Below are 131,737 nucleotides of genomic sequence, written 5' to 3'. Positions count from 1 at the left end.
GTGAGCTCAAGCACTCAGTGTGATCAATTCTTAAGAACTTTTTGCTGTGAGGGAGTCTATACAGTAGCCAAACACTGACTGAGCAATGCTCAATTTGTTAAAAGATAAATAAAGTGATGAGAAAGCACCCTAGTGAGGGAAGAGCCCTAGCCCTTAGACCCTTTCAAAACATGCAAATAGATTACACTGAGTTCCCCAAAATACAGAGATGGAAATATCTTCTTGGAACAGTTGATCACCTCACCCACTGGGTAGAAGCCTTTCCTATCTCAACTGCAACTATCTCCAAAGTGGCTAAGATGCTATTAAAACAAACCATTTCCAGATATGGGCTAATTGAAAGAATAGACTCAGATAAGGGAACACACTTCAAAAATGTAACATTCTGTATGTGTTGCATTAGACATAAATTGAAGATTTCATACCCCGTGGCACCCTCAAAGCTCTGGATGTGTGGAGAGAATGAAAGCTATTCTTAAGAACCATATTACCAAGTGAATGATTGAAACCAGATTAGCATTATTATGGATCAGAACTGCTCCAAGAAAGGACAGAGGAGTTTCTCCCTATGGAATGTGGTTTGGGTTACCTTATATGGGAAGGAAGGAGAGGTTACCAGTGGCTGAAACTAATGACTTATAGATCAGAAATTATTTGCAGGCAATTGCACTTTCATTCACGGATCTTAGATGAAAAGGGTTGTTACCCCAAACATCTAGACTTTCACATGCACCAGATAAAAACAGGAGATTGGGGTCTAATAAAATCCTGGAAAGATGATACAGCAGCATGGGAAGGTCTCTTTCAGCTACTTTTAACAGCTGAAACAGTTTCCAGGAGTGCAGAAAAAGAGCGGTCTCACGCTTCTCAAAGGACCAGTGGAAGCTCCTCCCCAAACTTGGACAGTGGTATGTGGCGGTGCATTGCTTTCCCCGGCCGCACGCAGCCTCTGAGAGCCTGGCTATGGTGCTGCTCCTTGGTGTGGCCGGGGTCGCCGCTTGTTCCCGGGCACGGCTTCTGTGCACCGGGAGGGTGGGCTGGCCGCTCGCTGTAACCGGGTGCTAGGGAACCGGCGAGGAGGCGAGGAATGACCAGCTCTTCCGTGCGGGAGGCTGAAGCTGTTTATTGTTGCCGCAGGGCTCCTAGGTGGAAGCGCGGTCCACTCCTAGCGCCCGCATGGAAGAAAACGGCGCCGAGGATCCGGCGGCGCGGGGTATTATTTGGGGCAGGTCAAGGGGAACCGGGGCCCTCCCGCCCAGTAGAGACAAACGCTGTGGCAATGACGTGGACCACAGCAACCAACAGGGATGGGACTGGGGCGGACCCCGGGTTCCGGGGCAAACGGGGTTGCGGGATCAGGGTGACTGGCAGGGAACTCTCTGGACGGGACGGGAAGTGGTTGCAGGAGTGACGGGGGGAAGCTCCAATAGCAGGCAGCCTGGAGCGAACCACCACGGGGAGGGGGAAACATGGGGTGTGCGCGGGGTTACACAAAACTCGGCTAGCTAACATAGATCAGAGCCCCTAATCTGAACCCAAACTCCGGGATGTTGCATCCCGCAACAGTGGTACGGGGAAGTGACCCTTTAATCTTCAAAAGATGATTTATTAGTGAACGGTCAAGGGCAAAACTGGACTGACCTCTGTATTTGCCACCAGAGAGACTTTTGCTGCAGTGTGGGCTGCAATCCCTCGGGTGTTGAGCAGTGGGAATACAAATCAAACCAGACCTTGACAAAAGAGGAATAGGAAATGATGTTCTAAGACTCTGGAAATTGCTGGATGGAGGATCGCAGCTTCTGTGCTTCACCTCTACATCCTTGCAGTGTGCCGTTCTAGTGCACAGAACTAGAAGAAAGAACAGGAAGCAGGTATGGGTAACACAGAAGGTAATCTTTGATGCTGCAGTTACGCTCTGAGGTTTGCATCATCCGAGCAAGCAGGGATGGAACTGCTGATGGGAGGTGAAATGAACAGGGCTAATGCCTTTATTAATGTTCAGCTCTTTATTAAAAAGATCAGCTGGGCAGGGGGCTCGACGCAGAGCTCGCCCCCGCGGTCGTAGCTTTCCCAGGCAGCCGAAAGGAAGGAGGCGTGCAGAGTCGGTCACTGGAGTCCTGAGCAGCAGCTGTCCTTTACTCCTTTCCTTGTGGCACACCAGTGGCCCGAGGATGAGGAGGCGTGGTGTGCAGAGTCTGTTGCTGAAGTCCAGAACAACAGCTGTCCCTGCTCCTTCCGTGGTGGCAGCACCAGGGCTCTCTGTCCCTATCTCCCTGCTTCTCAGAGCCTAATATAGTCTGTTCCTTCTTAGGTGATGGCAACAGTTAAAAGCCAGTCAGGGGATGTGTTTCCCTCTTCCTCAGCTAGGGCATTTGTCTAGACTCCTCTACTGTGTTCAGTTTTTGATTTATATTCTTTTTTCCTCCTAAAAATACTCCCATGATCCTAAGGGGTTTCTATTTGCATGTTAGTCTCAGAGTGGCAGCGTGGAGTGGAGGGGTGGGAGGCCGGTTGTCCCCAGGTAGTTTAGAGAAAACAAACAGAGCAATTAGCTAATTAGCATTTCAAGATCGGTACTTAGCTAGAGTTAGTAGTTTTCTTTTAGTGTTGCCATGGGAACTAGGAAAGCCCTGCCCGCGTCTCTGGGGAACACCTGGAAACTGTTCATAACAGGAGGCACTGCACACAAGTGTATCTACAACTTACTGTACTTGAGTTGGAGCAGAACTATGGACAGCAACGTGAACTGACAAATCAGGAACTTTACAATAGACTGAATTTAACACTGACCTAATAAAAAACTGATTAATCTTATTTATAACTACGTCACAAAAGGAACCAGTTTGTGCTGACCAAACAGGGTAATTAAATCAAGGGCTTCAGCAAAAAAAAGGATAATAAAAGGAAAGGGTGGATTGTGAAAGATGAGGTGATATTTTGCTGAAGCCAAAAGGTTGTTAGGTTAAAGAGTGAAAGGTATTGGTTCTATGTGGTGTTGTTTGGACTGTTTGGATTTGTTCTGGTTGGCTCAGTGTTGGTGCTGGAACACCATGACCTTCCCAGTGTGCATGTGCCTCTTTATTATATTAAGAAGAAATAGCCACTGGTGTCCCTCTGAGGGAATGAGGGAAGATGACCCTCTACTACACGGGCCAGAGAAGTCAGCACTTGGGTTTCTCTACAGAACAAGACAAATCCTCTCTGCACCCTTTGGCAGCTCCAGCTGCTTGTCTGCAGTCTATTTAATCTTAGTTTTACATGAGATGTGGTGATACATACTCTGGAGAACTGAAGACTGCTACGGGATTGAGGAGGGAGCAGGACATCTGCTACTGTGGCACATAGTCTTGGTCACACATCCCACCTCAAGCTGCTGCCACTGGAACCCTTCAGCCTCTGCTGAGTCCCAAAGGGTGACCCAGACCACCGGTCATGAGTTTCCCTGGGAAACCAACCTTCCCCAGGGGCTTGGTTTACCCTTGGTGAACACTTCCCCAGAAATGGCTTTTCCTTTAAATACTGCTGTTGGAAATTGGAGAAAGATCTCCAGTTGGGGCCTGCCTGCATCCTGCTAAGGGGTGTCCTCATGCTATGGAAACACTTCAGCAGGACAGAGGCGTCTGCTTATTAACTCCGGGATAGAAGCAGCAGTTTTTAGCCTGGATGGGTCAGCCGAGGAAGCAGGAACTGCCGCACGATGGCATTGTCTGCTGCAGAGAGAGCAGAGGCTCTTCCAACGCAGAAAACTCCGCAGGAGCCTTTTCTGGGGGCAGAGTGCAGTGTGAGCTCCTTGCACTCGTGTTCAGGATAAAGTTACACTGCCACTAGACTGGACTAACCCTCTCAAAATGGCTTTTTCCTGATGGAGGAATCTCTCTGTTCCCAGCTCCTGGCTGAGGTGTTTGAGCAGAACAATCAGAGCCTGGCAGGAACCTGCTCTTGCAATGCCAATATTGTATGAGGGGGGTGTCGCCTTACACTGAGGGAAACTGCGAGCAGCTCTTTTAGAATTAGACGGTCAGGAATGAAATTAAGTCAACTGAGACAAACATTTATTGGTAAGGAAAAAAACAAAGAAGAGTTACTCTACTAAAGATGGCTAGAAAAGACAGAGCAAGAGGAAGAAAAATGGGAAAAGAATTGGTGGGAGAGAGAGACAGAGGCCTGGCTTGGAGGTGGGGAGGGCTGGACACAGGTGGCTCAGGGACACAGAGACGAAGCAGGCAGGACGTCAGTCAGGGATGCAGGGAGACAGGACAGATGTGAGGGCAAGCAAGATCTAGTGAGGGCCTCAGCAGGCTGGAGTCAAAGCAGAAACAAGACACAGAAGGCCCCCAGATTCAAAAAGCAAGTCTCAAAGCCCCCCCCCCCCCCAAAAGCAAAACGCAGAGTCTCCAAAGCCCCACCCACCCCACCCCCCCCCCCCCCCCCACTCAAAAAGCAAGTTTCATAAAAACCCCATGGCTTGTGTTGCAGTTATTTTTATGGCTCTGTCTCCTCCCAAAGTCTGCCTGCTGACAGGAGTGCACTGGCCCAGTCCAATGTCCCGCTGCAGTCCATCGGCAGAGACCTTTTGCCATGGCTTGCAGGGTGTCTCTGGGGTACAGTGCCTTCGGGGTTCCCCTGCTGACAGCCTGTCCCGTGTGACACATGAACCGGCTGCCAGGCAAAGTCTCCCCAGAGACAGGGCTTTCCTCCGTCCTCTCCTCATGCCTCCTGGACGGGGCACCTCTGCAGCCCCTTCCCCATGTGCCTCTGACAACCAGGGTTGAGATAAATCACAAGTAAATTGGCTCCTCACACAGGGTAATATGCTGTCACTGGTTATGACACTGGTGGATTTGTGCCACAGTTTCCCAATTCAAGGCCTCAATTTTCTCTTGTTCTAATGATTTAAGGTTACCTCCTCCCTTGTAACTTCAGTTGTTCCCTTTCTGATGCTGCTTGCCAGCAGCAGGGGATATGATCACTGTACGTGTCCATGAGAATCTTTGATAGAATTCTTGACAGCTCCCTCTAAAACTCGGCAGGACTTGGCTCTGTGTTTATCTGAGGAGGCCTGGTTCATGTCTGCCTGCTCATCCAGGGAGCAGTCTGATGGTTGTGCTGTTCAGTTGTTTCTGTAGAGCTTTTGAAGTCTCCTGCAGGCCTCAGTCTCCATAGCCCTGAAGCTGGAGCATGACTGGAGGAAGTGCGTTCTGTGTCCCTGATACTTCTCGCCCACAGTTGAACTCATCAATTCCGGGAGGCTGGACAGGACAAACGCAGATCCGCACCAATGTGGTGAAACGTACATTCTCCCTTTATTGTTTGTAAGATGGCAGTTTATATACACTTCAATATAGTTTACAATTGTGAGTACAATCTCATTGGCAAGCAAACATTGTTTGTCTTTGTCTTAAGGTGGTTAAAGTTTCACACTGCAGACCTATACTGCTTCACACCCAGAAAGCTCAATTACACTGTGATTACCTTAACATAATTTCTAACTGCGCTACAGACTGAATTTCCAACTGCGTCAGAGGCTTCAAGGCCTCACCAAGGCCTGTATCTGAGGCCTAGGCTGGGGTAGGTCAACCTTCTAAATATAAATCATGCCCTCTTTCTCTCAGAAATCCTTCTACCCACAGTACCTCAGACCACTGAACACTTCAAAGATCTCTTTCCTGTCCTAAAGGAATGTTTCATTTGGATAGGGCACACACTTTCAAAAGTAGCTCACAAACCTTTTTGAACAGCTTCACATGGATTTTCTTTTTTGATGCGCTTGCTTCCCATGAGCTGATACCAGATTCTTTTCTTTAGGGGTGTTTGTAGGGCACTGCCTTTTGTTTTCCTTTCTTCATGTTCCTACCCATGCTTCTCTCTCAAAATAGAGAAGGTTCAACGCCCCTGCCACCACCACCTTGTTAAAATAAGAGAAATAACCTGCACTGTTCACTTTCTGGAGCACTGTTTAGCTTCTTCTAGCTAATAATTGCTTCTCTTTTAACTTGATTAACCCAACGGTAAATTTAACTTTTCTAAACTGAAGAAACTAAACCCTTGAATTAAAGGTTTGAAAGTAGTATAAGCCTCTTCCGTCCTCCTCCTAAGGGGGTGCCTTCAAGGTGATTAGAGATCCAGCCTCTTAGTGCAGAAATTCCTTTTTGCACTACACATGCTTCATAATCCCACTGATTTCAAGGTCTCTGGGGAAACTTGGGTGACATTCAGCAAAAATAATTCTGATGCTGCAGCTCAACCAAGATAGTCTTGGTATTTGGAGCTGATTTAGTAACACAATCCCCCTTCTCTAGCTGAGATTCCAGATACTAGTCAGCATCTCCATGTTTAAAGAGAGATGCTGGCTTGCTACCTGCCATGAAAGGACATTGCTTAGCTCATGATTAAAATATGAAGCCAAAAGGTTTCTATATCTTTTTCTTATGTGGGGGAAAAAAATATCTCTTTTTATAGTGCAAAATACCAATACCCATACCAAACCTCAGTTTCCTTTGTCCTGACTTCAAATCCCATGTTACTTCTTCCTAACTTTTATTTTTGGCTGTATATATAAACTGCATTTTGAATTATTTCTTCAAAGACTTCAAATGCCAGCACTTGTACTGTGATTTTACAAAGACGCTCTTGCTGAATTCCAAATTCTCATCTAAAATGGTTTCCAACTTTAATTTAAATCATCTGATAAATTAACCAGCTAGATAGAGAATTACCTCAAAGTAAGAGGAAATTGTTATGAACAGTTTCCAGGTGTTCCCCAGAGACGCGGGCAGGGCTTTCCTAGTTCCCATGGCAACACTAAAAGAAAACTACTAACTCTAGCTAAGTACCGATATTGAAATGCTAATTAGCTAATTGCTCTGTTTGTTTTCTCTAAACTACCTGGCCTCCCACCCCTCCACGCTGCCATTCTGGGACTAACATGCAAATAGAAACCCCTTAGGATCATGGGAGTATTTTTAGGAGATAGAAATGAATATAAATCAAAAACTGAACACAGTAGAGGAGTCTAGACAAATGCCCTAGCTGAGGAAGAGGGAAACACATCCCCTGACTGGCTTTTAACTGTTGCCATCACCTAAGAAGGAACAGACTATATTAGGCTCTGAGAAGCAGGGAGATAGGGACAGAGAGCCCTGGTGCTGCCACCACGGAAGGAGCGGGGACAGCTGTTGTTTTGGACTTCAGCAACAGACTCTGCACACCACGCCTCCTCATCCTCGGGCCATCGGTGTGCCACAAGGAAAGGAGAAAGGACAGCTGCTGCTCGGGACTCCAGTGACCGACTCTGCACGCCGCCTTCCTTTGGCTGCCTGGGAAAGCTACAACCGCGGGGGTGAGCTCTGCGTTGAGCCCCCTGCCCAGCTGATCTTTTTAATAAAGAGCTGAACATTAATAAAGGCATTAGCCCTGTTCATTTCAATTTGGGGGCTCGTCCGGGAGAGCCACGCCCGAAGAGGACCCCCGGACAGCTGGACATCTCGACCACCTGCTTCGAGGGACCCTCGGGAGTTGCTGGCTACCTTCGGACCCTAGGATCCGCGTGAGACGAGCAACGCATCGGATGGGTAAGAAAAACCGGGAGACGAGTGAATGAGTGAGTGAGTGAGACGGGGGCCGGCAGCTCGGACCCCCGAAGCGAGAGGGACCCGCTAGTACCGCGTTTATGGACTCCTGCGAAGGCGCCGGCCGGGAACGGGGGGAAGCGAGTGGAATAGAGGAGCGACTGAGGCGTCTCCTTAGAAGTAAAGCAGGCCCTCCTCCGAGCGTGTGGAGGTGCCCTATGGGCAAAGTAAGTCCCTGGCAATCAGGGCAAGGGGAATATCCCCCGCAGGGCAGGTGGGATGTGGAGGTCCTAGAGGACATGTCCCCGGCGCTGGCAGGATGGGATAGGATGGCAGGTGGGATATCCCTGGCAAGTAGGGCGGGGTGTCCTAGCAGGCAGGAGTGACATGTACCTGGCAGGCAGAGGGCATGTACCTGGCAGACAGAGAGAATGTCCCCGACAGGCAAAAGGCATGTCCCTGCCAGGCAGGACAGGACAACAGGGCAGGTGGGATGTCCAAGCAGGCAGGAGCGTTATGTCCCCACCGGGCAGAGGGCATGTCCCCGCCAGGCAGGACAGGATAACAGGGCAGGTAGGATGTCCATGGCAGGCATGGATGGAGGTCCCCGTCAGAGCAGATAGGGGAATGTCCCTGGAAGGCAGGGCAGGATGTCCCTGTCAGAGCAGGCATTAACCTGAGTAAGCAGAAAGGCAGGAAGGCAAGCAAGCTAAGCCTAGTAGGGTCAGGCAAAGGGGCTTGGCCGGAGTTCGAGTGTAAGGCTCGGCAGGACGTTCGACCTTACCTCGGCAGGGAGACCAAGCTTCCCAAGCCTAGTAGGGTCAGGCAAGGGGGCTTGGCCGGAGTTCGAGTGTAAGGCTCGGCAGGACGTTCGACCTTACCTGGGCAGGGAGACCAAGCTTCCCAAGCCTAGTAGGGTCAAGCAAGAAGGCTTGGCCGGAGTTCGAGTGTAAGGCTCGGCAGGACGTTTGACCTTACCTCGGCAGGGAGACCAAGCTTCCCAAGCCTAGTAGGGTCAGGCAAGGGAGCTTGGCCGGAGTTCGAGTGTAAGGCTCGGCAGGACGTTTGACCTTACCTGGGCAGGGAGACCAAGCTTCCCAAGCCTAGTAGGGTCAGGCAAGGGGGCTTGGCCGGAGTTCGAGTGTAAGGCTCGGCAGGACGTTCGACCTTACCTCGGCAGGGAGACCAAGCTTCCCAAGCCTAGTAGGGTCAGGCAAGGGGGCTTGGCCGGAGTTCGAGTGTAAGGCTCGGCAGGACGTTTGACCTTACCTCGGCAGGGAGACCAAGCTTCCCAAGCCTAGTAGGGTCAGGCAAGGGGGCTTGGCCGGAGTTCGAGTGTAAGGCTCGGCAGGACGTTCGACCTTACCTCGGCAGGGAGACCAAGCTTCCCAAGCCTAGTAGGGTCAGGCAAGGGGACTTGGCCGGAGTTCGAGTGTAAGGCTCAGCAGGACGTTCGACCTTACCTCGGCAGGGAGACCAAGCTTCCCAAGCCTAGTAAGAGAGTCAGGCAAGGGGGCTTGGCCGGAGTTCGAGTGTAAGGCTCAGCAGGACGTTCGACCTTACCTGGGCAGGGAGACCAAGCTTCCCAAGCCTAGTAGGGTCAGGCAAGGGGACTTGGCCGGAGTTCGAGTGTAAGGCTCGGCAGGACGTTCGACCTTACCTCGGCAGGGAGACCAAGCTTCCCAAGCCTAGTAAGAAGGTTAGGCAAAAGGCCAAGTAAGAGTTTGGGCAGAACTTAGCAGGGGTACAAGCCTAGAAAGTCCATCAAGAAATTCAAAACTTAGAACAGAAGGCAATAGATGAGAGTGTGACTAGTGATTGTCCTGGCCAAGAGACAATGTAAAGTGCCAAGATGGTAGGACCAAGAGTGGGAATTTAGTTAAAAGAGATTAAGTTTAGTCAAGTGATTCAAAATACGAAGTTGGGAGGGGCCAGATGCGCTTTAGCTGCCTGTCAGTATATTCCATTTTAGATAGAAGCACCATTTAAGGTATATATTTTTTTTTGTTTTTGAGGCCTGAAAATGGGAAGAGGTTATAGTAAAGGAGCAAATCCTTCCAAAGCAAAGAGAATTCCCCCTAACAGCCCCTTGGGGCAACTGTTAGACTAATGGGATTCTCGGGAGACTATGAAGGGTCTAGACAAGAGTAAGATGATACATTACGGTATAGGAAGTATGGCCGAAGTTAGAATTACAGGGACAGTGGCCGTGGTATGGAACCCAAGATCAGTGGATGTGTAATCAGTTAAACCAACACCAAAAAAAAAAAAAAAAAAAAGGGGGAGACTAGAAAAATAAAGGAATGAGACCCCCTCGATTGCCTGTCCCCTTCTGCTCCTGTTACTTCCCCAACAGTTTCCCCAGTTGGTCCTTCGGCCCCTCCTATTGAGTCCCTGATTCCTTTCCCCCGTTTTCCCACCTCTGTTTCATCATCCCTTCCCTTAGTTTCCTCAGCCATCTCCCCAGCTCCCTCTTCCCCTTCTCCAGCTGGAGTTTCCTTGCCTCCTCCCACTTGGGAGCTGAGGCCACCTTTGCCCAGGGTTGGTTCATCACCTGGCATGCCCCCTGGCCTCCAGTGTCTCTCTCCACTACTATTTCCCTGCCTGGTGCCTTAGAAAAAGGGCCGTATTGTAGTACCTGATCCAAAGCACCAAGGGTGGAGGGGCTCTTTCCCCTTAGAGGGGTTCTTAAGGGAAGAGCAGCTGGGGGAGTTAGGTTTGTGGATGCACCTTTGGCAGTTTCCAAAGTCCGGGGATTTGGGAAAGAGCTAAGAAATTTAGTGGAAGACCCCGTTGGAATATCTAGCCAGTTGGACCAATTTCTAGGGCTGAGTATTTGTACCTGGGGAGACCTGAGCTATTCTAAGCATTCTGTTCTCTCCAGAAGAGGTCCGGATAATCCGAACGGCAGGGGTGAAGATATGGGAAAGAGAAAATAGATTGGGGCCCCCAGGGGACCAAAAGATACCCTTAGTAGACCCCAACTGGAATCCCAACCAGGAAGAAGGAAGGCAAAACATGAGAGACTATAGGTCCCTCATGATAAGAGGGATCAAAGAGTATCCATAGGGGAAGCAACATGAAACTGGCCTTTGATGGTACTCAGGAGAAGGATGAGACCCCGGCAATTTGGCTTAACCAACTAAAATGAAAATTCCAGTTATATTCAAATATAGACCCAGATAGCCCAGAGGGTCAAGTCCTCTTAAAGGTCTAGTTTGTCACCAAATCCTGACCCGATATTAGACAAAAACTAGAAAAGATAGAGGACTGGCAAGAAAAGAACATGAATGAGTTGCTCAAAGAAGCCCTAAGAATGTATTTAAGTGGGAAAGATAAAAAAAAAAAAAAAAAAAAAGCCAACAGCCTACCTCTCAAAACTACTAGACCCAGTAGCCAGAGGATGGCCAACTTGCCTGCAAGTAATCGCAGCAGCAGCAGCTATCCTGATAAAAGAAGCCCAAAAATTGATCCTGCAAGGGAAAATTAAAGTACAAACATATACTAGTGATCGTAGATCACCTCACTCACTGGGTGGAGGCTTTCCCAACCAAAAAGGAAACTGTGCAGGAAGTTGCAAGAATAATCTTAGAAAACATCATACCACGATATGGGCTAGTCAATAACATTGACTTGGACCAAGGTCCACATTTTGTCGCTCAAACTTTACATCAAGTAACAAAAGACCTGGGGATAAGGTAGAGATTGCACACCCCATGGCATCCTCAAAGCTCTAGAAGAGTGGAAAGGATGAATAGAACTCTTAAAAATGTGTTAACTAAATTAATTGAAGAAACAAAGATGAATTGGCTCAGGTGTTTACCTCTCGCTCTCTTGCGCATCAGAACCAGACCTTGGTCCGACACAGGGGTCTCTCCCTATGAAATAATGTTTGGACTCCCTTTTTTTTAATCACCCCTTTCAGTACAGCAGATTATCTGGAAGGGGAGGCAGCAACTCAGAAATATTTAGAGGTCATAGGAAAATCCCTAGAAGGCCTCCGAAAGAAGGGGTATCTCTCCCAAACTTCCCCTCTGGAGGCCAATGCCCACACCAGTCCTGGGGATTGGGTGTTGATAAAGTCCTGGTACACTACCACTCCATTAACCCCCAAATTCGAAGGACCTTTCCAGGTACTACTCACCACACACACTGCGGTACAGACCCAAGAAAAAGGCTGGACCCACGTCACCAGAGTTAAAGGACCAGTGCCACCCCCAGACGCCAGACCAGACCCAACAGTGTCACCCGCCTCCTCTTGTGCATGGACAGTAATTAAGAAACCAGAGGACTTAAAATTAACTTTAAAGAAGACTTGCTAGAGGCTGATATACAGTAAGGTGTTAATAACTGTTTCTGAGTTAAAGTACCATAGAAAAGGTTTAAGTACTTGGTAATTGTTTAATAAGACTAAGTGTCCTTTAGCCAAAGGAGTTACCTAAAAAAACTTGGTTTCTAAAGAACACTAGAATTACCCTCAGGCCTGAGTAAAAGCATACAAATGCCAAAAGAAGGTAGCCCTTAAAAGTCAAAGACTGTAAGTTGATGCGGGCTTAAGCCCGATCAAAGAAATAGAGGAGGGATTTGTTATGAACAGTTTCCAGGTGTTCCCCAGAGACGCGGGCAGGGCTTTCCTAGTTCCCATGGCAACACTAAAAGAAAACTACTAACTCTAGCTAAGTACCGATATTGAAATGCTAATTAGCTAATTGCTCTGTTTGTTTTCTCTAAACTACCTGGCCTCCCACCCCTCCACGCTGCCATTCTGGGACTAACATGCAAATAAAAACCCCTTAGGATCATGGGAGTATTTTTAGGAGATAGAAATGAATATAAATCAAAAACTGAACACAATAGAGGAGTCTAGACAAATGCCCTAGCTGAGGAAGAGGGAAACACATCCCCTGACTGGCTTTTAACTGTTGCCATCACCTAAGAAGGAACAGACTATATTAGGCTCTGAGAAGCAGGGAGATAGAGACAGAGAGCCCTGGTGCTGCCACCACGGAAGGAGCGGGGACAGCTGTTGTTCTGGACTTCAGCAACAGACTCTGCACACCACGCCTCCTCATCCTCGGGCCACTGGTGTGCCACAAGGAAAGGAGAAAGGACAGCTGCTGCTCGGGACTCCAGTGACCGGCTCTGCACGTCGCCTTCCTTCCGGCTGCCTGGGAAAGCTACGACCGCGGGGGCGAGCTCTGCGTTGAGCCTCCTGCCCAGCTGATCTTTTTAATAAAGAGCTGAACATTAATAAAGGCATTAGCCCTGTTCATTTCAGAAATCAAACTGCATGCTCAGGAAGTAGTTGTGGCCCTTCCATTTTACCCTGAAAGAAAAAAAGATTTATCCAGAGTGCCCAAGTTTTCTTGCAGGTTTTCTTACACTGGATAAAAAAGATCAAGCAAATGATAGTTTACATGGGTATCCAAGTGTGTTATGTCATACAGGGAGATAGCAGGTGTGATCTAAACTTCCATAGAGGAAGATCATTTCATGAGGACTTTAAAGGCCTCTACTGATGTCTCAAAAAGACAGAAACTCTTGAAAGACACAGAGATCACAATCAGGCAGTGCCAGGGCATTGTGGCAGTAAGTAGTCCTCATTTTCACCCCTTAACTGGGACTTCAAAGTCTTATGTGGCCAAGTTCTACCATTCAAATTTAAATACCTTCTCTGATCACTTGTCTAATTCACAACTTAGCAATATTCTAATCCATCTGCACAATTTCTAGAGGGAGAAGAATAAGAGTGCTGCCCCTGTACAACAAGATGTGTTTGCCACAATGAAAGAAGTCTGAGAATGCTCTACGGGCTCTCATCTCTTGACCTTTTGCACTCAGAATTTCCAAACACACTGACAAACCCTGGAGTTTATTGGACCACGTCTGATTTCTCAAAAGACTGGAGCACTGAAGAATCTTTTTTCTTGGTTGCAGCCTGGAAGGCTTGCTATGCAGCTTTTACATTAATTTTGTCTCCAGAAATCACCTTTATCTAACATTTAGCTGATTATTGATGAAAAGCACATCTGAAATTATTCTAATACTTCTTCCAAGGCCCTAAATAATGTCCAGGTGTTAGAAACATAAATTACTTGTTGGTAGAATTGCTTTAAGTCTAGAGCTTAACAGGCTTCAATGACCTCAGAGCTGGGAGAGGTTAGCCAAGCTTGGGAAGAAGAACGTGATTCTGATAGCAGCCACAGAGAATGCAGAATTTACAGGCCACAAGGACACTTTGAAGAACTCCCAAGATAAGGAGGAAACTAACAAAGTCAACTCAGCAACCATGCTAAAATCAGCTCCAGCTGGGTAGAAGGCAATTCAGCCAAGGGAATATTGCAACCACCAACTCACAGCCACCGACCCAAGAAACCCACTATCTGAAAAGAGAAAGACTGAGCATGAGACTAATTAACATGGGAAGCTAAAGAATCATTTAACCAATCAAAGGCAGAATACCAGTTAATAAGAGAACCAGGTAGCTTTTAGCCAGTGAATGCTGATGCCTTTGTTTGCTAAAAATGGGGTGAAGTTTTGATGGTCAGAGAGCCAGCCTCTTGTGGCTTACCCCCCAGCTCCCTACTTTGCACAAACAAGAGCAGAAAATAGAAATACCTCGCCTTGGGGTGTGAATTGGCACCGTGCAGTGGGCAGTGAGCCCACACTGGGGTGAGAGAAGAAACAGAATGGCACAGTCAGTCCTCTTGTGTAGTTACACTGCTGTCAGGAAATGGTCCAATTTCGGACTACAATGCCTTTTTTTCCATTATCTTCCAGTACGGTGAACTACAGCTACAGATGGAATAAGTACATAGAATCACAGAATCGTAGAATGGTTTGGGTTGGAAGGGGCTTTGAAGGTTACCTCATTCCAACCCCCTGCCATGGGCAGAGACATCTTCCAGTATCCCAGGATGCTCCAATCCCCGTCCAACCTGACCTCGGAAACTCCCAGGGTGGGGCAGCCACAGCTTCTCTGGGGAACCTGTGCCAGGGCCTCACATTCACAGGATTTATTCCTGGTATGAATTCTAAATCTACTCTCGGTCAGTATGAAGCCATTCCCCCTTGTCTTGTCACTCCAGGCCCTTGCTAACAGTCTCTCTCCATCTTTGTTGGAGCTCCTTCAGGTACTGGAAAGATCCAGTTAGGTAGCCCTGAAGCTTCTCTTCTCTGGACTGAATAATCCTAATTCTCTCAGCCTTCCCAAAGTCATAAAACTGGAACACTTATCCTAGTTTTATTATAAATATTTAGTACTGTGCCATTATCAGTAGTATAAGCTTACCCAAAGAACTTCACTAGTATGCTTAACTACAAAATAAGGAACTATTTCTCTAGGTGAACGTGGCATTAAGATTTTTTGGGCCCATTTCCTAACTTACGAGTTTACTTACTAAAATCAGTATAAAAATAAGAGAGATGTGGTTTTGGTTTTGCTGTGGGTTAACTCTGACAGGCAGATAAACCCCATGTACTTTCTCATCTCTCCTCTGCAGTGGGGTGGGGCAGAGAGTCAGAAGGACAACACTGAGAAAACTTGTGGGTGCAGATAAAGACAGATTAGTAAGTGAGGCAAAGCTTTATGTGCAAGCAAAGCAAAACAATGAATTTATTCCCTGCTTCCTAGGCAGGCAGATGTTTGGCCATTTCCAGGAAAGTAGGGCCTCAGCCATAACTCCAAATGTCCCCCTTTCCTCTCTCTTTCCCCCAGCATTGCTTGCTCAGCAAGATGCCTTGTGGAACAGGATTCACCTTCCATCTGGTGGGGTGTCCCAGCTGTGTCCTCTCCCAGCTCCCCGTGCACCTCCTTGCTGCTGGGGTGGTGGGAGAAGCAGAAAAGGCCTTGACACTGTGTAAACTCTGCTCAGCAAGAGCAAAAACACTGCTGTGTTATCAGCACCCTTGAAGTTGTAAATCCCAAACATGGCATCACACCAGCCACTGTGAAGAAAAATAACTCTATTGCAGTAAAACAGAATACAGGTTCTGAACCTTGCCTGCAAACTCAAATGCATTTATTCAGTGAAAATCCCTGTTTCTACCAGCCCAAGTGAGATGTAACCTAGAAGCTATGTAATGAACAATTCCATTAGCATCTTAAGAGTGCTCAGAGGAACCCAATCTCCGAATAATTGGTGTTTATGTTTGGTTTTACGGGTAATTTTTTTCCTCCATAGGGAGAGTAGGAAAAATACAGGGAGACTAGAAGAGAATACAACAGCATGCTAGGTTGGTTTATTAAAATCAATGAGTTAGAAAGCAGTAAGTAGCTATGGAATTGAGGAAAAGAGAATATTAATAGACCATGATAAAACACTCCACAGAAAACACAGTAATGCTAAAGAGTATCCTTTTCTTTTCTGCAGAAGGCCCACCACAGAGGGCACAACCAGGGTGGTACAAAAAGCTGCATCAAGAGCCTGTGGGGGAAAGAGAGTTCTTTGTGTTGCAATGCCTATGGAAATTCTGTGCAGTGACACTGCTCTTGTAAGAGCTGTAAATCGGTACAATGCCTTCAGGTTTAAATTCAAGCTAGAAGCATCCCTGCTCCCAGAGCAGCAATCTTTCTGTTACTGCTCTTGGACTGCAGCTTCAGAACAGGCAAAACAGACCTCAGCTTAGAAGACTAAAAGCTCATTTTGGTTTCCTTGAGCAGATTCAGGAGCCACCTGTATTATACATGTAAATACTTAACAAGAAAAAAATAAGAGCCTCAAAAAGGCAGAACAGCTCGGTAATTTGTAGAAAGTGACTTTGATCAGAAATAAAATGTGCTAATAGATCGGTCTGAAGACGGCATTCAATTTTCCCGGTGATATTGTGCACTGTACTGTAACAGTGGATAACAATTGGACATAGCCAGTAGGATAAGTGGATATGCTTTTCAAACTTATTCTTAGTATTCATTGAATTATTCACTGAATTCTCATCCTTCTGTACACTTCAGCTCTGCTGTAAACTTCAGAGACATTTTTTCACAAGCCTCTAACAAGTTACTCTGGATCCATAATTACTGAGAGCAAATTGAGTCAAAATGCCAAGTGGGATTACTCTTTCTCGAAGCCTGGAGTCACACAGAATGAAGCAGTACTTAAATCATCGTGTGCATCCCATACACATAACAGTCCACTTACTGACCATTGCACTTACAAAGGGAAATTCAACGTGTGCAATAATTTTTTACTTTTGCTACAAACTACCTTAAAGAATAAGCTACAAATAATATCTTGAATCTGTTTAAATTCAGGGATGGCATTGCAATACCCTAAAAATTTCTAGGGGTACCCAGTGCTGGTGCAGAGAACTGTAAATGTGTATTACTAGTTGTTATTCATATTAAGTAAAAATGGCTCAACTCAGCTTTACAAAGCAGGAAACGAGTCATGGAGAGTTGAAATGATGGAGTTGGGACAATGTAGCCAGTCTGCTTTTTGTGAGAGAGGCTCTTAAGCAGTGGCAGTAGTAATGTACTCATCTCCTGTAACTTTGCTCCCTGTGATCTACTATCCACCTGTGCAATTTTTTCTGACCTTTCTTTTCCTACATTTCTTCAGTTGAGTAGCGAAAGGAAACACAGAACTTCAATGTTACTACCAAAATAATGTATATTTTTTGCAAAATGAAAAGTACTCAGAGCTATTAGAAAACACAACAGAAGTGTTGGAATGTATAAACAATAGAAGATATTGAACAGTATTTTTACATTCTACTACATCGGCCAAATAAATGGATAGTAGGGCTTGAGGAACAAGGATATAAATGAAGTTTTGTTAAAAGGGCTTATTTTGGTCTCTATGTGGTAACTGTCATCACCATGATGTAAATACTTCCCAATCCATTTCAGGTTTCCTAAGTTGTATTGTTTTGTGATCAGCTATGATTTATTTAATTTCTGTTGTACTCATCACTGAATTATCTGAGCACAATCTCCAAACAAGCCAAATGGTAAAGCAGCAAAGGGCCATATATTGGCTTTGCCAAATCCTCTGTGAGTGCTTTCCTTTCTTTTCCTCTTTGGTTTAAAATGCAAGACATTTTCATTACTTCTGATGACGGCAAGGAACTCTAAACTGCATCTGCTGAAGGGAACTGTATAGCTCTTTTTAGTGCCTATGATCAGAGAATTGCTTCGTTGCTGCTATGATTCATACAGAGCTTCACCAGCAAGAGAAAGCCCCTGGCTAAGATAAATAAAATAATACTATTATCTTCATGCAATTCAACCTTAGGAAATGGAGGTCTCTTTCATTTTTAAAAAGCCCAAACAAATAAATCTAGCATCCTGTACTCTTGGAGATTCCTTTGGAAATATCTTTATAATACATTCTACACAGGGATACAGGTGGGAAAAGACACAAAACCAATTTTCCTATTGATAAGAGACGTTGTGGACTATAGGGCATCACAACAGCTTAAATAGGTGTTCTGAACATGTTTCATAATATACATCATTTCAACATAATTTCTTTCAGATTTCTTTTTGGCACTAGACAGAATTCAGTGACAATAGACTGTAAAAAAAACAATGTTTTGGAACTCAATGTGTTAAAAACTGCCTTGACTATGCATTAAAGCAGCCAGAACATATACATCACTTATGATTTTCTAATTGAATTTGTAACTACTAGAAAAATAAATAATTTAACCTAACAAAAATGTTTATAATACTTTATTCTAAAAGCAAAACATGATTTATGCTCCAGAGAAAATTACTGAGATAAAAATTGCATTCTAACTAAGGATTTGTTTTTGCCATTTATGTGTTACTTCCTTTGAGCAAAGGGATTAGCCCTTAGTCAGGTCTTCTTGTTCCTGTTAAGAATGGAAACTGATACAAAGACATCAAGTCCTTCTTGAACACAAACCTCATTGTTCTTCCAAAATGAAGTGGTGTCAAGTACGTCACGAGTATCTAGTGGGGGATATTTCTTTTGCACAATAGTCCAAGGGTTGTTTGGTTTGGTTTGGTTTGGTTTGATCTCCACACAGCATCAAACCTTGCATTTAGCTCATCTCCTTCACTTTTTGATCAACCTTCCACTGAGTCTTTGTTTCCAGTAGCAACTTCAAATGCTTCCTCTAACTTCCTCCAGAAGTATGGCAATACTACAGTCAGATTTATCCTGAATGGCTGCTCCACACCATGAAATTCAGGCATGAACCCTCAAAACAGTATCTGATGCAGTCATATATAGGTTCCTTGGCTGAATGAAGGAACTTTATGTTCTGAAAGTAAAAGATCTGAATCGGGAGGAAATGTTGACTGCAACTGGCAGCATTTATCCACAAGTACACTGCTCCATTTCCCTTCCTTTCTGCACAGCAGTTTAAACATCACTTTCTCGAAGAAGAGATATCCCCAGCTTGATCAGCAGGTACAGAAGGTGATGAAAGAACTCTTAATTCCCTTTTGCTCAGGTTCTCACAGCATGTTCATTAATATTGTCGCTGCTTGTCTATACTCATCAAATTGAGTTCTCTGTTTTCACCTTTACAGGTCCAATCACCGGCTGCTGAAGTCAGTGGAAAGCCACCACTGGAATGCTTTTACTGAAGGCTTAAGTGATATGAATGGCCATCCTGCAGCCTGTCTCTAGGGTGGTTAAATTTACAGTCCACTGTCAGAATAAATCCTGCTTTTACATCAGTGTATGCTTCTGTACTGCGTCATCAAATATTCTTAAAGAAGTGCTCAGGAATTAAATCAAACTAATGGAATCATATTATGCAAAAATATCTGCTACACATTACTTCAGTTGCCACAATTGACCTGTGCAATTACTGGTTCTACCATACGTCATGTTTCTACAAAATGGCCATCCTTCAACATTTTGACTTGCAAACAGTACACAGTTAAGGTATTTAGGATAAATTACTTTTGGTTCAGGACCAAGGGGTAATAGAGATAGCTTTAAATCAGTATGGGGAGGCTTAATCAGAAGACTCACAAACCATTGCAAAACAAATGCAGTTTGAAGGCCCAGATTCACTTCTCTGGCTCTTGCAGACTGCTGGAGTGATGCGAGTGAGCTATCCCCTAGTCTCTTCATCATTCTGGATGTCACTTAGTTGCCATATGTTATCTGCTTTACTTGCCCCAGTCACTCTCTGCTTCACCATTCATTTGAGTCAGAACTGTAACAAGATGCCAGCAGAGTGAATCTTTTGGAGACAAGTGCATGTTATTCTTTATTCAGCTGCTGCCTGCTTGGTCATGCATTCAAATGGCCAGATCTAAAGTGACAAAACCTTGTATTCCCCATTACAGCACTGAAATAGCCAAGTGCAGGGAACAGGGAAGGGATATTCATGATATTACCACGGGAGCAAGGGAGAAAAAAGCTTCCTGATCTTTAAAACAGTTGGATCTTTCGACATACTGATACTTGGACAGAAGTGAATGGCATTGCTTTAATATGTCACACATAAAATTCTTGATGGTGCTAATGAGCTGGTTCTGAGTCTTTGTCAAAACATATCTTAAGGACAACTTAAGTGGTTTTTGAGGCATCAGACTTCACTTTTGAAAACATCTGCTTGAACTTCTTGAGGTAATGGACTTATTGAAGCTTCCCCGAGGTTAGTACTATTTCTCATTTTCTCCTAACAAGTATTTATTTACTGCTTCATTTATGGCAGGCTTAGATGACAAATTCTCAGAAATGGCCTTTTAAAAATACGTTATCTAAAAGTTTTCACAGACTACAGAGGAAAAAAAAAAAAAATTGCAAAGGAATAGGAAAATTCTCACCATTCTTCCGCTATCTCACTTTGTTACTTAAGGAAAATGTTTTACCCCATTATGTGTTATAGCTAAGATCCTTCCAACAGTTTTGGCTTCCTTCAAATACTTGAACACAGAATACATGACTCAAGATTAAATAAATGCACATTGTGAAATTAAGGGGTACTGATGAACTCTGACCACTACAACTCCACAGCCTAAAGAGAGGGTGGTCATAATCCCCAACAGATGACAGAGAGGTCCTGAAGCTTCTTAGGATCTCAGTTGCCACCGGCAGGTGTGGTTTGATGGAAGAACTGTACCCACAGGGAGGTCTGCAGGATCACTCGCTACACACACAGCATGCTGCAGTGAAATTTGGAACTCCATAAATACATGCATCATTTTAGGCTGATTTACTCAAACCGTGGGGCCATCCACAAATTGGTACAGGGATCTAATACTGACATCATGGAACCACAACTAGTGATCCCCCCAAAATCCACGCTCGGCTGCCCCAGGGGAGGCTGCAGGCACTGCCCCTCATTAACACATGAGGCTTTCTGATGTCCAAGCCTCTTTAGGCACCCAAACCAAGACAGTCCCAGGGAGCTCTGGTGGATGGGTGCCTTGCAGGACACCCTGTGCTCATATTAAAGGATTTAGCTCCCCACAGGAGCCAACAAAGACCAGCATTGATCACCAGCTAAAGAGCTGTTGTATAAAGGCTTAAAAGTGCTCTACAGCAGAGTCTCAAGCTTGTGTTTCTTGCTGCAAAGGTGTGTGTCAGTCGTGAGGCAGCTGCCCGCCTGCATGGTTCTTCTGACGCTAAGAGTGCTCACTGAGCTGGGCCCAAGAAGAGCTTCAGGACAAGGAACAGGGAAGGTGTGACTCTGCACACTGGGCTCCCCAGCGAGGATCAAGACCCGGGCATCTCGAGTGAAGATTTAATCCACAGTGCCACGAGCTCTGGGGCACAGAGGGTGGCTGGTCCAATCAGACAGCCTGGCCTCACACTCAGCTCAGCGGGCTTTGGGCTCTGCGCTGGCCTAAGGTGACTGTTCAGCCTGGAGAAGAGACTCAGTCAGGGGTGATCTTATCCCTCTCTACAACTACCCGGAAGGAGGGCGGAGCCAGGTGGGGATCGGGCTGTTCTCCCACGTAACAAGTGACAGGGCTTACTAAAGCTGTACCAGGGGGAGTTGAGGCTGGACATCGGGAAGAATTTCTTCACAGAAAGACGATTAGACATTGCAATGGGCTGACCGGGGAGGTCGTGGAGTCCCCACCCCTGGAGGTGTCGAAGGACTGGACGTGGCTCTCAGCGCCGTGGTCTGGGTGACCAGGTGGATACGGGTTACAAAGTTGGACTGTGTGATCTCAGAGATCCTTTCAACCGGCCTGGTTCTGTGATTCCGTGCCGGGGGCTGCTGCGGGCGCTGCCCGGGCCGGCGGGCGCGGGCGGCGCGGGGGCGGCACGGGGCGGAGGGCGCTGCGCAGCCGGTGCAGTGCGGCGGGCGGGCCCCGGCGGCTCCGCGGCCATTCCACACGGCGGCACCGGCCTCGCACGGCGGCGCCGCGGGAGCCGCCGCAGCCCCGCCATGGCCAAGGAGGGAGCGCAGCGAGCCGAGGAGACGGAGCAGATGATCGACAAGGAGGGCGGCAGGGAGGCGGCCGAGGGCGGCGCGGGCGGCAGCCTGCGCGCCGGGGACGCCAAGGAGATGCGAGCCGTGGTGCTCTCCGCCTTCGGGGGGCTCAACAAGCTCCGCGTGTCCAAGAAAGCCATGCCGGAGCCGCAGGAGGGCGAGCTGAAGATCCGCGTCAAAGCCTGGTCCAGTATCGCCCCTCGCCCTCTCCTTCCCCCGGGGGCGCGGGCGGGTGCGGGGTGCCCGCGCTGCCACCCCGGGCATCCCTGCGCTCGGAGCGCGCCGTACGAGCCCCGCAGCCCCCGGCTCTGGCGCCGATTTCCCTCACCTGTGGCTTCCCCGCGGGGGAGCCCCGCTCCCGGCAGCCGCCGCCCCGTCCCTTCCCCGGCGGCGCCGGGACCGCCGGCTCAGCGCTGAGCTCCGGGCTCCCGGTCCGGGGCGGGCAGCGGGGTTTGTGTGCGCTCGGCAGCAGGTGCAAAGGGAAGAAGATTGTCAGTGGTATTTCACGCTACCAGCTAGGAGAAAAGGGGGGGAAAGCCTGGCCAAGTGCCTTCGGGGTTTGGGTTTCTCTGAGAAATGTGGATGCCAGATTGTGCGTGTTGCTCAGCACCTCTTTCCCTTCTGACACACTGGCTGTTGTTTTTCTTCCGGGAATCACTTACTTAAGTCAGCATCCTTTTTCATCGGAGCTGCTGTGGCAGCGTGGCCAGAGCTTGAGATAATTTCCCAGTGTTAGTCCCTGTGTCCAGGTGACAAGTGGCTACGGTCTGGCAGCATCCTGAAACGAGCTTTCCTAGATGGCTTTTTTTTTTTTTTTTTTTTTTTTTGACAATCAGAGCAGACTGTTCTTTCTAGATTGCTGGTTCTTAGTGCACATGTTCCTTTGTGAAAATAGGATTAATTTTTTTGAGTGACAGAAGCCACATTAGGATCTTACTACACAACTTGATGTTTACCAAAGAGTGAATTAATTTTGCCTAGGCAAGGATTTATCTTCTGTTGTCCTTTTCTGCTATGTGAAAACATGGTGCTTCTGGAAGATAAATTCCAAGGTGAAGGCCAAGATGTTTACTTTAGAAGGAACTTGTGTTTAAAATGTTACCGGTATGGGGGAGTGAGCTTGTTTTGAATCATGTATCAGTGGATCTGCTTCAGATTTGGAATATCCTGGTAGGTTAATGTAGCTGAGTGTCTTGATCTGTTCAGATGCTGTACTTTCCATCCTGTTCTTAATGGGGCTCATAAAGTTTGTGACCATTGTGAGTATTCCCCCTACCAAGGTGTTGCCTATGAAAAATAGTGATGTCCGTTAATCTGCATGAGTACTAGTTAATAATGGACTGGGATTTTTTGCATTCACATTTGGTACTGGGGATTTTTTTCTTTTTACTAGCCACAATGGGAAATGCAAGAAATTCTGTGCTAAGTGAATAGAACTAATGGTTCTGTTTCCTGAGTGGTTTTTCTTCAGCCATTGAGTTAACAAAAGTTAACATGCAAAACTAAAAATGTTATTAGCACATGGATATATTCCTCTAAATGTGTCAGGGGTTTACAGCATTTTCCCGTACCTGTATGAATTCCACTTTCATGAAACCAGTATCTGTGTATGTATCACAAATAGCAAGCTACCTACACAAGACCACTTGGCTGTAAAATAGAATTGTGCAGGCATAGCTGCAGCTGCTCTCCAGGGCTGCAGTGTCTGTAGAGCTGTGTGAGTTGCACACGTGCTGTTTGACACCAGAAGACCGGCTCAGCTGCTCCACAGGTAACTGCCAGGTTGCACGATGCCCCGTGTGTCTTGGGAGCTTCCCTTCATGCTGGAGAAGCCTGCAGGCTGGAGAGCATCTGCTTGTCATTCCTGACTGGAAATGGCCACAGGGCTGAAATGTCACCAGGTCACCAAACTGTGCTTCCAGGCAAGGCAAAATCAATTTGCTGATCCTCTTGACCCAAGCCTGTAAATGCAGAGGATTGATTGGGATGATGATGGACATGGGAGACCGAGTGAGAAAGGGGTGGGCTTTGCCCAGGGCACATGTTGATGTGGGCAGTGCTGAACACATGCAAGATGGGTTGTTCCAGTCATCAATACTTCTTACAAAACGCGTATTCTGTTGAATCAGTTTTGTAGTTGATGACCAGTAGAGATGATGATGATGATGATGATGATTATTATTATTATTAGACTCAACAAATTGATGGAGGAAAGTAAGTTTTATTTGAAGAAGGATATGCACATGCTTGATAGATAGTATATGCCCATAGAAGAGCAAGTTCTGTGTGGTCTCTGAATTCCCCGTGGGTAAAACCAATTGAATCACATGTTTAGACCCCCTTAAGTTGTATGTATACACTGTGTAGTATGGTTCTAGAATTGGAGGAGATGGAGGAGATGTTGCTATTAGTACTAAGCCAAATGAATAATTCTTTTGAAGGTCTGGAATATCAGTGATCCAATTGAAAATGTGTCAGCTGAGATGAGTCATGTGTTAGGCTTATTCAGTGACTAAGAAATGGAACAGCCATCGATGACCAAGATGAGTCACAGCTTGTGCATATTTCTTGAAATAATTTTTGATTGATAATGATGAAGCAGTTGAAACTCCTGTGTTTGTTTGTATTGTAATTTGCAGGCAGCAGAATGTTGGGATACAGACTGTTTAAAAGATGAGACAAGTAGCTGGAGTGAATGGAAGCCATATTTCAGATAGGTTGTGTGAATAAGCAATAGTGTCCTATAATTACCTCCCTCTGTTGTTCTTTTTTCTCTTATAATTATTTCTTCCTTGTGCTGCTGTACATGTGCATTATGAGGAATGAGGCAGAAGTGACCCTTCTGACTCTGTGACTGTGAGATAAAGGCTCGTTATAAAAATGGAGCAGATAAAAGAAATCCTAACTGTAACAGAGTAGTGGAAGAGAATCAATGTTGCTCCTAAAGGCAGTCTTGTTTATATGGTGTTGGTTTCTGCATAAAAAAACATGAGACCTGATAATTTTAAACCTTTCCCTTATGTATAGATATGGCTGGGTTTGGGTTTTATTTTTTGGTTGTTTTTTTTTTTTTTAATTTTAAGATTGGGCCGTTTGCTGGCTGTGGTTAAGAGGAAGGATTTTAAGAATGCAAAACTCAGGGTCCTCTTGTTTGCTCTGTGGCATTTCATTAATTTCAGTAATTAATTTTAGTGGATTTTTACCGTGAGATAAGATCAAAAGCAGCACCTCTTCAAACCAACGTGTCATGGAGTGGTCTTCATGATTTGGGATTTTGCAGTGGAAGGTACTGGGCATCCTTGAGTATGTGGGATGGAACAAGGAGAAACAAATTGACTGTTGCCACACTTAAGAAAAGGGAAATAAAAATGCAGCAAAACTAAACCACAAGTATAGAGAATAATATTCAAGGCCCTCAAAAGGACCTGGTGTAAAGGTAGAGCATTGCAGACTGAGACAGTCAGATTCAGATTCAAGGATAATTCCATATTTGATAAAGTCAGCCTGCAGTAATGCACAGTTTGTGCAGGTTACAGAGACATCCCTGCTCTGTCACAGGGAGGTTCTTGCAGAACCCCTATGTCAATGTATTTATCTTGGTAATTCATATCCTTCCCTATCTTCATTTGCATCCAGATCTTGATTTAGGATTAAAAACATGCTCTGTACTGTTTGTCACTGGATTGCTTTGCATTTACACTTCTCCCTCTGCATCTGCCCTTACTTAAAGTTCAGGAGTCACTTTCTCTGGCTGCTCACCAGAACAGGCTATCCTGGTTTGCACTAGTACAAGAAATAAATTGTGCTTAATCTCTAAACCTACCACTCTTCATGAGACATATTTTCTTGTGATCCTCTGTGCAGTCAAACTTTTCCTGAGTGTGCTGTTGATTGAATCCCAATGAAAGAGGTGGGTATCTTCAGTGAAGTTACAAAACTTGCCATCCATCTTGGGTATAGGACCTCTTGGGTATTCAAAGGAAAGAAAAAAAAAAAAAAAAAAAAAAGCTGAGTTGACCAGTACACCATAATCATGCTTTCAGATCTACTGATCTTCAAATTTCTCAGGTAAAATAAAACTTCTGTCCTTCCTTCGACGTGGAGAAGAATAGGAACAAATGCATGTATGACAGCAGCAGGGATGCCACAACATGTAAGAATAAAGGAGATGAAAGGGAATGAAGAAGAAACTCTCTATAAAGTGACTAGAAATTATTAGAAAGCTTGGTCAACACTCCATGGTTCAACTAGTAATTAAAATAATAAGAACGTGTGACTTGATTATTGTTTACCTTGTGTAGTGTTTTTTCTTCCCTTATCACACCTGTTCTAGTGTGAGGTCTTGTAAGTTCATTGTAATAGAGATGAACTCCTGATATAATGTTGCTGCCCTTTATCCCCCTTTGGGGAAAAAACAGATGGAAAAGAAATGGCACTAGGACAGAACTGAACTGCCAGTACTATGTCATTAGATGCAGAATTGAACATGTGCCTTTTCAAAACCTGACAATTGACTTCATGAGAAGGAATCTATTAGTGATCATTGTCAGCAGCAAAGAGCAATGGTCTTTGCATATCCACCTGTCTCCTTCTTGCCTACTTGTTATGACACCACGGGGTGTGTTCGTGCCCAGGTTCCCTCATCACAGTCCTGCCTCCATCTGCCTTTTCTTGCAGGAATGTCGGGAAAAGTTAACTTTTTGTAAAATGCTTGCAGTGTGGAAAGATGCATTTAAAAGACTGTTGCTGAAGTTAATGTACACAGGCAGAGGTTGCCATCATCAGTGCTGTGAGGTTTCTGGGTTTGTGGTTTGTTTTGGAATTTTTGTTGGTTTATTCCTCTTCTCCAAACTATGGTGGCCTTGCAGGCATTTTGCTATTTGGAATTTCTCTTTCATATCAGCGTCACAGTGGCAATGCAGGAGGTGGTCTTACCCACTGGATAAGAAGTGACCTTTCCAAAATAATTTCAAGTTTGCCAGCTTAACTGTGTGAAAACCCCTCTTAACCTCCCATATGGTTGATATTATAAGCTTTGTGTATGAGTATGGTGAAAGTTGTGGGTTCAGGTTGCTCTTAAACCCTCCACCACAATTACGCATGCTTACATTTGGTGGGATTTCCTTCCCCCTCCCCAGTGACCTACATCCCATGAATGCCATGCTGTCGTCGTGCTAGGGCTGGGTGTCTGTTCTGCCTATTAATTTGTTGGGTCTGTTCAGTCTGTCTGTGACTTGATTAGTATCTGACTAAAGCTGCAGCTAATAAATCCTTGTGCCCATCAGTAATGTGACACATCCAGGCAGTTGCTGGTATCCCATGTGTGAGTAGGACCGGCTGTGTGCTTGGCTGACCATAAAAACAGGGCTGTGTTTCGGAACAATGGATCAATGCTGAAGTGTATTTCAGCTAGTTAGGAGTTTTAAAGTTTTAACTATGTCATTAAGGCCAGCAGTAATCAATATATGCACATAGTAGATAAGTGGTGCCTTTTTTTTTTCTTTTTTTTTTTTTTTGGTAGCTGCCTAGAAAACCACAAAATTTTCTGTAATAAAATTGCATACAAAAAACAATGCAAAAGTGCTTTAGGATTTTTGCAAAGCTGAGACTGCAGGGAAAGACTTGTATTTTTTTCTGAGCATCAGACCTGAGGACTTCAAAGACCTTAATAACTTTTGAAAAAACATTCAAACGTGATCCAGGAAGGCACAGTTTTAAAACAAAAGCCTATCTGGTAACTTCGTAAGTTCATGCCAGAGTTTGGACTCCCGCCTCAGACAAACACAAGATGCATTCCTGGGGTCACATCAAAGGTTAGGAGAGTTAGATCATGTGGCTCCTAGCCCAAAATAACTATAATGTGTGAGGCTTGGGCTTTTCTTCTTAAATTGACCTGGCTTTACTTGCCAGCTAGTAGTGCATTTGTAGCAATCACAGCGTTTCACTGTCTTGAATTCTGAAATGCCCTGTGTGACTGCTGAGCAGTCTGGGGCTGCTGGCAGCTGTGGTGACCTGGCACGTGCGCTCCCTGCCCAAGGCTCAGCATCCCAAGAGTGGGAATGTCTGCTGGGTCCCATGACCCTGCAGGGCCCAGCTTTTTAATGCTGCCCTGGAGTTTTCTGGCTGTCCCATCACTCGGGTCAAGTTTTCCTTCTCTACTTTGATCTGTGGTAATAGTCTTGATTTTTTTTTTTTCCCCTGTGTTTTACAGTGGTTTGAACTTGTCGTGGTTTGACATGGAAGTGAATTTTTTCCAGGAAGTCGGGTCAAACCAATCAGTGGTCAAGTTTGGATACTGGCACCTGGAGTGACCACTGAAAGTATAGACACGCCTCTGAGAACACAGGGGGTTAAAAGCAAGAACTCCCAGGAGAATTCTCTCTTTTGGTTCCGGTCGTCAGAGAGTGCAGACTCCCCCCCTGCCCAGCCATGGGCTGGGTGGGGGAGGGGAAGCCACGCAGCCTTGTCCAGGTAGGCCGAGGGGCTGAGGGTCTGGAACCGAGCCAGCTCCTGTGGACAGAAGGGTGGAGAGAAGCGAAGATGCCTTTGCCCCCCCCCCCCCAAGAGGGAAAGAGACAGAGAGCCTGGCGGCACCTAGAAATTTGCCGGCAGAGGAGAAGGAGAAGGCGGGGGGGGGGATGGCCAGCGTGGGAGGCGGAACACCGGACCGAGATATCAGCCGTCCAGGGAGTCTGAACTTTTAACCCTTTCCAGGAAATGAGGGCTTTGTAAAAGTATTACTCCTCCTTGATTTGTAGTGGAAGAGAGTAAGTCCGGGACCTGAGATGTTAGAAGAAGAAATATTTAGGTGGGAGGAGATGATGAAGTAGCTTTTGGCTGGACTTTTCTTGTTAGCCATGGACTGAACCAAACTCTCCTGCAATGGAGACTGCATTTTAGGGGGATGCAGTGGTGACCCAGGGAGACCTGTTTCAGCTTTGAACAGCACAAGAACGGCGAGAAACGAAGAAAGCTGAAGAGGGAATGGTGATACCCTCTGTCTTCGGGAAGAAGATGAGTCCTGTTTTTGGACCCCTCGGCCCCAGGGGAAAATGGGGGGGACTGTAGTCCCAGGATGAGAAACTGAACTGTTGTATCTTTGGGTCTGTGGCAAAGCATCCTTAAAGGAGCCCTATGAGCAGTCTGTCCATGCACGGTGGTGAGAGCACTGTGCCATGGAATGGAGAGTGTCACACTGGCAAATTTTTTTTTCCGGGCGGTTGCCATGTGTGACAGGGAAACACAGGGGGGCAGCTGTGTTTCCTGGGGGGTCTGTGGTGCAAGAGAGACTTCTCTCTCCCTTGATAGTTTGAGTATGGATTACCTGAAGGGTGGTAATTTGATCAAGAATCCCAGGTGATGGTTCATGGCTGAGTGTTTTTAGAAATTGGGAAGAGGAGGGGTGTTTTAAAGGGTCTTCATCCTAGATTTAGTTTATGTGTTTTCTGTATTAGTAGTAGTTTAATAAAGTTTTTTTCCTTTGTTATTAAGCTTGGGCCTGCTCTGCTCTGTTCCTGATAACATCTCACAGCATTTATTTAGAGAAGGTGCATTTTCATGGGGACGCTGGCATTGCACCAGTGTCCAACCATGACAGAACTTTATTGATTTGATGGTGCGACAGGGGAATATTGACAACCCTCCTAAGACTCCTCTTGTTCCTGGGTTTGAATGTTCTGGAATTGTAGAAGCTCTTGGAGACAGCGTGAAAGGATTTGAGTTTTTTTGTTTTTTTTTTTTCCAAAGTGAGAGTTATAAGTCTCATATAAATAATCACCAGTTCTAATCCCCTCTGCTCTGCCAGTGACAGCAGCCTTCACCACCCTGCTGAGATTTGAAAGGTCAGTTTTTCCTTGCTGCTTCCCAAGCATGAGAATGACCTCTTGCATTAGTTTCTGAATCCACCACTGTCATCTCCTTCAAATCCTTCCTGAAAGTCACTTGTGCCATGTGCACATCCTGATGGCTAAATAGGAACTGGAAAGCGTGAGTGATGTACTTTAACAAAATGAAAGAAATTAAGTTAGCTTGTTAAGTTTCCTTTCTTGGCCATGTTTCCTGTCATCACTGTTCTTTTACTCAAAGCACAGGTGCTGATGATTCTGGTTCCAGCTTTTGATCTTGCGTTAACAGAGTCCTGTTTACAGTAAGCTTTGCTTCTTAAAACTCTGTGCATTAATGAGGTGCAGATTAAATTAGAATTATGATTCTGGATATGGGACTTAGTCTGATTGCTCAGGAGAAATATCTGTTTCACCTGACAGGTTGTGATAAATCTCAAATAGTTGATGTATATAATAAAGCTTTCATAAGTGGTTATGGACTCCTTGGTATCTCTTATGGCATATAAGCAGCATTTTGTCCTGCCTCCTATTCTACTATTGATATTAAACATCTATATTCACTGCAAACTTGCATTTTATTGCCTAAGTAGGTTGAAAATTTTGGAAATAAATCCTGAGTTAATACATGTCAATTCTATCTTAGTTATTTGCAGACTCAGTCATGTCAAAAGCGAATCAAATTTTCTGAATTCCTATTAAAACTGGATCTTAAGAAGATATAAGTATTTTTATCTAAAGACAAAATTTTTTCTCTTCTCAAACAGCTAAAATTTGAAGGTAATGGCCAGTTTAGTTTCAACTACGGTTTCAGTGATGAGATCTTCTTAGGGGATTTGTCTCAGTTCCCTTCCTGCCCCATCTCTGCCTTGAAACAAGTTGTAATCTTTCGATATATTTTGTTACAAGCAACAACTGAATGAGAATTTTGCTGTTTGAAAACCTTTGCTGCTTCAGTAGTTCTGCTCTAGCATCTGTACTTCATAGCTGTGCTCCATATCGAAGAATATTCTCTGAAAGGAGTCTAAAAAGCCTCTGCTCCAGATCAGTACTCTCATTTTTAAAGTTCTTGCTATTTTTAAAGGGCATCATGGGGCTACAGCATATGGTGCTTGTTTGAATAACACTGCACCTGACTGGATATACTGTGTCTCTTTATAAAAGTGACATCTTTGTTGTGACTGTGGAGCATGTCTGTGCACGGGTGTACTCCCTGTAACCGAAACAAGCTGTCGTGTTTTATTTTTCACACGTAGCCCTCATAGCCACGGTTGTGTTTGAGTGATCTAGAAAAGGGTCCACACTCAGAGTGACAGCTGTGCATGGGTATGAATCCAGCAGCAGGAGAACATGCCATGAGGATGATGGAAGAACGTTCTGTTGGTTTCTTTATGGAATTCTTGCACAGAGTAGGGGCACACCAGATGCTTGGTGTCTCCTCGACATATGTTGTTACCTCTGTCCACAGTAATGGCAGAGATTGCACCCTGTGTCTTCTGACCTCCTTTCCCCGGGTAGATCTCTTCCAGTTCAAGCCTTTCTAAAATAGGTGTAATGCTTATTCCTTCTCCCATTAAAAGAAAAAGCTGCTTTCTGATGATGACAGCTGTATCAGCCCTGATCTCCCTCCAGTTTTGGGGATGATTCTCAAGAAATGAGGTCTCATCTGACTTGGCTCTGAATAGTGTCTGTGGTAAAATGTGGTATTTAATGTTACCAAGTGCCTTGGGAATCACCAAGAGGGACTTTTCTGCATTCTTTTTGGTAATCATTTATGATTTTTGGCAAGGATGTAGGGCATATTAACATCTGCACTAATTAATCCTAGCAGACTTTCTATTTTAGATGCTTCTCTACGAGCAAAAGGGAATCACAGAGTGATTACCAGTGAGGCATTGTTAATTTGAATGTTTTTCAAAAGGAGGAGGCATTTCAGTGAAATTGGAATGACAGCTCTGTTTCAGCATTCTCATTCTAAAAGCGACAAGCCTTCAGAACTGTCAGCAGCACCTCAGCTTCGAGCAAACCTGCAATATCCCAAAGCAAAAGTGATGACTCAGGAGACCAAAATGTGCTTGTGCTGTAAACGTTTGCCTGAAGGCAAAAGTGTTGTGCTTTACTCCATACTTGTAGTTCCTAAAGCATTAGAGAGTATTTGTAGAATGTAAGAGAGCATCAGGCAGATAAGGAAAGTTATTTTAGAGGGACAGCTGCTGTTAGTTTTAGTTAAAACATGAAGGCCTGGAGTTTGATGCTATTCCTGTCTTATCCTGTGGCTCCATTGCAGAGCTCCTTTCATGGTTCAGGTTGTTGTTTTGGTGGTGTATTCTAGAAAGGCAAAGGGTCTAAGGCAAGATAAAAGATGCCATGGGGTTGTTGGTGGTGAGGAATTATTGAGAGTTTGTAAGAGTTGTACCTGTGAAGATTTCAATACACACTGGCCAAACATTTGCTCAGTGTGGCCGTCCCTTGTAGACCCCTTGTAGACCCAGCAGCCCAGTTTCTGCTTTGAGGTGAGTGCTGCTTTCCAAGCCTGTTGTGCCCTGTTGTTACTCTTGTCCATCTGAGAAGGGTCAGTGTCTCTGCTTTAAAAATCTCAAGCTGCAATGAAGGCCATATACAAACCGTTGAGCTTGATGTGCCTGGACCTCTGAAGGGTTCCTAGGAGCAGCCAACCGTATCTAACATTTGCAGAAAGCCTTTTTTTCTCCGTAGTGAATTGTGCTTTCACTACCATATATTTTCAGAAGAAACTGAGCAGAGAAATGTTGCATTGAAAGATAATATTTCATTGCTCCTTTAAATCTTGTCAAATTCACTTTGTAGATTTAACAGTACCTTAAAATCCAAAGGTATATTTTTGTTCAGTTTTGTTTAAGTCTTGCCTTTTGTACTTTGGCTACTATTTATAAAAAGAGAGCTCTGAGGAGGATTTGGGTAGCATACCTGCACTCTAGCAAGGATGAGGGAAGGTTCCTGACAGGGCATACACTTTTCATTTGCAACTTGGAAATGCTATGGTTTTTTTTCAGCAAGTAACAGGCAGTGAAAAACCAGATGCTACATGAAGACTTTTCCCACTGAACCCACAACTTGGGAACAAAGCAAACCTCAAAGAGACAAAACCACCACTGACACCAAAGAGTCTAAAACATATTATCCTGAATCCTGTGGTTTCTTGGTAAAATCAGTTCTTAAAAGGCCTCAAAAAGTGCATGTCAAACCCTAAGATATAACAAATATTAGTGATGGGATAAATAATTAGAGATGGGATAAACTTTAAAAGAACCACTGTATGATATAGATCAGTCAAAGCCTGGAAAGTCTGTGAAGTAAACCAGAGAAGGTTTCACTGAATTTGTTGCATCTTTTCAGATTTACTCCAGCTAAAGTCTAGCTCATTTGTTTATTCAGACATCTTGATGTTTTCCGTGTCCCTCATCTCTGTCCCCCCTCTTTCATGCCAAACCAGGATGGTTTCTGCTCTCCTGACCCTGTCATTCCAGGCCTGTGACTCCCAAGTGGTTCAGAGCAAAACCATTCCAGATTTCATCCAGCCAGCAGAATTCCTTTTCCCACCACCTCAGAAACTAAGATGTGATTTTGCTGTAAAAATACAGAAGGCTGTTGATAATTCAGCATGGAACACTGCTGATACTGCTCAAAGCACAAATGCCTGCTATTGTGATTTGACATTGAAATGGGCTGCCTAAGCCTTGATTCCACTGAAATCAAATCATCTTGCCACTGATTTCAGCAGAACCAGACTTGTATGTATAAAAATGCTAGTTCTTATTATCCCAAAACAGACACTTCATATGCTGTAGGAAATAAAACCATTTAGTTAAAATGCAGCTGAACAACATGTATTGCTGCACTGCAGATGAAAGACCCCTCCCTATAAAAAATAGAGGTTTTCATCCCTGAAGGCAAAGTTGACATTAGAGATTCTCATCCCATTCTAGTGGCTTGGCTGCTCACCATCTGCTGCAGAACTATGGTTAAGCACTCAAGCTCCTACACTCCTGGGAAGCAAACACTTCCAGCCCAGACATTTTTATCCAGTTACTCTTCTTTCAAATATGACTCAAACATTTAATGCAGACAATACACCGACCTTTGGGGCAGAGAGGATAGCATAAATGCTGCACTACAAACCCATTTTGTACCTAATTTTATTAGGAGAAAGATAAAATTGTATTGTTTTACATGAATTATGGCAATGAGTTACTCAGCGGTGGAATCTACAGACTAGACATCTTGTACTGGGGCTTGTCACACAGCCAGCAAAAGCATTCTCATCTATTTAACAAAACTCCATTTCCAACATTATTTTTAGGATCGTATTTCCCCTGTGCTAATTAACTGCATTCACACTTATATCACTACAAAATACTGTTTAATTTATATTGCTTAATTTTCTTCTTCTACATGCACTGAAACAAAACAAACAAACAAACAAAACAAACAAACAAACAAACAAACAAACAAAAGATATGCACAAAATAGCTTCCATATTTTTTCCTGATACTTTGACAATTAGTTTCTTCCTTTGACTTGTACCCAATGCAGCACTTTTATCATCAGTTTTATCATCATGGCACAAGATCGATCACCTTCCATTAAGATCATCTGCTCACCAGCCAAAGACAGTCCCCATCTTAAGAAGCTCACTATCATCTGAGAGAAGGAAAAAGAGGCTTCCTATTAAAAAATTAAGACAGAGTAAACATTGAAAAAATATTTGCTTCTTTTTGCTTTTAAAACAAGGGAGAAATTCAATCTGCCTTTGCCACACAGTCATGTCTCTATTAACAGTCATAGATTGTTCCTCAGAGGGGATTTTCAGTCTGTCCTGTAAGCCCAGCACTGAGTCCCTGCACACATATTGTTACACAGGCAGAGGAACTCCTTCTTAAATGAGACATGGGAATGGAACTCTAGTGTCAGTTACAGCAAGGTATCACAACATGGCCCAAAGTTATCCCTAGCCATGACTAAGAGGGATTAGGTCAATCCTTGTATCACAGTTCAGGTTTGTCAGACAGGTTTGTCCTCCCTTTGGATGGCAAGTAAGGAAGTTTATCCAGAGATGTTCAATAAAACACACATATTACTATCAAGGCAGCAAATCTGGGAACCAGATATATTATTCAAAAAGGAAAAAAAATACCCTTTTTTTACCTTCAAATAGCACTGAAGAAAACAGTAGAAAGGGAATAAAAAAATCAATGCCATACAATATATGACAATATATACAATGCCATGCAACATACAAGTTACATCTAGAACTGTCATAAAAATTGGTCACCACATAAATTATTTGTTGGATATCAATTGTTACTCCTGTCTCTTAGATACTACTTTTGAAATTCCCTTTTGCAGATCTCCCATTTCTCAGGAAGGTGCTTACATGAAGTTTCTCTTACAGGACTACTTCAGTTTTGAAGTTTTCACTGTTCCATTAAGTCCTGGGAGCTATGGGAAACCTGCCCCCTCTCTTCTCAAAGGCTGTTGTACTCAGGTGCAGGATGCAAAAGTACACATAAAAGATCTGTCATGATCCAAATTAGCAGGGAAAGACATGGAAATGAAAGATTAAGTTGATCTTTTTAATTTCTTTCTGAAAAAAAAAAAGTCCACATAGAAGTATAAATTACTTCTCTGACAATGCTTGGGAGGTATGTAGCTCCACATATGTGGGAGCTATATCTGCTTTCTGTTAACTTTCTGATGATGGGCTGTCTGAACATGCCTACACAGGAATAAATGCTCTAGTGCTCTTCCAGCATATATGGGGACAAGGATCCAAACCAGCTGCCCCGTGCTACATCATGGCATTTATCTGCTCACTTCTTCTGAAGATGCAGAGCTGTCAAAGTATTTGATAGAAACAAATTAAGATTGTTAATTACCTCACTGCCTCAATGCTAAACCTGAATGGTTAATGTCATCAGATGCCAGTTTTTGGGAATTACTATTTCCTCTATGGTTGGAACAGATCTTGTGTGACCTCGTAAGTCTCTTGGTAACTTTTTGCTATTTTTTTCAGTCTTTCAGACATGTACAAGTATTATGTTAAAAACCTATCAAAGGTTTATTTGTGATTTTCTCTTCTGATTGACTACAAGTCTGACTCTTCAGGGCTTCTTTAGAGAGAAAACCTGCTGCACTTGGGTCCCCTGCGTGCCCCATCAGCCCCACTGGCCATGGCTGCTCTCACAGGGGGTGCAGTGGCTCCTTTCAAGCTCAGGACTGGGCTCCCATCCTTGTCAGAGCCCTGTCCACGTGCACCTGTCCCCATGTCCCCAACTTGGAGGAATCTGTCGTGTTGCTGTGGGCTGGCCTGGTAAGCACTGGACCTGATCTGTGGATTGACTTCCCAGCTTGAGCTTGGAGCTGTGGCATCACCATGACCCTTCCAGGTGATCTGAACTCCTGGTTGATCCCAGTCCCCTCCCCAGACCTGTTTCACTCACCTCAGCCCATGTGTTACCCTGCTTGGCTCCTTTAGGCAGCAGTTGTCCCCTGCTGGTCCCTGGCAGCCAACTCCTCAACCTTTTCTAGCTTCCAGATAGAAAACACAGCTTGAGATGATGGATTTTTTAAAAATACAGTTAAACATAACAACATACTGTGTGTTTTAAATCACAAAGCCTTTGCTTTGAGCCCATTGACACAGCTGTGATGGGTCTATTATACCCCCTAGCTGTCCAAAACTTATTTTTCTTTTAGGAGCTTGTCTTGTTTTTCCTGAGCAGACTCACTGTATGCACCATATTATCCATACAAAAACTCTGCTGCTACAGCCTCTTACTGGCAGCATGTCTGTGGAATTTTTTGAACTGGAAAAGGGAAGTTCTCAATGTCCCAGTTTCTGGCTATGACACCTGGACAGGTCTCCCTTCTGCCACTCTCACACAATTCCTGTTAGGAGATGAGAGGCAGCAAAGCTGCATATGAGGGGTTTTCAGGTCCAGTTTACTCTGTGCCTCAATCATTTGAGCTTCTTCAGCACCATGAGTGAAGCTGGACTGAAACCTTAACACAGGCCTGAAGGTTCAGCTGCCTTCAAGAGGGATAGTCCTTAATGCAGAGTTCTGTGCTTTCCCAAATTGGACCCCTACTGATTAAAAGGCATTTTTGAAAAGCCAGTCATGGTGGGTGATGTTTTACAATGGAAGCTGTTTAAAAAGATAATTAAAAGAAAAATTGCTATAATGAAAATTTAACATGTCTAAAAATAACCAAAATTATCACAGCTGTCTTCCATGACTTTAAGTTTCTTCTTTTCTTAAAAGCCAAAATATTAAAGGTTTTCCAGCTTTACCACACAGTGCTGCATTTTTAGATTTGTGGACAGACTGAGTGATCTTCAGCCAGCATCTGAATCCACGGCCTCCCATTCTGGTTTCTCTTCATTACCGCTACATCACATCTTCTACAAAGTCGGATTTTCCCAGTCAGTGCTGCATGGCCCTTTCTGAAATGCACGTTTACAGCAGCAGCAATGCACAAAGAAAGACAAGTAAATTGCCATGTCACGGGAGGGCATCGCACAGCGTTACGTAAGGGGGCTCCCTCTGAGTTATTAGCTTTATGTCAGTTTTGGCATACACTCAAATGAAACGTGCAAAAGACTAGATGAGGAGTGAAGAATGAATTGCCCTCATTAATATTCAACCATGGTTTTTAGCTTCATTATGACCTGCTCTTGTGAAGGGCTGAACAGAGCGAAAGCCAGTCGCTGTGTCCACTGTGCCGTGACAACTTACGTGGCTCTGATTAACAGGCCTGCAAGACCCTTTTGGTGACACACAAGGTCTCTGCTCTGAGCCAAGGTGCCTCAAGGAGAGCTGGAAACAAACCCAACTTGTTCTCATTGAATAACATACTCGCTGTCATCATCGGAGTGAATAGGGAATTAATTTTGCTGAGTTTGGGGCACACAAGAGCAGTGCAAGTACAGCAGTGTTTCAGACTGGAAAATGGGATAAACATTTTTAGATGAAACGAGACTGTTTATAAATTAAAAATGTGGATTTTATAAATCTCTTTCAAGCACAACAACTTGACATAAACAAGCACAAGCCTTAACTATTAGATTTTAAATATTAGTATCATTTGAGGGTTAAAATTTAGATAACTAATTAAATTAATTCTACTCTTTAAACAGTCTGTTGCATAAGTTTAACTATCAGTGAAGACACATCTTAAAGTATATGTAGATTAACTACAGTAGAACTGCACTAATTTTCAACCACTCAGATTTGGGTTTTATTACTTTTCCCACAGATCAAGACCATTATATGACATAGGGGAAGCATGAAGAAATGTGTTTCATGAAGGACCTTTTATATAACCTACTTCTCTCTGCGTAATCACAAAACTACATGCTCATTTTTCAAATTGTGGTCAGATTACAGGTGATATACAAGTAATTCCAATACTTAGGCCTGAAAACCTGGGGCATACTGACTGGAGAATAGGAGCAGGCTGTCAGTGGAAGGCTAATGAATTCAGAAATGCTGAGAGGTGTGCTCTATTTGCTTAAATCCCTTAAAAACCTAACTGACGTCAATGAGATGGCTTCTAGCAAATATTTCATATGTAGTCCCATGTTAAATGTATGGGTCTACGTAGGACAAATCTGTATTTCCCATATGACCATGTGTAACAGCAAATTTAAATTGTACCCCTTTATATATTTTACATAAACAAAATTTGCCCCTTCACCAGATTAAAATGGTGGCTTCAGAAGGAAAGCAGGGGCAAACACACTTGTTACAATGATGACTGGGGTTTGCACCTTTTCTAAACACTAACAAAGTATTTTTGAAAGGACAAGTAAGTCAGTTTCAGAAATATCACCACTGAGAACTTACTCTTTTTCAGAATTACTTATTTTTTAAAAATTTGCCTAAGGGGGCTTCATGAGAAATCTCTATTATTGATTAACACCAGAGGATTTGCTTGAGAGTAATCCAAAGACAAAAGTAAGAAAACTCCATCATCTTTCCAGTTTCCTGTCCTGTTCCAGTGACAGTTGTCAACTGCCATGAAGCAGCCATGTTTAGTTTTATGTTAGCAAAATATATGTGTTAAGAAGATATAAAATCTGCCATTCTGAGATATAGGTTGTGTAAGACTGAAGAAAAGCAATGACCTAAATTTGGGTCATTGTATGCAGGATAAAAATGGGGTGCACTGCTCTGCATTTCTGGACATTTTGCTGCCGAGGACTCCAAAAGAAATGTGCATTCAGGGCATAACCCCTTCATTTCAGTTAAGGGAGGACTTTTTATTATCTCTAATGGGGATAAAAGTGATCTATGTTGAAAAAAGATATTTTGTGTCTGACAAAGGAATTGAAATCCTAAGAATCAGTTACAGAAACTTTCTCTTTGCTCCCTCCGCTGTCTTAGGAAACTGCTGCTTTTCGTTCTTTTCTTCTCTCTTCGACTTCCTTGTTTTCGCCCGGTCCGCTTTCCCGGAGCGCTGGCCAGGCGCTTCTGGGAGCCGCCGGCGAGAGAGAGAGGCAACAAACACCTTTGTGGGTTCGTCTGATACGGACAGAGCTGTTTAGAGAGCGTGATCAAGACCGGGATAAAGAGACTCAAGAGGTTGGACACTTGTTGTGCAGTCTAAAGTAGGTTGTATTTGCCCGATCGCCGCACGTACAAGTGACCACGATCAGGGGTCCAGACAAAGGTTTTATAGGGGAAAATAAGAGATAAGGTGAAACCAATAGAACAATGCCCAGTGTGAATACATTACAGGTAAAATCCAATGGGAATAACTCCAGGGGGAAGGATGAATGCACGTAAAAATACAGAATAGAAACTCCAGCTTTAGGTTTAGGAAACAGAAACTCCCATCTCAAATTCACAAAGCCTTTTTGCTCCGTTTGCGTAGCTGCACACTGCAACAGGAAACTGTGCTGAATTGGCTTTTCACATTGTGGGCAAGCCTGCACAGCCAATGGCACTGGAGGTGGGTCCCACAGCCAGGGCCTGTAAGGAACACAAGTAGCAGCAGTAAAATCTTTCTAAGCCAGTTCCTACAAAAGTGTCTCTTCAATATTCAACATCTCAACAGAAGGCATTGGCAACACTGAAATAGATGGGTTTATAAAACTGAGATCTAGAGATGAGCTATCTTCACTTGAATGCAGTAGTTGCATGGTATTGTAAAAGGAATCTTTTTTAAATCTTATTAAAATGCATAGTCCACATTTTTCTTACATGCTGTCATGGGAATATGGCACTTTGACTAAGAGTCAAACATGGCTTTGCAGAATAGAATTATGTTAAGAATTAAAAATAGTGATTATGAAGAAGAGTTTTAGAACATTTCAAAGCATGGACTCTCTGTGGTATGTATTTTTATACTGGCTTAATGTCTCAAGCAATAGAAGAATCATACTAAGGTAATACAAGCAATCTGAAATCCACTGCAAGCAGTTCTATTTTAACTCAGCAATTCACACCGAATTCTTTCACAGCACAGAGAATCAATTCAGGAAAATAAATATCCAAGGAGAAATATGGATTTAATTGTTATTGCTGTTACGTTGCTAAAATAAAACAGCCGTGATCACACACTCAGATAAAGCCATTGTTTAACAAATATTTTTATTAAACATCTCTGTAGTGGAGATGAGTCCAGCTCCCCAAGAGCAGAGCAGGCTGCTTCCCAGACCACCCATTGCTCCCGAGGTGAAAGAGCCCATCCAGCTGTAGGGGGGTGGGGGAACGGGATCAGACACACTGCACACCATGGCAGGCACGGAGCAGCTCCTGTTTGCTCACAGACGCGTTGAACTGCAACAACTGCAGCTTCACGTGCAAGGAAACAGGTCACAATCTTCTACCAAATCATGCATTTGACCACCAGTGATGGCAGCAATGGGGCTTCTTGGAAGGCGTGTCCCCAAAACTGGCAAGGACTGTGCAGCCCAGGGCAGAGAAGACTCAAGCACTGAGGTCAGCTGATTACAAGAGGCAGAGGGGGAAAGCAGGCACAGAGGGAGGTCAGAGGTACAGCAGGAGCAGTCGGGAAAATAAATTTGCCACGGGTATACAGTAAATAAACTGTGTGTCTGAGCTGGGAATAAAATCCAGAAGTCCTGATTCCTTGTCTCTGCTCTGCTGCCCCAGTCCTAATCAGATCCTCTCTCAAAATGACTTTCTAATATAAGACAGTCCAGGAGACGGAAACATTTCTCCTATCTACAAACCAAATGTAGCAAAAGGTATATAAAGGTTTCCCTTCAAACAGTCACTCCACCATTTCCGTTAGGGCCTCACAGACTTTGTTAATAAATACTGCACTTTTCCTCCATGCTGGCCATCAGATTTTCTGAGCTTGAAAAATGTATCATTCATCTCCTTCTGAACTGGTGTCAGGATATTTTCAAGAATTATTCTAATTTAAAATCCAGGTAATCTTCTACAGTTCTGACATCCAGCAGTCTGTGTTTCCTAGGGTTATTGATTGTTTGTTGTGGTTATCAGCTGAGTTGTAAAAGCAAAACATTTTCATGCACAACATTTATAAATCTCCAATACTGAATGAGATTTATATCACTTTTCTATTTCAGTAAAGTAATAAAGTCTCAGGCCAGAGAGAAAATAGATTAGGAAAGTATGAAGGCTCATATTAGTGAAATTTTCTACATTAAAAAACTACACCATCTAAAGCAGTACATAAGGAGACTGAAATTTGTGTAACTGCTTCTAGTCTTTAATTGTAAACATGCACTGTTTACCGTGGAATGTGCAGTGTGGTTTTTCCAAACTTTTTTTTTTTTTTTTTTTTTTTTTTTTTTGCAAACCAATTAAGCAGCTGGTCTTATCTAAGAATTCAAAGTCCAAGAAAAAAAAAAAAATAGATTTAGGATGGGCATGGGCTTACTGAAAGCTAGCCATTGCAAAATGTGTTGATCAGTTTGTCTAATAACCCATCAGCCACTGAATACAAGTGCTGAGTTTTAATTGAAGGTTTTAGCAGGCACTAGGAACTTGGAGCCTATGGATCAGGTCTTCAGTGGTACAGATCAGAGCAGTTTTCCTGTAAACCACAATTATACAAGTTTGGAACTGGTGTAAATATTTTGCAGAATCACAGAATAGTCCGAGCTGGAAGGACCAGCAGGCATGACAGAATCACTGAATTCTGGAATGGTTCAGGTTGGAAGGGGCCACGGGCAGGGACCCCTTCCACTATCCCAGGGGGTGCTCCAAGCTGGGGCACTGCCAGGGATCCAGGGCTGCTCTGGCCACCCTGTGCCAGGGTCTCACCAAGCTTCGTTGTCACAAATTTCTTCCCAGTATCTCATCTACACCTACGCTCTGTCGGTAGGAATCCATTCCCCCGTGTCACAGGATCGCAGAATATTCTGAGTGGGAAGGGACCCACAAGGATCAGCAAGTCCAGCTCTGAAGCGAATGACCCATATAGGGTCCAAACCCACAACCTTGGCGTTATTAACGCCATGTTCCAACCAACTGAGCTAACGTCCTGCCGCTACACGCCCTTCCTTGGAAACGGCCCTTCTCCGTGTGATCATCCAGCTCCCGTCCCTGCCCCAGCAATCCCCCCTGAGCATCCCTGGCAGCGCTGTCCGAACGCTCTGGCAGCCTCGGGGCCGTGCCCATTCCCCGGGGAGCCTGGGCAGTGCCAGCACCCTCTGGGGGACGCAGGACCTCTCCCCGATGCCCGGGCTGAGCCGCAGGCGCTCGGCCGCCCGCGCCGCTCCCTTGGCCGGCGCTGCCCTCTCGCGGCACAGCCCGGGCTCGCTCGGCAGCGCCCGGGACCGAAGCGCCGCCGCACGGCACATCCAGCCGCCCGCGCCCGCCTTCCGGACGCGAAGAACTAATAGGAGATGAGTTTAGTTCAATTAAATGCGTTATCAGCGGTCATGCAGTGTTTCTGGAGGACCTTTAAAATGATCGCAGCAGTCTCAAGGCCGGCCACTCCGAACTGTAATAGAATGTAAACCTGTTTAACAACTCAGCTATGGAAACAGCAAAATCACGTCCTGAGAAAAGGAGTTACTGATTCAGTAGTTCTGGGAATAGATGCAAGGCCAGGAGCACCGTTGTTCTCTATGGACTGGCTGCTTTTACCAAGCTATCAGTGCTGATCTAATTAATTTCCAGTCTGTTTGTGTGGGCTACACTTAGTGGGTCTTTCAGCATTCCTATTATCTAGAGCAGGGCAAGAGATTGAAACCTGATTTGGTTTAAAATTAACACTTAATTTTAAAATGATGCACTTGGGGTTCCCATATGGAACAAATACATATACACCTAAACTTTTTTGTTCTTTCCTATGGGAGTATGTTCGCATAACTTACAACAGAGAAGCCATCCAAGGATGCCAGCTGGCTACATTCTATTTTCATTATTCAGCAATGACAAACGGCTGTTGTAGCATGAACATTTTACCTGTGAGTATTTTTTTTTCTTCAGAATGTGACAATAAAACAGGTGATTGTGGTGTGTGATTACTATCATGGTTCTGTGAAATTTACTGAGAAGCCTAAATTCATTTGAACCAATATGATCTGGGAAGTAGTTTCCAAATAGAGTAGGCAGAGACTTCTTAAACCAGCTTAAAGTTTAATGAAAGAGTAAACATGGGCTCTAAGCAATAATGTCACTGCTCATTTGTCACTCTAATATTCCCCATGCAGCCAAAACACAAAAGTAAGTCAGTGAGAAGAATTTTCTACAACCCTTTTCTGAAACAGAATTAAACAGGACTTTAGAACTGGGTTCAGTTCAGGTCAGATCTAAGAGCACAGTGCCTAAAGGAGACACAAAGATTTGCAAGTTCCAATGTACAGTTTCTAGAAATGTGAGTAATAGGGAATCAAACCTTCCTCAAGTAAAAAAAATCAGGGAGTTATAAAATTTACACAGCAAACCTGGCCTTCTAATATCCAGAACCAAAGCAAATATATTCCACGTGAGAATATTTTCAAGTGGCCTGTTCAGAGAGCAGGAAGGAAAAATCCAAGAAGGAGTAATGCCAAGAAGGAGTAATCTCTAGCCAAGGTTTTCCTATACAGAGATTAAATACACCAAAAAGTCCATCATACAGAGAAGAACAGGGTATTTTGAAACAGGGCACAGCTAAGCTGTGAGCTACAGATCACATGAGATATGCATACAGTATTTATTTTTTCACTATAATTTCAGACACTGTGCTCAGTTTGACTGCTGAAAATGGTAAAGTGAGAGTAGTGTCAATAATTAATGCCTTGATTAGAAAGAGGCTTTAAACAAGTAGCTGCATTCAAGCCGTTGATTTCAGCAAAACTAGGCTAAACTCTGTTTAAATGTGGAAAACTACATGAGAATCAACCAACAAACGTGTCAGCTAGAAAGGCCCACCTTACTCTAGGAATTAGAAAAGCAAGGCTTTTCTCAGGATATGGAGCTCACAGGCGTATAGGAAATACAGTAGGGAATTCATTGAAGGAAGGTTCTGCTGACTACATCAAATAGGGGTCAGGTAGCCTCAAGGCACTAACAGTTCCCAAGAGAACTAGTATTTAATGTCTCACTTAAGATGTGGATATGCCCATTAATCCACTGGAACAGATTTTCTACATTATCCCAAGTGTCACCAGCCACAACCTGAAGAGCAACTGTGAGGCTACAAAGAAACAAGAAAAATCTCCTCTCATTAGCTACTGTGCTCCCTCACCAAGAGAACACTAAACTAGTTGAATTAATAAAATATACTCCATCTAGTAAGAACATCCTGTAATATGTTGCATGCAAGCTGGTTTTAGCTCATTTTGCAAGTAGGATTAATTTTTAGAACTTTCAGGCTTTCATGTTAATCCCAGATAATAGTGCAGCTTTGTAGATTAATCAGATTACAGGAAATGTCAGCATGATTTGATTTTAAATGATGTGAAGCATGTTACTGGAACTATCACCCTCTCGTTTTATGAAAGGATGACCTGGAAGAATGATAGACAGGGTTCACCACATCTCAACAGCTGCAGACTTCTCCTTCAAGATCCTTTTAAAAACGGGCTTTGTCTGCTTTATTTTCTGACAGCAAGTTATAACATGAATTTTTAAAAGACATGGACTTCATCACAACAATGGATTGTGTAAACACTCTGTAAGAAAATGGTATACAACCTTACCTTTTACACATACACCACTGATTTACCACCGGCTACAACCAAATATCTGATGTGTGTTTGCAGTTAAAAACCCCACCTCAGATTCTACATAGTCCTTCCCATTAATTTGACTCATGAGCTTCTCTTTTGCATCTCCCTCCTTCCCCACATCTTTATTCTCATTGGTTACAGCAAGGCTCAAACTCATTTTATTTCTGGTTAATCTGATTAGGTAAGAACCTGGGATCGTGATGTCAGTACATAAGCAGAAGGAAGTAATGCTTCCTGCAGGAAAGATGGCAGTTTTGACCTTCTAGAAGCAAGTCATGGTCTGACTGAAAGATTAAAATAGAGCAAGCCAAACTGCAGTAGTAACACCAACTCATTCTGCAAGAGCATCCTTCAAAGAGGGATTATGGCTCATGGACTGCAGGTAAGAAAGCATAAAGTCCTTGTGTTTGGTTATTTGCCTGAAGGGAGCTTTGGCTGGGGGGGGAAAGGTCAGCTTCAGCAAAAATAGCAGAACATTAGAAACACTGGCTAATGAAAGGCTTTGGTTCTTATATTTGCTCAGCAGAAAAGATGGCTTTCAGAGCAGAGGCGTCTGGATAGACTCACTTTTCTACAAAGGCATGACATTATTTGACTTTAGCATACCTATATTCACATTCTTTCATTCTGTGCTGATGGAACAATAGTTATTGATTTCTCTACTGTACAAAATTGCTCTACTTAGTTTTGTTGTTTTTTTCCACTTAAACTCAGAAACTTACATCAGTAATTGGACAGATGAGACTGAAACTAAATGAGACAACTAATTCTTCAAGTTATAAACTCATTATTTAAGAATTTAATGATTTTGTATGATAGTTGAGTAGATTGCTTTATTATTATGGGCTGTCACTGTATTATTCAGTATATGCCAAGGCAATATTCAACAATGCAAAGGCTTTAATGAGCCTGTAAGGCAGGTTGCCGTGGTGATGTGGTGCTCAAACGGATGCAATCCTTAAAGTTCTGGTTTTGAACTTTTCATTAGGCTTTAAAAAATGCTTCACACAGAGGCTATTGTTGTAGAAGATCTTGTTTGTACCCAAGATTCTCAATGAACAGAGTTGTTAAACCAAGTAACAGCTATAAAGCTGCACTGCTGGAGTAGCTTTAAGCAGTAATGACTGTGCACACCTATATGCCTCCAGATTACCTTTATTTCACAGTTACATCCACACAGACAAACTCATCCCTCACTTGAGTTGAAGCAGTTGTGCTGTCACTAATCAAGTGCAGCAGGAAGCTCAGCTTTGGCAAAAGGCTGATCTTTAACTTGCTGTGCAGAAGAAATGCTGTGCATTTATAAATGCAAAAGCAGACTGTAAAGCTGAAGTCCATTAAATACTGCAATCAGTATCACAATTAGGCAAAAGAAGCTGCTCAAATTGCAGGGGGCATTATCACTGCTTTTAAGCTGCCGTTAAGTAGAATGCAATAGACATGGGAATCTTGGAGACAAAATAAACCAAAACCCAACAACAAAACAAACAGCACCTTTTTATACTGGCGTCAGTGACTATCCTTAAAGGTGCTTTTTTTTGATACTTCAAATGATAATGATGTTTATGTGTACCAGTAGTCTCAAATAATCATTGTCTTTAACCAATGCTTCTATTTAAGTCAGAATCTCATACCCTGCCTGTGTATTCATCACTAGCAGCCTCCCAGAGGGAGAAATTCGAGCTGTACAGATGGGTTAATCGAACATCAAGCCATGAGCAGCTCTGCACTCACTAAGGCTGCTCTTGGTGCTGTGGCACAGCCCGACCCAGCCAATCCCGGTGTCACTGCCAGCGTCTCTCCACAGCCAATGAGGCAGGAACAAACCCGATCTAAAACCAATGCTGTACTTATGCTTTCACTTCACTGACTTCAGCCACGAAGAAAATAGTAACTAAACCAGGCAGAACAGAACTGCTGCCACCCACCCAGGGCTCAGCTGCGAGGTCATTCTGCATGGTCTTGGACCATTAGGGCCAATCAATTTTGAGTACTTGCAGAATATGCTTAGTCCAGCCAGGATCAGCTTCTATATCCATTGCCTTGTGCTACTACAATCTGTTTTCTGAAATTTCCTTTAACACCTGTCTCTAGTTTTATCTTTAAATGCAGGAAGCTATTTGTGGCCAATTTAAAATAAATGGCAGTAATTGGTTATTTCATTTTTGGCTGCCATGAGTTTTGCAAGTGATAACCTACTACTGTTTCATACAGTCCATTTTCTTTTCTTCCTAAGCACTTATCTCTCCTATGCCAAAGAAAAGGAGAATTAAAAACAATTCATCTGTCTAAAGAGTTTGCAGGTGTTAACTTGTGGTTAGCAATACTTTATGCTATTACTGCCGAATCCACAGCTCTGAGCTTTTAGCAAGATGCTTTACTGAGTTCTGTGGAAGGTAACTGGTATGTACATAACCTATTTTTCACCGTTGAAGCTTTGAGCCAGCTCTGAATTTTTCTTTCAGTTAATTCTGTATTTTTAACAACAGCAGGGCAGTATCAGGTGTGACAAAATCTCATGAATTTGAGGGTGTTTTCCTAATTTATTTCTAGAACTTATATATTAATCTTACTCACAATTCTTTCTACTTCCTTATATGTTGCCTTGCCTGGTTTTGTACCACCACTTAATAAATGAACAAAGCATCCATCAAGGTCTTGAAGGGAGGTAGAATCCAAAGACACCAATCTGTCTGGGGCCAGAAGAGAAACCCAAATGGAGATTATGGCTCTTCTAGACATGCAGACATCTCTGGGTGCAACAGCCTGAAACCAGCATGTTGAATAAAGAACTGTAACCCAAAATCCTGGAGGCAAAAGGGTTAAGGTCCAGATCTGTGGGATGTAGCCCTGGCCAGTCCCCAGCCATGATGAAGAACACTGCTCCAGGGCAAACAGCATAACTGCTTCCCACCTGTGGGCACCCTCTGCAGCTTCCCCTCCTCCCACTGCCATCCCAAAGCTTCTCCTTTGGGGTGAGCCATCTCCCTTGTCCTCTGAGACAGCTAATGGTTGGAATGTCAAAAGTTCAGCTGTGAATTCACTCTTAGGAGGCAGAGCTTTCTCTTTTACACAGTGGAAAATGATGATCAAGGTAGAGCAGCACCTCAAAGTCACATGCTGACCTGTAATCTCAATCTCCTTGACTTACATTTTAATTTTCACTTATCTACCACATGAGCAAGCTACTGAGCTCTGCAGAACAGCAAATGGAACAAGAGGGGGGGTTGTTATTGCTTTGGGTGGCTTTTTAAAGGAGTTGATGATGGCCAATAATTTATTTCATAATGACTGGGGCAAAGTACTTGTTTATCCATTCACAACTCCATTCACAACTCAGCCACCAGCTCCTGAGTTATCAGATTGTGAACAGTTCTAGCAGAAAGATCAAAAACTCTCAGAAATAGTTTTATTTTGACATATTATTGGGGTGGAGGAATTTTTTCTTCACACTATCAGAGACTGGAAGCTTTTCCTTGTACGGCTTTGTTGCTAGTTTTAGACTTACTTCCCTTTCCCTTGCAGATAAGAGATGAGGAAAGCGGCTACAACAAAAATCTGTTTTGCATTCCAAAGCATTATGAAGAAGATTTAGAAAGAGTCTTCATTCCTCATGGACTCATCCTGGACAGGTATGAGGGTAAACAGAAAAGATTAGGGACAGTGGTGCCAATTTTTGTCCCTCCAAATGAAAAGACTGAGGTCCTTGCCCTGTGCAGCCCATGAGAAACATGGAAACCCTGCAGCCTAACACTTCTGTCCTGAAGTCTAGTGCAAGAGGGAGTTTATGGAGAGGATTCCTCCACAAGCCCAGTTAAGCTTCCATGTTCCCTCAAGTATCTTTAAAACTACCTATCCCGCAATATTAAGGTTTATGGGTTAAATCAGCTTGTGCTGCGCAAATATGTAACTAACTTTCCTATGACTTGCTGTGGTCACAATTTGCTAGCTATAAAAACATAACAGCAAGATGAAAATTTTTACAATTTTTACTTGAACATTGCTTAATATATGGACAAACAACTAGATATACAGAACACTTTCCAGAATTCCTTCTATTTTTTTTTTTTTTTTTTCTCACAGGACAGAACATTTGGCTAGAGATATCATGCAGGACATGGGAAGTCATCACATTGTTGCACTATGTGTCCTTAAAGGAGGCTATAAATTCTTTGCTGATTTGCTGGACCATGTAAAAGCACTAAATCAAAATGGTGATAAATCTGTGCCTGTTACCGTGGATTTTGTCAGAATAAAAAGCTACTGTGTAAGCAACTTTCTTTTCTTTGGAAAATTGACTCTCTCCATAGACTGGCATTCTAAATACTGGTAGTTTGAGTTTATGTATATAAAAATTGAGTTGATGCATACATCCTGTTCAAATTACATACTAAAAAGGAACTGATTTACTGATCTTCCCCAAAGGGTGGATATTACACATTCACTGGAACAAACATATAGCAGAACACTCAACAGGACAAAGCCAGGGGCAGATCTCATACTCCCTCCTCTTGCAAAAAGCAAGAGCAGCACACCTTTCAAACAAATACAGGATAACACTTTTGGGCATGTTTATGTGACTTCCATCTCTTCTTTCTCCTTCTAGAATGATTCACCTGCAGAAAAAAATCAGTTTTGTTGGAGAGGAACTGTCTGCACTAAATGGGAAGGTATGAATTAGCATCTTCACCTTTTAAAGGGAAACAACTGGTCTTGTGTATTTTCCAGGAAATCCATCTTTATTAAGATTTTGATACTGCATACTTCCAGCCACTTAACACTGATTTAAAATGTTGGGCTTTGAAACAGTGAATAATTCCCACTGATCTCAGTGGAAACTTGAAGTGATCAGTAATGGCTGCTCCCAAAGATCCTATTCCCCATTTAATCTCAGAATGCCCAGAAGTGAACCATCCTAAACTGACTCATTCAGTGTGGCTCTAGAATACAAGTGCTTTACATAGAGCAATATCTACATCTGACATAGCTGCATTTATCACCACATTTTAAGCTTTCATAAATACTTACAGAAAGGCTCTTCGGAAAGCGCCAAAGTAAAGTCAGTAGTAAAAATGACAATCTCCTCTGAAAATCAGTGCAACTTCCTTGTAACTGAGGGTTTTAGTGTGCTTTTCTTGTCTGTATAATGTGCTGAAAATTGGCATTTAAGTATTTTCTTTTCTTTCCTTCTTTCCCTATGTAATCTCTTCCAGAATGTGTTAGTAGTAGAGGTAAGTAATGACTGAACGAGGGGTGGAATGACATGGATTTTTTTCTCCCTTCTTTTCAAATTAATACATATGACATATAAAATAATAATTAATTATGTTACTGGGCTGCCAGGTTGTCATGCTCTAATTTAATCCACTGACAGTCTGGTTTTCCTTTCAGACTTGAAGGATAATTTTTTTTTTTTTTATCTCTTTCAGGACATTATTGAGACTGGGAGAACAATGAAAGCACTGCTTTCAAAAATAAAAGACAAGAAACCAAGGATGGTAAAAGTTGTAAGGTACAAGGATATAGCCACTAACTAACATATTCAACTCATTTGAGTGAATAGTCAATGTATGCTGACAGGTGCTTGTTTGGCTTGAAGTTTGGGGGGGAGGAAGCAAATGCAGGAAGTAATCCTTATCTAGCTGCTGAAAAATTAAGTGTTTTTTAAACTGGGAAATTTACCTGTGCACTACCATCTTCAACGCTCAAATTAATAAAAAAAGGTTTTACGGTTCTTTCCGTGTAGTCCATAAAGTCTCATGGATTCTGTTTCTTACTTTATGTTTGAAGGAAATTAATCTCTTTCCATAGGTTTTCTAACACCACCTCCAGTTCTCTCAATACTAGAATGACAACACTCAGAATATTTCTTAATATACCGTAGAAGTTTCCAGAATCTAAGAGTCTGACAGCACTTGGAAGATGACTTCATGTAGCATTTTAGATCTGCTTTTAGTCGATCTCTAAAAGGAATTTTGTGGAATATCCCTGCTTCTGTCAAGTAACCGCAATGCTTTATAAAAACAGTTGAATTAAGCATCAGTTATTCAGACAGTCCTTCTAGTGACTGTCCAGGAGGTTCTCAATTTCTTCTGAAGTGCACAGGCAAACCAAGAATAGAAATGATTTTGCAGAAGAAATTGTCCTTTTCTCCCTCCCTCCCTCCCTCCCTCCCTCCCACCCCACTAAAATCATTACCAGCCACTTGGACATGCTTCCCCCTCTGTGCTATTCTAGTGTCCTGAGACATTGCTGCATGGAAGGGGAAAGATCAGAGACACAGGATTGAAGGGAACTGAATACAAAGTCGAGCCACTTGGACATAAAGAATGAACCTAGATCAGAGCCTTTGCTTCTCCCTCCACTATGAGGCTGAACACTACTTCTTTCTGTGCAATAATCTCACTGTTTTAATTTAAGTGCATGATTTTAGAATCTTAATGGGGAGACATGGCAGAATGGAAGTTTACAACTTCGAGCGAGACATATTTTAAAAACCAACCTTCTCTGCTCTGCCTTACAGCCTGCTCGTTAAAAGGACACGTCAGAGTCCAGGTTACAGACCAGACTGTAAGTATCATGTTTTTCTAGTATTTTTTTCCTGTATTTTCCAAAGCACAGTCTTGTAATTTCACTTCAGGCAGCACATCTGACAAATGGCACATAAGTTTCATGAAGGCCAAGAGAAATGGGGAGAAACTACATAACAGCTTGTGATCTAATGACTAGCTACACCATCCTGAGGCCTCATGACCACCTTCTTTATTTCCTGAGCGCAGATTTAGTTACTTGATATACAAATTTAACTATTCAGATAGCAAAAACAGAATTAAACCTTAATTGTGTTTTGCTCTGCTTTGACCCCAGAGGGCATTTGTTTTGACATTTGGCATTATTAAACTTGCCTTGTTTCCAAACTGAAAAGTCCTACTGAATCAAAGTTCATCTCCTTTCACTCAAGTAAAATCTCACTCCTTTTCTCCTCTCCCAGGACTAACTCATAACTAGGTTTTAAACAATTATTTTGTTAATAAAAATCATTCTCTTAACACCTTAATTATATTACTGATTGACGGGAATGGTTTAGATTCTACCATCTGTCATCAATTTGCAGCTCGGATTCTTAAGGAAGCACCCTGAAAGAGATGACGCCTATTTCTCTTAGCTCAAGTATGTGTTGAATACCAACTGTGCACTTAAAAGCTATTTACACCACTGAAGTATAAAAAGAACTGTATTTTCTTACAGATACAGGCTTTGAAATTCCAGATAAATTTGTGGTTGGATACGCTCTTGACTAGAATGAATACTTCAGAGATTTAAATGTAAGTACATGCACATTCCTCCACTGCCAGGTATCAGGTACCTACCTACCACAGGTACCCAGCAAGAATATTTGCTTCTACTCAGAGCTTCTCAACAATTAAAAAACCTTCAATTCCAGCTATAAACTTCCATTAAAAGAGCAAAACCATTTTTAAGGTGACGACTTGGTAATGCAATGTAGGTGCATAAGAAATGTTTGTGCTTCACCTTTTTATAATTCTACTCCACAAGTCTCATGGCTCAGCCATGCTGCAGGACATTCTGAACCCCCAGGATGGTGAGCAGCATACAATCTGCGGCCCAAACTGAAAAGAAAATAATTTGTAATTTGACTTTAATTGGATATTTGTCTGTCTTCGTTCAATCCTATGTTGCTCTTCTGTCACCAAGTCTTTAAAGTGGCTGTGCAGGGGCTCCGTGTGAAGGTTTTCCATATACTTACAGATAACATGTCTGTAAGATCTCTCTTCCCTTATTCTAGTACAGCTTCCTTAGGCTGCACAGAGTAGTAGACTTGGAAACATCACAAACGAATAGGATTGTCAAATGTACTTCCTTAATTCTGGTTAACTCGGAAAGTTTTTCACTTCTAAGTCTTCTTACTAAGACAAGCCAATTCTGCTGAAGACACAAACAATCTGTGCTATTGCTCAGCAGCATGAAGGCAAATGCAGTAATTTAACAAACCAAGTTCTTCAGGAAATATCAAGAACTTGGCTTTCTATATGGGTTTTTATATGATGCCTTGTGTAGGCTGACCTGGAACAGAGGCTGGACAGAGCTAAAGAATAAAGTAGGGACTTGCTAAAAGGCCTCAATGGATCCACCTCGGGCAGCACAAGAGCCCAGCCAGGGCTGCACCCAAGATAGACCCAAAACAGTCACAAAACGCACGACCGGTCACAAGGTCTCTCGCTTTGATCAGTTCTGGCCCATCTGCATATTGGAGTTAATTGTCCAATTCCAGCTTTAGCCCATGAAGTCCCACCCTTCTTGTTTTTCTCTCCTCAGTCCACGTTGTTTATGCTCTTGGCCTGGGATTTGGATCAGTTGCCCTTGGTCCCCAGCTAGAGAAGGAATTGTTTTGTCTGCCTGCTCTGTGCAGAGAGCTCACCATCCCCTAATATGAAGCCCAGACCCACACACTAAAGCAGCACAGAATCTGAAAAATGTAAAACCTAAAACCTAAGAAATCATATATATTACAAACTTGGAAAGAATATTGAAATATCAAGTTTACTGTAAGCGGGAAACTTGCAACAATTCTGGTTCTAGTGTGTTTTTATTACAGTGCTAGGAATACAACTGAAAATCAGTCTTGCATTTCATTTGAAGATGGATGTTGATAAATACTGTACATTTTTCTTTTAGCACATCTGTATTGTGAAAGAGAATGCCAAAGAAAAATACAGGATGTAATAACGTCAGTCTTCTGGAGCACTGATTCCTGGCTGCAGATTAGGTGATAAACCATGACACCAGGAAATGACTTCTGCTACTTGTGTGTCCCTAAGAAGAACGAGAAGCTAAATGTCAGCGCCCGGGAGCTGCAGCTGGCAGATTGCCATGGGGCGATGCGCTGAACAGGATCTGTTCAGAGCCGGGCTTTTCCCGATGTGGAGCAGCCTGGAGCTGGGGCCGAGGCTCCGGCGATATCGAGCGCTGCCGCCGGGGCCGTCCCGTTCCGGGCCCGGGAGCGAATTGCTGCCGCTGTGCCCGGGGACCGCGGGGGCACCAGGGCTGGAACAGGCAGACCGAGGGCGGCTCGAGGGGGCACCGAGGCGGGATGGAGCGGGGACCGAGGCCCGCCCGGCCGCAGCGTCCCGGCCCCGGCCCGGCCTCACAATCGGGTGCCGTGGCTGCCGGGTAACCGCGAGCCGCCGTCTGTGACGGCGCTGCGGCCTCAGCTGCCCAGAGCTCGCTCCCGGCTGGTTGTTCGCAGCCCCGGCGCGTTCAGGCGGCTGCACTCGGCGATTCGCCACGCGAATTGTTCGCGGAGCATTGGTCTCTGCGAGCGAGTCCAGTGGATTCGCGGAGAATTGGTCTTTGCGAGGACTCCTGAATTCCGGTGGAAGGTAAAGACTGACTCAAGCTGTACTTTCTGGTTTTGCCACGTCTGTGCTCTAAAAGAGAATGTCAAAGGGAAATACAGGATGGGATAATGCCAGTCTTCAGTTCAGTGGCATGTCCAGCTGAGTGGATGAACAAGATATAGTCTACTGATGGTGCTTTTTAATCAACGTTTCCTAAATATACTAGTCTATACTTTTTTTTTCCTATAATATTTACTTAAACGGTTTAAAGGTGAATGAGTTCTGTTCAAGTTTCAGTGCGTTTTTATGATCTGGTTATTAAAATTATTAAAGGAGATGCCCCTGAATTAAGGTGCAAAATGAGATCATATGTCAAAGTTGATAGTCTGGATTTTATGTAACAATAATTGTGAAGAGAGAGAGGAGAAAGAAAAGAAGAGGAAGAGAGAGAGAAAGAAATAGAAAAAGGAGTGGGGAGGGAGGGGGCTGGAAAGAGGGGAAGAAAGAGAGTGACAGAGACAGATTTAGTAGAAAACATCACCATTCCATGGATCCCACCCAACCCACGAAATCCTCTTCTGGTCTTCTCTGTGGTGAGGTCCCACAAAATGTAAGACTCCAGGGGATTAATGCAGATTTGGGCAAGGTGGGACTGCCCAGGTACCTCCCTGGGGTGGGGCAAGTTGGACTCTGTCTCTTGCTCCTTTTCAATAATATCAAATCTTGAGCACCAGTATATCCTTGGAGTCTGCCGTGAATTGGGTTCTGGATTTTCAGGTCTGTTGTGTTACGTGGCATGCCATGCAGTCATCTGGTGCAAGGCCTCAGGCATGGGTCTGGGGGCACTTTGGAGGTCTTTGATGGGTTATGACACCCCCTCAGCTGCCCCTCATGGGAATGTGCCCTGGATGTGGCCTTCTGGGGGTGGGGGGTTTTAGAGCTGAGCCAGTTTGTGTGAGGGAGGATGGGTGTCCACTGCATCTTACCAGAGCTTACGCTGCACACCCAAAATTTCCTTCTTCCCCTCTGTTGATGGGAGGTTTGTATGCAAACCTGGCTTCAGCAGACGAGTCTGTGGCTATGACTTGCCCAGCCTGAAGGCAGGCAGAGCTGATTTTCAGGACAGCTGCTGGGTTTGGCATTGTTGTGGATACATTTTTCTCCCTCAGCCTTGTTCACTTCTCCCCAGACCTGAACTACTAGGACAGTTGTGTCACCTTTATCTTGTCTCAAGTTCCCTTAGGCAGCTTAACTCACAGTCCCAAGTTCCAGTCAGGAGGCGTTTTCAGGGAAGGGTGGGCTTGGGTGGTCGCAGCTTCTTTATGCAGTTTTGTCACAATGGGCAAAAAGTCCTTTATCTCAATATTTAAGCCATTAGCCTTAATATTCCATAATAGTCTTTCACAAGTCCTGTGAGGAGCAGCTGAGAGAGCAGCGGTTGTTTAGCCTAAAGAAGAGGAGGTCCACTTGAGCTATTTTTAAGTAATATTTAAGCAACAGCTTTGTCTGTTCTAACTATTATTAATGTTCAGCTTTTTAGCTCCAGGTTTCAGAATGAGCCATCTTTGAATTGCACAGTGTAGCCATATAGTTCAAATAAAGTTAAACTAGAGGCCTAACAATACTAGCTACTTATGCCAAACAAGCACTTAGCTACTTTCAAATCATATAAAAATTTTAGCACCAATATATGCCTTGACTCTGCCATGAATTGGGTTGTGGATTTTCAGAGTTCCATTGTTGCTCCTTCCAGTTTTGCTGAGGCATTGTCGCTCATCTGCAACATCCTCCTTCCAAAATGGCTTCTGGATCCCCGAAAAAGACACCGAGCCCTCGTCTTCTGCTCAGGGAAAGACTGAAGCCTGAGACTGTGAGTAGCCACTGGGGCTGTGTTAAGGCTGGAAACTCCCCTCATGTCCCTCCTCTCCCCGCCCCTGTTGTCAGCAGCCTGTGAAGCTGCAGACCCCCTCCCCACCTCTTTGTGCCGTGCTCCTGGCCCTTGGTGGGGGCTGTCCTGGTGCAGTAGGGAACGCTGTGTGATGTTTCAGGGACAGTCCAGCATCCTGCCTGGCTGTGCCACCGGAGCCAAGTGAAACCAATGTGCAGCTGAAGCCCTGAGCATGTGCTTCTTTCCCTTTCCCTTTGCCACAGCAATTCCTTCTGTCAGGCTGGGCACTCACCTGTGCTGCTCTGACCAACCTGCCCTTGGGCACCCAGGCACGTGGGGGAGGGGGAAGCTCCAACTCTGCCCAAAGCCTTGAGAGACACGGCTGGTCCCAGCTGGAAGAGCTTCCCAGCCAGCTGTTCTCTCTCATCTCCTGTGTGGGCGCAGATCCAGCCCTGCAGGCAGCACTGGAGCCAGGGCCACAAAGGTCCCTTGGCCGTCTGGAGCTCACTTGACTGAAGATGCCCCACTGCTGAGGCTCTCTCCAGGAGATCCCTCTGTTTTCTTCTGTGGAGGGGCCTGTGAGCCCAGAGAGAGAAAACAAATGCTAATGAACAGAGAGAACGAAAACTTGGGCACATTCCTGTGCACCTCACTCTTGGTACAACTTTGCTTTCTTGCTTCTCTTGGATTCACCCAGCAGTGCTATCTCCTCGCTGTGAGCTTTGAGTGCTGTGCAGGGATGGAGTTAGGGGAGTTCTGAGAGCTCCTCCCCACTCTCTGAAAAGGTCACTGCCTCAATCCAATGAGGAAACAAATGCCCAAAGAGCAGAAATCCCCAAACATGTCACATCAAATCACAGAGAGACTAATGGGACACAGCCATGTGGTTGGAGTATGTGTATTGCACTCTGTATTATTAATTTATTGGTGCTAAGTATTTCAGCAGGTAACTTCCAGGGCTTCCAGAACTGTCCTAGTGCCTAGTGATCACAAATTATTCACCAGTGCTACTTGTTCAGGAAAAGCTTTTCTGAAGCTTTTCTGAACAAGCACATTTCTGATGCTCTTGCTGATTTGGTGTGGGGTTTTTTGTTTGTTTTTGTTTTTGTTTTTTTTTGTTTTTTATTTTTGTTTTTTTTTTTTTTGCCTTTCAGCTGATTCCCTCTAAGTTCCAGATTCTCAACATGAAGAAGGAGGATACTCCCCACGGCACTGTGGGGAGTATTCTGCCCAGAATTAGCCCATTTCTAGACATGAGCGAGACTCGCCCAAAGGTAGCCTTTTCCTGCTCTTTTCCTTTCTGTTTGATGTGAAGTTTGAGGAGGGTGTGTGCTTGTGACAGGCTTGCCTCCAGCAAAACACCTCAGTGTCCAGGTCCTGTTGTCATTGTAAACTGCTGGTAGTGGTGGACTGGGAGTCCTGATCTGCACTAAGCCAACACAAACAACCTCTGCTGAAGCTGCTGGGGTGTGCTGGAGTGTAGCTGCCATTGCTAAAAGAGTGGGGGGAAGGCTAGGGACACAAAGGCACAAAATTGCCATTTGCCATTCTCCTGCTGAAGTAGCCACCTCTTACTTTGGTGTGGTCACCATCAAATGCTCGGGGTCATAGGATTCCCTCCAGAGTGGCAGCGTTGGCCTTTGAAGGCCGAGGACCTGCAGTAATTACTGCAGATTGAACAAAACAAATTGCATTCATGCTCTGGGTTGGAACAATGTGTTGGACCCTGCCAGGCTGTTAGATTTTGCAGGCTGCCAGATGTAAAGGAGACTCGCCTCCCCTTCCCTCTCATCCTACTTCCTTTTGGTCAGGTCTTCAACCCTGTCCTTCTCCCAGCTCACAGCAACACCCAACAAACCAACCTGAACAAATCCAAACCACAAACAACACATAGAACCAACAAATTCCATTCTTTCACTTAATAACCTTTTGGCCTCAGCCAAATATCACCTCATCTTTCACACCTCTTCTGGTACTGTTCTTTTCTTACTGATGCCTAAGTTCTAGATCAAAAAAAAAAAAAAAAAAATATTTGCAGTTGTGTGGGCCTTTGTTTCCCTGTCTCAGAGTAAAGGACATCCCAAAATTGGTTCCCATAGAGTAAATTCTTGGGTTTTACTTACTCCATGAGTGCTCAGTCAGTGCCCCAGTGGGCACAGGGCTGTGCTTAAGGAAAGTGCTGCCTGGCACTCTGGAGAAGGAAACCCGGAGAAATACATGCCAGAAGAGCAGCTTGGCTCGAGCCTGCTCTGAGCTGATCAAGCAGCTCTTGCTCAGCTCAGAGCAGAGGTGGGTGAGCCACTGTTACCCCAGTGTGGGCTGGGCAGACGTGCTCACGCAGAGTCTGTACTTCACTGGGATCAGTGTAAGATTGTCCTTCATGAACCTTCCTCCCAGCAGCTGAACCTCTCCCTGCTCTCTCTCGCCTCTCCAGCTGCCACCAGTTGCCCTGAAACAGAGCTTGTTTCGGGTTTCCCCACCAGAGATGGTATTTCAGAACTTCGTCGCCCATGAGGTCTCTGAAATGGCACTGTCCTTCATGAATAAGGACAAGGTAAGTGCCGGCACCTGGAGCTTTAACTCTGTGCTGGAAGAGGAGAGTGCTGTTATTCCCAGAGTGTACAGCAAAGCAAGTTATCTGCTGCAGCACATGCAGAAGAAAATGTCTCAGCACCTTTGTTCTGCAAGATGGTGGAAATCTTCCTGTGCTGGGAATTCTCCCCTGATTTTGGCCATGCGTTGATGGTATCTATCCCAAAGGAGTTTCCTTCTCTTGAAAACTCTGGAGTGATAGGAATGTTGAGGGTTCTTACCTGCTCTCAAGCTTTGCCTTGACTGTATACCACATCCTGTGTCTCCTTGGTTAATCTTGGTTCCTGGTAGGAATCTCTGTCTCTCTCAGCCTGTTTGGCTCCCTTTGTGCAGCTCACAGTCAAAGCTCAGGGGCTGAGTCTTCTCCACTTTATGCTGGAATCACTTCTCATTAATGGCATTGGCACTGCAGGAAGTGTGCTCTGAAACAGCCCTGGAATCAGGCTGATGTAGCAGATGCAGTGGGAGGCCTTTAGGTGCCACTTCAGGCTCCTGCTAAACTTCATTCAGCTCTGCTCAGCTTTTCCAAAAGCAACATGGTGCTCTGCTTTCCCTTTGGAGAACCACAGCACATCCAAAGCCGTGTGCTCCTGGAGGTTTTCGCTTTCACTTGTGATTGTTTTGCAGTTTCCCAAGAGAGTTGAGAGGGGAAAAAGCTGAAAAATGTCACCAGTTGTGTTCCACTGTAAAGAGGAAAATGGAGACCATTTGAATTTCAGTCAGGGAAACATTTTCCCAGATGAGCCCTGTGCCAAGAGTGGGCTGGTGGGAAGAGACAGGAGGGAGCCAAAATCGCCTGGGTTAGACTTTTGGAGAGCATTTTGGTGCTCAGGGGTTGATATCTGTGTGCTAGAAAATGCATGTTTGCTGTGTCTGTATGTCCCAGAGGGCAGAACCTGGCCTGCTGGCTGCAGGTAGGAATGCCCAGCAGCCCAGCTTGCCTGCACAGGCAGCAAGAACCCCTGGAGAGCCAAGATTGGCTTTTAATACTGGAACCACACTGCCAGCCAGTGCTGGTCATGTTTCTCCAGGCAGAAAGTGCCTTTGAAGCCCACAGTCGATAGGCACAGCCTGTCTGTGTTTCCATCGCTTTTGGCAAGCTGATTGCTCTCATGGTTTTATGATTCTTCCTTGCTGCTTTACTGCCCATTTAAATTCTCTTTTGCCATCTCCTTGTTTTAGGGATTGTCTTGCTGTGTTCCTTCTTTTGCTTTTCAGGTTTGCTTTTATTCCCAGCAAGGCCACAGTGTTTGGTCTCCTCTCTTGCTGCTCTGCCTGCATGACTCTATCCCCAGAACGTCCCTACCCAAACCTGATCTGTTAAAAGGGAATTTCTTCCTTCCCCCAGGATAATGTGCTGTTTTGCCTTCAGGCAGCACATTCCCCCTCTGGAACACGACTACTGCATGGCTGTGTGCTGGCAGAAGCCAGCAGGTTTTTTGGCCTTGTTGAATATGCAGATGACTTGGTTCAGGTGCTCTGTCTCCGTCCTGCTGGTGCTGACCTGCTTGGCCCTTCCTTCCCACCACGCACTGCCCTACTGCCCCTGGCCAAAGTGCTGGACCCAGACAGAGGGGATTCAAGTTCACCCTTGTGAATTATGTGCCTGTACCTCCACAGCTGAAGGTGCTTTGGAAAAGGGGTCAAGGACAGATGTCACCAGGGCACGGACAGCTCTCCTCTCGTCCTGTTTCTACAAGTGGCAAAATCATCGTTTCATGTCTTTCTTGCAGATTTCTGGGATGGTGAAGGTCTGCATGGAGAGCTCACCTTATTTCGAGCTGGCGTGCCCCAGTGATGTGTACCACATCGTGCCACCGGGCGCGTCTGCCCGTGTGCGCATCCGCTTTACCCCTGATGAGATCAAGGTGAGCCTGGAGGAGCCAAAACAGAATTACCTCCAAAGCCACTGTTTTCCCTGCACCCTGGGTACAGCCCATTCCATGCTGTGAGCTTGGCTCCAGGCTGTGGGCAGGCAGCCTGCCGCCACTCGTTGCTTGGCACGTGCTGTCAGGCACTGCACCTGGGCCTGACAGGCTCTGCTTCCCCTCCCTGCACATTCCTGAGCATTCCCAAGGGAAGATGCACAGGGAACAGTATGAAAATGACAGAGGGGTGCTGATAGATGTTCGGCCATCTCTAGGTACAGTGGAAGGGCTTTAATTATTATGGAACACACTAGAGGGGCAAAGAGGTCGGAGAGCTTTCCTCCTTCCTGACTGGCAACAGCTTCCCTGCCTCACCCTGGGCTGGAGCAAAGACAGTGCTTTTTCACACCCTCTGTTCTCCAGCCTTGCAGCTGTGCTGTCCCAGAGCACAACTGACCGTGATACAGCTGCAGGGCCAGGACAGAGGATGTGCTGTGCCCGTGAGCCCAGCCTGGCACAGGCACACTGGGCTCTAGGTGCCCTTAGTCAGCAGGAGGTTGGTGAGCTGCAGGGGACTTGGACACCTGCCTGAAAGAGCTTGTATAGGGCAGGTACAACCTGCAGGCAGAGCTGTGAGCCCAGAGCCTGTGGCAGTGACACTGCTGTGGCTCTGTCTTCATGCCTGTCACTGTGGTGGCTCTGTCAGCTGGCACCCATTCCGTGCCAAACCTGCTTTTGTGGGGAGGTTTGAACACCAGTGCTGGGGCCCTGGCAAGTCTGATCTCAGTGCTGTGATCCGGAGGCTTGTTGATACAGAAGGGTTTGGGACATGGCATGGAAGGGAGGAAGCCTTGCAGGAAAGCAGAGAGAGGCTCTTTCCAACAGCATCCTGCCACCTCTTAGCACTGTTCTTCTCCTGACTTGCCTGGAGAGGCAAAGTTAGAGGGGAGTTCTGAGCCAACTGATCTTTCTACACCAGGCCAGAGGTGCAGGATCTCTTTGGGTGCAGCTGTTTCCTCATCTTCCTTCTGCTTCTTAGAGTCAGTTTAACACTTTGTCCTATTCTCAGACAGTGGGTATATAGAAACCTAAAGAGGAATGTCCTGTGTTCCCTAGCTCCATGTTCCTTAGAAGGAACTTAGGAATTATTTTACATCATTAAAATTTAGAGTAAAAATTATGGTGGCCTAGGGCAGTTCTTTGTATGACTCAAGTGGCACAAGAGCTTAATGCCACTGAGATAGGTTTTGCAAAGTGCACTGGTGTCTTTAAAATGTGACGTGTTAGTAGAATTTAGTGTTCATTTTAGGGTGGAATAGGTAACCTGACACCTTGAAGGGTTATAGAAATGATTTTTCTTCTGCCACGGGGATGGCACTAAATGCCCTGTGCTGAGCTAGTTTCTTTTCCTGCAGGATTATTCCCACGAGCTCGTCTGCATGACTGCAAAGGAAAGGATAGTTGTGCCAATTCGGGCCATTGGTGCCAAAGCTATCCTGGAATTCCCTGACCACCTGGACTTCCTGAAGTGTCCAGTCAAGTACAGCACCCAGAAGACTCTGCTGGTTCGCAACACTGGTAACCTGGAAGCTCATTACCAGCTGAGCACCCAGAGGTGAGGCAGCTCATCTCTTTTTGTGCAGAGGATATCACCCTTGGGTGATAACAGAGTTGGGAAAGAGCAGCAAAAGGAACCAGAGCATCGCCGCTGCTGCCCTGCAGCCCTGGCTGGAAGTGAGCAGGATGGATGGCATCTGCTCTTGCTTTCAGTGTTCTTAGCAGGATGCAGCCTTTGAGCTTTCTCTGTCCCAGATTTCCTGGAGGGTGCTGGAACATGTTAGTAGCTGGCTTGCACCCTCCTGAGCACAAGCAGCTTCTGAAATGCTTACTCAGCACTGTCAGCCAAATAGAGCCATTCTCTGGGAGGCCATGGGCACGTGGCTTTCCAGTGGTCCCCTGAGCTGTGCTGCAGGCAGCCGGTGCACTTCCTGTTACTTAAAGCTGACCTGATTTCCCTTGTCAGCTGAGGGCATCAGTCACCTCTTCTGTTCCATGATGAACCTTTGAAAGCCAGTTTAAAATTTCAAACAGATGATTTAAATCTCTGAATAAGGTTGTGCCCCCTTTCATTGAGATTTCTTTCTAAATACTCTGAAGTTGCTGTGTTTCTGCCGTCTTTTCTTTTTGGTTTGTGTTAAATGTTTGCCAAAAGATCATGAATTCTTCTTTGGGAACTTTCCTGCAGGTCGAGCTCCTCTAATGCCTGTCAATATGCCACATGCCCATAGGTACATGCACAGGTGTATAGGAAAGAGGAGATGTTTAAGGAATATGTGAAGAGCAGTTGGGCTGATTTAGGAAAGTACAGAATAACTTCTGCTGGAGGGGACCTCTGGAAATCATCTGAGCAGACACACTGCTCAAAGCAAGACCAGTGTCTGGGGATTGCAAGGTGCCATTGGGAGATCTGGACCTGTCTTGAGATGCCATACAAGAAAACATACAAATGGACCTAGTTAAAAAGTAGAAGAAAACAACCTATTAAAACCCCCTCCATACCTTATCTTTTCTGCCTGTTGGGTGCAGTAGTGATTCACTGAAAGGGCACATCTAACAGGATGAGAAGTGTCTTAAGGAACAGCTCACAATTTACAGATAAAAGGCCAAAATTTAGCCTGCCAGCCCCATCTCTTGGCAGTGGTTTTCATTTGGTTATTACAGTATGAGGGATGTCTCCTTCACAGCTCTTCTATCTGTGGGCTCAGGGAACAGCTTAGTGATGTTGGCTGAAATTCAGAGGAGTTAAGTTTAGCTGTAGAGCTTGTGTCCTTGGGTCTTGGGGAGCCAGGTCTGTGTGAGAGATGACTGCTACAGCAGTAACATAGGAGTCTGCTGGGTACAACCCAGGGATGTAGAAGATGCAGGGGCTGATTTGCACTCAGTTTTTCAGTCCTGAAACTGAGTCCTGGACTTGGCTGGATCTTCTTCTCCTGATAATTTGAAAATAAGAAGATACCTTCTTTCTCAGACAACCCCTGAAGTCACCCCCAGGAATGTTATTCCCATCCTGCCATCTGAGGGCAGGAGCATGTAACATGGGGCAGCAGTGGGAATGGAATGGAATGGAATGGAATGGAATGGAATGGAATGGAATGGAATGGAGTGCTGAAGTGTGGCCAGGGATTCCCTTAACTGGCAGTTTCTCTGTCCTGGTGAAATCCCTGGCAAAAGAATAAGAAAAAATCCTGTGCCTTGCCCACACCAGGCACTGATTGCCCCAAGCCCCAGCAGAGACCTGCAGCAGTCCTGGCATCACTCCCGGGGCAGATGCAGGAGCACGTACACTAATCTGGCTCTGGGGCTGGTGGGGCCTTGTCTTTCCTCCCCTCCCTCCAAAGTCTCATGTCCAGCACATAAACATTGCTGGCCCAAGGCTTCTCCATCAGCCAGTAGTGATGTTCCCACTAGTGGTAATGGGAACAGGCCAGGCCCATCCTTGCAGCAATAGATCCTTAATGAGCAGAACCTGAAGCAACTGACATGAATCAAGTTCAGCTTGCCAGATGTTCTCTTTATTTTTGTGTGTGATGCATTCATCACCAAACTCCCCAGAACACACTTCTAAGTGACAGATTGGCCACCAGCAAAGCACCGAGGCCAGGAACTTTTGTTTCCTCAGTGGGGCTGTAGAAGAGCACAAAGCCCAGCAGCTGCTGGGCAGAAGCACATTTCCCTGAGCTGTCCCTGAGCATCAAAGCACAGAGTCTTGCGTTTGTCAGGCAAGAGCTCTTTACCTGGTGACCAATCCTAATTGCTCCTGTTAAATCCAAAGTGCACCAACACGTTTGCATCATTATTTCCAACACATTACACAGAGTTTCTCTGCTGGGCCAATCAAACAGATACCAGCCTGGGTGACGACCCACAGTCCCAGGCTGCATGGCTGGTAAATAGAAAGCTCCTGTTCTGTTTCCTTGATGTGCTTCTGCTAATGGTGCTTCATTTAGCTGGGACCAGATCCTTCAGATTGTAAATGGCATCCTCCTTTGGGTTTCCATGTCACTGTGTTGCTCTAATCTGCATTTGCACTCTTTCAGAGTTTTGACTGCTCCTTTTCTTAGAGCAGCTTTCACTGAAATGCTGGTAAAATGTGCCCTTTTAGGCTAAATCAGGACATTTTCAAGGTAAAATAAACCAAAGAACCACACTGCAAATTCAACAGTAGCTATTCTTTGGTCTTCAAGGAGAAGTTCCTTCTCCCTGTCTGATTCCAGGCTGTAATCTCACAGGACAGGTAGTGCCCTAACATTTGCATCTCTTGCAATGAGGTTTATAGGCAGCAGGAAAAGAGAAATTCCTGAGGCAGTGAGTGTCAAGTTGTGCATGCAGACAGCTCTGAACCCTCTCCGTGCTTTTCACAAACCATTCTCTGATGGGATTGCTGGCAGTCGGACCCTTGAGTCTCATTGCAGAGGGCTGGATGCAGAGTATGGGGGAGATGAGGTCCTTTTACCCACAGGATCCTCTGAGGGCTGGATCTGCTCAGAAGTGGGTCAGTGGCTGTTTCTGATCCTGCCTGTTCTGTCTGTCTCCTGCTGACTGGTTGGTTTGCTCCCTGCTTGCCCAAGTGAGCTGAAGTGAGCTGCACTGCAGAAGGAATCTCATGCCCAGGTGTCCCCCCGAGTCCTGATCCCTCTCTCTGTGTTGCAGTCCTTTCTTCGTGGTTCCAGCCACGGGAACTCTGGGCGCTGGTGACAGCATGCAGGTGACAGTGGGATTTCACCCGCTGACGAATGGTGACCATTTCGGGTCCCTGGTAGCGTGCTGCAACACAGGTGAGTGCTGGGCCCTGCACAGGGCACAGGACAGTTCTGCCCCATCACTCCCTGTTGTCCCATCCCCCTTGTGCTTCCATCAGCCACTGAGCTGAGCAAAGAGTCCCCCTTGCTTTGTTCCAGGTGAAGAAAGGATCCACACAAAGCTCCATGGAGAAGCTGTAGATCTCAACCTTGGGTTGAGCACAAGTTCCGTGGAGGTTGAGAAGACTTTCATCACCATGTCAAACCACACAACCGTGTTCATCGAAAACAGGAGTAACATCACAGCCCACTTCCAGTGGAAGACTTTTCTTGATGAGGAAGACGAGAATGAAGTGAAGAGGAGGTTGGTTTGAAAGATGCATTTCAGTGAGAGACATGGCCCAAGACTGAAACTAACGTATGGCCTCAGGGGGCTGTTGGTGCTTTTGAATGGTTTAGGCCAAGTAAACCATCCCTGGCACGAGGGTGTGTGTCCCTGGGCTTCAGGAGCTCAGCACTTAGCATTCCAGTTCCATTTATACTCCAACCATGGCATTTTGGGAAGGAAAGGTTGATTGCAATGACTGGATTTCCTCAAGTTCTAATTGAGCTTTTGCCTCTCTAATCATCTTCCTACATGACCTGGCAACATCCTTAAACATTTCCTGAGTTGCCAGCCCCTCTTTCCAAAGGTGATGCACCCTCTTTTTTTCCCTTAGTTCCTTCAAAACCTCCTTGCCCATCCAGGCTGGTTGTCTCCTCCTGTCCTGCTGTCAGTGAAGCTTTTGAGATCTCAGAGCAGAGAGGACTTTTTAATGAGATTGTGCAGGATCCTTTCCCTCTCATGACATTTACTACCATGCACTGGGATGGGATCATGCAAAGGTCTCTACAGGAGTTTGCTGTTCCCTCCTGCACAACAAAGTCCCTTCCCCTCTCAGAGCCTCTGTTTTCATGCATATTGCATATAAAACCTTGAATGTCGCTGAAGGGCGGCAGTGCCTGAATTCATCCATTTCCTTTGGAAGTGCTCTGGGATGCTCATGTGAAAGGCAGAGTAGGGAACAGGGCAGGTCCAAAATGGCAGAAACAAAGAGTGATGCTGGTAACACGTAGCTGCAACCCAGCTTCCTCTCCCCTTCCCAGGGGGTGCTCCATGATCTTTATCTGCCTCCCCCGAGCAACTCAGTGGTAGGAAAAGCCAGCTGAGGTGGCTGGTGGATTCTCCCTCAGTTTTGGCAGAGGCTTTGAGCCAGGAGGTTCTCTTGAGGGCTGCTGGCTTTGGAAATGTCTCCTGAGCTTGCAAGTGTGAAGTAAAACTACCTGCTGTGCCAGTGAACAGCAAGTTATCCTCTGATCCATGTGGGACCCCCATGGCTTGGGGTCAGCCCTTGCTGGGGAGCTGCTGCTGCTCCTTCCCAAGTGCTTTGCTCTCCTGCACTCACACTTCTCTCTGCAAATATGTGGCTTATTAAACGATCTGCTGGCCTTGTGTCTCCCTGTGGCTGCAGGCAGTGTAATTCGCTGCGCGTGCCAAGTGAGGTGTGGGTGGAAACTTCCATGGAGGAGGAAAAAATACGGAAGGTGAAGGGCTTTTGTAAAGATCGCATTGGCATCCTGAAGAGCGTGGTCGAGGAGGAGGTGGCAAAGGTGCAACAAGACCCCATGCTGTTCTCCGATGAAGTTTTTTTCATTGAGCCATTGGTAAGTGATAGCTGAGAACCTCATTTTCCTCCTCCTCCTCCTCCTCTTCCTCCTCCCACCCACCCTATCCCCGCCCCCCTTGCCCCCAGATGCGGTCACTCGGCAGATCCTCAGCTGGCTGGATGTGCTGAGAGGGAGGACATGGAGTTTCTGGTGTGGCTGCAGAGCTCCCTGCTGAAAGCATTTCTGCCCTGCAGGCTCAAGGCAGGGCTGGGAGCCTGACAAAGCCGAGCTCTGCTGCCAGGGCTCGAGCTCAAGGGCGCTCCGTGCGTGTCCTTGCAGTGTCCACAGGGAGCAGTTATTGTAGGCAGGGGCTCCCCCGACACGTGGTGCCTGGGGTTTAGCAGAGGGTGTTGGAGCTCTGCCAGTTCACATACTGACCTGAAGCTTGCAATGGTTCGCTGGGAAAAGGAGGCCAAATTCAGCCCGAGGTTAATCACAGAAATGCCAATCCCCTCCTGTAACCACGCCTTGCACTATTTCTGAGTGTCCCTCCCAGTGTCATCTGAGAGCCTGGACACAAGGCTGGAAGGTTTAAATGGGCCTTATGAGTTCTCTTGCACACAGGGACAGAAAACCTTTTCCTTTTCTGTTTGTGCAAGCAAACTGCCACATCCTCCCACCCTGATTCTGAGTACTGGCATTGTGAGAGATTATGAATGCCTGGTGTCTGCACAGTGCAAAATCCCTTCTCATCTTGGAGTAAACCCCAGAATAATCCCAACCTCTGCATTCTTTCAAAACAGGTTAACTAATATTTGTATTTCAAGGAAGGGGATCATGTTCCCTCCTTGGCTACTCCTATGGCCCATCTCAGGCCAAGAGCCACCAGTGCACAGTGGCAGTTGCATCCCACTGTAGCTGACAGCAGCAGGATGTGACCAAGAGCTTGTGTCAGAGCAGTAGGAATATTGTGGAGAGTGGGAGCTGATCAGCTGAGCACTGAGAGCTTCCAGCGGTGTGCTGAGCTGGGTTTGGAGTGCTTCCTTGGGCTCCTTGAGTTGTTCACTCATCACTGATGCTCTAAATAAAGGCTTACAGGACTGTGGTTGAAAACAAGAAATATGCAGTTTGAAGAGAAATGTTTTGCTGTCCCTTTCTGTTTTAGGAGGGAGAAATTGGGCCGCATTGTTCGGCCGAAATCAAGGTGACCTTCAAACCCCTAGAGGCACTGAAGTACCAAAGTATGGCTTACTGCAATATCTCAGGTACAGCTCCTTTCCCCTGCTTCTCTCACCCTCAGTGCAGCCATGGTGCAAGCCTGAGCCCACTGGGCTCCCCTGTAACTGCTGGGAAGAGTCCCTGGTCAGCAGGGCAGTGCTGGCACACCCCACTGGCCCTGCAGCTTCCAGGGAGTCTCCCGTGCAAGGCCAGGGCTCAGAATCCTGTGTCTGGGTTACTGATCCCAAAACCACCCAGGCAGTGCAGGGAGAGATTTTCATGCCATGGCTTTGCCAGCATTTCCTCAAAGGCCAAAGAGCTACAGAGCAGAAGAGCTTTAGTGAGCAAGCACTAAGCCCCTCTAGAGACCACTGACCTCCAGGATGGGTCCATTTGACATGGCTCCATCATCAGGTGGTAGGAGCTGAGTTAGAAATGGGCTCCCTGACCCTGGATCACCTCCCACTGCCCAGACACCACCAGACCAGAGGTGCCTGAGCCCCACTGAGCCCAGGGTGTTTGCAGAAGGAGCACCCTTGGCCAGCAGCTGCTTCTGTCCCTGTGTGGGAATTGTCACCTTGCAGCTCAGTCTGTGGAAATGAAACACAATGCTGAGTGCCAGAAGTTGAGGACTTTGGCAACAAAGTCGTGTGCTGCTGGGCCAGGTAGTTTGGCGATTGCCAAACTCTTTATGAGCTTTGTGCCTTCACTGAATGGATTTCAGAGCTCCTCTAAGTGCATGGGAAGGAAACCACATAATCATAGTATGTTAAGGATGGAAGGGACCTTAAAGCTCGTCTAGTCCCAAGGCCCCTGCCATGGGCAGGGACACCTCCCACTAGACCTGGTGGCTTCAAGCCCCATCCAGCCTGGCTTTGAACACTTGCAGGGCTGGAACCTCCACAACTTCCATGGAGAACCTGCTCCAGTGTCTCACCACCCTCACAGTAAAATAATTCTTCTTAATATCTAACCTAAATTTCCTTTCTTTCAATTTCTACCCATTACTCCTTGGCCCGTCACTGGAGGACATCTGAGATGTTTTAAACTCAGCAAACTGGTGGCTCAAATTGGAAACCAGCCCCAGGAATGGGTTAGGAATTGCAAGTCAGCCCCAAGGGATATGTCCTGAGGGAAGAGAAGGGTCCTTATCTTCTCCTGCAGCATCAGGAGCTGGTTGCATCCAGCTCAGAGTCAGGGACTAGCACGGAGGCAGCCTGGAAAATGCAGTGTAACAGAGGGAATTATTGTACTGAAATGGACATCTCTCCCCAGGCCGTGAGAGCAGGATGACCCTTCGCCTCAAAGGGGAAGGCCAAGGACCTTTGCTTGAATTCAGCTGTCCTTCACTGAATCTTGGGAAAATTCTTGTTGACACCCTCCACGTCTATGAGGTGAGCAGCAGGGCTTGGGATGGATCCTGATGGCTCCTGAGGCAGCAGCAAGCCTGGTGGAGCTGTGGAATTCCTGGCAACCTGGGCAGTTGTGAGCAGGGAATATTTGATGTACTGGTCAAATCTAGGGGGGTCAGAAAGGTGTGTCTGTTGTTCATGAAGCCCCACTCCCTGCTTTTGGGCAGCCTTCCTTAGGGATCAGCTGGGAGGCTTCCTGCAAAACAACCCCTTGGCATATGAAACCTTTGTACTGGGCTGTTCAGAAGCAGCTGGAACACACTGGCTGCATTTAAGCTTCAGTCCACTGCAAACAGCTTCCAGTCAAGTGTCTCCTGCTTATTCCTGGAAGTCACAGGAAAGTCATCCAGCCTCCTGGCTGAGTGCTGGCCCTTGCAAAGAGCTTGGGAGTTCTTTCTCTTGCTGACCAGTCCCTCACCACACTTCAGCCTTGGTGCATTTCTGGCTCTAGAAAGTGAAACGTGTTCCTGGGAATAAAGCAAAGGATTTTTCTACCTCTTTGCCTCCCCCACAATAGTGTCAAGTTTGCAAAAAAAAAAAAAACAAAACCAAAAAAAAAAACCCAAAAAAAACCAAAACCATGAGAAAGCAACTGAAAGAGGTAGAAAATGAAGCACTACATCATGCCAGACACTTTCAAAAGCTTAACTGTGGAAGGGAAAGACACGCTTATTTTTCTTACCCAAAGATGGTGCTGTCTATACATTGAGATGCTGATGCCTCATTATCAATGTATTGTTTTCATGGTATGAGAAAAGGTGAATGAGTAGATGGTACTGTTGGAGCTCTGCTAACTGGGGCAGCAGCAGCTCTGTGGTGATTCACTACGCAGCTGCAATCACCCCACGTTGCTCTCAGGGCCAGGTCTGAATGAGCTTGGTGATGCTGACCAGAGGTGGACTGCTCTGTGTCCGTGGGATAATGTCGGAGCCTTCCCCGGATTGGGGTGACTCCGGCTGGTGGTGAAGTCTCTCCTCCAACCCGTGCCTTCAAAGAAAGACTCAGCAGTCTTCAGTCGTCCGGTCTCAAGGCAGTTTATTGCATGTTATCTCAAGGCACACAGACTCCCTGACATTGTCCCTGACTCTGTCTGTCCCCGTCTCTGGCTGTCTCCTCTCTCCCCTCCCCGAGGGGCTGGTGCCATCTTTTATATCACATATTACGTATTAGGTGTTTATAGTTTTTCCCCAATGCCTACTACCTATGTTGAACAGTGACTTTCTACTCTAAACCAATCTGTGAGTGCCAACATCACCAAGAACATGGAGAATAGGAAGAAGAAAGAAGGAGGACAGGGCACGCCCAAATCCCTCCATCTTAGAACCTCTGACCCCCATGTACAAACCTCAGACCCCCCTGTACAAGGCCTAAAACCCCCCTGTACAGCACTAAAAAATCCTACCTTTCACCTTGTGACTACTTCTATTATAATATCTAAACTTTTGTGATTTCTTGTTCTTCCTGCAAGGTTGGTAAATTGTTCCATGGGTCAGGCTCAAGACCACAGGGGTCCCTGGCCGCCTGCCAGGGTCTCAGAGGCCTCTGCCCTGGGCCCAGAACATCCAAGAGTGTCTGAGGGACACCTTGGGTTCCGACATCTCCCCCTCCTGTTTGCACCAAGAAGACTTGTCTTGCCACTTTGTCCATGACCCGCCGAGTGCATAGAAAAATGCACGGTAGAACAAGCAGGAGAACTAGAAACCCTGTAAGAATATAAAATACTATCTTCAAAAGCTCCCTCCACAATGGTGAGAGATTAAAAAGGTTGGTGAAATCATCCCACCATGATCCTGTGACCTTTTGCAATTTGTTGATGCTATTTTGCATTTGTTTTATGTTTTCATGGATAGATTTCGAATGATCAGACAAGTTCATGCAGCACATTCCCTCAAATTCTTCACACCCATGTCCGTGTGATAGCAGCAAATAATCAATTGCCGCCCTATTCTGAAGCGTTGCTTGTCTCGCACTGTCGATATCTGTTAGCATGTCGCTCAGTGCAGAAGAAATGGCACGAGTGTGTTTGCTCAACCAACATGCTATGTGGTCCAATTGTGTCAAGGCCACCCCCGATGCTGCTTGGGGTGAGAAAATTGCTACTGCAATTCTCCGAGCCTTGTTCCAGGTATAAACCTCATCATCACAATTTGGGCCATATTGTTCAATGGATCTTATTCTCCTGTGTGATTGTTCTCTCAAAATTTTCAAATTGGGTGTTATCAATGAGAGTTCTCCAATGCTGCATGGACCGCCCCTGATTTTTGCAGGGATAGCAGGCCAAATTCTGTCCCCACAAATCAAGAAAATTCCTTTTGGTAAAACGGTTGGATTCTGGAGGGATAGTCTGCTCGTCATCTTGGTGTAATTGCACCAGGATGATGCATTTCTGTAAAAGGGCTGGTTTGGAGTGACATCTATCGTGTGGTTATCTGTCTCTGTCACTCCTGATGGATTGAATATGATGCAAAATTTCATTCTTGTTGACCCAAAGATGTCCAATTCCTGGGGTTCGAAATGAGCCACAGGAAGGAACTGTGTCCAAACACGCCATCCTTCCACAGGATCCGAAAAAGATTTCAGAACCTTTGGAGGGATGTTCTTTGGGATCGGCCATTCCTTCACCGGTACACCTACCAAACATGTCGAGAATGGTTTCCCTGGCCTTGAATGTGTCAGACAAATGCTGTCCAGACCCGCTGCCTTTGCCAAAGTTTCCCACACATTTCCCTTTGGCTGTCTCATGGGAAAATGTGCCCTATTGCTCATGGCAACAGGCAAGAGAATGAAGCACATGAGCACTATCTGTCTGAACCCCATGCCCATGTCCTCACTCTCTGCGAGAAACCTTGCAATGCAGCAACACCCGAATGACACTCGAGTCCCAAGAAAAACCCCAAGTCTCTGAGTTGTCAATCGTTGTCTGATGAGATGTTTGCAGCGCTGTTGTCCGCCTTCGTTTGCGTGCCCGCGTCTTTGCTTCTTGGATCTGCGTCCGCTTGCGTCTGCACCCGGTAAGGTTTCACGTGCCTTGCTGACACCCACTTCAGCCCTCGCCCTGTGGAGACACAAGCGAAACCCTTGCCCCAAGTGATTAATGTGAATGGGCCTTCGATTTGTCCTGTCTCTGGGTTTCGGATCAGAACTAAAGGATTTTCCCTTAGCTTTGCTTGCGTGTTGTTCGTGAAGTGCCTGATAATTGGTGGAGTGGGCTCTGAGAAAGAGCCATTTAAAAAATTCAACACATACAGAGCTTTGTTCAACCGCATATAAGGTGTTGCACCTGCCTCCCCCCTTTTCTGTTTATCCAAAAGTGATTTCAGGGTATGATGTGTTCTTTCAATGATTGCTTGACCTGTGGGAGAATGAGGAATACCGAAAATGTGTTTGACTCCCCATTTTTTTAAGAATCTGTCAAGCACTTTGCCTGTGTAGGTTGGTCCATTATCTGTTTTTATCTCTTGTGGCACCCCTAATGATGCAAATGCTTGTAAAAAGTGCCTGCAGGCATGTTCTGCGGTTTCCCCTGTATGTAATGATGCAAATGTCGCCCCCGAGAATGTGTCAACTGAAACATGGATGTTTTTGAGCCGCCCAAAAGATGGGTATTTTGTGACATCAGTTTGCCACAGCTGGAGACTTTGCAATCCTCTTGGATTGACTGCTCCTGTGGATGCAGGTGGCTGCACAAGTTGGCAATCTGGGCAAGCACTGATGATCTCCCTCGCCTGGCTTTTTGAAAGGCGAAAGGATTCCATCAATGCTTGAGCATTTTGATGGAAGAATGCATGGCTCAATTTTGCTTGCTCAAAAATGTCTGGCAATGTCTGCGAGATGGGCATTGTGAGCTTGTCTGCGCGAGCATTCCCCTCTGCCAAAAACCCTGGAAGTGAGGAATGCGCCCTGATATGTGTAACAAAGTATTTGTGTTCCCTATTTTCTAGGATTGTTCTCATGCATGACAGATATGAATATAAGATTTCATTATCTGTGTGCTTCAACAGTGATCCCTCTAATCGTTTGATCACATTCGCAACATATGCTGAGTCTGTGATCAGATTGAGAGGTTCTGGAAACAACTGAAAAGCCCTGACCACTGCTGCCAATTCTACAATTTGTGGTGAACCCTGCACTGTCTTGATGTCTGATTCCCATTCTTCTGTTTTTGGGTTTTGCCATGTGATCACTGATTTGTGGGTTTTCCCTGAACCATCAGTGAACACTGTCACACCTTCCACTGGTTCCTGACTTATTTTCGGTTTTTCTCTAAAACTTATTTTTGCATTTAGCATTCTGTGAGGCGGGAAATGAACTGTACAAACCCCTGGATATCCTAACAACGCAATGGAGATATCTTGTGATTTTTGCATTGCCCATTCAAAATAATCTTTCTTTAGAGGTAAATGAATGATTGAGAAATCCCTGCCTGACATTGTCAGCAACCTTGTTCTTGCTTTGATGATGATCTGAGCCATCATCTCCAAATCTGTGAGAATTGTTTTTGAGGGCCTATAAGCTAAAAAAACCCACTCTATCATCAGTAGAGGGTCTCCTAGAGATGAATCCCATTGAAAAATCAACCCATACAGTTGTGTTGTTTCCCCCAACACTGCCAAGTGGAAAGGCAGTGATTCTACAAAACGATGTGCCTGTCTGTGTTGAATCATGTCCGTGATCTTTTCAAGATCTTTCCGTGCTTCAGGTGTGAGAGTTCTGGGAGATTTGATGTTATTGTCTCCTCTCAGGAGATCGAGCAGTGATGAAATGTCATCATTTGTGATTCCCAAGATCGGTCTCATCCAGTTGATCTCCCCCAAAAGCTGTTGTAAATCCTGCAGATTGGTGATTTTCGTGTTGATCTCCAGTTTTTGTGGCCTTATTGTTTGCTTTGTGATCTTCCATCCCAGATATTTCCAAGGCGCAATTTCTTGTATTTTTGAGACACTAATTTCCATTCCTGCTTTTTGAACTTCTGCGATCACACAATCGCGGGCTCTCTGCAACTCCGGTTTTGTTGGTGCTGCGATGAGCAAATCGTCCATGTAATGAACAATTTTTGTTTTCGGATGTTTCTCCCGCGCTGGATGCAAAGCTTGAGCCACATACCATTGGCAAATGGTCGGAGAATTTTTGAGACCTTGTGGAAGAACGGTCCAATGGTACCTTTGCAGGGGTTCCTCCCTGTTAAAACTTGGGACGGAAAATGCAAAACGTGGAGCATCATCTGGATGAAGCGGAATGCTGAAAAAACAGTCTTTGAGATCGATGATGACAAGCGACCAATCTCTCGGGATCATTGAGAGAGATGGAAGTCCCTGCTGGAGCGGCCCCATATCCTCGATGACCTCGTTGATCTTCCTGAGATCGTGAAGCAGCCTCCAAGATCCTGAAGTTTTCTTGTGAATGACAAACACTGGGGAATTCCATGGGCTATTTGTTGGTTTGATGTGTCCCTTTTGCAGTTGTTCCTGGACTAACTTTTTCAATGCACTCAATTTCTTTCGTTCAAGGGGCCACTGATCCACCCAAACAGGATCATTGGTTTTCCAAGTCAATTTCAAAGTGGTGAGTGCCGCAGTGACCCCTGTTAAAAATCCAATTCCAATCTCAGTCCCCATTGTGCTAAGAGGTCTCTTCCCCACACTGTAATGGGTTTTTGCACGATGAAAGGACGAATGATTGCTGTTTTTCTTCCTGGACCTGTGACGACGATTGCGTTTTCACTCTGCATGCATAGAGAACTTCCTCCTATGCCTGCGAGAGAACCCAAAGGTACAGTCAAGTCCCATTCCTGGGGCCAAAAAACGTATGAAATAACTGTGACGTCTGCCCCTGTGTCGAGCATCCCTGTAATGACGACTGTCTTTTCGTTGCAAGTCAACCGACAAGTAAGGATGGGTCGGTCTCGGCTCAAATGTTTCACCCAGGATGCATGTACTTCCGCTTGATCACTAGAAAAGAAACCTTGCCTGTCAAGCACTGGCATAATTTGTTTTTCTGCATGGGACGGCAAAGCCATGGCCTGGGCTATCGGTGTATTTTTTGGAATTGTCAAAGGTGGTTGAAGAGCTTTTGCCGTGACCATCAGCTCCTCTTTGTAGTTTGCTGAAATTAAGGATGGATAAACAACAAGTCCAAGAATACTGCTTCTGTCCCTGGCCATTATCAAAAAATCTTGTCTTCTCCAAGAAGTCCCAGTTACACCTGTGGGTATCACTGTGTGGCTGTTGTCCAAAAAACACGTTACTTTGGTGGTTGCCAGCACGCATTGGAATCCGGGTGGTACCAAGTCTGGGTCGCTGGGGATTTTGGAGATTGTTCTGCTGAGGGGATCTGCTTGTTCTTCTCCGAGGATTGCTCCTGCTGGTTTTGTGTCACCGCCATGATTTGTGTCGGAGCGCGCTGGCGATGATTCGCGCTCTTTTTCCCGTTTCCCGAATGCGGTAGAGGTCTTCCATCCACATCTGTCTGCGAATGGCATTCACTCGCAAGATGCCTTCCTCTCCTGCATCGGGGACAAAGATCTGATGGTTTATTAGATTTTGCAAATTGTGGGCAATTCTTTTTGATATGTCCTTGTGCCCCACATCCAAAACATCGCCTCCCTATGTTGCCACCGTTCTTTGTGTAATCTGCAAGAACCTCCTTGACACTGCTCTTAATCTGCTCTGTTAACTCTTCTTTCACGATGGATGCTACATGTTGTGGTGTCCCCACCTTGCTGCATGCCTCTATTATGTCTGCCAAAGTGGCCTGATGTGGCATCAGGCTGATGATCCGCCTGCATTCCGGGTTGGCATTGGAAAATGCAAGGCTTTTGATCAAATGTGGTTTCGCCCCCTCTTCGACTACCTGTCGTTCCACTGCTTGGGAAAGACGATCCACAAATGAGGAGAATGGCTCCGAAGGACCCTGCCTGATCTCCGTGTAGATGCTGTCCTGGACTCCCGCCGGAGCAATCTGTAGGATTGCTCTCCGTGCCGCCTCCTTGATGTCGTTGAGCACGTTCCGTGGGAGCCTCACCGCTTGTTGAATCGGGTCGTCTTCGGGAGGATCACCAGCAAGCTGCGCCACGGTGAGGTTCGCGTTTGGTCCGCCCTGGTATCTGGCTCTCAGATCCTCCAGGGATCTCCTCCACGCCTTTTGCCATACAAGAGCCTGGGTGTCTGTAAGAACTGATGTTGCAAGATATTTAAGATCATAGGGTGTTAAATCATACATACCAAAGATGCTCTTCAACATTTGTTTGAAGTACGGTGATGACAACCCGTTGTCTCGGATGGCTTTGGCTAAGTCTTTGATCGCACCACGATCCAGGCGTTCCCACCTTGGGTTTTGTCCCTGAGCATCATAGCTCACTGGCATCGTGATGTTTCCCGAGCCCTGCAATAGACCTTTTTCCCGTTCTAATTCTGCTCGAATGTCCTGCCAGTCTAGCTTTGCGTTCGGTAGAACTGGAAATTTTGTGGGTACTTGCCTGTAGAGTGGAGTTATTTGTTGTGATCGAGGCTTTGGTGCAGCAGAACTCACCGACATCTGTGGCATCTGCAAGGATGAGGACTGGGTGATTGCGGATGAAAATGGAACGTCTGCTGCAGAGGAAAACACACGGCTGCCCTGTATTGTTTGAGAAATTTTCGAAAGATGAGTCAGCAGCTCTGAATGCGACTCCAAGGCTGTGGTCAGATACTGTAAAAGAAACTCAACAACTCCCTTTGATATTATGATTGACTCTCCCTGACGTGAGGAATCAGCAGCCCTTAATGTTGGAATTGTCCAGACTGGGACACCCTCCGAAGCAGTAATACATACAGTATCATCCTGTTGCTGCGCCTCAGCAGGAGTGTCCTGAGTCACATGTCGCTCTGGAATCAGCGGAGGTTCCTGCTGTCGTGCAGGTGTAGTCTTCCTCGCCCTAGACTTCTTCTTATATAAAACTGGAAAAAAGTGTTGCAATGTTACAGACCCACCACTGGGTGGCGCGATGGCTTGGGCAACCGGCTCCGGCAAAACCTCCTGCAATATTGCAGTCCCGCCACTGGGTGGCGCTGTCGTCTGACCGGTTGAGGTCGGCACTGCAAAAGACTCGAACGTTTGTTCCCCTATCTGTATCTCTGATAAATCCCTGTGCAGTTCTTGTAACAATTGATTTACACTTGCAAATCCCGCAGTCTGGGATGTCGACTCTCGCTGTATCAACTGCTTCAGCTTTACAATGTCTGAGACTGGCTGGGATTGGCTGTGGGCACAGGCTGAGTGCGCATGAGTCGATTGCCATGGGAACGGTGTGGAGGCGGTGCCCTGGCAAACGTTTGCACCCTGGACACGCCCCATCCCCGCCTGCGTCACCACGGGGGTGTGGACGCTCCCGCCCCGACCCTGGCCGCGCCTCCTTGCTTTTTCCAGCGCAGCCGCGATCTCGGGAGCGCTCTCCTCCTCCCCGAGACTGACGTCGCCACCTTCCCGATCCCACTCCGGCTCTGATGTATCCACCCCATACTGCCCCTCACTGGGACCTGCCTCTCCTGACTCTGTGCCAATGCCCACAACCCGAGCGCGTCGCTTCCGTCCCGTCTGTGCTCGTGTCGCGCCCGCCGCACGCGAGGTGCCCTCCCCCGCCCCGGCTTCTGGGTTTCGCTTTTCCACCAGACGCATGCGCGTTGCCACTGCCGCGAGACGAGCATCTGCCGTAGCTTTTCGCTCTGTCTCAGCCTGCTGCCTGGCCAACGCCGCTGCTGTGGTTTGGGAGCCTTCACCCTGTGCCTGCCGGGCGGCTGCCGCTGCGGCAGCGCGGGCCCTCGCCATGGCACGCGTCACGGGACCCTCAGGACGCACGACCGCCGCGCCCACATCCCCCGCCTTCTCACTGGTCCCCTTTGCCCTCACAGTCCCCCCCGCTCTCCCCGGCGCCGCGGGCTGTTGCAAACTGCCCGCCGCCGCTGCTGCGAGAGACGGCTCCCCCTCCTCCCTGGGTTCTGCACTCCCATCTGCACCTTCCCCAGCCTGTGCTGCTGCAGCCCCCCCCTCTGTGAGTGTAGACTCGGGGTATTCCCAATCTCCTCCCTCACCAAGGGTGACAACTGTCCCCGGCTGATCTGCAACCGACTGAGGGGTTTCTGCATCGGAGGACCCTAGAGATTCTGGGGGTTCAGGGGAATCTGAGGACCTGTGGGAACCCGGGGATCCTGGGCGTGCTGGAAAATCGTCCCCTTGCTTTTCCACGGGAAGCGATTCTGCTTCCTCCTGATCTGTGGTGAAGAGAGCTGCCCCAAGCTGCTGGCTGGGCAATTCTCCCTGTGCTCCTCCAGGAGCCTGAGCTATTTGGTGTAAAACAAGAGACTCCTTGCCGCGCTGTGAAAACGACTCTAACATTATTCTCGCGGAAGGTAAAAGTTTTGCGGCATTCTTATCTCTTTTTGTGACCAGATAATGCAAATGCCTATTGATCTCTTGCCAGAAATTTGGTTCGAACAAGAGATGTGTCTCAATGTGCGGATAATTACACCGCACCCACAGCAACAGAGCCTTTAGCTCTTTTGGAGTCATCTCCACAGGATGTGTGGATGCCACCCTCTGTAGGGCTGACAAAACTTGGATCTGCTCTTGGGAGTATCCCCCCCCCATGTTCTCAATCTCAACCGATCTCACCAAAAGCTGAGTCAGCGCAAGGTCGGTCCGGAGATGGTCCTGATTACTGTCCAGCAGCTCACAGGCGAGAAATTCCAGGCGCGCTTCTGGTTTTTCTCCTCTCCGGGCTGTCCTTGGGATGATTTGTTTTGGTGAAGGTCAGGATGTTTCGTCTGGAGCTGTCCGCTCTCTCTCTCTTCGGAGTCTTCAGGGTGTGCCTGTGTCTCGGGTGGAAGTTGGAGGTCGTCTGGTAAATTAGTCTCTTGTCAGCGCCCACCCAGGGACGCCAGATGTCGGAGCCTTCCCCGGATTGGGGTGACTCCGGCTGGTGGTGAAGTCTCTCCTCCAACCCGTGCCTTCAAAGAAAGACTCAGCAGTCTTCAGTCGTCCGGTCTCAAGGCAGTTTATTGCATGTTATCTCAAGGCACACAGACTCCCTGACATTGTCCCTGACTCTGTCTGTCCCCGTCTCTGGCTGTCTCCTCTCTCCCCTCCCCGAGGGGCTGGTGCCATCTTTTATATCACATATTACGTATTAGGTGTTTATAGTTTTTCCCCAATGCCTACTACCTATGTTGAACAGTGACTTTCTACTCTAAACCAATCTGTGAGTGCCAACATCACCAAGAACATGGAGAATAGGAAGAAGAAAGAAGGAGGACAGGGCACGCCCAAATCCCTCCATCTTAGAACCTCTGACCCCCATGTACAAACCTCAGACCCCCCTGTACAAGGCCTAAAACCCCCCTGTACAGCACTAAAAAATCCTACCTTTCACCTTGTGACTACTTCTATTATAATATCTAAACTTTTGTGATTTCTTGTTCTTCCTGCAAGGTTGGTAAATTGTTCCATGGGTCAGGCTCAAGACCACAGGGGTCCCTGGCCGCCTGCCAGGGTCTCAGAGGCCTCTGCCCTGGGCCCAGAACATCCAAGAGTGTCTGAGGGACACCTTGGGTTCCGACAGGATAACCCCAGGGTGACTGCAGTTATGTGGAGTTACCACGGCTTTGCGTGAAAACCCAAAGGCAGACCTTGTCCTCTTGTATTTTTAAATTTCTGCCATTCAGCAGCACAAAGCATCCTCTGCCTTTTCTGGGTGTTAATTGCATCATTAGAAAATAACTCACAAGAAGGGAAGATTCCACATGTATTTCCATTTTGCTTTCTTGCTGCTGCAGGTGAAGCTGATTAACCAAGGAGCTATTGATGCTCCCTTCACCTATATCCCTTCAACCAGGAAGGGATTCTGCTTCAAGTTTGCACCTGAGGAGGGCATCATTGCACCAGGTGGGATCCAGACTATTCAGATCTCCTTCAATGCCACCGTGTTGGGGATGTTTGAGGAAGAATTCCAGTTCAGTGTGGCTGGATCTCCTACGCCTGCCATCCTGACCATCAGGTAAGGACTGTGGGAGCTTGGTGGGCACATCTGTAGCTGTCCCTGGGACATCCCCCAGCTACCTCATTTTGGGGTTGAGCAGAGAAAAAAGGTGTTTCCTGAGGTCTTAATCACTGCTCTGATCCTGGAATTACCTTAGTGTGAGGATGCCTCCTGCCCTGGGTGGTACCCAGGAGCTGGAATGACTCCTCCCTGCAGGGATCTCCCTCTGCCTTGGGCCATGGCAGGCAGTGGGATGGATCAGCTTTGGGCAGTAGCTGCTCTGGGATGTCCCCCCTGAACAGCCAGCAAGGCCCCCAGGGCTTTGGAGGTTGGCCAGCCTGGGTGATTCTGCACCAGCAGCAGTGTTTGTAGAAACTTCCATTAATAATCCATCCCAGATGGGCAGCAGCCTCCTCACCTCACCTCTCACAGCCATGCTGTGGGGGACAAGCCGTGCTCTCAACTCCTGTGCAGAGAGTGCCCTGGTAGCTCCTTTCCACAGCCAGGCAAGGGCTGATGTGGGAGACGGGGAACTGTGCAGCAGGAACTGTCCCAAGGACTTGGGCGTCGTCCTATGGGCTAGTGCCATTGCAAGACATAATCCTGGCCCAGCAAAAGGGGCAAGGGCTGATAAAAGGGGAGGCAGAGCTCAGTCCTCAGGACCACAGCACACGAGGGCTTGTCCCTGCTAGCCTGAGCCACGTGCTGCTAGGATCATGTAGGGTAAGCAGGAGATCTGATGCTGGCTGCTCTGGAGCTTTGGAGCTAGGCTGTTGCTGTTGGGAGGCACTGGGTCAAGGCAGTAAAGAAATTACAGCACTCTGCAGTTGATTATACCAGTAAGATAAGGGAGATGGATAAAAAAAGAACAAGCAAGTTATTACTTAGCAAGAGAAAAGTGGTCAGAAGGTCTGTCCATAGTGGAGAAACAATTATGCTGGCTTTATTTTTGGAAGAAAAGTGCTGCTTTTTTATTTTGGAAAGCAAGAGGGAACCTTTCACCATCAAATAATTGATTCTCCTCTGTCCCTCCCCCAAAGTGGTCATGGGATGTTTCTGCATAAGCAGCTTCCTCCTTGAGCAAAGGCAGGTGTCTCTTGTTGAGAGGTGTAGAGCAGAGCCAGTGGCAGTCCTGTGAATATAACAGAAGGCACAGCTCGCTGGTCCTTGATTTTTAACCAAAAGGCAGAGTGGGCGTTGATTGGCATCAACCATGAAATAAACTCGTGAGTGTTGTGCAGCTTCAAGTGCTGATTTTCAGTTGGTGACTTTTGGAGTCTGTCTGCTGAGTTCAAGGACACGTCAGGTGGTGTGCTAGATTCAGGACACCCTTGTTTGGTTGTTTAAGCTATTGCTCTTGGCTGTGCCAGCTGGTGCACTGCTGACAAGCTGGTCCTTTCCTCTAGGAGTCATCTGTCCACTGTGTAGAACTGTTGCTGCTCTTTTCAGAGCATGTTTGGGGCTCCCCTGGCTTCATGTCTCAAAACTCTGTCTGTAATGATTGTGTGGGTCAAACTCTCCTGAGAAAGCTCCTCCATGGGAACAGCAGTTACAGCTCAGAAGTAGCAAAGCAGGGCACCTGTAGCTGGAAAGTACAGAAGTTTGTGGGGGCACCTTTATGTCCATCACATTACAGATGGGGAAACTGAGGCACGGAGCCATGTCTGGGTGTGTGTTCAGGGTCCTTCATGGGACCACCAGCAACCCGGGGGCTTTTCCTGCCTGCCCTGTGCCCAAAGCCCTATCAGTGGCTGTTGGCTGCTGGCCACTTGGCTTTAGCTGCCTCCACAGGGGCGCTGTGCTGAGCACATGGTGCTGTGTTGATTTGAACCCCACCGTGCCCTGACACCAGATTTTATGCCCCCAAGCCACGACTGCCAGACCTTTGCAATTCCCTTTAACCAAGCCATTTCCTCCTCTGTCCTCGCTGTCGCAGGGGGTGTGTCGCTGGACCGACTTTACACTTCAATGTCGATGAGCTCAGCTTCGGGGACATCTCCTTTGGTGAGTGTTCCCTGGGCTGGGACACAGCGTGAGGGATCTGTGTGTTCCAAAATGGAGCACTTGAACATAAAAGCATCCCTCACTCATGTTCTGCCACAGCAGCCTCTTCAGGGTGTGAACTCCAGGGCTGCTGGTGCCTCAGGTAGCATTCTGCCGTTGTGAGATCAAACAGAACCAAGGCATAGAAAGTCAGTATTTTCTGCTGTCTCTGTCCTGCTTTAAAAGACAGATGTCTGCCAAGGAAGGTGGGAGTCTTCCTGGAGTGGAAAGATGACCCCCTCCCACCAAATTATTATACCTTTGAAAGTACAGGGCTCACAGGCAAAAAAAACATGGGAAAAAGGAATAATAGTTCTTTACCAGAATATATCAGGACAGCACAGACAACAATGCAAGAACAGACGTTGCCCACCCGCCAAGTACCGTTTTTCCCCTTTGGTGTAGTTATGATGACAGCAGGAGGGGCTGTGGGCTCTGGCAGGGCAGGAAGGAAGGAAATGCTCCTTTGGCGAACTCACGGGCAGAGGGGATCTCGGCACTGGCCGACAGCAGCAGGCAGGAGCGGGGAAGGCAGGCGGGTTGGATCCCAGTGCTGAGCCGCAGCCAGGGCAGTCCCGGGGCCAAGCACACAACCTCCCACAGCAGCACACGGCCGACCTTCGACCCCCGAGCGGGAGGAAGGGAAGCTCCGCTCCCTGCCGAACCTGAGGTCAGGTCCGACCTCACAGCCGCCCACGGCATCGCACCACAACTCCCAAAAACCCCGAATGGAAAAGCCCACCCCCGCAGCCAAAACCCCCCAAAACCCCTATCCCCCTTTTTCGACCAAGGGGAAAATTCACTACGGAGCCTAAACCCATAATAATGAAGTTCATTAACATTTTGAGAAAAGTAATTGCCTTTCCTGAGCTGCTTCTTCCCCAGCCTGCATCACCACGGAGGCACGTGTCAAGTTGCCTTTTGAATAAATGAAACAAGAAAGGCAACAGGTAGAAATATGGTTCTGAAACAGGAGATTCATCCTGCTTAATCCAATTTCATTCCTAAGGTCTCTTCAGCTGAAGGCAGCTGTTGTATCTTTGCTTCTTTTTAACTGTTGATGTCAGTCTCATTTGAGGTTTTGACATCTGTGTTTGTCCTTTTTGTGCCTCTCTTACCTCCCTGCTGGAGTCACTGCTGGAGCTGGCAGTGGTCACTGTTGATGAGAAGCTCTGGGCTGTAGCTGCAGTTGTTTTTTCTCCCCATCTGTGTTCCAATGCCTCTTGGTGAGCAGGCCTGGGGAGAAGTCTCCTCCCCACAGAGCTGGCCAGCCCAGCCAGATGTCCACTGCAGAGCAGGTTGTGGCTGCTGTCCGGGCTCTGCAGGACATCCCCACTGTGCCTGGCTCTATCTCTGACTTTCCAGTATGGAAAGCAAATCTCAGAGCTAAACTGGGGTAAACCCTTGCAGGCAGCAATCACAGTGAGCAGCATGGGTGTGATGTCCCCGTTTGTTGGGTGGGTGGGACATGGTTCCTAATTGCTAATCTCAAAGCAAGGCTCGGGTTTGCCTCCAGTTGAGTGGGCTCTGAGCTGTCACGTGCTCAGTCTGTTTGGCCCAAACCAAGAGCTGCCTTAAGGATCCTGCAGAGAGGAACTGCATTAGGGTGCTTTGCATCATGTTCTAGTTCCTGACTACATCCTCACTTTCTTTTGCTGTAGCTTCTTCTCAGTGATGACTCACTGTTTATAGATCTTGAAAACGGTGGGAGTGTTGGCAGCCTTAACAGGGAATTTTACAGCTTGAATTCTCAGAGTAAATGTAAATGCTCGGTCTGGGTGCACACTCATCTCTGAGAAATAACTGGCACTGGTTTGGGGCAGGTGAGGGAGCTCTTCCCCATCACAAAGAGAGAAACTTGCAGTGTACAGCAGGGCTAGGAGTGGGCATTTTCAAGGCTGCAGTCTGGAATCGGTGTCAAAGGGAACTAAGTGACGGTTAATTCCTCATGCAGCTTCTGGGTGAGCTGTAGTTCAGCTAATAAAGAGCTAAACTCCAATGACACTTTCATCCTACCAGGATATTCACACCAGGAGTCATGCCACAATTGGTGCCTAAATGGATATTTGTGTCCTTTCCTAGGCTTTCCCTACACCAAGAGCTTTCGCCTGACTAACACCTGCCCGGTGCCCGTGACGTTCAAGCTCCGCATGTTGGACGATGACACGCAGCCTGCTGTGAATAGCTGTGATCAAATACACAGCGACAGTGACCCATCCGGGACGGAGGGAATTCATTTTTTCCCGGAGCCAAGAGAGTTTACAATGAATCCCATGCAAGGGACCATCCTCCCCCAGGGACACCGGGATATCAAGGTATGGGAAGAGCCCAGCCACAGACGCTTCAGCACCAGGGCTGAAGCTTCACCGGAGTGTGGGAGGGCTTTAGCTCTGGTGCCAGCTTTGAGCATCGTGTGAGTGAGAGATCTGCACTGGTGTGAGGCCTCTGCTAGCTGGGTTCCTCGGGATGTTCCTCAAGGAGCACTGTTTTGTTTCCAAAATCTCATTTCTCCTCTCCCGGGGAGCAGAACAATTAGTGTTCACTGCAGGGATCTCCAGTGGAGACAAAAAAACTGCAGCCATGAACTGCCCAGCACCTGCTGGGCCACACTTTGCCCTCAGATTCCTGCTGTAAAGCTGAACTCATTCTGTTTAAGTCAGATTTCCTCTGCATCTATGTCATCGTAGACAGATGAAAAAGTGGCCCCTTAATTTGAATGCAGTGGTGTGTAGAGCTTTAGTCTAATGTTTCAATTTGGCTGACCTATGCCCTGATAGCAAGGTGTGTTTATCAAATCTGATCTTGCCAGAAGGCTTTTGTTACTCTCAGAGACTGTGCTCTACACATGGACCAGGAGAAGAATTAAGGCAAAATCCTCCCTCAAGAGCTGGAGGATATCACACGTGAGTAATGAGCTTTTGTAAGGAAGAATTTACTGCTCTTCTCTTCCACAGGTGACCATGTGTTCCAAAACCGTGATGGAATTCTGCCGGAAAATGCTGGTGGACCTGGAGGGTATTGGCGAGGGAGTGGCATCCCTGACCATCACAGCCAGGTACCAGCCCTTCCCTGGCCTCCCCCAGCCACTGCCTTGCACAGGCTTTGCTGGCTGCAGCTCCCAAGGAGAAGTGCTGTTTAATGACCTCATGTTGTGCCCAGCTGGACATGAGAACAGCAGTGCTTGGACAGCAGCCTGTGGTGCAAAGCACCCCTGCTCCCAGCCCAGCACGGTCCTGGGCCCTTTTCTAAAGGGACCAGGAATGATATCATTTATTGGCCTGGTTTTTGGTGCTTGAGCTGGAACAAATTTCCCGAGGGCCTCCTCTCCTCCTTCCTGCAAAAGGTGGAGTTGTGCTGGGTTGTGACCACCCTGCATTGGTTTGGGACACACCAAGCAGCCTGCTGAGAGTCAGGGTCTGCTTCTGTTAATGAGGGCACCTGGCAGTGGAGAAGTGGCTCACAGCAGAGTGGTGAGGGTAAGATCTTACAAGGGGAAAACAGCCCTTGATGTGGCAAGTCAGCTCTAGTTTTTCTCCTTCCCTCTGCTTCCCATTTTGAGCTTTAATGTTCTCAGACGTAAACCAAAAGTCGTTCTTGCTGCAGCAGAATTCCATGCTGCTCTGCTGCTGTGGGCATCAGTTTAATGACAAGAGGGATGCAGTTCCCTGGTGCTGTTCCCTGTCCCAGGCAGAGCCATCCAGTCAGTGCCTGGGCTGCCATTTTGTAAAGCAAGTGCAACTGGGGACAGTCAGTGCATGGACCTGTGGAGTGAAGGGACCGAGGGAGCTGTAGGACCTGGGAGGGGGTGATCCCCCCCTCTGTAGGGCAGGGGGTGTCTCGTGCCCTCCAAGGCTGGGGCAAACAGCTGAGTTGTCAGGCAGGGCAACAGCACCGTGGGAGAGAAGGGAGTCATTTTTACTGAGACACTAGAGTCGTGTGTTCCTTGAGCCCTAGTGAGCACTGATCCTTGTTGGGAAGGCTCCCCCAGAGCTCACGGATCACTGGGACTGCTACAGGAGTCCTTGCAAGCCTTCTTGGGTTAAGGAGGGGCTGAGGCAGCTGTGGGACAAAGTGCTGTGCCTGGGGCACTTGGCAGCCTCTGGGTGCTGCCTCTCAGGGTTTGCCCCTCCTTGACAAGGCATGTTTGAGTGGGAAGACTTAGAAGGCAATTATCACTGCAGGGCTGTTAAATGTCCATTTGACAGTGACAAATGTGTTATGCTCCATTTCACAATCTTTGGGAGCAAACGTTCTCCATTCTCTCAGTATCTCTGATTCCCCTGGGGTCATCTCTTTGCCCAGGTGTCTCGTTCCTGAGCTGTACGTGTACCCTCAAATCCTGCTGTATGGTAAATGCCAGCTGAAGGAGCCATATGAGAGGAAGTTCATCATTGGGAATCCCACTGACCTTCCTGGCTGCTACAGGCTTATTCCCCAGGTTTGGCATCACATCCACCTCCTCCTCTCAAATATTTCTGAAGAGAAAAAAAGGTTTTAGGGGGGAAAAGGGTTTGGATAAGACCTTGCTGGCTTCTTTTCAGTCTTAAAGATCTGCTGAGAACAGGATCCTACCTGAATGTAAACTTTAGAATGCAGTTTAACCTCCTGAGGAAACAGTTTATGTTCTAGTCTTCAGGGTGTTTTCTTGTGGGAGATCTTAGAGGGTTGTGAAAAGCTGCTGCATCTACAGACACCAGTGCCTGTGCTGGCAGCCTCCTTGCAGGACCCCCTGAGAATGCTAAGCCTACAATTCTTGCATCTTGTTTGTGCCTTTTACCTTTGTCCTGGGGATTTTTAAAAAATGTGTGTAAGTTGCTGTTGCAGGGGTGTTCAGGAGTCTAAAGTTTCTTCAGAGGTCCCTCTGAAGTTGCATTTGATTCTGTCCCTTCCAGAAATGCGAGGAGGACTCTCCTGTGCTCTACTCCAGCCCCAAACCCTATGGGATTGTCCAGCCTCGCAGCACTGTAGAGATTCCAGTTATAGTCAAAGTCCAAACACTGGGCGAGCATCGCACCAACGTTCTTGTCGGCGTGTTCGGGGATGAGAGAAACCCACGGGTGAGCGCAAGGGGAGATGTGTGCCTTTGTGCAACTGCTCCTGGCAGGGTGCAAAGGGCACAGGGATTCTTCCGGGGAAAACAGGCACAGGCTGCTGAGGAGAAGGACAGGAGGGATCGGTGGCACAAACAGCTCATGCCTTATAGGTGGTAATCTCAGTGTCTGACACAGAAGGTAGTTCATCTAAGCTGGAATCGAGGATGATTTTAGTTAATTATTCTTTAAAATGCTATTAACTTTGGAAACATCTGTTTTAAAATGTCATCTCTCTGAGCACAAAAGAGGATGTCAGTAGACTTCTGGGAACCTTGAGCTTTCTGTAAAAGAAGGGAAAGCTGGCATCTGAAGAGTAGTTGCAAGGATTTAAACTTCTATTAAAACATAAGGAAATGAGGATGCCAAATTCCCTGGATGGCATCAAACACTGAACCTGGGCCATTGTGGCACTGCACGTAAATCAGTCAACAGGAAGAACAGGCAATGCAGGCTGCGCCAGGGAGCCTGAAGTTTGACAAAACAGTTGCTTTCAACTATCACGCTGCTTCCCTTCAAGAGGAGGGTTTCTCCCCACCAGAATAACCAGTTGTTTAACTGTCAGCCTGGTCTTTAAACTAGAGATTTCTTGCAAAGCTCTTACCTTTGGGCCAATAATTTGTAGTTTGAAAGGTTCTCTTACCTTAATCCTTTTAAATATGGAGGTGAATATGTAATTTTCTTTTTCCCCAAAAGCCCAGCTTTTCAGGTGGAGAGTGGCAGCTGTCCCTAAAGAAATAACTTGAGCAGGGTTGAGCTGTTTAAGCTTTGTTTAGATTTTCCTGTTGTGGTTTGTTTCGTTTTTTTAAAAATCTTTCTTGCCTGCTTCCTGGAACAGAGAATAGAACTACAGAGCTCTGGATGCCTGGCAAAAATCCGCCTAAGTGATCGCAAGATAGACTTTGGCGAGGTCCCATTATTACAGCCTACTTCACGAAGCCTTACCCTCTTGAACAATGGTCTCGTCCCTGTAGACTTCAGGCTAGAGATCGTAAGTATCTGTGGGGCTGTTTTCCAGGGAAATTGACTGGTCAGTAGCAGCCATGACTTGGTTTTTACATGCAAGATTTCCATATTGCCCTGTGTGAGAGGAAGCAAGATACTCCAATACTCCATCTGAGCGAGGCAAGAGGAACCTGGCTCTGGAGTGGTGTTAGCTGGGGCATCCCTCAGTGAAGTCAGGTGCAGAGATGTTGGAGCAGAAATTAATCTGGATTGTGTTGACAAGTTCTCCCTTAATTTTATCCTTTGTCTTTAGCTGTGCGTGTCACATTTTGGAGCTCCAAGACCAAGAGAAACCTGTGGTCCTTTGCTCCCCAGAGAACGTGGATTTCCCTATGGTTCCCTGTTCCATCTACATTTGCTTTGTGCCAAACTGCTGTTAGTAGTAGAGAGCAGGGTGTGAGGTCTGTCCTCAGACTGCTCGTGGGGAGGCAATTTTCACACCTCCTGTGGCTCAAGCCAGCCAAAGATGTGTGGGGGTTGTGCACCCCCACAGCCTGTGATCTCTGTGCCGTTGAAGAGCATCTTTGGGGACCAGCTGCAGAGAAAGGCTGTTTAATATTGGAGGCTGCATAGGGCAGAAGGAGCTGGGGCTGCTCCCCTGGCAGGAAGGGCTTGTAGGCTGGGCCTGGGCCTGGGGCGGGGTGGGATGTCTGCTGGAGGGGGAGATCTGTGAGAGGCCTGAGGTTTGTTCTTCTTCATGCTGGGTGTGTTGGACTTGTGGAGTTGGTTAAAACCTGATCCTAAGGACTTGTTTGTGGCCGTGGGTAAAGCGTCAGGCCGTGTGGGAGAGTCCAGCCACAGCCTCCTGGGCCAAGGAGGAGGGGTGTGAATTTTCATCTTGCTGCTTTTCCAGCTGTTTGGGGGATAAATGTTACCCTGAAGTGAGGGGGTTTTTCCAGGGCAGTTTTCCCTGACTCCACAATGGAATTTTGCTTCCAGCCTCTGCAGGGAGCAATGCACCTTAGCTGGGTGGTTGTGGTGTGTAAAGGATGGGTTTCACATGCTCCTAGCAGGGCCAGACCTGCAGAGCTGTGTCTGTACAGCTGTGCTGGTGCAAGGCCTTTCCTCCCTCCCCGGGACAGCTTCCAGCTCTCTTGCCCAATCCATGAAGTCCATGAGAAACCAGAGAACAGGAGTTCTTGGGAAGAGTGGGCCATGCCCACGGAGCACACGTTGTCCAGTTTGCTTTCTGCTTCCTGCTTTCCTGCTCTGCTCTAACCATTTGGAGGTGACTTTTCCAAAGCAGAGGGCACTGGGACATCTCTCTACAGCTGATGATTGGCGGGAAGTGAGGGCTTCAGTCCTTGAGGGGATGTTGAGAAGCACTGATGGCCCCTTGGGAAAGAATAGTTTGGTGTTGGGGTTTTGCTCAACTGGTTTTGCAGAGATATTCTTCAGGCTCTCAGCAGTATCCTCCAGCCATGTGGTTTCTGCAGTGGGATTTGAGCAGTCATGGCTTCCTCTGGCCTTGAGCCTTTGTGAGAAGCCAGGAGAGAGAAAGCAGCTTTCCTTGGCCCACACTCCAGAGAAAGACTGGGGAAGGCACACTCTCCTGAGGATAAGCATCCCTTGGGTTGGGCAAAAGTGGGTTAATTGGGTGAGTCCGTTAAAGGAGGGGAAAATGCAGGTTGTATGAGCTCTGCTGTTGCCCTGTACTGTAGCTTAACTTTAGGGAAATTAAGCCTTTAGGATTTTTGTCCTCCTCTCTTTGGTCTTTCTTTTCTCCTATCCCACAAGACACCAGGGTGGATGGTTTCCATCCTAAATGCATATTATGCTTGTCTTACAGGATCCCACACCCCACTGCTTTGCCGTTGAGCCCAGAGAAGGAGTGATCCCTGCTAGGGGCAAGGTTCCTGTGACTGTCACAGCAGCCCCGAATGACACTCGGCTGTTTGCTGGCAATGTCCAGCTGTTCATTGGGAACAGCCTTTGGACCTCCTGTGTGCTGGAGGTTTTGGGCACTGGCACCACAATTGTCATAACCAAGCCATTAACCCCAGAGCTCAACTTGGGGACCCATTCAGGTAGGAGATCTCTCCACTCCCACCTCTCCTCCTGTCTCAACATGGAGCAGTTTTGCTGTAGTTTGTCAGGCAAGATCTTGTTCAGTGCTTAAAGCCCTGACTCCTTCCTTGAAGGCAGAGGTTCCTTTAGAAACATGTGATGGCCAGTTGAGAGTTGTTAGACACTCTCAAAAGCCACTGACAGGGAAACCAGTTGCTAAATTGCCACTGAATTGTCTTTCGTTCTAATACATTGATGTCCTCACTTGATGAAGTAATGATCTCACAGGCTGCCCTGGAGCAAAAGGTTCCCAAAATGGTGCCCAGATGAGGCGGTCCCTCCGTGTGGCTGAGGGACCAAGGGAAGATGGCATCACATCCTTCCCCTTCCCTTTCCCCTCCAAATGGCACCTTCCAGGCAATCAGGGGCCCTGGGAACAAAGAGACAGGAGGGTGACAACCCTCACCTGAAGGCAGGAGCCCACAGAGCAGTTCCAGAGACAGAGTTGCCAGCAGAGTTTGCAAAGTTCGCTTCCAAACAGTTTCTAATTGCAAAATGAAGTTTCTACAAATGACTACCAGTGCTGCAAAACCAAGGCTGCTACGAATGAGAGAGGCCCTGCTGCCCTGGTTTCCTCTCCTGGAGCAGGCAGACAATTTTTGCCAGCTTGCTGGGGTCATCCAGAAACTGCCTCTGAGCCAGCTTTTAGACATGCCTGCAATCATAGCCCCACACACAAGGTCCCCAAGTGCAGGGTCTCAGAGATTCAGTCACAGTTTCAGGCACAGATTAATACAAAATACAGCAACAGCATGAATCCTCCCAGAACAAACATTTTGGGGGAAAACACCACGTCCTGTTAGCCTTGCCTGGAAAATGCTACATTACCACTATAAGCATATTTCTCTTTGCAATAATGACATCGGAAGGTGTCACGATCCGCTTATTGCGGGGTGTCGTGATGGTTCTTTTCACCGATCCCAAAAGTGCAAAAAAGGCAAACAACAAGGGACTGTCAGTTAATCACAACAAATGCACCTTTATTAGGGGCCAAAACAGTAAATGCGATAGTGGGGATCGGAAAGGAGATAAAAGGAGAGAGAGAGAGAGAGAGAGAGAAGAGGGGTATGGGAATAGCTACCAACACAGGCGAGATCCTCAGCGGTCCGGACGATGGGGATCCGTCTGTCGTGTCGGGGAAGTCTTCGAAGTTCTGGTCGACTCGCGGGTCCAATTATAGTCCACAGAGGAGAGAGGGGGGAACAAGTGTAATAATGAAAGTCCATTGTAATCGCCCCGAGGGAACAGGTGAGTCCACAGAAACCACCAAAGCAAGACGAATACAATGAAGAATAAGTCCATTTGAATCACTGAAGGGAAACAGGTCATGTCATTAGTGGTCAGACCACCAATTTCCCCTCCTCCCTATAGCAGGGGTCTCAGTCTCAGTCCTTGGGAGGAGGGTTCTCATTCTTTGTTTGTCACAGTGGTAACGAGGCAGATGAGGGGTCTTCAATGTAGGACCATGGGAGTCACCCCCAAAAGTTCGTTTGGCTTAAGAACGGAGATTAGAAGCAGGCTGCGCATCAGGCTGTCCCGTGCTGGGTCCATGTCAGGTCTTTGCCAAGTCCTTGCCAACTCCTTGCCAAGTTCTTACCAGGCCTTGTTGGGAACAGCCAGCGTGACGGTTCAGTGGTTCCAGCTGTGCTGTGTCCTGTTCTAAGCCGGAACTGCAGTGGGGGAAGGGATTCTTTCTCGTGGCAATCGGAAGGCAGAATGGAAAATGAGGGGCTTCAGACGGGCTCTTACACCACCCCGTGACTGACGATTGCCTTCGAAATATCTTCATCAGCAGGGTTCCATGGTGTCGTCCTGGAGTCTTCAGGACTCGTCAAGTGTTGGCAGCACGTCCCAGGGAAAAGAGAAGAGGAAAAGGGAAAGAAGAAGAAACAGGAAAACTAAAACAATCACAACATATTAGTAATTAATCAATAAGCAAAATACAATCAATATTAATTAAATCAGTAAATAGTTAAACAATAAATTGCTTAAATAATAATTGATATTCATCAATTAAACAATAAATTGATCAAATAATAAACCAGTATAATCAGTATTAAACAATAATCTATATTACTCAGTACAATTTTATAATTAATAAACAAAAAATAATTAAAACAATGATTAAAACAAATCATAATAGAAAATTATGTAAAACATATCTTCTAACCTTATAATCTTCTTGTGTCTACAGTTCTGGGAACATCTATAGTGTAAAGGATGTCGGCCAAGTGGTGTGCATTAATTATAGATGTTAATTTTGTTAATCGTTTCATCATTCTCCAATTTACAATAAGCAAGATTACTGATAAAACAAAACCAATCATAACTAAAATCAGAAGGACAACAATGGGATGGCACAATTTGTTCAGGATACCGGTGGCAGTGGGTGACCACCCGAAAAGGGTATCCCACCACTTGTGCTCGGCATCACTTTTCACCCTTTCTACAACACGATGTATTTCTTGCACATGATGATGAACAGTTACCAGAGTTTTCTGTCCATTCCCCTTGATTTTTCCTAGGATCTCTATTAGATCTTGATGAAGTAATAATTGCTTTACCAGAGAAAGGTTCATCCCAATGGGAGTAGGCAGTAGCTTGTGAATCAACGTGAGATTGGATTCTAAAAGTTCATGTGAAGTAACTGGAGCTACAAAAGAAAAATCACATCCTGCAATTTTAGTAAAGTTGCAAGCACAAAAATTTGAATGATTTTTAGTAGCTACTACTGTACTTTCTATAAATACAGTATCACAAGCGGTTCTGAAGCAGGCACACCCATTGCCTGTATATACAAGGACTGTTTCAGAAGTCTCGTTAGGATGGATGTCAAAATGACAGATATTTTGTTCTGTGTCTAAACAGATATCTTGAGCTATAATTGCATTACCTTCACAGATAAACCCTAGTTGTTCTCGGATAGTACAGGACTCTAAATTGACAGTTTGCCATTTGTCATTAATTTGACGGGCCCATTCTCTATGTTCAGAGGGATAGAAAATGGCTCCGTCATGATTTAATCCTAGTGCAATGATAGGGAATATCAAATGCACCGAGGCATTTCTTATGGTCAACACAAATGCTGTGGCTGTGTTTGTGTTAGGGTCATAGGTAAAATTCACTAAATTCCACCAGGATTGGAAATCTCTTTCAAAGTCAGTGGCACTGTCCCAGACTATTTTCCCAATTTCAGTAGGAAAAGTGCCTTCTTCACCTTCTCTTATAATTGAGGCAGCAACTGACTGCATCCATAATTGGGCCTGGATACAGCTAAGAGCTAAGGAAACGTTGCTTTGTGTGGCATTAAGTGCATCAATTATCAATTTGCTACCATTTACATTTATCTTTTCCCAATTTGGTAGAATGTTTGATAGCAACCACTGATGTGTTCCCAGGGCCGATAAGGACGACTGCAGTGGTTGTTGTATTTTGGTCAAATCTTTAGTCGTGGAGGCCAATTTATTCATTAATACTTCTGAATCAATACTATTTAGGATTCCCAGTCCCGTTCCCACGACACCAGTTATGTCTCTTTGCACCCGGTTTTTAGGAGGGTTCCACTGTCGCAGCCAGGTTGTCCAACCCTGAAAAGAGGTTTGCAAAAAGGGTGAACAAGCTGGTTGTATTTCTGAGACATTGTTTTGCATCAGCAATTTGACTTGTTTAAGAGACCATGCCGGATCAAATAATATCTGTTGTTGGCCAGTTTTCCTGATTATATATGGTCCAACTTCAAAAATTTTCGGGGTAAGCATAACGGGTGGCTGGGCTCGAGTGGTGGTAGTGGTGGTGGTATAAACCATAGTAGATTGAGCTACAGCATTTATTATAAACTTAAAAGAAAGCCCTTTGGTGTTTTTTCCCCATAAACAAACCACTTCTGCAGTCTGTGTTAGTGTAAAATTGTGCCAACAATCCTGTACGCTTGGGTGCATGCAGACCTTTTTGTGCTTAAAGAGATCCTTTCACTTTTTCTGCATGCTACCACAATTATTTCAGACCACGGTCACTCAGCTGGTTTCTGGCCATGGGGTTGTGGTAGGATGCAGAAAAGTATTACCAGTTTTATCATGGATTAGGTGGTCTTCATGTCCCTTGGAGTTCTTCTGAAAAAGTAAACACAACAGAATTCTGCCGCCGAGAGGCAGAAAAGTTAGAATGATGGAATTATCCAGCATGTATTTGTCCAATGCTCTTTCCCTAGAGCACCAGAGGCTTCCCATGCATATTTATTCAGAGGGGGTTTCAGCACAAGTGGTACTAGTCCTATAGTAAGAGAGGTCCACCAGAACAGGTTGGCCAGGGTCATGAGCTGGATTATTAGGATCATTTGGTACAGAGCATAGGAGTCAGTGTAGATGCAGACCAAAGAGGAATTCTGTGCTTCTCGTTGAAAAACACTCCAGACAGCTATCAGCTCCCCAATGTGTGCACTACCTTCTCCCTCTGTAATAATTTGCTCACCAGAGGAAAAGTGGAGGGCTTCTGCCCTATATTTCCATACTTTTCCTTTCCCTTTAGCAGAAGCATCAGTAAACCAGGAGTTTGCTGATTGTTCGGGGCAGAAAGGAGGGTTTACTTTGATTACAGAGGCAGGTTTGTCCAAGCTCTCCGTTTCTTGGATTGCTAAAGTTTTTACAGATCCTTCTGTCATTGAGAAGAAGTTACAGTAATGTTCAACCTGAGCATACCACTTTCTCACTAAGGCCCTCTGGGCCACCCCGTCAGGAGGGGGAGTCCCACTAGTGACTGTCTTAATAACCTTGAAGGGGCCTCTCAATACAATTGGTTGTTTTCGTGCAATTTTTTATACTTCTATGAAAGCTAAGATAACCATAAACAATCCTTTTTCCCAGGTAGTGTATCTTTTCTCAGCATCTTTGGAACCACGGGAGTAAAAACCAACAGGTCTTGTCGGACCCTCAGGACCCCGCTGCCATATGTGTACTGACAGCCCTGAGGAGGCAAATCCCCATTCCACCTGGAAAGGATCTGTAGGATGGATAGGGGTCACTGCTTGATGAGCTGTTGCTTCAAAAATCAGCAATTGCAATGCTGACTCCTGAGAAAGACTCCAATCCCATTTCACCCCTTTCCTCAACAAGTCATAAAGGGGAACAAATGGGTCCTTCTGGTTACTAGGAAATCTATCTGGTCTTTCTACAGGAGATACAGCTGCTATAGTTTTTTGAAGGAGAATTGCTGTAGGTTTGAGTAATTCTGGAAGCCCACAAATTAAAGGGGTCATTATCTTGGGCTTCACAGGTAATTGCATCAGGGATTCAAAGCCAGGAATTCATTTCTTTTTGTGAGTCATTTGCAGGCAAGCAGCTTTGTGCACATTTTCCAAGAGTTGGTCGGGGGTACTAATTCTAGCTATGGGATCTCCCCTTTCCAAGGGGCTTGTTCCCCCGGCCCAAAAAGCTGCACGCTGTGTCAGGGACCATGTGTCACGTTTATCTCCTGTTGTTAAGAAGACACCATGTCCCCAATACCCACTGGCTTCCTGTTCAGTTAATTTAATTTGATCACCACCAGTGAGGGACACCCAGAAAACATATTCTGTTTCTGATTCATGTGGAGGGTGTCCGTATTCCCTTTTAAGCTTAGCTAGCTCGGTGGCAGTGTTTAGTTGTGATGGTATGTGTTTGGTTGTGATGTGAGGTTTGAGATCATCATCACTGAGATAGCTATACACTGAGATAGTTTTAATCAAGGGTCTCAAGTGATGGCAGCAATGTTCCCCACAATTACTTGCTGCTTCAAGTTCTTGATGAGGATAGATTTGTTTAATGTGAGGAGTTTCCTTCTCCTCAGGCTCTGTAGAGGAATCAGCATTATGTGATTTGTTAACATGTTCCTCTGTTAAGGCAGCTCGCAATGCATAGATCACATTTTTTGCTTCATATAACTGTTTTTGCAAAATTTCAACTAGATTTTGAAGGGAGTCTATTATAGCATGTTCCTCACTTCTTCGCTCGAAGCGATTTTCTATAGCTGCCATAAGACAAGCTCCCAAAACTGAGCATAAGATAGTTTTATTTTTGCCCAGTTTGAATTTTGTTTCATGTTGTAATGAACACACTCTATCAATAACATTTTCTAAGTTAAACCAATTACTCTGTGCCCATTTTTCTCCTTCCGTAGAAGGTCTGGCATTGTGTTTGGCTAGTAGTGCATAAAATTCAGCTTTAATTTCAAGGCTAAGATTGTCACTCATTTTGTGAAGGGACCAAAACCACGACAGGGAGGTACAAACTTAAGTTCCACAAAACTACACAGCCCTCGCTGTGTCGCCCTTCGCTTCCCTGGCTGGGTGAAAGGACAATAATCTGCCTGGGAGGCTCTGCTTAGTTTCTTCAAGTTGTCCCTTCCTTCCCAGACCAGATACACAACAACAACAAAACAAGTGTCCCGCCTTTTGCACTAGGGGATCCTTTGTGAATTTCCAAAGACAGTGTGGGTGCCTTTTCAGCTGCAACCCTTCTGTCTAGACAGAAATCCTGTCTGTGACACCAATTTTAATGTCACGATCCGCTTATTGCGGGGTGTCGTGATGGTTCTTTTCACCGATCCCAAAAGTGCAAAAAAGGCAAACAACAAGGGACTGTCAGTTAATCACAACAAATGCACCTTTATTAGGGGCCAAAACAGTAAATGCGATAGTGGGGATCGGAAAGGAGATAAAAGGAGAGAGAGAGAGAGAGAGAGAGAGAAGAGGGGTATGGGAATAGCTACCAACACAGGCAAGATCCTCAGCGGTCCGGACGATGGGGATCCGTCTGTCGTGTCGGGGAAGTCTTCGAAGTTCTGGTCGACTCGCGGGTCCAATTATAGTCCACAGAGGAGAGAGGGGGGAACAAGTGTAATAATGAAAGTCCATTGTAATCGCCCCGAGGGAACAGGTGAGTCCACAGAAACCACCAAAGCAAGACGAATACAATGAAGAATAAGTCCATTTGAATCACTGAAGGGAAACAGGTCATGTCATTAGTGGTCAGACCACCAATTTCCCCTCCTCCCTATAGCAGGGGTCTCAGTCTCAGTCCTTGGGAGGAGGGTTCTCATTCTTTGTTTGTCACAGTGGTAACGAGGCAGATGAGGGGTCTTCAATGTAGGACCATGGGAGTCACCCCCAAAAGTTCGTTTGGCTTAAGAACGGAGATTAGAAGCAGGCTGCGCATCAGGCTGTCCCGTGCTGGGTCCATGTCAGGTCTTTGCCAAGTCCTTGCCAACTCCTTGCCAAGTTCTTACCAGGCCTTGTTGGGAACAGCCAGCGTGACGGTTCAGTGGTTCCAGCTGTGCTGTGTCCTGTTCTAAGCCGGAACTGCAGTGGGGGAAGGGATTCTTTCTCGTGGCAATCGGAAGGCAGAATGGAAAATGAGGGGCTTCAGACGGGCTCTTACAGAAGGGCAGCTCATCAGACACCATTTCTGGTCCACATTAAGAGCTGGAAATGAAGACAGTCTCCAAGCTATTAACACCTCAGGTTGCTCACTGGGAGCAATCTGATGACCAGGGAAATAGCGATTCCCATACTATTTTCCATCCTGCCTTCTATTCTAGCCACCTTCCCTGTATTCGTCGGTTCGAGCTAACAAATAGAGGCAACCGTGTGCATTGGCTCTCGTGGAAAGCGAAATGCTACAGCCCACCTAAGGGGAAGGACCAGAGTGTCTCAGCCCTCAGCAGCCCCAAAGATGCTTCCCAGAGCCCCAAACGTGCCGCCCCCGTGTTTGAGGTGGAGCTACCGACGGGGACACTGCAGCCAGGCGAGTCTGTGGACATGGTGCTGCGAGGCTTCTCCCACATCTCGCAGGTGAGGTCCCCACCACGGGCTGAGCCTGGGGAACCATCAGATCCCCTCCCCTGGGCTTGTCCCACATCCCTTGACATTTGCCTGGGGAAATGAGGAGGGGCCTTCACAAAACTGGTTTAAGACCACACGTTTCTGTGGCAGCACCAGTTGCTTTCCCTGCTGGCCACCACCAGACCAGCTAAGACTTTACTGTGATTCCACAGCTACCAAAACCCAGTGCTGATCCCAAAGTAGGGGTGGAAGGAAACACTGCTCTTTTGGGGCAAGCAGTATTGCATGCTGAGTCAGCAAAGAAGGGCAGAGAAATAAGTTACACTTAGACTAGAAGCCCAAAAAGAAAGTGAATGAAACAAGTGCCAAGTGCTTTATCTGGGGTAAGCACGGAGTAAAACAAAAGCCATGTGAAGGGAGGGAGTTTCTCACAAGTGCCTTTTGTGGTTATTGGGGTGCAGTGTTACAGGCAATTGAGCACAGAATAAATAAGCTGCATCACAGGAAGAAAAAGGGGCAGTGACTGTAACTGTGGCAGGAATAGGGCCCGTGGTGGGTGGTGGGTGCTGAGCCAATTCAGGGCATTTGCAGGGTGCCCTGCCACCACCCACTGCTGCCAAGTGACTCTTGCATGCAGGAGGTGCAGGATTATGTGTTCTGTGAAGCTGCCATTGGGATAACCAGCCACAAAGAGAAGATAATAGAAATAATCATTACCTGCAAGTTCATTCACCCCTCTATAGAAGCATCAGCCAGTCAATTCTCTTTCCGGGTGGAGAAGGTAAGTCTCTGGATTGCATCCTGGCATTTAAGAGCATGGCTGAGGGGGCTGTGTGCTTGTGTTAAAGCCCCTCTTTACCCTTCCTGAGGCACTCTGTAAAGTGAGTGAAGATGCTTTTAGAGATGAGACTGGTATTTAACGTCCCCAAAGTAAAATTGCAGTTACAGCTGCACTGCCAAGGAGATGGTGGCACTTCCAGAGAAATGCCAGTTTCTCTGCTCACTGTAAAGGGAGGCTCTGAGGATCCTCCAAGGCCCGGTGATGTCTGTACACTGATGCTGTAGGGAAGCTGGGAAAAATGGACATTCCTGTGAATTCCTCAGGCTGACAAGGAAAAACCCATCATCTCCTGTGTCTCTTTGGCTTCTCTGCTGTTGGCATGGATGCTTTGTGGTATAGCTATATGGTACAGCTCTGTGCAGTTTCCTAAGCCTCAGCTGCTTGTAAGGACCCCCAGACATCCTGCAGCTGCAGTGCTGATAACACTGAGGCAGAGCAGATGCCCTTTAGTCTCTGGATCCCAACTCCAGCATCATCTTTCTGTCTCCTGCAAGTTGTCTGAAAAAGAGAAGATGGTTCATGATTTGGTTTCTGTAGTTTCAGGTGTCTCCTCTGGTTGCCAGGCTTCCACTGAAGTACAGAATCCCTGGAACAGGCAGTTCAGATGTAATTTAGAAGCTTTTCAGCTCTCCCTGATTCTGCCTGGGTTCTGCTCGATGCCACACACACAAACTGATTTATTGCATACTACGGCACAGCACCTGTTTGATATCAGTACATCCAGAAGTAGTTCCCCAAAGTCTCTGGTTTCTCTAAACCATGCAGGAAGCCCAGCACAATGCATAGACAGGAAAGAAGAGCCTGGGCTGATCATAGCTTTGAGACCACAGACACCTTGTCCCTGTAGCAGGGCTGCAGGACACATGCTGCAGGCAAACTGCTTTTTGAGGCTGCTAGAGCCAATAAGGTTGTGAGAAATGACTCTGTGCGTGTGAAGATCATCTAGTGCTGTTCTGCCCAATAGAGAGACAAATCTGGAGGCAAATGGTCTGGATTCACTTTCTGCTTTAGATCTTTGTTCAAGCAGCCACCTCCTCTCAGGGGCCTGTTCCCTCATCTGTACGTGGGAGTGTTTCCCTGTCCTCCAGAGGATGCTGTGGTTTCTAAAGATGAGAAGCATCTGCTATAAAGAAAAACCTCCTGGAAGGGTAGAAACAAATAGAAAGGGTAAACAGAAATGTATGCACTTCTGGGGCTGAAAAATGTGAGATGCAGCAGAAGCAGAAGGAGGTCTGTGGCTGGCTGAGGCTGTTTTTCCTTCTCTCCTGTTTCCATAGAAACCCAGTGATGTCCTGACGCTGCAGTACCAGCCTTTGGCTTTAAAAAACACCTGCCTGCTGCCACTGGACCTTATGCTGGACTTGGAGCAGCCATTCCTGGTCTGTGATGAGGACCAGAAGCCCCTCCCAGGCGGCCAGGTGAGCAGCCCTGGACTCCTGCAGTGGGGTCTGAAGAGGAGGGATGTGGTGGTGCCTTTCTGTTGGGAGCTCCTTGAGTCAAGAAGTTTATTCTGCAGTATCAGCAGTGGGCTGGCCTGAGCTGCATCAGCAGAGCTGCTGAAGGAATCAAAATCTTATGTGAATTGAGAAGATCCATCCTGGCTTTAAGGCACAGGGAGAAGGGAGCAGGCAACTGGGTCTGGGCAAGCCATGCAGTAAAGGTGTCTCCTGGAAAGCATGCCAGCTCTCCAGCAGCCACCCCCTTGTATTGGGGCTGAGCACAGAAACGTGGGCCTGAGGGAATCCTGGACTAGACTGTGGTGCCTGCAGTCAGACCCCTGCTGATAAGAAATGAACTATGAACTGAGAAGCCCATGCTGGGGTCACACTTTGAGCATTTGCTGTTTCATGCTGTCGAGACCTTGGGACATCATGCCACAGGTGATTAATTACTGTTTGTGTCCTTGCAGCCTGTGACAGTGGGTGTAGGGGAGACCTGTCATCTCTACATCGCATTTGACCCAGCTTATAAACTGGATTTTAAGAGCTGGAAAATAGAGAAGGTTCTGAAGATAGACATGGTCAGGGGCCATCCTTTTGTGGAGCGTATCACCCTTCGGGGAGAAGTCCACTTCCCAAGTCTCCGAATCCAGCCCGGCACCCTGGAGATTGGCTGCATCGTGGCTGGCACTGAAGAAGTGCGTTCTCTGAAGATCACCAACCGCAGCCCACTTCCCGTCGAGTACCACTGGTCATTCCATTCGGACAGCCAGGTGAACAAGTTGAGGTATGTGCACCTTTGTCCTCTCCCTGAAGCTCTTCTTGCTGGTGTCCTGATTGTACTTGGCAAAGAACAAAGCTGTTGGCCTAGGATCTGACAAATAACGCTGACCAGCCGTGGTCAGGCTGGATGCTCAGGGAATAGGTTTTCCAGCAGTTTGGTGCTGCCTAGCCCCCATAGGGGTTTCCCCTGGGAAGGAAAGCTGGGGTGAAAGCTGCTTTCTCTGACCTCTGTGGCCTGAGGCAGTGTCCACCTTGATGAAGGGCTCCTAGTCCCAGCTCCCACAGTGCTGCTGGAGGCCCTTCTGGCCCCTCTGCTTTGGGATGGGTCCTCTCTGCAGGAGCTGCTCTCTGCTCCTTGCCTTCCTCCCTTGCACTGTGCTGCAGGATGCCCAGAAAGTCCAAGACCAGAGAAAGAGCCACTTAGTGCCTGGGCTGATGCTGAACATCTTGTTACCTTCCCTTTCCTTCTTTGCTGAGACAACTCCTTTAGTGCCAGGACAATTTCATTCCCAGGGGTCAGTGTTCAGTGGACACCTTGGATTCTTCACTCCCTTTTTTTGTGACACTTGTTACTCATTTTGACTTTTCCCCACTGCAACATGTCCCTTATGGGTTCTGAACTGCTTGGCAGCAGGACTTGCTCATCACATCATCTCCTATCCCTGCCTCCCAGAGAGTTTCTGCTTTAGAGTGAAAAATGTCATTGTCTGGGCATCATGGTCCTGGGAAGTTGCCTCAAACCATTCATTCAACTAAAGACAGTGGGCTAGATGATTAGGGATCTCTCGGGGGCTATGATGAGAGAGCCCCTCATCCAGAAATGAAGCCCAGCCTTAGATAACAGGCTACATAGCAAAAGACAGTGATTCTTTGGGGAGCAGGTCATTACAGGCCCTGAATGCCTGTCTGGGAACGGAGCATCCAGGTCAGGTTTGACTGTGTGGGGAGCACTTGCAGCTCAGCAGGGTGACAGGCAGGCACGGCTTGACTGTGTCCCTCACGTGGCATTAGAAACACAAGCAGAGTTACCCTGAGCACCTGCTTCAATTTAAAATGGGGAATGTGACCTGAGTCCCCTGGGAGTGTTGGAAAATGTCAGCCAACCCCCCAGCAGTGTCAGGGAAACATTCCTGATAAATACCTGGTGGAGCTGCAGAGTTTCTGGCATTGGGCACTGGGGGGGTTGTGCTGGCTCGTCACTGGCTGGGTCTGCCCCTTGGTGCCTCAAATCTCACCTTTTTTCTTGCCTTCTCTGTCTTTTCCTCTCTCACTGTGCTTTTTGCATCCCCACAAGGTGTTAATCCCTGTCCTCTCTAGTTGCTCAATGCAATCAGTTGCAGCTGCTGCACTGCTGCTCCCTCAGTGTCATCCCTGGGCTGCCCTTAGAACAGACCTGCTCCAGCCTGGATTGGGAAGGGCTGGATCGAACCGTTTGTCAGGTCAACGTGCCAGCACCCACCCAGGGGCTGCATCCTGAGCAGGAGCTGCTCGTGCAGGTGTCCCTCCCTCCCTCTGCAGGTCCCTGTTCATAGTTATGTTGTTTTCCAGATATGAGCCTTACCCACCTAAATTCAAACCCCAACCACCAAAGGGGAAGAGAACCTATTTGGGTTGCCTGTCATCTCAATGGAGACAGTTCAAGATTGGAAGGGAGGAGGCAGCCAGAGCCCTGAAAGAATTGCAGGATTTTAACCAATCTTTAGGAACAGAGGTAGATTTTCTTGTACACCTACTGCTTGTGTTGCCTCCCCAGCCTGCCACCAAGCCTGCCACCAAGAAGCCATGCTCGTGCTGACCTCCCTTTTTGCTGCCCTGCTGTCCTGTGCCCTGACAGTGGGCTGGGCAGCAGGGCCAGTGGCTGGACATGGGGTGAGTGGGAGGGAGAAACAGGAGAGTTTTCCTTGGAGAAGCTCGCTCAGATCCTACGGGCCTGTGTTGAGTGTGGGATTTTTGCCTTGTTTCCTTCACAATGTAAGATGAGGCTTTTAGCTGCAGCATCATGGTAAGACCTCCGGCTTCCTTGCCAGAGCAAGCTGTGATGAGTCCTGATCTCCATGTACCCTCTTCCCAGCCCAGCCAGACTACCTGTTTCCAGGTGTCTGCTTTCACCCGAGAGCTGGTATTGCACTGGTGGCCCTGAAGCTGTCTTATAACCTGAGACTTTGCAAAGTGGCTGTCTCTTCCTCCCAGCATAGAAAATGGCTTGTTTTTCAGGTGCAAATACAACTGCCTGAACCCCCTCGCTTCCCACGAGAGTTGGTGGGATTCAGGCACTCCGTGGACATGCCACACACTCCCCTCGAAGTGGAGAAGGTAAGAGGGAATCTGTCTCACTTGCCCATTGTCAGTGTGGCAAGCAGGGCTGTAGCTCCCAGTCCCACTGGTGGCCCTCAGCATTGGCCACAGAGGGGCCTCACGTCCCTCCAGGCCCATCACAAAGTGCTGCTGGAGCCACTGGTTGCTGGAGAGGCAGTGCAGGACATGTTGTAGGGCTGCCCAAGGACGCTGTGCAGCACCTGCGGAGGGCATTGCTCCCCCTGGAACTCATCAGGTGGTCCATAGGAAATGTTTGCAGGAGCTTTTGCTGTAGCACCTTGAGAAAGCAGCATTTAAATCAGAGAGAGAGGGGAAGAGCCTCAGGAGTCAGATGAGCTGGGCCTTCGCTCAGCTCCAAGAGCTCTCGTTCTGAGTCTCCTCCTATTTTTTAACTGCTTTCTAAAAGCAGTTAAGAAATGCTTTTTAAAGGCAAGTTGTGCATCAGAGAGAATTTCTGCTGCCAGGAGACATCCCAGTTCACTGTAATGTAATGTATTAATTAATGTGTTGATCTGTGAGTATGGGAGAAGATTTTCCCCATGGTCCCTCCACTGGTCAGTGGCATGGATGCGGGATGAGATCAGGGTGATTCTGGCTGTGTTTGGGGAATAGGCCCCTCCAGGTACAGCTACACTTTGCTCCAAGATGCTCTTCTGCATCCATTTCCGTGCTCAGCACCTCAATCTCTCCTGTCCTCCAGGCTTTCAGTATCGTGCCAGTGTCAGGTGTGCTGCAGCCGGGAGAGAGCCAGCAGGTCTCCTTCACCTTCTTTGGCCACCTCAACACCATCTGCAATGTCACGGCGCTGTGCCACGTGGAGGGAGGCCCCACCTACGAGGTGGTGGTGACCGGAGAGGCCTCACGTGTCAGCTACTCCCTGAGCTCCCGGGAGATCGACTGTGGCTCTCAGGTACCACACACGTCCCCTGGCACAGCTCCTTCCTTGGGACCACGGCCAGCAGGTTCCTGCCCACCTTGGTCCAGGGCTCCCTTCCCTTCCCAGCCCCTTTGTTGGCTCTGGGGCTTGGAAGTACAACCTTTGAGGGACACATCTGGCATCCAAGCTGGTTTAAAATGGCCATCTCCAAGCCTCTCCAAAATGCTGGGAGTGCCTCTTTTTCAGGGTACCTAAGACTGCCTCCTGGGGCAGGCAGGGTCCCAGTGGGGGTGCTCTGAGGGGTGTGTCCCTGAGACGTCCCTCTGCTCATCCATGCCTAAAGCCTGACCTCCAAGGAAATGCTCTTGTCTAAAGCTCTTGCTTAATCCACACAACAGTCAAGGGAAGAAGTTGGGCTTCCAGTCACTAGATTTGGAGAGACTGTCCCAGAATAATCCCCAGTTCACTCTTGTCCAGCTGAAAGCCTGTCACCAGATGACACAAGGAAAAACGACGCACCACAGCTTTGGTCACGATGAAGAGACTAATTTATTTTCTCTGACTCCAATCTTTTATAGTTCTCAAAAGGTGCCAGTGGATTGGAGGGTGAACGTGCCACCTCTCCAAGGACACTGGACAACCTACCTGTACATCAAATTTCTCCGCCTCTATGAAAGAATGCAAAACAATAGGTTGTTTACAGAAAGTTGTGTGGGAAAGTTCTCTACAAGAATGTAAACTCAGAAGGCTTTAGAAAACTCTTGAAAATCAGGGCGACAAAAGCCCACAGATATTCCCAGCTGCTGGCCCTGTGTTGCCCTGTGTGAGTCCCTTGTTGCATGTATGTTGCTTGCCAATACTTGCATGCCTTTTCTTCTGGAATGCCTCGGTGCTGTCTCTGTTTCTCCTGGCTGTTGGTGACCCCTCAGAGTGCAGAGGGCCTGTGTCCCCTGGTTCATTTATTGCTGGCCCTCCCATGGTTGTTACCAGACCTCTGTGTGCTGCCAGAGCTCCCTGGTCCTCTGCAGGTGCCCTGTGCCTGGGGGTTCCCCAGGTTCCCAAGTGCTCATTTCTCTGTCCCTGCTCCCATGATGTGTCTGCTTCCAAGCCCAGGAGAGAGGAAGGAGATTCCCAGCAGCAGGCCTGGGTCTGTAACTTCCTGCTCCTGTGCCTTCTCTCCAGATGTTTAATGAAATTCATCACCGCACAGTCACCCTGGCAAACACTGGCAAGCCTGAATTCAACTGGGTGCTAAAGCCTAGCACTGCCGACCAGCGTCTGCCTGGCGTGTTTCTGGTCAAGCCCACCACTGTAAGTAGCACAAGGGACTGACCCCAGCCCTGTGCCAGGTGGCCCAGGAGAGTTAAAGGGAAAAAAGAGGGGGTGGGGTGGAAAGGGGGAAAAAAGTCAGAGGGGAAAACCCCAAACCCAGCTCGGACAGAGACAGGGCTGTAAGCAATTTCTGCTGGGGTCAGAGCAGGTCAAACAAGGGCCCTCCTGATCGACTCCCCCATGGCCTTGCCTGGTGGGTGGCTCTGCTGTCAGAGGCAGACACGGGCGGGAGGCACAAGTGTGCTGGTGGTCACTGTCCTGTCCCGCTGTAAGGGGAGTAGAGGAGAATTCTTTTTGATAGATTTCTCGGACGAAAATAAGGCACAAACGCAGCAAGTATTGTATCTGAAAACTGTTCATTGATAAAGAAAGGGCATGGTCCCGACCAGAGGGGGATAGAAGAGGGAGCAGAGAGAGAAAATGAGAAACGGAGAGAATAAACAGAGAGGACAGGGATAGAGTGTTACTGCTAGAACGCTGGGGTGCTCTGTCGGGTCCTGCTCGGCAGATGGAGCATGTGCAGTTGTCCTAGTGATGGTCATTTGTAACTTTTCAACACATTCAACAGGTTTCCATTCCTTCATTGGTTAAATGTTAATACTACATCAACTCTTCACCAACACTGGTATCACAACACAACGTTCTCATTAAAAGAACTCTCAACTTTAGTAAAACTTCTTTTACAAAAGTCAGCATTATAGAACACACGGTATTTAACAATTGTGAAAGCCAACACTGTAATATGTTTATCACAAAGGTGAAGTGGTCTGATGGTTTCTTCTAGATGAGAACCTGTCTCCTCAGCCTGTCTGTCCCCTGAGCCATCCCCCATCAAACACTGGTGCATTCCCTCCCTCTTCTCCTGTCCCTGCAGGGCTCCATTGCACATGGCGAGAAGCAAGTGCTGAAATTCTCTTACATGCCGGGATTACCAGGAGCCTTCAGCAGGACTTACCAGCTTAAAGTGGGTGACCTGGACCCAGAAAATATCTGCCTGAAAGGAGAAGCGTCCTTTCCCATGATCAGGGTGAACCTGCCCTGGAACATCAAAGGTGAGCACAGCCTGTCTGCCCCCAGAAAGGGCCCCTCTGGTTTTGTTCCCTACCATATGCCCATAGGGCAGCTCATGCCAACCTCCACCGAGCCTGGAGGGTTGCAGGACTCCCAGACCAAGTCAAGCCCTCTGGTTGCTTCATGAGTCCTGAGCAGAGGATCCCATGTGGGCTTTGTCCCAGGAACCATCCTGCAGAGCTTGCCAGCACATCTGGCAGGGTCCTGAAGGATGATGGCTAGACTGAAAGGCTTGGGAAAGCTGTAAGAGAGGCTGGCAGGGCTTCTGGCAGGGTTGGATTTGTGTGACATTGCAGGGGATGAGATTCAGAGAGGAACAGCAGCATCCAGTTTCCATAGATGGCTTGAGGGATTTCTTTCTGGAAGAAACCAGTGTTGGGAGGCGGGGACTTCCCAGCTTAAATGGGACTGGCACTTTGCTCACACTTCTCTTTGTGGATGTTTTCTTCCTTCAGGAAATGAAAAAGATGAGATCACTAAGAGTCAGACCTCGAAGACTCGGGATCCGAAGACTCAGGGCCTGAAGCCCCACATCCCTCGTTCTGGCATTGTAGTAAGAACAGCTGCAGCCCCGTTTAGCACATGCCACCCTCCCCATATCACCTGAGCCCCTGGTAGCCCACAGCAGCTCCCCGGTGCCCTGATGGCACCTGGGACCTCCCTGCCCACCGACAACCTGTCGGTGACAAGCTGTGTCACTCCAGCATTGCCCCTAGGGCTGCCACTCTGCTCATGGTCTCTTCTGGGGCTGCACCAGCTTCCTGGCTACCCTAGGGAGAGGTCCTGAAAGCCATGCTCCAGGGATGGAGTTGATGGTGCTTTCAAGGAGATGCATGTCATTGCTGGGGAGTTTGTTGGTCCCAACCCAAGCCCTGCCAGATTTACAGACCCAAACAGCGGCTGCCTGATTGTGCCCTGGGGCTGTGCTGGCAGTGCTCATCTCCAAGAGGCACCAGCTTCTTCTGGTTCCCTTTCCAGACAGTTTTTGTCCAAGCTGCCTCGGTACTGGCTGGGGGCAGGCAAGTATCTGGAGCTCTGGAAGGTTCCTGGCTGGTCTGTCTGCCTGGCCAGATCAGCTTTGCTAACAGTGTCTGGGCAGGCAAAGATGCTGGAGTTACTTCCCTGGAGATGAAGTCCTGCCTAAAGAGAGCAGGAGGTGTCACAGACACTGAGCAGCCAGACGGGAGGACCCCACACCCCCTCTCAACGAGAGCAGGGTGGGATCCTTTCTCAGGTGCAAGCTGGGCCTTGGGAAGGACCTTTGCTAACCCACCACTGTCTTCCCTTTCCTCAGTCAAACACTCAGCTGCAGATAGAGATGATGAGGATGCTGATAAAGAAGCCTTCTCTGGAGCTGCAGAAAAAGCTCCCATCCCATGCCCTGAAGAGCAGGTTCCCTGAGAAGGAGCTGTGCCAGCGTCTTGTCAAGTGAGTAGGGCCTTCCAGCCCCATCTCCAGGTGCCCCGTGGGGAGCACCCAGCCATGCCCCCTTCTCCTGAGAGCTCCTTGTGTCTGCAGAGCTGGGAATAGCCTGGACTGCAGAAAGGGTCTGGTCCCGGCGGCTGTGACACGCTACATGGGAGCGGCAGAGTGTCCTCCCTTCCCCAGCACCACGCTGAGCTTTGAACTGCTCAGCTCCCCACAGCTGTGGGGCTCTGTCCCTGGAGCTGGGGGAGCCAGTGCAGACCTTCAAGCCCTTCCAGACAGCATAAATTCTGTTCCTGCTGACTAGCTCTGAAAGAGACAACTCCCAGCTGATGTCTTGGTTCCAACTAACAGAACACACTAAACAAAAGGAGAAGGGAACTGCACATGTCAGAAACCCCTTTGAAACCCAAAATCAGATGGTTTGAATCCTGGTGGGGTGGCAGGGCTTATCTAGGTGACTTGGTCCCTCCCTTTGCACCATCATGATGCAGCACAAGCACGGGAGGCTTCAATTCAGGAAGAAGATGCTCTGCAGAACAGATCATGTGATCTGGTTGCAGAGCAATGAAGATTTCCTGTGCAGGCAAACCTTATTCCTAGACCCCAGAGCAATTTCACGCTCAGGCTGTACACCAGGCTAGGCAGTTCCACTGAGACCAGTGGAGGCCCAGTGGACTCACCTATACTGGCTTTTCATGGCAGAGGAGCTGTGGCCAATGTCCATTTTAAACTAATTGTATTTTCTGGTACCATCAGTAGCTGATAAAACCTAGGACCTGCACTCCTCCTGACTTCCCAAAGTCATTGCCAGGTGGTCAGGCCATGGGTTTCATGGGCTTGAGCTGAGATTTTACAGCAGTGAATAAAGAAATTGTCACTGCATTTGTATCCTCTGTCCACTTGGACATGTAGCCATGCTTAAGGACTGTGGTTTAAGGACTGTCCTTACTCCTCCTTGCAGAGTTAACCTGCTCGAGTATGTCCTGGACATGGGCCCTGTCCTGAAGGGTTACACTGAGACACACACTCTGAAGATCACCAACCCTGGGCAGATCTATGTGTCCTTCCAGGTCAATGTGTCTGTCCTGCGGGACACAGGTAAGCAGTGCTGGAGACACTTCCTGTGGCCTTGAAGGAGGTGTCTCAGACAGATTAGCTGAAGCCACTGAACCTGGGGAGGTTTCTGAGCTTTTTCTTCTCAGTGCCCCTGCTGGGAGCTTTAGAGGCAGAACTCTCCTGGCCAGCCATGCCCAGGGACCTGGTCTGCCTGTGACTGCCCTAATGCTTCTGTGCAGGGGCCAGATGGGCTCATCACCCTGGTCACCTCTCAGCATCTTCTGCCCTTGGCTCCCACGAGCATCAAGTTTCTTTGGGCACTCTGTGGGCTTGTTTTGCCAACCAGTGGGGTCTGCTGTGTTTTGGAAGTGCTTTGTTTGGAGTTCACACTGTCACAGCTCCTGTATTCAGCCTTTATTGAGGAAACAGCCTGTGAGATCCTCAGGTGGATCAAAAGAGGCTTCCATAAGAGGCCTTGAGGCAAGGCTGCGCTTCCATCACACTGTGCTCACTGTGTCTGAGGGGTGTTCAGGAGCACTCTTAAGTTTTTGTCCAGGTCACAGCACGGCGTGGGGCTTTCCCCAGACCTCTCAGCCAGGACACCTGTAAGGCTTTAACGTGCTTATGCACATTTTGTGTTTCGTGTCTATCTCAGCTGCTTTGTGTTCATCTGTTCAAGGTTTCAGTGTGGACCTGAACAAGATGGAGGACCTGCCCCCCAACCACACCGTGGCGTTTGAAGTGCGCTTTGAAAGTGCCCACCAGCCACAGGGTGACGTGGATGTGCTGCTGCCCATAAAGGTACCACAACTCTTGGGACAGGCAGCAGGCTGGGCACAGCAGCAGATGTCACCTGCACCCTCCACTGAATTCTCTGTCCTTCTCCAGGTGACAAAAGGCCCCACGTATAACATCCGCCTCCGTGCCACTGTGTCTGAAATGTCGCTCGACCTCTCCAAGAAGAGACTGCACTTCTCTGACATCCTTGTTGGGCAGTGCCAGGTCGAGACCATCCGACTCTACAACTGGTTCCGAGTAGCCTGCAAATGGTCCATCGAGCGTGTTCCGAAGGTAAAGCACAGGCGATGTTGAACACGTAACTTCTTGGTTGGGTTTTCTTTGTGACTCTTGCCCTTTCTGGTCCTGTGGCTGCCTGAGCACTTGGGTCTACAGCGTGTTTGAGGAAGCTTATGAGGGTCTGGATCAAGGCTGGTTTGCCTGGACCTGTTCCATTAGCTGATGCTTTGCTTTTCTGCCATCTTCACCCATTCCTCCTCCTCTGACAACAGTAGTTCCCTATCTGCTTGCCCTGTCTACAGGGCTTCCCTCCAGCTCTGGGCTTTGGGGCCACACTTGGTTTGGCTGTGGGTGCTCTCAGCACCGTAGCAGTGTCTCAGAGCACGAGGAGACCTCACACAATTGGTTTCTGTGCCCAGAACAATCACCTCAAATACATGACAGTACGTCAGAAGCGGCAGGCGCTGGAGGATGAGCCCTGTCCCTTTGAAGTGACGCCCTCCAAAGGAACCCTTGGTGCAGGAAAGTGGCAGAACTTGCAAATCCAGTTTACACCCGAGGCGGAGGTGAGATTGGCAGGTGTCAGCCCAGGAAGCCTGTCTGGCTATCTGGAAATGAGGGCCTGAGAGTGTGGTGCAGAGGTGCAGAGGTGGTATGAGCTCTGCCTTCACAGGGAGCTTTCTGCAAGCCCCGTACTCTGCGTGGCTCAGTTCAGCACACAGAGCACTCCCATGAGATGTGCTTGAAATGCCCGCAGGGAGCTTGTACAGAGAGCACCAGGGCTCTGAGGCTGCCCCTCAGCACATGGGGGGGATGTGTCCAGCTCCCCTCAGCCTCCCCCTTGCCTGGCTGTGTTTGCAGCTGCAACACTCGGTGCAGAGCAGCTGCCCACTCACAGAGGATAATCCTGGAATGGCCAGTCTGGGCTCATCCTGCTGCAGGACTGACAGACAAAACAGCCACCACACACCTTCCTGGGCATGGCAGGACAGTCTCCTATAGTGGTGTGCTGCCAGCAGTCCCTGGGGCTCTGGCCTGCCTGCACATTGCCATGCAGCTGGAGATTCAACTTAAAGGATGGAGCATTCCCAAAAGTAGTTTACCTGTGACCGCTGGGTCTCGGAAACTGGCAGTGTGTACCAGCATGGACACAAGTGCTTCTGTGCCCACAAACAGTCCCAGGGATCTTTTAATTGCTCAAGAGATGTAACCATCTTCTGTCTGGCTTTGACCAGAGCCGAGCACTAAGCAGAGAAGATGAGCCTTATTTCTAGCCAGCGAGAGCTCATTTGCCTCTCTCCTGGAGCTGGTGTTTGCCTGATGCAGCAGTGCCAGGACTGTGTCTGGACACTGTAACCCCGAGGGCCCTTCCCATGAGCGTTGCACTCCTGCGTGACCAGGTGAAAACACCTGACAGTCCGTCGTACATCCATCTGCTACCAAATACCCAGTTACAGTGCACACCAGGATTCATCCCAGTTACTCAGACCCAGACTACTACAGATGCTGTAGTCCCTAGCAGAAGTAAATATCTGGTTTCCATTCACCTTGGAGGGACTGATAACACCCTGACCTTGGGGCAAGCATTGTGGTATTTGGGGTCCTGTCACCTGGGACTTCATGGATGTGTTTTCTGCACTTTCCTCTTTTCAGAGCTCTTACAGGAATGAGCTGGAGCTTAACATTTGTGGGAGCAGCAGTCACTTAAAGCTGCACCTCTCAGGAGAAGGTCTGGAGCCACGGTTGGAGTTCAGCCCCCCAGCACTAAAGATGGGATGGATGCTGGTGGACAGTGATGGGCTGGAGGCCACAGTGGTGGTGAAGAACCCATGCAACTTCCCCATTGAGTTTTACTCCCTGGATTTTGATGAGCAGTACCTTGAGGAGGAGAAGGTGAGAAGGCAGATCTGGTCCCCACGTGCATGCTGCCCAAGCTTCACAGCACTGCAGCATTCCCAGGCTTGTGCCAGGGAGATGGAGGCAATCCCAGGGCAAAGCCAACTCTGCTGACATGCTGTGGGAGGACCTAAACTAAAGAGTTCATGTTGTTGGGAGGAAGGGAGGAGACAGAAAATGGGTTTGTTGAGTCTGTGTGATGAAAGGCAAGAAAAGGAATCTTGCATATGGCTTCTCTTCCCTACACACACAGATCCTGCGGATGGCAGTGGGGTCCGAGTATCAAAAGTGGTTTTTTATGCCTCCACGTGCCGTGGGTGAGACGCTGCCCCCAGAGGTGCTGGAGGACCATGAAGCACAGAGGAGGCCGAAGGCTCAACAGGCAGAGCTGAAGGCCATGGCAGAGGCCAAGGCCAGGGCTGAGGCTGAGGCCAAGGCCAAGGGCAAGGCAGCACCAGGTCAGAAAAACAGTGAGGGTTTGGCGGTGTCTGTTTTGACTGTGGTCACAGCTGGGACTCCAGCCCATACACCCTGAACTCTCTGTCACCTTGCTCTCCAGGGCAAGCCCATGCTTTTAGCAGCTGCCTGTTCCCCAGCTTGGTGGAGGAACTCTTGGCTGAAGGGCTGTGGCATCCTCTACCAACCCTGAGTGTAGACAAAGCAAGCTCCTATCTGCCTGCTATAGACTGGGGAAATAATCAGGATATTCCCTTGTGTCCCTTAGCCACAAAGACTAGGACTGGAGCAGTTCCTCAGCCAGCAGGACTAGGTCTAATATCACTGGCTCTTTTATATTTGCACCTTCCTAGCAACAAAAGAACAAGCTCATCTTGCTTTCACCAAGTCTCCTTTCCTGGGATCTGAGGAGATGGGGAGGATGGTGAGGATCAAATGTCGGCAGGAGGCTGACTTTTCCCCCTGGTTTGCACTGCAGCACATCGCAGGACTCTCACATTCTGTCCTGAGTCCATGCTGAAAGTGACTGGCAGTCCCATCTCTCGGGCTGTCATGCGCCACCTGGGCATTGACCCGTCTTCAGAGAGGCGTGAAGCGCAGCAGCACAGAGGGATTGTTGTCATCCTCCATGGGCCACCCCGGACAGGTATGTCAGCTGCATCCCAGGGCTGCAGGGAGAGGGGCAAGCAGGAGGAACGCATCCTGGTGGGCCATGGTGCTTAAGGCAAACTCCTCAGCTGAACAGGACATGGAGATGATCCTCTTGGCTCTAGACTTCAGAGCTTGTACCCACGCTGCAGCTGCCTCCCCCATGGCCTCCCCTGGAGGGACACTTGCTGTCCCACTGCCCTTTTAACTTTGAAATCTTGTTGGAGATTTTTCCAGGGCCTGTAGTCCCTGTAGTGCCTCCTGTGCCAGTGTCACCAAGCAGTCCCCCTCTCTCTCTCAGGAAAGACAGAGATAGCAGCAGGCCTGTGTCAGTATTATGATGCTGCTTACGTGTCCATTGACACCGTGGTGAAAGAGGCCATGGCCAACGATGGGAGCCCAGCAGGGCTCTGTGCCCGGGAGCTCTGCACCAAGGCTGCCATGGAGACAAAAGACAAAGACAAAGGTAATGCTGGCAAGGACCCAGAGCCAGTGCTTGAGAAACCCACCATGACTGTCCACTTCTGCTTACTCAGAGCAGCAGTTTTTCAGTCCTTGGGTCTCTTAGGGGAACATGGCTGAAGTGCATCACTGGCTAGCCTAACAAAACAAAAAAAGGAAATCAATTGGAAGGGCTCAGTCAGAGGTTCTTTTAGAGCCCCCTTTGCTGCCATTCTGGGCACATGTTCGTTTTTCTAGGGGTGGTGAAGCATGCCTGTCTCCTTCCCAAATATTTTATATTTCCTCAAAGCTGAATTGAGCTTGCTCCTCATGCACAAGGAAAAAACCTTCTGAAGTGGCTCATTAAGCACAAGAGGACTGACTATGAGTGTAACCTCGCAAACGAGAGGAAGGGAAGGACAGCCTCCCAGAGGAATTTCCAATGAGAGACATGCTCCAGATGAGCTCTTTTCTCCAGAGATTTACCTATGCCCACTGTCAGGTTACACAGCTCCTGCATGTTGGGCTGTTCTCTATGTGAGACTGGAGACTTCTACGAAACTTCCTGGGCAGTTGGTACCCTGAGCTCTGCAGGGTGAGGCCAGACCTGGCTCGGTGCAGGGGGAAGTTTTGCATTGCTCAGTTTTGAACCTGGCTGGGTTGGGAGCTGGTGGAAGGGAGAAGAGTCTGGGTCCCAGCTGGGCTTTTCCCACAGGAGGATTTAGCTTCAGTGGAGACAGGTGATGCAAGTGGGGCAGGGCTGCAGGTCTCCACATGAGAATGCAGGATGGGTGCAGTTTATGGCAACAATGCTCCTGGAGGACGAATCTTTGGCTCGATCCGCAGGGGAACTGCTGTGCGAGCAGCGTCGCCTGCGTGCACAGTTGTTAGGAGGGACACAGCGCTGGCTTTAAAATCAAATATGGGATGGTGTGCTTTACCTGCTGGTAAGAGAAGAAGGGAAGGAGCTGCTTCTGGGAAACAGTGCTCCCAGTGCCCAGCAGACTGGGGAAAAGTCTGGTTGTGCCCATTGCAGTGAAAGGTGCCTGCTTGCTTTCCAAAGCCCCTCTGAGCCATCTGTCCCCTGTGCAGGTGAAAAGTCTCTGACCAAGAATAAAGAAGCCTCTGGGGAAAAAATCAACAAGAAGGATGCCAAAGGCAAGACCCCTTCAGCACAAAAGAAGAAGGAGCCAGGCAGCAAACTCGACAAAAAGGACACCAAGGTAAACATGATCTGCCCTGGTTGATGTCTGGGACCTTTGCATTGTCTTTGAGATGGGCAGGGGCTGCTTACAGTGGAGGCTCTGTGCCAGCCAGGGCCTGGTATGTGGGTCCATAGTGCCGTGACTTGGGCTGGGAATGTGCTCTGGCAGACAGCTCCACTGGCTCTCAATGGTTTGCTGGCAAAGTGCAGTCCTGGCTAGTGTGGCTGCAGGCAGTGAGCAAAGTGCTGGGAGGCTGCACTGGGGGCTTGCAAGCCCAAGGCATTGTCTGCTGCCCAAGGCATGGGCCCTCCAGGACCATCCCCTGGAGCCCGCAGCCTGCACTGCAGGGTTGTTCTAGTTTCCACCAGGGAGGAGCCCCAGCTCCAAGCCCAGCAGTGGGAGTTGTTCAGGGCTTTCCACCGTGGTTTCTTTTCCTTACAATGGCTCACATTGCAGTTCACAGTTTCCACTGCTCCTGCGCCGCAGCAGCTGAACATCAGCAGCAGTCATGGGGAAGAGCTGAACTGCTTGAGCTGTGTGCTGCCCGAGGACCTGCTGGTGGACATCCTCAGTGAGAGGCTGAAGGTGTGTGGGGTGGGGGAAAAGGAGACATTCCTGCTCCGGAGAGACAGCACTGGCGTACAACTCGGAGAGGAGGAGGTCTGTACGTGCTGCTGGAGGATCCTGGACTGTGTGCAGGGAGCCCTGGGGCAAGTTGCAGCTGACCTTAGTTGGCAGAGCCTAAGGACAGATCCAAGCTGCTCTTGGAACAAGGATAGCTGGTGACATCTGGGTTTACGGTGCAGCTGCGAGCCCCCCGCGTGCAATGGCTGACTTGCTCTTCCCTTTATTCACAGTGTAAAGACTGCTACAAGGGAGTGGCCTTTGATGGCTTGGAAAGCCTCTTTGCAAGCAGCCTGGAATCTTCTCTTCTCTGTGTACTCAAAGCTGTCAAAAATCGTCGTCATATCTTCATATTGAACCTGCATCAGGATTATGCTGTTTGGAAAGCCAGGGTTGAAGCTGAAAGAGAGAGGAAGGAAGCTGAAAGAGAGAAGAAAGGTGAGATATCTCCATCCCTCTCAAATCTTCTTTCTCAAGCCCTCAACCTTATCTCTGTGTATCTGGGTTTGCAGCAGAGCTTGTAAGAAATGTTTTTATTAATCTTTCCACCTTCTGCCTCAGTGTAACCAGCACTCCTCTCAGAGTTGCAGGAGATCGGAGGTTTTAAGACTCACCTTAATGTCTGACATAAAAGCTTGGGCACAAGTGCAAGCTACTGTAGCTCAGTGACAAACAACTCTCCTCAGCCTTGTTGCACTTAAGCCAGGCAAAGCCCAGGACCTCACTGCCTGGCCATAGTTTGGGGGATTGTCTGAATTTTGGAGCAGGGATATGAGCTCCCCAATATCTCCTGGTATGACAGGCTGGGTCAGGAAAAGCTGTGAATCCTTGCAGCTGACCCAGAGCACCCAGGTCTGTTTGCAGTCACTCATGGTTTCTCCTCTGGTTTGTGATAAAGAACTGCAGTGGGAAAAAGCTATTGAGAGGAAGAGAAAACTTTTATTGCAAATGACTGAGGATGAGTATGACGCCCTCCCTGAGGAGAAGAAAGCAGAAGTGGATAAAATATTCCTGGAATGGGTGCGCATACAGAGGAAGAGGTGAGTAAGCCTTCCATGGGTTACTGCTCTTCCGTGGGTCATTGTCCCTGGAGGGCTTCCCTGCTCCAAGGACTCTGAGCTCAGAGGTGTTGGATAGCAAAGGCCAGAAGCAACACAGGGATGGCCACTCTTAGCTCCCTGGCTCCCAAGAGAAGAAGGACCTTCTTCTGTTGAGAAGAAGTTCCTTCTTCTCTATTTTAGTGGTGAGCCCTCCTGGCTTAGATGCTGCCTGCAGGGACCTGGGCTCTGGGCTTGCCTTGGCACTGCCTGCAGAAGTGTCTTTAAGTCCATGATGTCGATTGGCACCTTCTTCATCATCTCCCTTCACCAAAACAGTGGGACTGTGGTATGGGCAGGTGTGGGGCACAGACCAAACCTTGGTTTGGATCCTGGTCCTGCCACAGATGAAGTCCTTGCAATGCCGATCTGCCAGGGTTCTCCTTATGGTGGGACACCACCCATAAAAGCTCACGTCCTTCAGGCTCCCCTTCAGCTGCAGCAGTAGGCAAGCACAGGAGAAGCTCTGCTCCAGCAAGGCAGCCCAGCTCAGGCAAAGTGTGCAGCTGGGAGGGGAGGCTGCTTGAAGCAAGCCTGTGTATCAGGACTTCCTTCAGCCCAGGCTGAAGTTGGTTTCATGGAGAGGAGACGGAGGGGGCTGCTTCAAATAGCTTCCATGGCAGACAGCACTAGTTTGCCTCAGTCACAGCAGGTTCCAGCAGGAAATCTGGCTGACAAGAGCCTGTCCTGCAGGAGAGGAGTTTCTGCAGCCTTTGCTTTCTGACTGATAGGATTGGTCTCATTAAGGAGCAGGCTATGCCCAGGGAGAAGGGGGCTGAATGAGCTGAGTAAGAATTGTAGGAGGGATAAGCAGACGTTAGCAATTTGTGATCTGCTTTAAACTGGGAAATCAAAGAGACAAAGGGCATTTTCAGGCATCAGCGCAGAGAGCTGGTGGATCAGCCTTTGGCAGTGGGCTGGAGGTGTCTGGCTGTGCCTTAAGAGGGAGGTTGCACAGTCAAGACCTTATGATGGCAAGGCTTAGGTTTGGCTGGTCCTGGAGGTCCCCTTCCACCAATCCCCTCACTTGGGATGTTCCCAACCTCTGTGGGTTGAGGAAAATTCAGGGAAATGGTCTCACGGTTCTGCCTGGCCTCAGGGTCAAGGAATGAAGTGCAGGGCCAGCGAGGGCTAGTGAGCCCGAGTGTCTGGTGGTGACTCTCAGTCATGTTTTCTATTTTGTTTGCTGAAGGCAACTGAAGCAGCTGGCTCAAAAGCTTGAGGAGGAGGCAAAAGCCTTAGAGGAGGAAGAGAGGTGGAAGGAAGAAGAGAGGCAGAAGGAGGAAGAGAAGCGGAAGAAGGAAAAGAAAGGTGTCTCTGTGGGGAAGCAACCTCCAAAACCAGAGAAGGGGAAAACCAAAATCCCAGAGAAGAAGGAAAGCAAAATCCCAGAAAAGAAGGAAACCAAACCCCCAGAGAGGGAGGAAACCAAACCCCCAGAGAGGGAGGAAACCAAACCCCCAGAGAGGAAGGAAACCAAAATCCCAGAGAAGTGGAAATACAAAGCCCCGAGGATGAGCAAAATCATAATCCCAGAGAAGGGGGAACCCAAAGCCCCACAGAAGGGGAAACCAAAGGCCCCAAAGAAGGGGGAAACCAAAATCCCAGAGGACCTATCTGAGATGGAGAATTTGATCCTGAGGTTTCAGATCTATGAGTCATCACAGCAGAATGTTGCAGAGCTTTCCTCCTGCTGGGACAGGGTTCAGGGTACCATGCAGTTACCTGTGATCCCAAAGGAAAACAACTCCCAGTCTTCACCTGTAAAGAAAGGTCAGAAGACCAATAAGCCTGAGGAGAAGGTGGAGAAGCCTGAACAAAAAAGTGGAGACCGAAGGAGTCTTCAGTCATCTCAGCTGGAGATGGAAAGCAAAGTTGCAGAGGGGGCAGTCAGAGACGAGCATGTCGGGGTGCCGTGCCTGGACATCCAGGTCTCAGATCCAAAGGCCACGATCAGGGAGATCCTGAGGGATGGGACGCTGCCAACGGAAGACGAGGTAACACCCTGCGAGGCTCAGATCTTGAGCTTGTCGTGGTCTTGGGCCCTGGAGCATTGTGTGATAATGGCACAGAGCCTTGTCCAGGTCCCTGATGATGTTCCACAATGACTCTGTATCATCTGTGTGGATGGGGAAGTTATCACCATCCCTCAGATGGGCAGGAAGTGGGAGTGCTCTGTGTACAAGTATCCCATCTGTTCAGAGTTTCCCAGCCTGGAAGTCATAAACGGCCCCAGGACAGGGCAGCTCACAGCCATTGTTTTCTTCAGCTGAGTCACTTGGGAGGTTTCTCTCCCGGTCCTGCTTGTAGCTCTTGACTCTGCTCTGGAGCTTGCTCACCCCACTGGGCATAACAAAGCACTTGTACTTCATGTAAATTAAAAACCCCCTTGTCAGAAGCTCAGTGCCTTTAAAGAAGGAGTTGTGAGGATGAAGGTGACAGAAGTATAAGCAGGGTTTTCTCTTCTGTTTTAGGTGCTGCAACATGTGGGACTGCATCCCGACGGGCCTCCCCTGCCCCCTGCTGCTGTGCTCTCCATAGTCGAGTACCCAGAGGAGCGGCTGGCCTCTGCAGAGCGCGTGGAGCCCTTCGCCATTGTGGCACCGGGAGGTGCTGCTGTGGAAGACAGTCTGGTGGGTGCTCCAGTGGTGCCAGGGCAGGGACCAGGCTAGATGGGGACATGGGGGACAGGTTGGATGGAAAAGGATCATGGTGGAGAGGTAGTGAAGATGTGATGGGGCCCTGTGTCTGCAGGTGTCGGAGCCTTCCCCGGATTGGGGTGACTCCGGCTGGTGGTGAAGTCTCTCCTCCAACCCGTGCCTTCAAAGAAAGACTCAGCAGTCTTCAGTCGTCCGGTCTCAAGGCAGTTTATTGCATGTTATCTCAAGGCACACAGACTCCCTGACATTGTCCCTGACTCTGTCTGTCCCCGTCTCTGGCTGTCTCCTTTCTCCCCTCCCCGAGGGGCTGGTGCCATCTTTTATATCACACATTACGTATTAGGTGTTTATAGTTTTTCCCCAATGCCTACTACCTATGTTGAACAGTGACTTTCTACTCTAAACCAATCTGTGAGTGCCAACATCACCAAGAACATGGAGAATAGGAAGAAGAAAGAAGGAGGACAGGGCACGCCCAAATCCCTCCATCTTAGAACCTCTGACCCCCATGTACAAACCTCAGACCCCCCTGTACAAGGCCTAAAACCCCCCTGTACAGCACTCAAAAATCCTACCTTTCACCTTGTGACTACTTCTATTATAATATCTAAACTTTTGTGATTTCTTGTTCTTCCTGCAAGGTTGGTAAATTGTTCCATGGGTCAAGCTCAAGACCACAGGGGTCCCTGGCTGCCTGCCAGGGTCTCAGAGGCTTCTGCCCTGGGCCCAGAACATCCAAGAGTGTCTGAGGGACACCTTGGGTTCCGACATCTCCCCCTCCTGTTTGCACCAAGAAGACTTGTCTTGCCACTTTGTCCATGACCCGCCGAGTGCATAGAAAAATGCACGGCAGAACAAGCAGGAGAACTAGAAACCCTGTAAGAATATAAAATGCTATCTTCAAAAGCTCCCTCCACAATGGTGAGAGACTAAAAAGGTTGATGAAATCATCCCACCATGATCCTGTGACCTTTTGCAATTTGTTGATGCTATTTTGCATTTGTTTTATGTTTTCATGGATAGATTTCGAATGATCAGACAAGTTCATGCAGCACATTCCCTCAAATTCTTCACACCCATGTCCGTGTGATAGCAGCAAATAATCAATTGCCGCCCTATTCTGAAGCGTTGCTTGTCTCGCACTGTCGAGATCTGTTAACATGTCGCTCAGTGCAGAAGAAATGGCACGAGTGTGTTTGCTCAACCAACACGCTATGTGGTCCAATTGTGTCAAGGCCACCCCCGATGCTGCTTGAGGTGAGAAAATTGCTACTGCAATTCTCCGAGCCTTGTTCCAGGTATAAACCTCATCATCACAATTTGGGCCATATTGTTCAATGGATCTTATTTTCCTGTGTGACTGTTCTCTCAAAATTTTCAAATTGGGTGTTATCAATGAGAGTTCTCCAATGCTGCATGGACCGCCCTTGATTTTTGCAGGGATAGCAGGCCAAATTCTGTCCCCACAAATCAAGAAAATTCCTTTTGGTAAAACGGTTGGATTCTGGAGGGATAGTTTGCTCATCATCTTGGTGTAATTGCACCAGGATGATGCATTTCTGTAAAAGAGCTGGTTTGGAGTGACATCTATTGTGTGGTTATCTGTCTCTGTCACTCCTGATGGATTGAATATGATGCAAAATTTCATTCTTGTTGACCCAAAGATGTCCAATTCCTGGGGTTCGAAATGAGCCACAGGAAGGAACTGTGTCCAAACACGCCATCCTTCCACAGGATCCGAAAAAGATTTCAGAACCTTTGGAGGGATGTTCTTTGGGATCGGCCATTCCTTCACCGGTACACCTACCAAACATGTCGAGAATGGTTTCCCTGGCCTTGAGTGAGTCAGGCAAATGCTGTCCAGACCTGCTGCCTTTGCCAAAGTTTCCCACACATTTCCCTTTGGCTGTCTCATGGGAAAATGTGCCCTATTGCTCATGGCAACAGGCAAAAGAATGAAGCACATGAGCACTATCTGTCTGAACCCCATGCCCATGTCCTCACTCTCTGCGAGAAACCTTGCAGTGCAGCAACACCCGAATGACACTCGAGTCCCAAGAAGAACCCCAAGTCTCTGAGTTGTCAATCGTTGTCTGATGAGATGTTTGCAGCGCCGTTGTCTGCCTTCGTTTGCGTGCCCGCGTCTTTGGTTCTTGGATCTGCGTCCGCTTGCGTCTGCACCCGGTAAGGTTTCACGTGCCTTGCTGACACCCACTTCAGCCCTCGCCCTGTGGAGACACAAGCGAAACCCTTGCCCCAAGTGATTAATGTGAATGGGCCTTCGATTTGTCCTGTCTCTGGGTTTCGGATCAGAACTAAAGGATTTTCCCTTAGCTTTGCTTGCGTGTTGTTCGTGAAGTGCCTGATAATTGGTGGAGTGGGCTCTGAGAAAGAGCCATTTAAAAAATTCAACACATACAGAGCTTTGTTCAACCGCATATAAGGTGTTGCACCTGCCTCCCCCCTTTTCTGTTTATCCAAAAGGGATTTCAGGGTATGATGTGTTCTCTCAATGATTGCTTGACCTGTGGGAGAATGAGGAATACCGAAAATGTGTTTGACTCCCCATTTTTTTAAGAATCTGTCAAGCACTTTGCCTCTGTAGGTTGGTCCATTATCTGTTTTTATTTCTTGTGGCACCCCTAATGATGCAAATGCTTGTAAAAAGTGTCTGCAGGCATGTTCTGCGGTTTCCCCTGTATGTAATGATGCAAATGTTGCCCCTGAGAATGTGTCAACTGAAACATGGATGTTTTTGAGCCGCCCAAAAGATGGGTATTTTGTGACATCAGTTTGCCACAGCTGGAGACTTTGCAATCCTCTTGGATTGACCGCTCCTGTGGATGCAGGTGGCTGCACAAGTTGACAATCTGGGCAAGCACTGATGATTTCCTTCGCCTGGCTTTTTGAAAGGCGAAAGGATTCCATCAATGCTTGAGCATTTTGATGAAAGAATGCATGGCTCAATTTTGCTTGCTCAAAAATGTCTGGCAATGTCTGCAAGATGGGCATTGTGAGCTTGTCTGCGCGAGCATTCCCTTCTGCCAAAAACCCTGGAAGTGAGGAATGCGCCCTGATATGTGTAACAAAGTATTTGTGTTCCCTATTTTCTAGGATTGTTCTCATGCATGACAAATATGAATATAAGATTTCATTATCTGTGTGCTTCAACAGTGATCCCTCTAATCGTTTGATCACATTCGCAACATATGCTGAGTCTGTGATCAGATTGAGAGGTTCTGGAAACAACTGAAAAGCCCTGACCACTGCTGCCAATTCTACAATTTGTGGTGAACCCTGCACTGTCTTGATGTCTGATTCCCATTCCTCTGTTTTTGGGTTTTGCCATGTGATCACTGATTTGTGGGTTTTCCCTGAACCATCAGTGAACACTGTCACACCTTCCACTGGTTCCTGACTTATTTTCGGTTTTTCTCTAAAACTTATTTTTGCATTTAGCATTCTGTGAGGTGGGAAATGAACTGTGCAAGCCCCTGGATACCCTAACAACGCAATGGAGATATCTTGTGATTTTTGCATTGCCCATTCAAAATAATCTTTCTTTAGAGGTAAATGAATGATTGAGAAATCCCTGCCTGACATTGTCAGCAACCTTGTTCTTGCTTTGATGATGATCTGAGCCATCATCTCCAAATCTGTGAGAATTGTTTTTGAGGGCCTATAAGCTAAAAAAACCCACTCTATCATCAGTAGAGGGTCTCCTAGAGATGAATCCCATTGAAAAATCAACCCATACAGTTGTGTTGTTTCCCCCAACACTGCCAAGTGGAAAGGCAGCGATTCTGCAAAACGATGTGCCTGTCTGTGTTGAATCATGTCCGTGATCTTTTCAAGATCTTTCCGTGCTTCAGGTGTGAGAGTTCTGGGAGATTTGATGTTATTGTCTCCTCTCAGGAGATCGAGCAGTGATGAAATGTCATCATTTGTGATTCCCAAGATCGGTCTCATCCAGTTGATCTCCCCCAAAAGCTGTTGTAAATCCTGCAGATTGGCGATTTTCGTGTTGATCTCCAGTTTTTGTGGCCTTATTGTTTGCTTTGTGATCTTCCATCCCAGATATTTCCAAGGCGCAATTTCTTGTATTTTTGAGGCACTAATTTCCATTCCTGCTTTTTGAACTTCTGCGATCACACAATCGCGGACTCTCTGCAATTCTGGTTTTGTTGGTGCCGCGATGAGCAAATCGTCCATGTAATGAACAATTTTTGTTTTCGGATGTTTCTCCCGCGCTGGATGCAAAGCTTGAGCCACATACCATTGGCAAATGGTCGGAGAATTTTTGAGACCTTGTGGAAGAACGGTCCAATGGTACCTTTGCAGGGGTTCCTCCCTGTTAAAACTTGGGACGGAAAATGCAAAACGTGGAGCATCATCTGGATGAAGCGGAATGCTGAAAAAACAGTCTTTGAGATCGATGATGACAAGCGACCAATCTCTCGGGATCATTGAGAGAGATGGAAGTCCTTGCTGGAGCGGCCCCATATCCTCGATGACCTCGTTGATCTTCCTGAGATCGTGAAGCAGCCTCCAAGATCCTGAAGTTTTCTTGTGAATGACAAACACTGGGGAATTCCATGGGCTATTTGTTGGTTTGATGTGTCCCTTCTGCAGCTGTTCCTGGACTAACTTTTTTCAACGCACTCAATTTCTTTCGTTCAAGGGGCCACTGATCCACCCAAACAGGATCATTGGTTTTCCAAGTTAATTTCAAAGTGGTGAGTGCCGCAGTGACCCCTGTTAAAAATCCAATTCCAATCTCAGTCCCCATTGTGCTAAGAGGTCTCTTCCCCACACTGTAATGGGTTTTTGCACGATGAAAGGACGAATGATTGCTGTTTTTCTTCCTGGACCTGTGACGACGATTGCGTTCTCACTCTGCATGCATAGAGAACTTCCTCCTATGCCTGCGAGAGAACCCAAAGGTACGGTCAAGTCCCATTCCTGGGGCCAAAAAACGTATGAAATAACTGTGACGTCTGCCCCTGTGTCGAGCATTCCTGTAATGACGACTGTCTTTTCGTTGCAAGTCAACCGACAAGTAAGGATGGGTCGGTCTCGGCTCAAATGTTTCACCCAGGATGCATGTACTTCCGCTTGATCACTAGAAAAGAAGCCTTGCCTGTCAAGCACTGGCATAATTTGTTTTTCTGCATGGGACGGCAAAGCCATGGCCTGGGCTATCGGTGTATTTTTTGGAATTGTCAAAGGTGGTTGAAGGGCTTTTGCCGTGACCATCAGCTCCTCTTTGTAGTTTGCTGAAATCAAGGATGGATAAACAACAAGTCCAAGAATATTGCTTCTGTCCCTGGCCATTATCAAAAAATCTTGCCTTTTCCAGGAAGTCCCAGTCACACCTGTGGGTATCACTGTGTGGCTGTTGTCCAAAAAACACGTCAATTTGGTGGTTGCCAGCACACATTGGAATCCGGGCGGTACCAAGTCTGGGTCGCTGGGGATCTTGGAGATTGTTCTGCTGAGGGGATCTGCTTGTTCTTCTCCGAGGATTGCTCCTGCTGGTTTTGTGTCACCGCCATGATTTGTGTCGGAGCGCGCTGGCGATGATTCGCGCTCTTTTTCCCGTTTCCCGAATGCGGTAGAGGTCTTCCATCCACATCTGTCTGCGAATGGCATTCACTCGCAAGATGCCTTCCTCTCCTGCATCGGGGACAAAGATCTGATGATTTATTAAATTTTGCAAATTGTGGGCAATTCTTTTTAATATGTCCTTGTGCCCCACATCCAAAACATCGCCTCCCTATGTTGCCACTGTTCTTTGTGTAATCTGCAAGAACCTCCTTGACACTGCTCTTAATCTGCTCTGTTAACTCTTCTTTCACGATGGATGCTACATGTTGTGGTGTCCCCACCTTGCTGCATGCCTCTATTATGTCTGCCAAGGTGGCCTGATGTGGCATCAGGCTGATGATCCGCCTGCATTCCGGGTTGGCATTGGAAAACGCAAGGCTTTTGATCAAATGTGGTTTCGCCCCCTCTTCGACTACCTGTCGTTCCACTGCTTGGGAAAGACGATCCACAAATGAAGAGAATGGCTCCGAAGGACCCTGCCTGATCTCCGTGTAGATGTTGTCCTGGACTCCCGCCGGAGCAATCTGTAGGATTGCTCTCCGTGCCGCCTCCTTGATGTCGTTGAGCACGTTCCGTGGGAGCCTCACCGCTTGTTGAATCGGGTCGTCTTCGGGAGGATCACCAGCAAGCTGCGCCACGGTGAGGTTCGCGTTTGGTCCGCCCTGGTATCTGGCTCTCAGATCCTCCAGGGATCTCCTCCATGCCTTTTGCCATACAAGAGCCTGGGTGTCTGTAAGAACTGATGTTGCAAGATATTTAAGATCATAGGGTGTTAAATCATACATACCAAAGATGCTCTTCAACATTTGTTTGAAGTACGGTGATGACAACCCGTTGTCTCGGATGGCTTTGGCTAAGTCTTTGATCGCACCACGATCCAGGCGTTCCCACCTTGGGTTTTGTCCCTGAGCATCATAGCTCACTGGCATCGTGATGTTTCCCGAGCCCTGCAATAAACCTTTTTCCTTTTCTAATTCTGCTCGAATGTCCTGCCAGTCTAGCTTTGCGTTCGGTAGAACTGGAAATTTTGTGGGTACTTGCCTGTAGAGTGGAGTTATTTGTTGTGATCGAGGCTTTGGTGCAGCAGAACTCACCGACATCTGTGGCATCTGCAAGGATGAGGACTGGGTGATTGCGGATGAAAATGGAACGTCTGCTGCAGAGGAAAACACACGGCTGCCCTGTATTGTTTGAGAAATTTTCGAAAGATGAGTCAGCAGCTCTGAATGCGACTCCAAGGCTGTGGTCAGATACTGTAAAAGAAACTCAACAACTCCTTTTGATATTATGATTGACTCTCCCTGACGTGAGGAATCAGCAGACCTTAATGTTGGAATTGTCCAGACTGGGACACCCTCCGAAGCAGTAATACATACAGTATCATCCTGTTGCTGCGCCTCAGCAGGAGTGTCCTGAGTCACATGTCGCTCTGGAATCAGCGGAGGTTCCTGCTGTCGTGCAGGTGTAGTCTTCCTCGCCCTAGACTTCTTCTTATATAAAACTGGAAAAAAGTGTTGCAATGTTACAGACCCACCACTGGGTGGCGCGATGGCTTGGGCAACCGGCTCCGGCAAAACCTCCTGCAATATTGCAGTCCCGCCACTGGGTGGCGTTGTCGCCTGACCGGCTGAGGTCGGCACTGCAAAAGACTCGAACGTTTGTTCCCCTATCTGTATCTCTGATAAATCCCTGTGCAATTCTTGCAACAATTGATTTACACTTGCAAATCCCGCAGTCTGGGATGTCGACTCTCGCTGTATCAACTGCTTCAGCTTTACAATGTCTGAGACTGGCTGGGATTGGCTGTGGGCACAGGCTGAGTGCGCATGAGTCGATTGCCGTGGGAACGGTGTGGAGGCGGTGCCCTGGCAAACGTTTGCACCCTGGACACGCCCCATCCCCGCCTGCGTCACCACGGGGGTGTGGACGCTCCCGCCCCGACCCTGGCCGCGCCTCCTTGCTTTTTCCAGCGCAGCCGCGATCTCGGGAGCGCTCTCCTCCTCCCCGAGACTGACGTCGCCACCTTCCCGATCCCACTCCGGCTCTGATGTATCCACCCCATACTGCCCATCACTGGGACATGCCTCTCCTGACTCTGCGCCAACGCCCACAACCCGAGCGCGTCGCTTCCGTCCCGTCTGTGCTCGTGTCGCGCCCGCCGCACGCGAGGTGCCCTCCCCCGCCCCGGCTTCTGGGTTTCGCTTTTCCACCAGACGCATGCGCGTTGCCACTGCCGCGAGACGAGCATCTGCCGTAGCTTTTCGCTCTGTCTCAGCCTGCTGCCTGGCCAACGCCGCTGCTGTGGTTTGGGAGCCTTCACCCTGTGCCTGCCGGGCGGCTGCCGCTGCGGCAGCGCGGGCCCTCGCCATGGCACGCGTCACGGGACCCTCAGGACGCACGACCGCCGCGCCCACATCCCCCGCCTTCTCACTGGTCCCCTTTGTCCTCACAGTCCCCCCCGCTCTCCCCGGCGCCGCGGGCTGTTGCAAACTGCCCGCCGCCGCTGCTGCGAGAGACGGCTCCCCCTCCTCCCTGGGTTCTGCACTCCCATCTGCACCTTCCCCAGCCTGTGCTGCTGCAGCCCCCCCCTCTGTGAGTGTAGACTCGGGGTATTCCCAATCTCCTCCCTCACCGAGGGTGACAACTGTCCCCGGCTGATCTGCAACCGACTGAGGGGTTTCTGCATCGGAGGACCCTAGAGATTCTGGGGGTTCAGGGGAATCTGAGGACCTGTGGGAATCCGGGGATCCTGGGCGTGCTGGAAAATCGTCCCCTTGCTTTTCCACGGGAAGCGATTCTGCTTCCTCTTGATCTGTGGTGAAGAGAGCTGCCCCAAGCTGCTGGCTGGGCAATTCTCCCTGTGCTCCTCCAGGAGCCTGAGCTATTTGGTGTAAAACAAGAGACTCCTTGCCGCGCTGTGAAAACGACTCTAACATTATTCTCGCGGAAGGTAAAAGTTTTGCGGCATTCTTATCTCTTTTTGTGACCAGATAATGCAAATGCCTATTGATCTCTTGCCAGAAATTTGGTTCGAACAAGAGATGTGTCTCTATGTGCGGGTAATTACACCGCACCCACAGCAACAGAGCCTTTAGCTCTTTTGGAGTCATCTCCACAGGATGTGTGGATGCCACCCTCTGTAGGGCTGACAAAACTTGGATCTGCTCTTGGGAGTATCCCCCCCCCATGTTCTTAATCTCAACCGATCTCACCAAAAGCCGAGTCAGCGCAAGGTCGGTCCGGGGATGATCCTGATTACTGTCCAGCAGCTCACAGGCGAGAAATTCCAGGCGCGCTTCTGGTTTTTCTCCTCTCCGGGCTGTCCTTGGGATGATTTGTTTTGGTGAAGGTCAGGATGTTTCGTCTGGAGCTGTCCGCTCTCTCTCTCTTCGGAGTCTTCAGGGTGTGCCTGTTTCTTGGGTGGAAGTTGGAGGTCGTCTGGTAAATTAGTCTCTTGTCAGCGCCCACCCAGGGACGCCAGGTGTCAGAGCCTTCCCCGGATTGGGGTGACTCCGGCTGGTGGTGAAGTCTCTCCTCCAACCCGTGCCTTCAAAGAAAGACTCAGCAGTCTTCAGTCGTCCGGTCTCAAGGCAGTTTATTGCATGTTATCTCAAGGCACACAGACTCCCTGACATTGTCCCTGACTCTGTCTGTCCCCGTCTCTGGCTGTCTCCTTTCTCCCCTCCCCGAGGGGCTGGTGCCATCTTTTATATCACACATTACGTATTAGGTGTTTATAGTTTTTCCCCAATGCCTACTACCTATGTTGAACAGTGACTTTCTACTCTAAACCAATCTGTGAGTGCCAACATCACCAAGAACATGGAGAATAGGAAGAAGAAAGAAGGAGGACAGGGCACGCCCAAATCCCTCCATCTTAGAACCTCTGACCCCCATGTACAAACCTCAGACCCCCCTGTACAAGGCCTAAAACCCCCCTGTACAGCACTCAAAAATCCTACCTTTCACCTTGTGACTACTTCTATTATAATATCTAAACTTTTGTGATTTCTTGTTCTTCCTGCAAGGTTGGTAAATTGTTCCATGGGTCAAGCTCAAGACCACAGGGGTCCCTGGCTGCCTGCCAGGGTCTCAGAGGCTTCTGCCCTGGGCCCAGAACATCCAAGAGTGTCTGAGGGACACCTTGGGTTCCGACATGCAGGTCTCCTTTCTGTCAGGGATGGGACAAAAGAGACAGCTCTGCTGGAGACAGAGCAGTTCTGTAAGACAAGAGGGGAAAAAAATCACTTAAAACCATCAACTTCCTTTGAGGAGAGGGTCTGAGTGAGGGGGAGTGTCCTAGGCAAAACAAACACCAACAAGGAAGACCAAGTCCATGGGCAGGTAGACTTATTTATTTATGCTCTCTTCCATTGGTGAACAAACCCCCAGTTTGCTTTCCAGGATAGGGATGTCTCAGGGCTCACCTCTCCCTCCCTTTTCTCTCTCCCCTTAGGCCAAGGCCCCTGATGTGAAGGGCAGTTCTGCCGAGGGCCGACCAAAGACAGGTAAAGCAGCCAGCAGAGACAGCTCTGCAAAGGAGAAGCAGATCTCCACACGGAGAACAGAAAGTCCCCGGGATTCCTCTGCAACAGGATCCAAAGGTACACTGGAAAGTGCCTCAGTCCCCACAGAATTCCTCAGGTGAGCTGCACAGGAGGAGGCGATGCCTCTCCTTCTTGGTCCTCTTGCCAAACAAGGTCCATCATCCCCAGCTCCACAGCGACCCCGTGCCAGTGCCTCCGTGGGATGGCAAGTGCACCCTCCTTGTTTCGTTTGCTCCTCAGCAGCGTCTGTAAGCCTCCTCTTTAATTGCCAGGCTGAAACGGTACCGGTGGATAGTGCCTGCCCACGGTGAGGTGGAACTGAAGGTCCACTTTGTAATAAAAAGTGGCTCCGGGGGCTCCCTGGGTTCCCAGCCAGTCCGGGGAGTGATCCGCGGCTGACCGGTCCGCAGGGAGGGGTAGGTGAAACCTGGATAACTCCACCAGAGAGTGACGAGACGTCTCCCGAGCAGTAGGATCCAAGAGGCTTTATTGCGGGAAAGGATCAGGAACAGGAGGAGAAGGCAGGGAACACAAGCACTCTCGGAGGGAACTGGCTCCAGGAGCCCAGAACAAAGGCGGGACAGAGCATATAAGGGCAGAGGGATAGGAGTGGCTAGGGTACAGATCAACCAGTGGGTAACGGGTAAAGGGGAGGAGACGGGATGGGGTGACATACAACGAACCAATCGGGTTACAGGAGAGGAGTGGCATGTCAACAGGGTCCAATGGGGTTAACAGAACAAGGGAACTTTCCAGAACTGGGGAATGTGTTAGACTTTGATGGGCAGTTTCCACTGGGGAGGGGAGCAACAGGTAATTGACAACTTCTCTACACTGAAGCTGCCTCCCAAGGGAGAGCGGGGACCCCTCCCACCACTCCCCCTTTTTGGTTTATTAAAAATACATTCCCCACAGTTCTGGACAACATTTTCTTAAAAACGGTTAAGGCAATAGAAATTAAGAAGATGATAATTAAAATCCAAACTAAACCTTTAACAATCGGAATGGCCCACCCAGGATCACCCCATTGAGAAAAGATCTTGTTCACAGCGTCCACAGCCCCAGTTTCAGTTTTTAAGTCCGTCACCAACGCCTGGATCCGCTGGATGCTGGCTTGGATGGATGTGCTCTTCGATGACAAATTGAAGCAGCACATCCCTTCAAAGTCCTCGCAACTGTGGCCATGGGCGAGCAGCAGAAAGTTGATGGCCGCTCTGTTTTGTAAAGTGGCGTGCCTGGTGGTCTCTTCTTCCGCCAAAAGATCTGATAAGGCGGCAGAGGTAGCATTGGCCTGCTTACTCACCCAACACCCTAAGTGAGAAATCTCACCGAGGGCCTTTGCTGCCGCATACCACGGTAGAAAAATGGATGCGGCGACCCTCTTTCCTTTGCCCCAATCATAAATTTCCAAATCGCAATTTGGGTCGAATTCTCCATAGGATCTCTTTTGGCGTGCCGATTGACTTTCCTTTTTCCAGTCTAGAATTTGTGTCTTATTAGGGGTCAGCGTAGTAAGCTTGCCAAGGCTACAGGGACCCCCTTTGATCTTAGAGGGGATCCCAGCCCACACCCTGTCCCCACAGATCAAAAACACACCCCA

At 47.5% G+C, this 131,737-nt stretch overlaps 1 protein-coding gene and 1 pseudogene across 1 annotated transcript; both read left to right on the top strand.

Annotated features, from left to right (window-relative positions):
• Positions 1-21,849: 21,849 nt before the first annotated feature.
• On the top strand, positions 21,850-117,270 carry LOC128812983 (hydrocephalus-inducing protein-like). Its single transcript, XM_053987711.1, has 41 exons — positions 21,850-22,129; positions 57,389-57,508; positions 58,669-58,788; positions 60,560-60,694; positions 62,110-62,309; positions 65,405-65,529; positions 65,653-65,857; positions 67,005-67,197; positions 68,306-68,405; positions 69,634-69,752; positions 80,576-80,796; positions 82,715-82,782; positions 84,904-85,136; positions 85,776-85,876; positions 87,124-87,259; positions 87,714-87,878; positions 88,750-88,902; positions 90,706-90,943; positions 98,624-98,805; positions 99,434-99,577; positions 100,915-101,055; positions 101,532-101,863; positions 103,408-103,570; positions 104,074-104,172; positions 104,876-105,085; positions 106,235-106,363; positions 107,259-107,436; positions 107,911-108,008; positions 108,750-108,883; positions 109,845-109,981; positions 110,619-110,740; positions 110,828-111,010; positions 111,376-111,522; positions 112,610-112,849; positions 113,106-113,310; positions 113,787-113,954; positions 114,258-114,422; positions 115,490-115,620; positions 116,059-116,187; positions 116,460-116,664; positions 117,125-117,270. Exons 2-41 carry the CDS (start codon positions 57,419-57,421, stop codon positions 117,268-117,270), a joined length of 6,390 nt encoding a protein of 2,129 aa, XP_053843686.1. The 5' UTR covers positions 21,850-22,129; positions 57,389-57,418.
• On the top strand, positions 45,352-53,732 carry LOC128812551 (hypoxanthine-guanine phosphoribosyltransferase-like; annotated as a pseudogene).
• Positions 117,271-131,737: the final 14,467 nt, after the last annotated feature.

The sequence above is a fragment of the Vidua macroura genome, chromosome 11 (genome assembly GCF_024509145.1).
Source record: "Vidua macroura isolate BioBank_ID:100142 chromosome 11, ASM2450914v1, whole genome shotgun sequence".
Lineage (NCBI taxonomy): Eukaryota > Metazoa > Chordata > Aves > Passeriformes > Viduidae > Vidua > Vidua macroura.
This window is presented reverse-complemented; position numbering and strand designations above follow the sequence as displayed.

Bases quoted from the DNA above. Each gene is read 5' to 3' on its own strand.
- LOC128812983 (XM_053987711.1), top strand. From the start codon at position 57,419: ATGAAGAAGGAGGATACTCCCCACGGCACTGTGGGGAGTATTCTGCCC. The intron at 108,884-109,844 runs GTGAGTAGGGCC...TCCTCCTTGCAG, and splicing joins CTGTGCCAGCGTCTTGTCAA to AGTTAACCTGCTCGAGTATG. The intron at 111,523-112,609 runs GTGAGATTGGCA...TCCTCTTTTCAG, and splicing joins AGTTTACACCCGAGGCGGAG to AGCTCTTACAGGAATGAGCT.